Genomic DNA, 134,899 nt, shown 5'->3' with positions numbered 1-134,899 from the left:
TCAAGTTAGATGCTGATAGGTCAATGATAATTTTCACTGACTGAAAAGGTGAAGGTAGAGTGCCAACTTTCCTTGCTGCATACAGTACAGACCAAAAGTTTGGACACACCTTCTCATTCAAAGAGTTTTCTTTATTTTCATGACTATGAAAATTGTAGATTCACACTGAAGGCATCAAAACTATGAATTAACACATGTGGAATTATATACATAATAAAAAAGTGTGAAACAATTGAAAATATGTCATAGTCTGCGTTCTTCAAAGTAGCCACCTTTTGCTTTGATTACTGCTTTGCACACTCTTGGCATTCTCTTGATGAGCTTCAAGAGGTAGTCACCTGAAATGGTCTTCCAACAGTCTTGAAGGAGTTCCCAGAGATGCTTAGCACTTGTTGGCCCTTTTGCCTTCACTCAGCGGTCCAGCTCACCCCAAACCATCTCGATTGGGTTCAGGTCCGGTGACTGTGGAGGCCAGGTCAACTGGCGCAGCACCCCATCACTCTCCTTCATGGTCAAATAGCCCTTACACAGCCTGGAGTTGTGTTTGGGGTCATTGTCCTGTTGAAAAATAAATGATGGTCCAACTAAATGCAAACCGGATGGAATAGCATGCCGCTGCAAGATGCTGTGGTAGCCATGCTGGTTCAGTATGCCTTCAATTTTGAATAAATCTCCAACAGTGTCACCAGCAAAGCACCCCCACACCATTACACCTCCTCCTCCATGCTTCACGGTGGGAACCAGGCATGTAGAGTCCATCCGTTCACCTTTTCTGCGTCGCACAACGACATGGTGGTTGGAACCAAAGATCTCAAATTTGGAGTCATCAGACCAAAGCACATATTTCCACTGGTCTAATGTCCATTCCTTGTGTTCTTTAGCCCAAACAAGTCTCTTCTGCTTGTTGCCTGTCCTTAGCAGTAGTTTCCTAGCAGATATTCTACCATGAAGGCCTGATTCACACAGTCTCCTCTTAACAGTTGTTCTAGAGACGTGTCTGCTGCTAGAACTCTGTGTGGCATTGACCTGGTCTCTAATCTGAGCTGCTGTTAACCTGCGATTTCTGAGGCTGGTGACTCGGATGAACTTATCCTCCGCAGCAGAGGTGACTCTTGGTCTTCCTTTCCTGGGGCGGTCCGCATGTTAGCCAGTTTCTTTGTAGTGCTTGATGGTCCACCTGACTTCTCCACAGCGCAACTGATGGTCCCAACCCCATTTATAAGGCAAGAAATCCCACTTATTAAACCTGACAGGGCACACCTGAGAAGTGAAAACCATTTCAGGTGACTACCTCTTGAAGCTCATCAAGAGAATGCCAAGAGTGTGCAAAGCAGTAATCAAAGCAAAAGGTGGCTACTTTGAAGAACCTAGAATATGACATATTTTCAGTTGTTTCACACTTTTTTGTTATATATAATTCCACATGTGTTAATTTATAGTTTTGATGCCTTCAATGTGAATCTACAATTTTCATAGTCATGAAAATAAAGAAATCTCTTTGAATGAGAAGGTGTGTCCAAACTTTTGGTCTGTACTGTACATAATCGCTTCTTTGACATGAAAGAAGTGGATCCTTGCTAGGGTGTCTCTGGGGGACATCGGGGCCCAGGTGTTTTGGTTTGGGGACCCTGTGGGCCCTGTCTATAATTAGATCATGTTCTGTCAGTTATGGCAACAGCTTGCTGAATAACTTCTTTATGTAGGCAGAAAGGTCTTGGGGTTGTACCTCTTCAGGTATGCCTTTGAATTTGATGTTATTTCTGCGTGAGCAGTCTTCAAGATCCGCCCTTTTTCTTTTTATAGCTTCTACCTCTTCTGCCATGTCATTATGAGCATCTAATACTGCATTTTGGGAGGTAGCAAATTCACCCATTTTTTACTCCACATATAGTAGTACCCTGTCTTCCACCTCCTGAATTCTGGCAGACATCAGGTTAATCAAGGATACAATATCCTTCTGCAGAGGATTTTAGCGCCATCAACATCCGTTTTAAAGTTTCCTTTGAGGGTGGTTTATCGGAGGTTGGGAAACTGCTAAGTGAATCTGTTTGTGAGCTAGGGTACATACTGGGCCTTTGTGAGGCACTGACCTGCATGGCTTCTGTTTTTTAGGGCTGCTTAGCGGAGACACTGCGGGTTGGTCTTGTCTGGCGCCATGATGGAAATCTGCTCGCGTCTGGTAGTGGCCGAGGCCTCGTGTCCTCTGGCGTAGGTGGAAGAGAAGGTAGGGTAATCTCTTGAGAAAGAGGGGAGTTCGCTCTCTCTGGTGGGGAGAGCGATCCAGGCGCTTGTGCAGGGGACGTGCTGCGGATGGAAGCAGGGGAAGATGCCTTGCTGTATGATCCGGCGCCATCTTTAATTTTTCCCCTCTCAAAGAAAGAGTCCAAGTTCCCGTGGTTGAGCCTTGGAAGGGTTCTTTTAGTCTTCCCCATGCTGTCAGTGGGTGTTTTAGGAGGATTTGCAGCTGGTTAGGTCAGTCTTGGTGAAGATTCTGCTGTGTAGAAGTCGCTGTGGTGCAGGAGCAGATCTCTCACACAGCCATCACTCTCTTCTGCCAAGCCACTGCCCCCGGCATCCCTGCTTTCTTAAGAATGGCAGAAACATCTTTAATTGCCCATTTCCCATGTTCTAACTTTATCAAGGCCGTCATAGTAATCTTAGGAGTAACCGCTTTTTCCTCTTTTTCCCTTCTTGGCTTGATAAACTTAGTTCCCATAGCAACCAGGACAGGGTAGTGATCCCTGAACTTTGTGGTTTATGCCGCTATGTAAATATTCTAAGTTGACAGATATTCTAGTTAGGTTAGGCTAGATATCTATGAACAAGCGGAACTTCTGAATGAGGAGATTCTCCTTCTATTACTTTTTGACAATTTCTATACCATAAATATATGCACACAAAGACATATAAGGACACCCCAAAGGTAATCCCTATATGCTCTTCATACATCAGACCTTCTTTACCAGCACAATCAGTAGGTCAAATCTGGCTATTATATTCTATAGCTCTTATTTACTGGATAGTGAGTTAGTACGCTACATAGACACACGTATTCTGCATGCTTCGGGAGAAGCCACAGCGTATGGAGCGTGTCCAGCCTCTCCACACTTAACCCCTTTGAGTTAATACAAGCAGAGTCTCTTAGTAGCAGAATGAACACAAACTGGATCCTGACCCAATGCCTCCTTCTTTCGTGTTGAACACCGGGAACTGCAAGATCTCTATCCAGATTCACATGGACCTCTCCTGTTTCCAGGAGCTGCCACTTCACTCACATACTGCTCAGAGGTTTCTGTAATCAGCTAACCCTTCACAGGACACAAAATGACAAGACAAGATTCACGTCCTCAAACACACGCCATCTACAGTTTGCGCAAGTTAGTAGCAAAATCATATACACAATGACAATTCAATAACATTTTAAATCATTCAAAAACAGTGACATAAATCAATCAATTACAGTCTACCTGAAAAGATACCCGAACCCTGCCAGCTGGACTGATCCTGAAGCACCCCCACAGTTTCTGGAAAGCATTGAGTTCAAGGCTCATTTACCTAGGATTACCGTTCCTGGACCCGTGGGTGCTGCTCCCCTGTGGTTCAGTCTCAATCAAGCAAGGATGGATATCTCAATAGGGCCTCCAAGATGTTAGAGTAGTTAAATTTTCAGGTACAATGTAATTAAAATAATTAAACCGGCCGGCACTTGATGACACAGGCAGACAACAGTGCTGTATCATGGGAGATCTCTCGACCACCCCTAAAATCTTTTTTAAATTCAAGCGTTATATACTGCTGTCATATTCTGTTATTAAAAAAACACCTATTTTGGGCAAAAAACTAAATTTGCAGCCTTTGCTGCATCTGTCAGTGTGAGATACACTCTTTAGATACTGCTGTTCTATTCTGTTATTAAAAAAACACCTATTTTGGGCAAGATCCTAAATTTGAGAAATATGAGGAGAGAGTCAAATAAGGGACGTGGCTCCGGTCGTGGTGCTGCTGGTGGAACTCCTGTTGCAGGGAGAGGACGCGGTCGAGCTGTGCCAGCTACATGCACAAGTGAAACACCTTCTTCAGGTACGAGTAGGTGACAGAACCTTCAGCGGTATTTGGTTTGGCGAACTTGGGCCTAATGCAGCTCTACAAATAATGAGGCCAGAACAAGTACAGGCGATAGTAGATTGGGTTGCTGACAGTGCCTCCAGTTCATTTAAATTGTCTCCCACCCAGTCTCCTGCTGAAAGATCAGAGTTGGCACCTGCAGCCCATGTCCATCAGTCTTGCAAATCAGCCAAACAGTCATGCAGCAGTCACTTTTTGATGACTCTGCTAGCAGGGTTTACCAGGGCCATCCACCTAGCCCTGCCCCAGAAGTGGAACCGATGCCCAACCACTTATGTTTAAAGATGAGTACATGGGAGGACCACCGCAGCACGTCTCGGATGATGACAAAACACAGGTGCCAACTGCTGTGGCTTTCGAAAGTGTGCAGACCGACAAGGAGGGTAGGGGTGAAGACTGGGTGGAAGATGATGTGGAGGATAAGGGTCCTCGACCCCACATGGAATCAAGGTCATGCGAGTGACCTGTGTAGTTCGGATGAATAGGCGGTGGTTGCACCAGCACAGCAGAAGATGGAGCAGAGTGCAAAAGCGGAGTGGCAGTCCCCTGGACAGTATGCCTGCTACTGCCCACCACAGCAAGGGACCGAGCACCCCAAAGCCAGCTCCAAGGAGTTCCCTGGCGTGGCAGTTCTTCAGACAATGTGCTGATGATAAGACACGAGTGGTTTGCATGCTGTTCAATCAGAGCCTGAAGGGAGGCATAAACGTTCTCAACCTGAGAACAACCTGCATGACCAGGCATCTAAGTGCAAAGCTTGAACGGCAGTGGAGTAGACGCCTCAAAAAAAAGAAAGGTCTCTGGCTCCTCCTGCTTCTTCTTCTGCTGCAGTCTCGGCCTTTTCATTCACCTCTGGAGTGACAGTGGCACCTGCAATCCCGCAAACAGAGGATCTGCCAGCAACACCACCACCTGGGTCACCAAGCATCTCCACAATGTCCCACGGAAGCGTTCAGCTCTCCATCTCCCAAACACTGGAGCGGAAGAGGAAGTACCCCCCTATCCACCCGTGATTCCTGGAGCTGAATGCCAGCATTTCAAAATTACTGACCTTTGAAATGCTGTCATTCCGTCCGGTGGAGACAGAGAGTTTTAAAAGCCTTATGGCGGTGGCTGTCCCACAGTACATCGTGCCCAGCCGCCACTACTTTTCCAGACGTGCCATCCCTTTCCTGCACAACCAAGAGGGGGACAAAATCAGGTGTGTACTGCGCAACGCCATCTGTGGCAAGGTCCCCCTAACTACGAATACGTGGACCAGTAAGCACGGTCAGGGACATTATATCTCCATAACAGGACACTGGGTAAATGCAGTGGTGGCTGGGCGTGAGGCGGATAGTAGTGTTGATCACGAATATTCGAATTTCACATTTTTATCGCGAATATAGGTACTTAGAAAATTCGCAAATATTTAGAATATAGTTATATATATTCGTAATTTCGAACATTCGAATTTTTTTTTTACTTTTTTTTTTTTTGTATTTGAGTACAGTACACATGATCCCTCCCTGCTTCTAGCTTGTGGGCCAATAAGAAGGCTGCAATATACTTGACTTTAGGAGTATAATGTTTGCGAATTTTGCTCTATATTTGTTTTTTTCTAATATTTGCTATATTGCTATATATTCTTGTTTTAGAATATTACGAATATTCGAAAAAACTAAGTTATAGCAATATAGCGAATATTCGAAAAAACGAATATAGAGCAATTTAGCTAATATAGTGCTATAATCTATTTTTTATAATGGTAATTTTTTTCCAATCTGAACTTCAGATGAGAAAAAAATTACAACTATTAGACAAAGAAGATTATAGCACTATATTAGCTAAATTGCTCTATATTCGTGTTTTTTTTTTTCGAATATTCACTATATTGCTATAACTTTGTTTTTTCAAATATTCGTAATATTCTAAAACAAGAATATATAGTAATATAGCGAATATTCGAAAAAAAACAAATATAGAGCAATTTAGCTAATATAGTGCTATAATCTTCTTTGTCTATTAGTTGTAATTTTTTTCTCATCTGAAGTTCAGATTGGAAAAAAATTACAACTATAAAAAAAAGATTATAGCACTATATTAGCTAAATTGCTCTATATTTGTTTTTTTCGAATATTCGCTATATTGCTATATATTCTTGTTTTAGAATATTACGAATATTCGAAAAAACAAAGTTATAGCAATATAGCGAATATTCGGAAAAAAAATCGAATATAGAGCAATTTAGCTAATATAGTGCTATAATCTTCTTTGTCTAATAGTTGTAAATTAAAAATTTTGAATTACGAAAATTAGATTTTTGAAAATTCACATATTACACAATCATTACCTTGCCAATTTTTAGAGTAAAAAAAATCGTAGAATATAACGAATATTAGAATTTGTGAATATTCTAAAAAATATTCGCGAAATATCGTGAATTCGAATATGACCCCTGCCGCTCATCACTAGCGGATAGCAGTTTGGCGCATGTCCTTCCACCACCAAAGATTGCAGGGCGCTTCTCATTGCCTCCTGTTGCTTCCTCTTTCTACTCCACTTCATCATCCTCTACCAGCTCCTCATCCGGTCAGCGTAACACCTTCCCCACCAACTTCAGCACAGCCAGGGGTAAACGACAGCAGGCAGTTTTAAAACGTATCTGTTTGGGGGACAAACCCCACACCGCGACGGGAGCTGTGGACGGGCCTTGAACAACAGACCAATGAGTGGTTGGTGCCAGTAAGCCTCAAGCCCGGCCTGGTGGTATGCAATAATGGGCGAAATCTCGTAGCAGCTCTGGGACTAGCCGGTTTGATGCACATCCCTTGCCTGGCGCATGTGCTTAATTTGGTGGTGCAGAGATTCCTTAAAAATTACCCTAATATGTCAGAGCTGCTGCATAAAGTGCGAGCCGTCTGTGCGCTGTCACGCTGGACAGGATACAAGATAAACAGAATACCACCAAACAAGTGTCTAGGCAAGAAGCTGGGGATAAAGGTCACCTCCTGACAAATCCCTACCAGCTCTCCCTAGACTTCTATGCCCACGTTCAGACCCTGAAGGTGGGAATGAACGTGTCCCCGTGCCTAGGCTGAAGATTCCCTAAAATCCCTATAATGGTGAAAGGGGGAAAGAGGCAGCCTACTCCCTCAGGACCTGGAAGGGGCAGGCGTCTCTCTAACAGCCTAGACAGACAACCACAAGAAAAACAAAACAAACTTATCTTGTTACTGAGCAGGAACAGCAAATCCTTCCTTTTCCACTGAGCAAAACAAAAGCTATAACCCGCATAGGACACTGGGAGTGGGCGTAATTTAAACTCATACCAACGACCCCACCCAGTGCACCTCAAGGGAGGCGGATCCAGCTCAACTCCAAAACAAAAACAAAAGGCTACACACGTGCTGCTAACCTGGCAGACCTCCGCACATAACCTAAGCAGGGCATGACATGCACTCTTTCGGCGTTATCACCCTGCTGCTGCTCGCCTGTCAGAGCTGCAGCGTAACATCGGCCTTCCCGCTCACCGCCTCATATGCGACGTGCCCATAAGGTGGAACTCCACCTTGCACATGCTGGCCAGACTGTGCGAGCAGCAGCAGGCGATAGTGGAGTTTTAGCTGCAGCACGCACGGGTGAGTCGCTCTGCGGAACATCACCACTTCACCACCAATGACTGGGCCTCAATGCGAGACCTGTGTTTCTTGTTGCGCTGTTTCGAGTACCAACATGGCCAGTGCCGATAATGCCGTTCTCAGCGTTACTATCCTACTTCTATGCCTCCTTGAAAAAACGCTGCTGGCCATGATGGAGGAGGATGTGGCACAGGGGGAGGAGGAGGAGGAGGAAGAGGGATTATTTCATAGGGTTTCTGGCCAGTCATTTAAAAGTGGTTCCGAGGGTGGGTTCTTGCACCCACAAATGCCAGGTACACAATTGTCCAGCCAGGGCACAGTTCTGGAGGATGACGAGGTGGAGGATGAGGAGGGGGAGATGGAGCAGGAGGAATCGTGTTCACAGCAGGGTGGCACCCAAACCAGCTCATGGCCATCACTGGTGCATGGCTGGGGGGATACAGAGGACACAGACGATACACCTCCCACAGAGGACAGCTTTTCGTTGCCTCTGGGCAGCCTGGCACACATGAGCAGTATCTCTGCTGCAGTATCTCTGCAGTATGCTGCAGTATCTCTGCAACGACCGCCGAGTTGCCCACATTCTAACTTGTGCTGATTACTGGGTGGCCACACTGCTGGATCCCCGTTACAAGGACAACGTTCCATCCTTAATTCCATCACTTGAGCGTGATCGTAAGATGCGTACAAGCGCACGCTGCTAGACGCGCTGCTGGTGGCATTTCCACCTGACAGCAGGGGCATAGTGGAAGCACAAGGCAAAGGCAGAGGAGGAGGAAGAGGCCACCAACGCAGCTGGGGCACCACTCGCACCTCAGAAGGCAGGGTTAGCATGGCCAAAATGTGGAAAAGCTTTGTCAGCACGCCACAACAACCAGCACCACCAGCTGATATGGAACGTCTTAGCAGGAGGCAGCATTTCAACAACATAGTGGAGCAGTATGTGTGCACACGCCTACACGTATGAATGACGGGTCTGCCCCCTTCAACTTCTGGGTCTCCAAATTGGGCACCTGGCCTGAGCTTGCGCTTTACGCCTTGGATGCGCTGGCCTGCCCTGCAGCCAGTGTATTGTCTAAACGTGTGCTTAGCATGGCAGGGGGCGTCATCACAGACAAGCGCAGCCGCCTGTCCACAGCCAATGAGGACAAGCTCACGTTCATTAAAATGAACCAGGCATGGATCCCACAGGACTTGTGCAGAATAGACATGTATACCGGCCTTACCCAGCCATTGTTATACTACAGTGCAATTGCTCTTTGTTGTATTTTGGATATTTCACACTCTTTTGGAGTGTACCCTAATAAAAAATAAAAAAATGTAAACCAAAAACCATTGTTGGCTACCTCGTCCTCCTCCACCGCCGCTTCCACCTACACTGCTACGTCCACCGCCTCCTCAAACTCCTACTCCATATGGAACTCCACCTCATAAATCAAGTTTCTTTTATTTTTTTATTTTTTTATTTGTATGTATTTTATTTTATGTCATTTCACTAATTTGTCTGTTACATTTTCGGGTGAAATTCACCAATTTTTAGGTGTTATATACCGCTGCTCTACCCAGTAGACAGGTAACATTTCATTAATTTGTCTGTTACATATTCGTGTGAAATTAACCAATTTTTGGGTGTGATATACCCCTCTCTACCTACTAGACAGGTAAACATAGAAACATAGAATGTGTCGGCAGATAAGAACCATTTGGCCCATCTAGTCTGCCCGATATACTGAATACTATGAATAGCCCCTGGCCCTATCTTATATGAAGGATGGCCTTATGCCTATCCCATGCATGCTTAAACTCCTCCACTGTATTTGCAGCTACCACTTCTGCAGGAAGGCTATTCCATGCATCCACTACTCTCTCAGTAAAGTAATACTTCCTGATATTACTTTTAAACCTTTGCCCCTCTAATTTAAAACTATGTCCTCTTGTAGCAGTTTTTCTTCTTTTAAATATTCTCTCCTCTTTTAACTTGTTGATTCCCTTTATGTATTTAAAAGTTTCTATCATATCCCCTCTGTCTCGTCTTTCTTCCAAGATATACATGTTAAGGTCCTTTAATCTTTCCTGGTAAGTTTTATCCTGCAATCCATGTACCAGTTTAGTAGCTCTTCTCTGAACTCTCTCCAAAGTATCAATATCCTTCTGGAGATATGGTCTCCAGTACTGAGCACAATACTCCACATGAGGTCTCACTAGTGCTCTGTAGAGCGGCATGAGCACCTCCCTATACAACCAAGCATTCTGCTAGCATTTCCTGCTGCTCTATGACATTGTCTGCCTACCTTTAAGTCTTCTGAAATAATGACCCCTAAATCCCTTTCCTCAGATACTGAGGTTAGGACTGTATCACTGATTTTATATTCTGCTCTTGGGTTTTTACGCCCCAGGTGCATTATCTTGCATTTATCAACATTAAATTTAAGTTGCCAGATTTTTGACCATTCCTCTAGTTTTCCTAAATCCTTTTCCATTTGGTGTATCCCTCCAGGAACATCAACCCTGTTACAAATCTTTGTGTCATCAGCAAAAAGACACACCTTACCATCAAGGCCTTCTGCAATTTCGCTGATAAAGATATTAAACTTCAGTCTCCAGACAGGCCTGGTTTGGCGGTTTATAATGTCATGCTCTAGGGTGGGAGGGAAAACCCCACACCGAACATAGGAGGGAAAGGGAAAAGAAAATAAGGCCTAAAAACTAGGTAAGGAAGATGGACACCAGTGGCATAGGGATTGCCATAGCAACCATAGCAGTGGCTATGGGGCCCTACGCCACTGGGGGCCCGTCCGGGCCGCCTTCTGTTGATTTTTTTTTTTTTTACACACACACACTACAAACAGGCAGCCAGGCCCGAGCCGCGGACTGCCCGCCTACTACACTAGTGTAGTGGGCGGGGCGCAGGTGGTCCGCGGCTCGGACCTGGCTGGGGAGGAGTCAGGACTGGACTGGAGCAGGGCGCATGCAGGGCCGGGCCGACACAGAGGCTGGGGAGGCTCCAGCCAGGCCACTGAGTAAGGAAGATCCGATCATATTCTAACCCCCAGGCGTTCCCATGGTGACGGGGACGCTTGCCTGGGGGTTAGAATATACCATCTGATCTGAGTTTTTACACTCTCAGTGAGAGCGTGAAAACTCAAATCCGATGGTATATTCTAACCCCCAGGCGTTCCCATGGTGACAGGGACGCTTGTCTGGGGGTTAGACTATACAGGGCCACGCCGCTCACAGGAGCACATTTATAAACTAATTAGTAACTTGAACTTTAATCATTGACATTGCTGAATGCTGATCTCTTTACTTGCATTGGATACCTTACTCTGTCTTAGCTCCGGTAATGGTAACAGCAGGCTGTGCGGGCGGGCGGCGCTCACTCACTGACGTCACGCGCCTGCTCCTCCCACTAGGCGGCGCAGGCGCGTGACGTCAGTAAGTGAGCGCCGCCCGCCCACACTGTCTGCTGTACAGTTACCAGAGCTAAGACAGAGTAAGGTATCCAATCCAAGTAAAGAGATCAGCATTCAGCAATGTCAATGATTAAATTGCAAGTTACTGACTAGTTTATAAATGTGCTCCTGTGAGCGTCGGGGAGGGGGATCTGTGGATGGCACTATTTAGGGGAGGGGGATCTGTGGATGGCACTATTTAGGTCAGGGGGATCTGTGGATGGCACTATTTAGGGGAGGGAGATCTGTGGATGGCACTGTTTAGGGGAGGGGGATCTGTGGATGGCACTGTTTAGGGGAGGGAGATCTGTGGATGGCACTGTTTAGGGGAGGGGGATCTGTGGATGGCACTGTTTAGGGGAGGGAGATCTGTGGATGGCACTATTTAGGGGAGGGTGATCTGTGGATGGCACTGTTTAGGGGAGGGGGATCTGTGGATGGCACTGTTTAGGGGAGAGGGATCTGTGGATGGCACTATTTAGGGGAGGGGGATCTGTGGATGGCACTGTTTAGAGGAGGGGGATTTGTGGATGGCACTGTTTAGAGGAGGGTGATCTGTGGATGGCACTGTTTAGGGCAGAGGGATCTGTGGATGGCACTATTTAGGGGAGGGGGATATGTGGATGGCACTATTTAGGGGAGGGGGATCTGTGAATGGCACTGTTTAGGGGAGAGGGATCTGTGGATGGCACTATTTAGGGGAGGGATATCTGTGGATGGCACTATTTAGGAGAGGGGGATCTGTGGATGACACTGTTTAGGCGAGGGGGATCTGTGGATGGCACTGTTTAGGGGAGGGGGATCTGTGGATGGCACTGTTTAGGGGAGGGGGATCTGTGAATGGCACTGTTTAGGGGAGAGGGATCTGTGGATGGCACTGTTTAGAGGAGAGGGATCTGTGGATGGCACTGTTTAGGGGAGGGGGATCTGTGGATGGCACTGTTTAGGGGAGGGGGATCTGTGGATGGCACTGTTTAGGGGAGGGGGATCTGTGGATGGCACTATTTAGGGGAGAGGGATCTGTGGATGGTACTATTTAGGGGAGGGGGTATCTGTGGATGGCATTATTTAGGGAAGGGGGATCTGTGGATAGCACTGTTTAGGGAAGAGGGATCTGTGGATGGCACTGTTTAGGGGAGGGAGATCTGTGGATGGCACTATTTAGGGGAGGGGGATCTGTGGATGGCACTGTTTAGGGGAGGGGGATCTGTGGATGGCACTTTTTAGGGGAGAGGGATCTGTGGATGGCACTGTTTAGGGGAGAGGGATCTGTGGATGGCACTATTTAGGGGAGGGGGATCTGTGGATGGCACTGTTTAGGGGACGGGGATCTGTGGATGGCACTGTTTAGGAGAGAGGGATCTGTGGATGGCACTATTTAGGAGAGGGAGATCTGTGGATGGCACTGTTTAGGGGAGGGGGATCTGTGGATGGCACTGTTTAGGGGAGAGGGATCTGAGGATGGCACTGAGGGGGCCCATACAATTATTTTTGCTATGGGGCCCATGCTTTTCTAGCTACGCCTCCTAGTGAAAACTCTAATCAAAGCCCTGACTGACTACCAGTATGAACAGACCCCAGAGGTAGGTGAGTTCATACACAGGAATACCTAAAGTCCTATCTAACCCTAAAGGACCCTGGTACTAATGACAGGAATGAGACATCCTGTTCCTCCAAAAGGAAGGATGAACGGGAGTCTCCCTAAGGCCTAATACAAAACAACAAAGAAATGCAACACAGAGAAAAGCCAAAATACAAAGAGAAAGGTAACACTTAGCTTCCAAAAATCTATGGCAGCACCAGTAACTTAGCCGAGATCCAAACACCAGCTATCCACAGGTCCAACTGAAGCTATAAACCGCACAGCATTGTAGGAGAGACAACTATAAATGGGGAAAGTTAAATGACCACAATAGCAACACCTGGAGGTTAAGGATGTGGCAGTACCAGAAACAACACAGACACCTATTGATCCACAAGGTAAACATGTCAAACCAAACCACGTGTTGCCAGTCTCAAAGATCTCCTGCCACTCACTGTCTCTGGAACGTCAGCTGTGTCACATAACACAAATGAGGAGCAGAAGGGAGGTTATAAATTATTTAGAGCTGTTCTAACATTCTAATTCTTAACATTTTGCCTGTTTTTCAAGATTTTTTTTTAAATAAACATTTGCACTATAACGGCATTTGCTATTTGCCATACCTATCATGACTGCTGTTTAATATCTACAACTAACGCTCATGAATCACACCCTGTTTTGCTATATTTTGGCAGTCTTGCAAAAAGACATGCCATTTACTTACACAGTCATAGCTTTGGCCAGACAAAAATTAGTTGACCTTGTTGTTGCCAAGCCAGAGTAGCATGTTGGGGCCTACGGGCACCCAGCCCATGCTCTGCCAACCCAACTTATCACTACTTCCCTGTGCTAATATATATATTCAAACATAGGCGGGATTGCTTTCCTTACTGTCTAATACTGTATATGCTCACAAAATGAAATCTGTTCTTTACATATATGTTGTGTCATCATATTCTGGTAATTTGATTTACTGACTTCTTTGCATAGTGTTTAAAGAGGAGCTGTCCCCTTTCCTGACATGTCTGTTTTAGTAAATACATTCCTGTGTAATATAAATTCTAGAGCATCTATTCTTATGACTCTAAGTTATGCCCTTCTTCCATTAGTACCTGCCTGTCCCTCTCATGTGAAGCTCCACTTATCCATTAAGTTCCTCCCTTTTGAAGAAAGTTGAAACAAGTGTAAAAACCCTAGTTGGACCAAGTTGCATCAAAATTGTGCTATTTTGTGCCATTTTAGACAGGTTCTGGGAGTATTTATATCCCTATCTGAGCTGGAGACATTAAAGGGTTTTCCAATGTTGAAATACTGATGACCTATCCATTAATATGCTTGGATACGGCACTCTGTGAACAGCCAACTTCTCTAGTAATGTCTTTTTGTGGCTTTTCCTCTTTGTGGAGGGTGTCACTGACTGTCTTCTGGACAACTGTCAAGTCAGCAGTCTTCCCCATGATTGTGTCGCCTACTGAACCAGACTGAGGGATCATTTAAAGGCTTAGGAAACCTTTGCAGGTGTTTTGTGTTGATTAGCATATGTCACCATGAGTGTATAATATTGAACTTTTTTACAATATTTAACATTTCTAAGATTCTGATTTTTGGGTTTTCATTAGCTGAAAGACATAATCATCAGCATTAAAAGAAATAAACTCTTGAAATAGGTCACTCTGTGTGTAATGAATTCACTTTTTGAATTGAATTATTGAAATAAATTAACTTTTTGGCGATATTCTAATAGATTGAGATACACCTGTATATTTGGCATGATTGTGCATTGTGCAAGCGCCCATAAATCGGTGTCTCACTTTACTGTCATATAATGATGGGGCAGTAATGAGCTGTCCGGCAGGGCATGACTCGCACATCACATGATGACGCGCTTGTCACACGATGGCGTGCTCGTCATGAACTGCACATGTGACCAGATTCTGATGTGCAAACAAGGACTACAAGTAGCATCACACTGCTCTATGCACAAAGACACATGCAAACATTGAATAAATAAATAAAATGCATTTCTGCTATACTTACTATATGAAAATTAGAAGACCCTTGTGCATATCTGCCTGGTGCTTTTAATTAGAGTAGCTCATAGCTGGATTCTACATTGCCCTGAAATTTGTAGGCCATAAGCCCAGGAGAGGCAAGTCTGTTAGTGTAGGTCATGACTGATAGAAGCCACCTTATCACTGGCAGATGGGCCTGACATATTCTTGATCAAAAATATGCACAAATTGCTTAGGATTTTCATATAGTAAGTATAACAGAAATGCATTTTTTATTCAATGTTTGCATGTAGTGATGAGCGAATTTCATATTTTGAAGTTCGTGTGCAGGTTCGTGTTGTGATATTTACTGAATTGCGTTATAGGTTCTGTTACCACGGACAAAAACGCAATTCCATGACGGAATGCATAACGGAATGCCTTTAGAGGAATTCCGTTATTTATTCCGTCATAAAAGAAGTCTATGGTCTGCATAACAGATCCATCTGGTTTACATTATGCAGGCATTTTGTTATGCATTTAGGCATTCCATCATGGAATTGCGTTATGGTCCGTGGTAATAACATAGTAACATAGTAACATAGTACATAAGGCCGAAAAAAGACATTTGTCCATCCAGTTCGGCCTGTTATCCCGCAAGTTGATCCAGAGGAAGACCCCTCTCTAGTAGCTATAGCCTGTAATATTATTAAGCTCCAGAAATACGTCCAGGGCCCTCTTGAATTCCTTTATTGTACTCACCATCACCACCTCCTCAGGCAGAGAGTTCCATATTCTCACTGCTCTTACCGTAAAGAATCCTTTTCTATGTTTGTGTACAAACCTTCTTTCCTCCAGACGTAATGGAATCCATAACGCAATTCAGTAAATACCACAACACGAAACCGAATACGAACTTCAAAATATGAAATTCGCTCATCCCTATTTGCATGTGTCATTGTGCATAGAGCAGTATGCTGCTACTTGTAGTCATTGTTTGCATTGCAGCCATGGTAGCAGGCACCTGCACTCTGTTTATATGTAATTTGTGCAGCGCCATCTTCCTGCACGATCCGTCCATGTAGTGTTCATCCCACCTCTCCATCTGCAAAGCAAGGTAGTAAATACAGTAGGAACATACACTACTCACGAACAAAGTTAGGGATACTTGGCTTTCGAGTGACATTTATGGAAAATGTAAAATGTTCACACTACATCAACAAAAGTTCAACTATATCATGAAAGTAGGGCATTTAAGTAGAAGAATGCAATGGTGATTTCCTCATCTCAAACTATTTATTGAAATAAACACCAACAACAGTGGTGGGTATACCCCCACAAAAAGTCAATGTCTCAATAACTTGTCATGTGGCCTCGAGCATCAATTACAGCTTGACAACAATGTCTCATGCTGTTCACAAGTCAACTTGTTGTCTGCTGAGGCATGGCATCCCACTCTTCTTGAAGGCCGGCCCTCAGTTCTAGGGTACAGAATTACGAGCCTCTACACGGCGACTCAACTGATCCCATAGGTTTTCAATGGTATTCAGATCTGAAGAAAGTGTAGACCACTCCATTTGAGGTACCCCAGTCTCCAGCGGCTGTTCCCTAATGATGCGAACTCGATGAGCTGGTGCATTGTCGACTATAAAGATAAAATTAGGCCTGTGTTGTTCATCCAGGGGCACAATGACTGGATTAATGATGTTATTCAAGTAGTATGGGCTTGTCACTGTACCATTCACTATGTGTTTGGCAGTTTTGTGTTGACTAGACACACCTACCCACACTGTAACAACACCCCCACCACCAAAGGCTCTTCTGGAGACAACAGTGGCTGAAGCATAGCGCTCTCCTTGACGTCTCCAACATCATTGGCAGCCATCATTACTGCTCAGAGTGAATCAACCTTTATCAGTGAACAGCACTGAGGCCCTCTGGTCTAATTCTAAATAAACCAGGAAATTTATTGGGCCATTCATGGATCAAACACCTGTTGTAAATGTTGCTGTTGTAAGCTCCTTGTTAGAGAACAGCAAGTTGTGCAAAAAGTACAGAAACACTGAACAGTTGGACATATGCATTCAAAAGTTTAGAGAAGGTCACATTAAGTTCACCTATAAAGGTTAGAGTTCATTTTAGGTTCATCCTGAAATTTCACCCACAAGGCAATATATCCCTAACTTTTTGTGAGTAGTGTATGTGCTAGTAAGGTTAGAATTGGGTTATGTAGGGTATTGTCCAATTTGCAGCTTTCCCCCCGAGTAAGTGACGCAAACACGTGTTGAGGACTGTCTGGGTGCCATATTTGGGTCTGTATTGATACTATTATGTAATTTTGGCGTATTCTTATACAGATATTTATATTTGTAAACTATTGTTAAATACTTAAAGAAGTTGGCCACTTTCTTGTTACTGTTTCTTTGTTAATATTCTGTGCCATTTTCTATATTTCATAAAGGTAATTCTCCTTGTTTACCAAGTCTTTGTGCTGTCCACACAGAAGTTTTGTCCATAAGATGGCCGCTGATGGAGGGTCATGTGACCAGGCAAATCACCTCCATATGATGGTTCCTCCATTGACATACACTGCACCTGCCATCTGCACTTGGTTCTGTTGGGAGCTTAGTGCAGGTGCCCTGTGTTTGAATGCAGGAGACATCAAATAGAGGTGATTTGCCTGGACACATGACCACTCATCAACAGCCATCTTTTAGACAGGACCTCTATGTGGACACGACAGAAGATGTGCCTAACAGAGGCTCTATTAGTAAGTGATATATAGTCTCCTTAATAACATTGGTTACAAGTAGCCAGAAATTGGCCAAGTCCTTTAAGTGTCTACCATTTTTTACACATTTTATTCATTCTGACCACAACATGGCACCTATTTTGTCAATTGTGTGTCTGCCTGTTATATATGTATTTTAAATATGCAGTATATTAATAAAGAATAGTACTGGTGGTAGTGTGCATTTTTCTATTGTAGTGGAGGTTCTGGGGGAGGACAAATTAGGAAATCTGGGTGGTTTGATAAGTATTTAGAAATGCCCTCACAAATGAGATTCCACCAATATTAGTCTATGTTCACATCTGCATTGCAGTGCTTGTAAAATGCAGGACATCAAGATGGAAACCTGACAGAATCCTTCATAATCATGTGACACATCAGTTTTTTGCTTACATTGACAGAGCAGAAGAACAAAATGACCAGGATGTGACGGAAGCCTTAATTATAGTGTTCTATTGAAAGTCATAAGATTGCAGAAGACATTTATGTTAATGAATTAATTAGAGCATTAGAGGACACACAACAGCGGATTATTATGTTCCAATAAATGGTTGGCCTATCTCCCGTTGTTGGTTCTCCATTGTTATCATCTAAGGGCATTTTCACACAAGGCAAATTCGTTAAAGAAATTACAGCATTTGGCAGCAAGCACGTGAAGTTCTGCAAGATCAATCCCTTTCAGATGTGGGTTCATCCTAAGACTACCTGCACACATTGCGGACTACAGATAAGAGTGTCTTCACATAAAACTGATTTTGTTGAAGAAATTGTTGCCACTGAAAACCACTAAGGTCTCGTTCACGCTGATGACATTTGTGACAAGATGGTCAGTGGTTCATCTGTGTTTGGTCCATGTGTCCATTTTTTTTGCCCTCTGTGTGTCATCCATTTTCCATTGAAAATAGACTGGGCTATTCTGTCAATCTTTGAGTAGCAGCGCATGTACAGATGCAGTACCCCAGTAATGGGGGTATCTGTAAATGGTTTGTAATATTATGTACTGTAATGTAATGTTCTGTACACCTAGAATGACCTAGTAAGGTTGGCAGGGACAGAGTTAACCACCCTGTTCGTCCCCACTTGGCAGGAGTGGGCTGCTCTTACTTCCTGACTAGGGAGTGTTTAGTCTAGTGAGTATAGTGAGGGATGAAGCAAGCCCATGTGCTCCTTCTCTTTAGGCCTCAAGATCCACAGACTAACCAATCTCTGTGGGTTACTGCTTCTGCTACAGCAAGCAAGAAAGAAAATAAAGAAGAAGTTAGAATATGCATGGTCAAGTATAGAGGTCAGTAAGGTAACCTGCGACTACCAACCAGACTTAGCTGCTTGTGAGAGACTACAGTTAAGACACCCATCACACTTAACCACGCCCAAGGCAGACTTGCTTCGGAAAACCTGTATAACACAGTGGATACTACAATCACAATTGCCAGATGTCACGAGGGTGTCAAGAGCCACGTCTGACTCCGTTATACCCGGGGTCAGGAAGTCGCAGCGGGTGGCTGCGCGCTCTATGTCTAAAGATCACGTTGTTTCTTAGCGATTGTTTTCTGTGTTTGCCTTGCAATCCTTTTTGTCTCACTCAGGGATCCGTAGCTTCTCCTCCTCAGCTGTTTCTTGTCTGCCACTCCCAACCTCCTTATATTCTCCTCTCACACTTCTCTAGTTGCCAGTTATAGAGCTTCCTGCCTGGACTTCTATACTGACCCACTGGAGCTGTGAATCCTGGTTGTTGTTCCAGAGTGCTACCCTCCGGATCCCTGTTGGGCTTTTTGTTGTCTCCTGTTGTCGCCCACCTGGGATTATATGTTGAGTCTGTATTGTCTGTCCTCCCCTTGGTGTTTTCCTTTAGAGCTAGTGGTGCGGACTAGTGTTCCCACCGCCCTGTTCACTATCTAGGGCTCATCTTAGGGAAAGCCAGGGTTTTAGGCACGTGATCGGCGTACGGGTGAGGAACCCGTCTAGGGACGTCAGGGCAGCCAGGTGCCAGCCGCAAGGTGAGTCAGGGGTCACCACCTTCCCTCTCACTTGGGCAGGGCCTTCCTCTTTCCCTCCCTCTGTGTCACGTATGTGATAGTCACGCCGATCGTGATACCAGATTACAGTTGCTTGCTAGAGATTCTAAAGAGAAAGTGACTTTAGCAAGATATCACAAGTGTTATTATTTTCCACTCCCCATACCACTCCATATGGGACAAGGATTTGCACTGTGTACAGATTATTGTTGGATGTACTACAACTAGTATTTTGCACTCAAGTAAAAAGAGATGTTTTATCTCTGGCCTGGGTTCCAGACTGCTACTGCGCCATACACTGGTCATTGCACTATTGCACCTCCTGCCAAGCACCTATATAACTATGCAAAACTACCATCATACAGGAGCCCCAATTATGAAGAGTGCCCCAAAGGAAGAAAAGGTGGACCCTCCTCTCACTGCATTGGCCCTAGGGAGCATGAGGGAAACATTGTATAGTCAGAGCCACTACCTTTCCCATGATCTGCTCCGGCTCCCCTAGGGCTCACTGTACAGAGGCTCTGCTTTCACTACTTAATCGGAAACTGTTCATGCATTGCTACCCGGAAATGTAGCAGTGCACGCACAGTTCCTACTCCAGTAGCAGCGCTTCTGCACATGTGCCGCTACTTGGAGCAGCGCCGCAGGTTCAAGATTGCCAGGGCCTAACGAGATTTCTGGCCCTGTTTATTGAGCAGAGAGGAAGTCCCTCAGCTTCAGGGACATCCAGTCACAGGTGCTGAAGCCTTCCTAATGAGGCTAATCACATTGTACGAATCGGTCTGCTCATCTGTAATCCGGACCCATAGACTTCAATGACTGTGTTTACATAGAAGTAGTGCATTTTCCACTGACCTAGGTCAAGGATGTGTGAATAAATATGAGCAGCACATGCCCATAAATCACGAACATATAAATAAGCCCTAATACTTTCTCAGAATAGCTGTGAGTGTCACAAAGCAGACGCAACATAGCTGATATTTGATTTTAGATGATTGCAGTAAGTGCATTTTTATAATTCTCATCAATACGCTGTAGAAAGTTTAAGATATATGTTGCAGATTTCCACCTTGGAGATCATCCTTCGCAATCCACAGAATTTAGACACAGAAATCTGCTACAAAATCTGCACAATTTGGTGCTGGTCTGCCAGGGCAGATACACTGCAGATTTTCCACTCGCCATATGTGACTGCACCCTTATGAAAGAATGCAGAGTTCTTTCTGTTGGGCCCTACACTACCTTAAAGAGACAATCCAGTTTCCGCATATACAGATTACTCATTGTATTTTGAAAAGTTATACAATTAAAAAAAAAACAAAAACACACCAATCACCTTTGTCACAGGGTTCAGCAAAGAATATACACAGATTTGTAGTATAATTCGGCGACATTTACCTGTTTTAAACTATGATAAGGAGTGGGCTAATGTAGTGTCAGCATGGAGTAAGGTTTGTTACGAGAAGAGCTCCTACTATCGGTCAGAAGGTCAGCCCAATCGTACGACAAATAAACCCACTGGGCTTACTTACAAGGGCAATTTTAATTGTGGAAGCAATAGGTGTATTTGCTGTAATTATATATATGTATGCCAAACTATTATTTCTACAGCAAATGGCACCAGTTATAGGATACAGCAATATATAGTGGGATGCGAAAGTTTGGGCAACCTTGTTAATCGGCATGATTTTATTATATAAATCGTTGGTTGTTACGATAAAAAATGTCCGTTAAATATATCATATAGGAGACACACACAGTGATATTTGAGAAGTGAAATGAAGTTTATTGGATTTACAGAAAGTGTGCTATAATTGTTTAAACAAAATTAGGCAGGTGCATAAATGTGGGCACTGTTGTCATTTTATTGATTCCAAAACCTTTAGAACTAATTATTAGAACTCAAATTGGCTTGGTAAGCTCAGTGACCCCTGACCTACATATACAGGTGAATCCAATTATGAGAAAGAGTATTTAAGGGGGTCAATTGTAAGTTTCCCTCCTCTTAATTTTCTCTGAAGATTAGCAACATGGGGGTCTCAAAACAACTCTCAAATGACCTGAAGACAAAGATTGTTCACCATCAGGGTTTAGGGGAAGGATACAGAAAGCTGTCTCAGAGATTTCCTCTGTCTGTTTCCGAAGTTAGAAGCATATTGAGGAAATGGAAGACCACAGGCTCAGTTCAATTTAAGGCTCGAAGTGGCAGACCAAGAAAAATCTCGGATAGACAGAAGCGACGAATGGTGAGAACAGTCAGAGTCAACCCACAGACCAGCACCAAAGACCTACAACATCATCTTGCTGCAGATGGAGTCACTGTGCATCGTTCAACCATTCAGCGCACTTTACACAAGGAGATGCTGTATGCGAGAGTGATGCAGAGGAAGCCTTTTCTCCGCCCACAGCACAAAAGTGCCGCTTGAGGTGGGCTAAAGCACATTTGGACAAGCCAGCTTTATTTTGGAATAAGGTGCTGTGGACTGATGAAACTAAAATTGAGTTATTTGGCCATAACAAGGGGCGTTATGCATGGAGGAAAAAGAACACAGCAATCCAAGAAAAACACCTGCTACCTACAGTAAAATATGGCGGTGGTTCCATCATGCTGTGGGGGGGTGTGGCCAGTGCAGGGACTGGGAATATTGTCAAAGTTGAGGGACGCATTGATTCCACTCAGTATCAGCAGATTCTGGAGACCAATGTCCAGGAATCAGTGACAAAGCTGAAGCTGCACCGCGGCTGGATCTTTCAACAAGACAACGACCCTAAACACTGCTCAAAATCTACTAAGGCATTTATGCAGAGGAACAACTACAACGTTCTGGAATGGCCATCTCAGTCCCCAGACCTGAATATAATTGAAAACATGTGGTGTGACTTAAAGAGAGCTGTCCATGCTCGGAAGCCACCAAACCTGAATGAACTAAAGATGTTTTGTAAAGAGGAATGGTCGAAAATAACTTCAACCAGAATCCAGACTCTCATTGGAATCTACAGGAAGCGTTTAGAGGCTGTAATGTCTGCAAAAGGAGGATCTACTAAATATTGATTTCATTTCTTTTTTGTGGTGCCCAAATTTATGCACCTGCCTAATTTTGTTTAAACAATTATAGCACACTTTATGTAAATCCAATAAACGTCATTTCACTTCTCAAATATCACTGTGTGTGTCTCCTATATGATGTATTTAACTGACATGTTTTATCATAACAACCAACGATTTATACAGGAAAATCATGACGATTAACAAGGTTGCCCAAACTTTCGCATCCCACTGTATGAACTGCAACACTGAATATGCCAGTTTATGTTATTACTTGTAAAGATTGTCTGTTACAATACGTAGGCTGTACTACCAAACAGATCAAGGTTAGAATTAGAAAACACCTGTCTGACATTCCTCATTATAAAACGTGAAATGTTTCAGCGGCGACTTTTCACTTTGCCACTGTTCACAAGGGTACAGGGAGTGGAAAACGTCTCTCTACCTGTCAGAGGGGGGAAATCATAGGCAAAAACTCCTAAGTAGGGAAGCAATTTGGATGTTCAGATTAGGAAGTTGTGTCCCAAGTGGTTTGAATAGAAAACACGATTTCTATGAATGTTTTTTATCCGGATCTTTATTGGATCGTCACAATTCTGCAACAAAATCTGTTTTATGTGAAGGCACTCTTATCTGTAATCCGCAATGTGTGCAGGTAGTCTTAGGATGAACTCACATCTGAAAGGGATTGATCTTGCAGAACTTCACGTGCTTTCTGCCAAATGCTGTAATTTCTTCAACAAATTTTCCTTGTGTGAAAATGCCCATAGATGAGAACAATGGAGAACCAACAACGGGAGATAGGCCAACCATTTATTGGGACATAATAATCCGCTGTTGTGTGTCCTCTAATGCTCTAATCAATTCATTAACATAAATATCTTCTGCAATCTTATGACTTTCAATAAAACACTATAATTAAGGCTTCCGTCACATCCTGGTCATTTTGTTCTTCTGCTCTGTCAATGTAAGCAAAAAACTGATGTGTCACATGATTATAAAGGATTCTGTCAGGTTTCCATCTTGATGTTCTGCATTTTACAAGCACTGCAATGCAGATGTGAACATAGACTAATATTGGTGGAATCTCGTTTGTGAGGGCATTTCTAAATACTTATCAAACCACGCAGATTTCCTAATTTGTCCTCCCCCAGAACCTCCAATACAATAGAAAAATGCACACTACCACCAGTACTATTCTTTTTAATATACGGCAATTTAAAATACATATATAACGGGCAGACACACAATTGACAAAATAGGTGCCATGTTGTGGTCAGAATTAATACAATGTGTAAAAAATGGTAGACACTTAAAGGACTTGGCCAATTTCTGGCTACTTGTAACCAATGTTATTAAGGAGACTATATATCACTTACTAATAGAGCCTCTGTTAGGCACATCTTCTGTCATGTCCACATAGAGGTCCTGTCTAAAAGATGGCTGTTGATGAGTGGTCATGTGTCCAGGCAAATCACCTCCATTTGATGTCTCCTGCATTCAAACACAGGGCACCTGCACTAAGCTCCCAACAGAACCAAGTGCAGATGGCAGGTGCAGTGTATGTCAATGGAGGAACCATCATATGGAGGTGATTTGCCTGGTCACATGACCCTCCATCAGCGGCCATTTTATGGACAAAACTTCTGTGTGGACAGCACGAAAGACTTGGTAAACAAGGAAAATTACCTTATGAAATATAGAAAATGGCACAGAATATTAACAAAGGCCATATAAGTAAATGCCATATTATCATCTTACAAATCCGTTGGTAAACAGTAACAAGAAAGTGGCCAACTTCTTTAAGTATTTAACAATAGTTTACAATTATAAATATCTGTAGAGGAATACCCCAAAATTACATAATAGTATCAATACAGACCCAAATATGGCACCTAGACAGTCCTAATACTTTCTCAGAATAGCTGTGAGTGTCACAAAGCAGACGCAACATAGCTGATATTTGATTTTAGATGATTGCAGTAAGTGCATTTTTATAATTCTCATCAATACGTTGTAGAAAGTTTAAAATATATGTTGCAGATTTCCACCTTGGAGATCACCCTTCGCAATCCACAAAATTTAGACACAGAAATCTGCTACAAAATCTGCACAATTTGGTGCGGAGTCTGCCGGGGCAGATACACTGCAGATTTTCCACTCGCCACTATGTGACTGCACCCTTATGAAAGAATGCAGAGTTCTTTCTGTTGTGCCCTACACTACCTTAAAGAGACAATCCAGTTTCCGCATATACAGATTACTCATTGTAATTTGAAAAGTTATGCAATTTTTTAAAAAAAAAACACACCAATCACTTTTGTCACAGGGTTCAGCAAAGAATATACACAGATTTGTAGTATATTTGCCTGTTTTAAACTATGATTAGGAGTGGGCTAATGTAGTGTCAGCTGGAGTAAGATTTGTTACTAGAAGAGCTCCTACTATCGGTCAGGTCAGCCCAAGTCTGTTTTACAATCGTACGACAAATAAACACACTGGGCTTACTTACAAGGGCAATTTTAAATGTGGAAGCAATAGGTGTATTTGCTGTAATTATATATATGTATGCCAAACTATTATTTCTACAGCAAATGTCACCAGTTATAGGATACAGCAATATATGAACTACAACACTGAATATGCAGTTTATGGTATTACTTGTAAAAATTGTCTGTTACAATACGTAGGCTGTACTACCAAACAGATCAAGGTTAGAATTAGAAAACACCTGTCTGACATTCCTCATTATAAAACGTGAAATGTTTCAGCGGCGACTTTTCACTTTGCCACTGTTCACAAGGGCAGCAACGCTGCGTTCGTGGTACAGGGAGTGGAAAAAGTCTCTCTACCTGTCAGAGGGGGAAATCATAGGCAAAAACTCCTAAGTAGGGAAGCAATTTGGATGTTCAGATTAGGAAGTTGTGTCCTAAGTGGTTTGAATAAAAAAAACACGATTTAGTTCTTCAATACAAATGAATGTTTTTTTATTTGGATCTTTATTGGATCGTCACAATTCTCTTCCTCCCTCTCCTGTGATTGCGGTTTCTCCCATGTTTGAGAAACAGGTGATGGGAATGATTTGACCCCTGTCTATAAGAAGGTGATTCATTTTAACTTTTGCATGCCATGATGAAGGACCAATATTTTTAAGGTCCGAAACGCGTAGACTGCATAATTGGACATGTTTTTGATGCCTGGATTTTATCCTTAACGAATAAAGATCTCTTTTTATGGGAAGCTGGATGTGTTAAATTTTTGGATTCTATGCTCGACCACGTCCAGACCTTTCTTCCGTGCCTCCTTTAAAAGACTATACAGGTGAGCGCTGCAGTATTTGCCTTTTATTTGAGGAATTTTTGCAATATGCATTCTGTAAAAAATAAAAATTGTCCTGATCATGTGATGGACACACATCTTCACAGACCATTATAAGACCCAAGAAAGGGTGCTGCCATACACAGCATTGTGTTTTGGGCCAAAAAGCTCAAAGGATGTCTTGTTCAGTGTGTTTTATAGCCCTTTTAGCAATAGAAAAGGGTTGCCACTTGGTGTTTTTTAGATGCCTTTCTTTTTTTTTTATAGAAAAGTATGTACCCCCCAAAATGGGGAAAATACATTAATGCAAAAAATGCCATGTGAAAACGCCATAAAAAAAAACACAACACACACTGGCACTTGTGTTTTTTCTAGCAAGCCGGAAGTCTATGGGAAAGAAAAGCCAGAGAATCACGGGAAAAACACCAGACCCAGAGCATGCTGTGATATAAAAAAATATATTCTATTGGCTCCAAAACGCCTCTTGAGAATGAAAAAATGCCACCACAAAAAATGCATTTTTTTTATTTCTGTTTAATATTTTGCAAAAGCTTCCATGCAACATCTAGAGGTACCATTAATTGTCTAAGAAATGTGGCGAAAATCGTCAAGGGAAAAAAAATGCTCCCCTGAAAAAAACAAAAGATACATGCGGACAGCAGCCACGTACAGTACCTGTGTCCATCAAATGACCAGGAAGGATTTTTATCCCCTGGCATTAAAGAATGCAGATTCCTATTAAATGACAGCAAGCTGAGATCTTCAGACACTGATAAAGAAAATTTTATTGGAAAATGGAGAGGAGCAAAGTTTTAAAAAATTTGATTTGGACGCTTCGCCGAATTTTCTCAAAATATTCGATTTGATCCAAATTAAGCTGCAGACAGCCTGTATATCAGTGTACATCACTGACAGGCAGTTGACAGGTGTCACTCTTAGAATCAGTTCTCCACTTCACTTATTGTCACGGTGGGGAGTGGGAGAAACCCCCAACCGTACAATGTCTGAAGTTAGGGAAAGCCACTAGGCCTGGATGTCAGGATCAGGGGGCAGGTCACCTCCTAAAGTGTCCCTAATCCACACCCTAACTCTTCACCGTATGAGCGGACCTTGATGGTAGGACGGCTCATATCCAGGAAACCTAGGACCCTGAGTTGCCTTGATAATCCCTCATATAGAAGCAGGGGAGAGACGACCTGTTCTTCCAAGACACGGATGAACAGGAGTCTCAACCAGCCTAGTAGCAGAGAAAAGCCAAGTGGAACGGCAGGTAAGTATCCAGTAGAGAGAATAGAAGATAAAAAAGTATAGATTTTTTTCTGAACCTTTTTATCGGCGCTGAAAACAGGAGGCAGAATTATTGCGTGATATTTTTAAAAGAGAAAGTTGATTTTTATTCTTTTGTCAACGCGTTTCAAGGGCGCACAGCCCTCTTCATCAGTAATATAAAATATATTTTTATTGTCCTGATGAAGAAAGCTGTGCGCCCTTGAAACGCGTTGACAAAAGAATAAAAATCAACTTTCTCTTTTAAAAATATCACGCAAGAATTCTGCCTCCTGTTTTCAGCGCCGATAAAAAGGTTCAGAAAAAATCCATTCTTTTTTATCTTCAATACTTTATCTCTCTTGCCACATCTGGGGCAGAGAAAAGGAACCTTGGCAGCAGTACAGGACCCTGCACGCTGGACGGGAGAATACCGGCAAAAGTATCTTACAGTTGTTGTGTGTCATGGTCTTACCTTCTTTCTGTTCTCCTTCGTTTGACATGTGCTGGCGGCCATCTTGGTTTCTGGGTTTCTTGTAGCCTCCCACCCTGCGGCTTCTCCTTCCCACTGGGAGGAGCTGGATGCCTAGCTCATATATATAGGAGGTCTGTGGCTTCAGTTCCTTGCTTGGTCCTCCTGTGTTTACATGCTTCTAAGACTGCTGCTGCTTCTGGTTCCTGATCCTGGCCTCGTCTGACTACCCTGCTGGTTCCTGATCCAGGCTTCGTCTGACTACCCTTCTGGTTCCTGACCTCTGGCTTCGCAAGACCCTGCTTCGGTTTAGCCATCCGTTTGGACTTTTGCCTGACAGCTTGATTTTCAATAAAGCCTTCTTATTTCCACTTATCTCTTGTTGTACGTCTGGTTCATGGTTCCATGACATTAGGACCAAGCCATGAATTCTGACGGTACAGGGCCATCCTCGCTACCTACGCTGGTTGCCAGACTTGATCAGCAGGATCACCTGTTGGGTCGGTTCGCTGTGGCGTTGCAAACCCTGCTTGAACGCACGGCTCATTTAGCTTCCGAGAGAGAGACCTTCCTTTAAGGAGAGCCTGCGGAGGTCTTCTAACAGATTGGCGCCTACGTTTGCTGTCCCACTCGTGCCTCCCTCTCCTCCCACGCCTCCTGGGGATGACTTGTCTGGGGGTGAACCCATGCAGCTGGGGTTTGCTCGCCTGTCCGAGGGGGAGAGGGTACTCCGGAGACGCGAGGGCCGATGCATGTACTGTGGTCTCGGTGGGCATTTTCGGTTGGCATGCCCGAACCGTCCGGGAAACGCTCGCACCTGAGATCCTGTCGGGGGCAGATCTTGGGTGGAGTCTCCTCGTCCCCGGTTTCCCGTGTTGACAAACCACTGATTACTGTTGTCCTCTCCTGGGTCGGGGGCTCGGTGACGACCCAGGCGTTGGTGGACTCTGGTGCTGGTGGTTTGTTCATTGATAGTGTGTTCGCTGCCGCCAATTCCATTCCTCTGCAGCCTCGAGGTTCCACACTGGCTCTTGAGGCGATAGACGGCAGACCCCTTCTGCCGCCACACGTGACTCATGAGACCCTTCCAGTGGGGATGGCCATTGGTGCCGTTCACAGAGAGTCGGTCTGTCTCCAGGTTATTTCGTCTCCACACTACTCGGTGGTCTTGGGGTACCCCTGGCTCCAGAAGCATAATCCGACTTTCGATTGGAGATCGGCCGAGATCCTCTCGTGGTCACCGCAGTGTGGGGCTAGTTGCATCCATGGGTCTGTCAAGTTGCTGTGTACTTCCTCGGACTCTCTGTTGCCTCCTGAATACGAGGAGTACCGGGATGTATTCGATAAGGTGCGTGCGGTTGCCCTACCTCCGCACCGCCCATACGATTGTGCCATAGAGTTACAATCTGGTGCCGTTCCTCCTCGTGGCAAGGTCTATCCACTGTCGGTAGCGGAGAATGAGGCCATGGAGGAGTACGTGAGGGAGGCGCTTTCACGCGGACACATTCGCAAATCCTCGTCCCCGGCAGGGGCTGGATTTTTCTTTGTGAAAAAGAAGGGCGGTGAGTTGAGGCCTTGCATCGATTACAGGGGTCTCAATCGCATCACGATCAAGAACGCTTACCCGATACCCTTGATTTCCGAGCTGTTCGATCGCCTCAAAGGGGCCACGGTCTTTACCAAACTCGACCTGAGGGCGGCATATAACCTGGTAAGGATCAAGGCGGGCGATGAGTGGAAGACCGCGTTTAACACCAGGACCGGTCATTATGAATCCTTGGTTATGCCCTTTGGGTTGTGCAATGCGCCCGCAGTCTTCCAGGAATTCATCAACGATGTTTTCCGTGACCTGTTGCAGCAGTGTGTGGTGGTCTATTTGGATGACATCTTGGTATATTCTGAATCCATGGAGGCCCACATTCTGGATGTCAGACGAGTGTTGCAACGGTTACGAGAGAACAAGCTGTTCGGTAAGCTTGATAAATGCGAATTTCACCGATCCCAGGTAACCTTCTTAGGTTACATCATTTCCGCTGAGGGGTTCTCCATGGATCCTGAGAAGGTTTCGGCTGTCTTACAGTGGCCCCAGCCCAGTGGTCTTCGTGCCCTGCAGCGCTTTTTGGGCTTCGCCAATTATTATCGGAAGTTCATCAGGGACTTTTCCATGCTAGCCAAGCCTCTCACGGATCTGACCAGGAAGGGCAGTAATCCCCAGGTCTGGCCGCTCGAGGCCATCCGAGCTTTTGAGGCTCTAAAGTCCGCCTTTGTGTCGGCTCCGATTCTGTCGCATCCCAACCCTGGGTTGCCTTTTGTCCTCGAGGTGGACGCGTCTGAGACGGGAGTAGGCGCCCTTCTGTCTCAGCGTAGAACACCAGAGGGCCCTCTGCTTCCTTGTGGGTTTTACTCCCGGAAACTGTCTTCCGCGGAGTGCAACTATCAGATTGGTGACAGGGAGTTATTGGCCATCGTGCAGGCCCTTAAAGAATGGAGGCACTTGCTCGAGGGCTCGGTGGTTCTGGTTCTCATCCTGACGGACCACAAGAATCTGACCTACCTCTCTGAGGCCAAGAGATTGACACCACGTCAGGCCAGATGGGCTCTGTTCTTGTCACGTTTTAATTACGTGGTCTCCTACCTACCCGGTTCCAAGAACATCAGAGCGAATGCCTTATCACGGCAGTACTCCGAGCTGTCCGGGGAGGAGTCGATTCCGACTTCGGTCATACCTCCGAATCAGATCCTGGCCGCCATTCGCACCAGCCTGACCTCTCCCCTGGGTGAGCAGATTTTGGCAGCTCAATCTGGTGCTCCCTCTGGGAGACCCAACGGCAGATGTTTTGTGCCTGAGGAGTTGCGCACTCGGTTGTTGCGAACCTACCATAACTCCAAGGCCGCGGGGCATCCTGGAAAGAATCAGCTGTCCTGGGCTGTTTCACGTCTGTTCTGGTGGCCTTCTCTACGTTCCGACATCGCCGCATATGTAGCGGCATGCTCCGTTTGTGCCCAGAGTAAGTCCCCTCGGCACCTTCCGTTGGGTCTTTTGCAACCCATAGCCACCGGGGAGCGTCCATGGTCACACCTGGGGATGGATTTCATTGTGGACCTCCCTGCATCCCGAGGCCATACGGTCATTCTCATGATTGTGGATCGGTTTTCCAAAATGTGCCACTGTGTTCCTCTCAAGAAGTTACCCTCTGCACAAGAGTTGGCCACGATTTTTGCCAGGGAGGTCTTCCGGTTGCACGGTTTGCCCAAGGAGATTGTGTCGGATCGGGGGAGTCAGTTTGTGTCCAGGTTCTGGCGCGCCTTTTGCTCCCAGTTGGGGATTCATCTCTCTTTCTCCTCGGCCTACCACCCTCAGTCCAATGGGGCCGCAGAACGATCCAATCAGGCCTTGGAGCAATTCCTTCGTTGCTATGTCTCCCATCACCAAGACAATTGGGTTGACCTCCTGCCTTGGGCTGAGTTTGCCAGGAACACGGCGGTGAACTCTTCCTCTGGGACGTCTCCCTTCATGGCCAATTATGGGTTCCAACCTGCCGTGTTACCGGAGGTATTCTCTCCCCAGGATATTCCGGCTGTGGAGGATCACCTTTCCGTCCTACGTGCTTCTTGGGTACAGATCCAGAGGTCCCTTGAGGTCTCTGCGCGGCGCCAGAGACTCCAGGCTGATCGCAGACGAGCGCCCGCTCCTTCCTACCAGGTCGGAGACCGCGTATGGTTGTCCACCCGCAACCTCAACCTTCGAGTGCCCACTCCCAAGCTGGCGCCTCGCTTTGTTGGTCCCTTCCGAGTGCTTCGCAGGGTAAACCCAGTAGCCTATGCCCTTGCGCTTCCTCCTGGCATGCGGATCTCCAACGTGTTTCATGTCTCCCTGTTGAAGCCACTGGTGTGTAATCGTTTCACTTCCTCGGTTCCTCGGTTCCTCGGCCTCGTCCGGTCCAAGTGGGCAATCGTGAGGAGTATGAGGTGAGCAATATCCTGGACTCACGCCTGGTCCGCGGTCGGGTGCAGTTTTTGGTCCATTGGCGTGGTTATGGTCCAGAGGAGCGTTCCTGGGTTCCCTCCGCAGATGTCCATGCTCCTGCCTTGCTCCGAGCCTTCCACGCACGCTTCCCTCAGAAACCGTTCTTTACTCCGCGGAGGAGGGGCCCTTGAGGGGGAGGTACTGTCATGGTCTTACCTTCTTTCTGTTCTCCTTCGTTTGACATGTGCTGGTGGCCATCTTGGTTTCTGGGTTTCTTGTAGCCTCCCACCCTGCGGCTTCTCCTTCCCACTGGGAGGAGCTGGATGCCTAGCTCATATATATAAGAGGTCTGTGGCTTCAGTTCCTTGCTTGGTCCTCCTGTGTTCACATGCTTCTAAGACTGCTGCTGCTTCTGGTTCCTGATCCTGGCCTCGTCTGACTACCCTGCTGGTTCCTGATCCAGGCTTCGTCTGACTACCCTTCTGGTTCCTGACCTCTGGCTTCGCAAGACCCTGCTTCAGTTTAGCCATCCGTGCATTTAGACTGTAATACAGCTACACACACGAGGCGCGGCCTCCTGTCTCCTTTGTCTTTTTTTCCTTTACAGTAGTGAGAATAACCACTGAACCAAGAACCCCAGAATGCATGGTAACTTACCTGCCGCAGCTGCTGGAGGGCACAACAGAATACACACCAAGGAGAACTGGAACCCATGCAACCGTACTGAAATCTGTAAGACTGTCGCGCGGAGGTCAGCTACCTCCAAAGACAGTCCCTGCAGCTGTTCGACCAGTACAGACATAGGATCCATAGCTGCACTGACCTAAACGAAATGGCGGTTTTTATGGCGGCGGTAGATACTGTCACGATAACTCCCCTTACACCCTCCCTCTGGAGGATAAGCATGTGCGCCAGGTGACACATGCTGAGCCCTCTTCCGAAGGCAAAAAGCAGAGTGGCCTTTATGGGACATACTATCGCAGAGGGGGGGTGTAAGGGGAGTTATCGTGATAGTATCTACCGCCATAAAAACCGCCATTTTGTTCAGGTCAGTGCAGCTATGGATGCTATGTCTGTACTGATCAAATAGCTGCAGGGAATGTCTTTGATAGTAGCTGACCTCCGCACGACAGTCTTACGGATTGCAGTACGTTTGCATGGGTTCCGGTTCTCCTTGGTGTGTCTTGGTATAAAGGACCGTGCAGTGGCCCAAGATTCTACTATAGAGTGAAAGAGAGCACTCCTTTTACACCGTTGTCAGCTGTTTCCACATAGATTTCTATAGAACTTGTTCTGTTACACGCTGATACAAGTAGTGTCCCCCTGACAGAGTGGAGAGGGTTTTTTGCCCTTCTTCTCATCCATCATGAGAAAACCCCCTAAAAAACGCTTCCTGTCTTTTGAGCATTTGGTCAGTAATCAGTATTGCTAAGGCCAAAAAAGGAGTGGATCCAAAACAGAGATGACACGTGATTGGAACATTTGTATGTCTTCTGTTTTTTGTACCTACTCCTGCTTTTGGCTTCGAAATCATGAGCAAATCCTGATGCAAAATAGTGGGAGGAGGTGGGGGTGTGGAGGGCAACAACAGTGGCAGTAACAGCACAAGATAGTGGCATTAGGAGAATATGGCAGCAGAGGCAGCAGGTGTGTGGCATCAGGCAGGTGGCAGACTCAGAAGAGTGGCTGAAGCAGGTGGCCAGAATAAATGGGCCTTTTTTCACAATGTTTTGGTGTGGCACTCAAAATGATATAGTCTGGTGCATCAGGCACTGGCTTGTGGAAATCCTAGCTGATCCACGCCTGATTAATTTTAACAAAGGTTAGTCTCTCAACATTTTGAGTGGAAAGACGAGTTCTCTTTGGGGTAACCATGCCCCCCGTTGCACTAAGCACCCACACTGTTGGCCAGGCAGGAAAGCTTGTCCAGGGAAAACTTGGCCAATTGCGGCCACAAATCTTTGGCTGCAGTAGTCCAGGAGATCTTGGATGTGGGGTGGCCGGATGCCATCTAAGTATGCCACCACCTGCTGGTTCAGGTTCTTCTCCATGTCCTGATGCTGCTGGGTGGTTTCTTCAGTAGGCAGGTGAGTAGAAAGTGCTCCTTTAAGTCTCCAGGCTTAAAGGGAATCTGTCATCAACTTTATGCTGGCCATACTAACGGCAGTATAAAGTAGAGACAGGTGAGTTGATTTCAGCGGTAGTGATGAGCAGCATAGGCAATATTCTTTTTTGAAATATTTCGCAAATTTTTGCCATAACATCTGCAATAAAATTAGCAAATTCTAGAATTCGTGATCTCCAGTAATTATTTTCTTGATTGCAAAAAGTCGCAATGTAATATGCACATATTGCGCACGCAATACAGGCGTGGCTCACTTTTGCTACATTTTTCAAGCTGCTAGAAGTTTCCTGAGACTGAAGAAAATGGACAGTACAGTAATTCCTAACACCCTGCACTGGAACCTACCATCTACACTATATCAGGATATAACCTACACTGACTATCTATCTGTATTATATATAGGAGCTAATTAACTATCTAATGTAAATGACTCAGCAAAGCACAGAGCACAGCAATGACACTGCTCTCTCTCTGAACTTCAAAAAAACAGCAGAAAATGGCTGCTGGGGAGTTTTATATATACTATGAGATAGGCAACTTTCCTATTGGATGCTAGGGATGTTTATAAGCTCAGACAAAGATATTGCAGCCTTCTCATTGGCCGACAAGCAAGAAGCAGGAGGGTACTGACGGAACAAAAATTAGAATATTCGTGTTTACTGAGATATAGCACTGCATTCTACATCTTCACGAAATCCTGAAGTGTCGATATTCGCAATAAAAATTCTCAATTAGAATATTTGTGATCAACACTATTCAGTGGTCTGTCATTTAAAAGTAAGCGGTTGCCAAATACCAACATCACAATCATTGCAGACTGGGCTTGGAAAAGAGTCACGACCACCTGAGAAGAGTCATGGTTTTTCATAAATTTCTGCTCTCCCTGACAGTCTTCTACCTAGTTTTCTCCCTATGTCTCTAGGAGACAATTGCCAATCATCAGCAGATGGGAGAGAGAGCAGGAGATTATGAATAACCATGACTCTTTTCAAGTAAATTTGACTCTTTTCAAGGTCTGTGCTGCAATGATTATGATGCTGGTTCTCATCAACCACTTACTTTTAGTTCATGAGTGACACACTGATGAAATCAGCATTTCTGTCACTATTTTATGCTGCCCTCAAGGCCCGTGCTGCAATGATTATTATGCTGATTCTCATCAACCACTAATTTTTAGCTCATAAGTGACACACCGCAGAAATCAGCATGTCTGTCACTATTTTATGCTGCCCTCAGTGAGGTCAGCAGAAAGTTGATGACAGGTTCCCTTTAAGTTGCTGCTGATAGAACCGGTGCTCCTCCTGCTCCCCACCCCATCCCCCTCCAGCAGTCATGGCAGTGGAGCATGAGCGCAGCGGGTCCCCCAGTCAGAACTTTGTGAGGATGTGCAATGGCGCACATAGGCAGCAGCCAGCTGACTATATCTCGATAGTAGTTGAGTTTATCTTTCCTCTCAGCAGGTGGAAAAAGGCCCCCATTTTGAATCGGTAGAAAGGGTCTAACATAATGGAGAGCCAATAGTCATCCCTCTGCTGAAAGGTGATAATACGGCTGTCATTGCGCAAGCAACTGCATTTGCGCAAGAGATTCAGAGGGACTCCCTGCCTCCATCTCAACTGCATACTGCCACGGGTTGTCGAGGTCATCTGCCTGGCCTTCCACATCACCCTCCAGCTCTTCCTGCTCCTCTCCTGTCACTTGTGCAGGTAAACCACCCATTTCTGTATACATTGCTTGTGAGTGAATGTCCTCCTGCTCTGCCAGTTTCTGCTCAACAGACGTATGCAAGGCTGGTACAGCCTCTTTGGAAAAGTAATGACGGCTTGGGATTTTCCACCTTGGCTTCGTACAACTTAGGGCTGCATGCCTGACCGGTTGCAACACCTGCTCCCACGCGACTCTCATCATTGCTACTTGCCCACCTACAAGAGGAGACAGCAGATCTGTCCTCCAAATCTTGGGTGGGCAGTAGCTGCTGACTGTGCTCAATAAGCTTGTCTTCGCTGAAAAGCGGAGCAGAGCCAACAGCATACAATACTTCCCGAACAGAAGCAACAGAAAATGAAAGAGGCAAGTTCAGGAAAGGTGGGGGCACAGAGCTTGTTCCTGGGTCATGCCAACTACCGACTCCTGGCTGGGGGTGTCTGATGTCAGTTGAGATGATGTTGAAGACCAAGTCAACCATTCAAGAACACCTGGATTGCTGTCAAAACATGACCACTGGATGACACTGCCAGCTCTGGCCTGTTGCTGTGACTGCTGCTACCACCCTCCTCTTCTTCTGCTACTTCTGACAGAATTTCTTTTGCCATCGCCCATTCCCTTAGAAGGTCCTGGCACCTGTCTGTTGGACATACTGTACTGTAAAAGTTACTGTAAGTGTAAAATAGCAATAGTGACAGGCTACAATTTCACCCAAATTACACAATCAAGGATTCATGGATTTACATATGTATAAAAGAATGTGAAAACCCCGAAATCTGTAGTGTCAGGCCGAAATTTCACCCTAATTACACAATCAAGGGTTAACGGATTTAGGCTACTTTCACACTTGCGTTCGGAGCGGATCCGTCTGGTGTCTGCACAGACGGATCCGCTTCTATAATGCAGACGATGGGATCCGTTCAGAACGGATCCGTCTGCATTATATTTCAGAAAAAATTCTAAGTCTGAAAGTTAGTCAGACGGATCCGTCCAGACTTTGCATTGAAAGTCAATGGGGGACGGATCCGTTTGAAATTGAGCCATATTGTGTCAACTTCAAACGGATCTGTCCCCATTGACTTACATCCGTTTGGCTCCGCCTGCTGAGCGGAACGGAGGCCAAACGGTGCCAGACTGAGACATTCTGAGCGGATCCGCATCCACTCAGAATGCATTAGGGCTGTACGGATCCGTTCGGGGCCGCTTGTGAGAGCCTTCAAACGGAACTCACAAGCGGAGCCCTGAACGCAAGTGTGTAAGTAGCCTTACTTATGTATAAAAGAACTTGAAAACCCACAAATCAGTAGTATCAGACCACAATTTCACCCCAATAACAGAATCAAGGATTAATGGAATTAGTTATGCATAAAAGAATGCGAACAGCTTAAAATCAATAGTATTAGAACACTTTTTAACCCCAATTAGTGCAACAAGGTGTAATACAATAGCTCCTATTAGCCAAGTTTTACACTCTTCCATTGGCCCCTGCTCTCGCCCAATGCCTCCCTATTATATCCCTACACTATCACCAAGCTGTCCCTGAACTGCTCAAAAGTAATATTTTATGAATGAAGTCTTTCCTAATCTCTGTGCCTGCAACATCTCTCCCTGCTCTAAGTTCAGAGTAAGGCCTCATGCACACGACCGTTGTGTGCATCCGTGGCCGTTGTGCCATTTTCTGGGTTTTTTTCGCGGACCCATTGAGTCTCAATGGGTCGGTGGAAAAATCGGAAAATGCACCTTTTTGCAGCCGAGACCGTGATCCGTGTATCCTGTCCGTCAAAAAAATATGACCTGTCCTTTTTCTTTGACGGACAACGGTTCATGGACCCATTCAAGTCAATGGGTCCGTGAAAGAACACGGATGCACACAAGATTGGCATCCGTGTCCGTGATCCGTGGCCGTAGGTTACTTTCATACAGACGGATCCGAAGATCCGTCTGCATAAATGCTTTTTCAGAGCTGAGTTTTCACTTCGTGAAAACTCAGATCCGACAGTATATTCTAACACAGAGGCGCTTCCATAGTGATGGGGACGCTTCAGGTTAGAATATACTAAGAACTGTGTAATAACTGCCCCCTGCTGCCTGGCAGCACCCGATCTCTTACAGGGGGCTGTGATCCGTACAATTAACCCCCTCAGGTGCTGCACCTGAAGGGGTTAATTGTGTGTATCATAGCCCCCTGTAAGAGATCCGGGGCTGGGAAAGGGGGGCCGGGGGGGCGCACACTGTGCCACCAATGTTATTATTACAATAGAGGGAGGGAGGGGGGGCCGCACTGGCCACCAATGAAATTGAAACTGGGGAGGGAGGGGGGTCTGCCCCCTGCTGCCTGGCAGCCCCGGATCTCTTACAGGGGGCTATGATACGCACAATTAACCCCTTTAGGTGCGGCACCTGAGGGGTTAATTGTGCTGATCACGTCCCCCTGTAAGAGATCGGGTGCTGCCAGGCAGCAGGGGGCAGTCATGTACACAGTTTGTAGTATATTCTAACTAGAAGCGTCCCCATCACCATGGGAACGCCTCTGTGTTAGAATATACTGTCGGATATGAGTTTTCACAATGTAACTCATATCCGACAGTATATTCTAACATAGAGGCGTTCCCATGGTGATGGGGACGCTTCAAGTTAAAATATACCATCGGATTGGAGAAAACTCTGATCCGATGGTATAAAAGAGACTCCAGACTTTACATTGAAAGTCAATGGGGACGGATCCATTTGCAATTGCACCATATTGTGTCAATGTCAAACGGATCCGTCCCCATTGACTTGCATTGTAATTCAGGACGGATCCGTTTGGCTCTGCACGGCCAGGCGGACACCAAAATGACTTTTTTTTCATGTACGTGGATCCTCCAAAAATCAAGGAAGACCCACGGATGAAAAAACGGTCACGGATCACGGACCTACGGACCCCGTTTTTGCGGACCGTAAAAAAAAAAGGTCGTGTGCATGAGGCCTAAAACAGTGAAGACCAGGTAGGAGGAGACTTTTTATAGGGCTGTGACATCACAGGGGCTGACTAGCTGCTGATTCGCTGGCTGCACGGCATTATCAATGATCCCTCGTTTCCAGGCTTTTTACCTTCTGTTTGTAATTGTAACATGTGCAGCAGCCATTTAAGAAAAAAACACGAAGCACAAGGAATTCGGCTTGGTGACTAATAAAATTTTCCCTGAAATTCGAACTAAATTCCACTTCTTCAACTTTGATTCGCTCAACACTAATAGTGGTGATGAATGGCAACCTTTTTTATTTTTTTATTTATCTTCTTTGCCAAATTTCACAAAGAAATTAGATTTGTGACTAATTACTTTGTATTTCACAGTTTCTTTGCGCACCCTCACCAAGCACATTTCTTTGTATGTATCGGGCCCAATGAACCCTACCTTCATTGAACCCCACAGATGCCGCGTTCATTGCCGATCATGTCATCTGAGGCTACAATTTCGGCCTTTAAGGGGTTTTCTTTATTGAAGACACCATGCGAAATCTCACAAGATGATGTGATGATGTCATCACTCTGCCCCGGAACACCAGTGTGGTGATGTCGTACATCACCCTGCATGAGATTTTGCATGTTTTCTGCAATCAAGATGGCCGCGACGGCCTCTTCATGCACAAATGGATGAGGTGTCGAATTGTTTGGATACTTCAATTTGCTCAACACTTATCTATAGCATTGTAGTATGTTCTCCCAGTGTGATAGGAAACCTGATGATCTAGTTGCACAAAATGTAGATGATGGAACATGTGAGGTAATTAAGAAGAATGCTTCCTTCATATGTATCAGCAGGGAAATATTGCACAGCAACATAATTCAGCTCATCAGAACAGGAATGTGTTATGGGCGGTGTAATTGACAAGTTACTAGCTAACACATCAAAAGTTTCTTTTAGACTTAATTGAAAGGCCTCAGGGCCTTCTACCGGCCTACTTTTTCTCTGGTGGATTATAAAGGTTAAAGGGGTTTTCTGGAAGCCAGCATCACCCATCAACCTACCTTTATTAATCTGAACTTGCCTACAGAAAAAAGTTTCCATTATACTTGCAATCTAAAAATTGTGCGGATCGAGGTGCTCTGGAACCTAGTCACAGACACACAACTCTCTTCAGAAATACTACATCTACCAACATCATGTCCTTCAGTCTGAATACCAGGTTTATATTCTGGTCTTCACACGGGCACAACACTACCGCAGCCCAGGGCGTGAGAAGTGCTGGGGATGGGGCCAGAACTATTTGCCTGGCACATGCACAAACTTCTAAATGCATGTCACCCACGCATTCACCACAGAGATGAAGAGCTTTCCCCACATTTTGGGCTGCAGAAGTGACATCCCGTTCATGAAGGCAGGAAACCTGGAGTTCAAACTGAAGGACATTAGCATGTGATTTAGTTGGATGTAGGATTTCCAAAGAGTGGTGCATCACATAACCGGGTTCCAGAGCAGCTGATACACACAACTCTGAGATGGTAATTAGATTGGAAACTTTTCTCTGCAAGAAATTAGGAATAATTAAGGTGGGTAGATGGGTCCAGCTCTGTCCCAGAAAACCCCTTTCAGAGGGGTCGTTGCACTTATTCAATTAAAGGGATGTCAATTGACCTTGAGATATTGATACTTTTTGCACAGAACATTAAAAATAATCTATGGTTCCAGATCTAATATGGTGCCACTTATACAGGCTGGCCCACAAAAAAGTAGCCCGCCTCAAGTATGGTATGACAAGTCACAAAAGATGCTGAAAATGGTCCCCGTTCACGTCTCTACATCTTTTTGGCACATTGGATTATGTTGGCTGATACTTGCAGCTCTTTAGCAGTGATTCTGCGAATGGTGTTTGTGATGTTTTCTTTGAGTTCATCCAGGGGATGTGGATTCCTAGAGGACACTTTCTGTTTTAAATTTCCCCACAGATAAAAATCCCATGTGGACAAGTCTAGGGAACGTGGTGCCCATAACTCCTTGATTACAATTAGCTCCTCCATAAACAGGTCATGAACCCGTGTCAGTGAGTTCCGTAAGGTGTGGCATGTTGTCCCATCTTGGAAAAAGCAGGACAATTTTTCTTCTGGTGTTGTTTGTAAAACTATTTAAAGATGTCCAGGTAAATTGCTGTATTCACAGTTGATTTGAAGAAAATTGCCTGGTTTTGCCTAAAATTGTGTTTCTGACACTGAGCACCAAATGCCAATTTTCTTGTCTTGAAGAGGTTTTTAATGAGTCAAATATGGATTTCAAACAGACCTAAAAATTTGTATTCTGGGAATTTACTTGACTTGATAAATGAAACCAACCTTTAGCCATCATGAAGTACAGCAATGGGTCCAAAAGTGTTAGCAATCATAACAGCCAAGTCCAGTAATTTATGCGTTTAGCTTTGTCAGCCTCTTTCAGTTCCTGCGCACACATTGTTCGGTGTGGTTTCAGGTTCTGAGATTTCGGCACTCGCTGACACGTCATTTGCGATACAACAACTTGCTGAGACAGTATTCCAGTTGATTTTTGGGGGCTACTTGCAATCCAATGCCGAATTTCATGCACTTTAGCCGTCCTGATTAATAGAGGCCACGGTTTCTTCATATTTGCAACAGAGCCAGTTTGATGCCATCTCCGACCCAGACTCTGAATACAACGTTTAGCTGGTGTGTTTTTTTCCTGGGTACTAGTTGGCAAAGGTCTATTGTGTTTTCTTAATCGATCTGCTTCGCACATAGCCTCCACAATCACTATTCGCTGACTGAGCATAAAAAGAGTAAGCTGTACATCAATGTCAGTCGGTCTCATGGCACTATACATTCTTTGTGCATAGCATGTAAAGGGGAGTCAGACCTTACAGACAGAATATTTCTGGCCCTACTAGTGATATATTCAGTTCCCCACCATAATAGCTCATTCATACGTCAGTGTTTTAATCAGTGATTTCCAGCAGTGATTTGGGGCAAAAACCAGGTGCGGCTGTAAACACAGAACAGGTGCAGATCTTTTCTTTATACCGGATCTGTGTGTAGCCTCCAGTCCTGGCTTTAGCTCACAATCATTGATGAAAATCACTGACCACAACACTGACGTGTGAATGAGGCATAAGATGGAGGAACTAATCAGGCAGACACAGATGTAACTTAAACAAAGCAGTTTTTACATATCTCACATGGATCAACAAGCTTAATGGTTGCAACAGTTTTTGACAGGCAATAGACTTAGAAGTTATAGTCTTTCAGTGATGACACATGCTTAGTCAGAGCCAACAGGTTTATGGCACTCGTTGGATAACAGGCAAGTACAACACAGTTCTTTAAGAGACAATTCCCTCTCCCTCTGGCTTCTTTTGTACCCAACTCTTGGGATGACACTCTGGCTTCAGTCTCATCATAGTGGCAGCAATGAAGATGGTTGTCCCCTTCTTTGCAAAAGTTATGGTTCCAAGCAGGCAAGGAGTAAAAAATGAAAATGCAAGAACGGAAAATCGCCCCAGGTAGAACAGGCTAAAAATAAAGAGATAATATTCAGTTTATAACACAGAGAAGCTGTCATCTTGCGTATTTAGTGAAACCATGCTTTAAAGGGGTTATGCCTTGAATGAATTTTTTTTTTAATTTTAACTAGTGTGTATCAATGCATAGAAAATAACTTAAATCTAAGCCAGCAAGGGTACTGGCGTAGATTTAAGCAAGCCACACAGCCAGCGCCTACGTTATGTAGAGGCCGGCGCCTCTACATAACTTAGGCGCATCAAGCGCCAGCACAGGGTTATTAAGACCGGAATCTAAAACGTCAATATTAATAAATGACTCACAAATATATAGCATGTTAAAAGTACCACTATCCACCTGCACTGGATACTAAATGTACCAGTGGCCACCAGTATCCTCTTTCTGAATAAAAAGGTGTAACTTGAAGCTCCTGGGCTCCAATGCTAAATTAGTAACAGAGAAGACAACTACTACATGTCATCCATAGTGCTGATCTCTTATAGTGCAGAATCACCATTTAGTCCCTTCAGGCCCCAGGACCTGTGTGTGAACACAACCTCTAAACATCCTATATTCAGGGGGTCACTCATGACCAGATATACACCACTTTTGTGTCGTATATCTTTCACAGATATATGATTATGTAGATTAAGTAGCTATTTCTAAAAACTATCTGGCACTAATTTGTGGGCACTTGCTGGCATTTATACACTAAAACAATTGTGCCCTGCTTTTAAATGGAACCTGACATAAAGATTATGTGGACCAGACCAGCAGCTAGACTTAGGATGGTTTTGGATGAGCGTGTTCACTGTAGCAAATGCACTTTGGGGGAGATTTATCAATCCCTTTACGCCTGAAAAGTGGCGTTAAAAGTCACAGTCTCATGTTTTTTTAACTGCAACTTTTTTAAAGAAATGTTCACATCTCCCCTTTTCACCGTCCTCGACACTTTTCTAAAAGGAGTGTGGCAAAGGCAGTGAAGGGAGCATGGCCAGACACAGCAACAAATTTATCTTCATTTGCACCAGTTTTCTGGTATTTGTAAGCTGTCGTAGATTTCTGGTTGGGCGCACGGACTGCAGGAGGTTGCACCTAATTTATGATAAGACGTACGCATATGCAGATGTCAGCAACTTTTTGGTACATGGCCGGGCTGCAGTGCAGTCGAGTACCGCTTGGCCGATTATGTAGCAGCTGCCTCTTTAACTAATGAAGACTGCACTGTATAATCGGTCTGCATTAACGGCCATGCAGCACCATTAATACCAGGCGGGCCAATAACAATATAGACCTACTAAACAGCGCCATCTTGTTAGTTTAATAGAGGCAGCTGCGGCCTGTACAAGCTCAGCGGTAGTCGACTCCAACGCGGTTGCATCCCGGCCGCGCTGTGTGGTCATACCCTTTGTGTTGGATCTCATCATCATAATGAGCTCCTTAGCTTCACTTTCTCTCAGCCAAAATAATTGTCTGGACTCAATCATCTGACATTACCCATCTCTAAATATTATCAAGATGAATTTAAATCCCCTACATAAATCCAATTTTCCAGTTCTGAGTACAATATTAATTACATGGTAGGAGAAGGCTACATATAGAATACCAAACTACGGTATTTACTGGAAACTTTTGACCTTGAACACATCAATTATGAGCATTCACTTTACAAGATGTTGATTATTTTGCAAGTCACTCCACCATACCAGAGCAATTACTTGTCCCTTGTCCTTACTTCAAGTCTTTATTGCGTTTTATATTGCAAATAAAAGATAATTGCATAGTTTTGGGAAAAATCTAAATTGTTGTTTAGTATTCTAAAATTCAACCATCAGCTGTTGCCATTAGAGTATACAAAGCTATGGTGGCTCACTCCGTTTAGAGTTATGGAGTGGGTGCTACTAAGCCTAAAATGACTCACCCAGTCATAAAAAGGTAAAATGGATCTGACATTGTGAGCCACGTGGGACCCCACTGTGAGCTCATGTCAGACGGCAATTGAACTGTATTAAGAGGTGTATTCCATTCAGTGAATATATGCCGAATATGTCCAAATAATCTAATTGAAATTATCTAATATGAACTTTGTCTAGACAATTATCTGAAAAAACATTGAGCACTTTATTGGCGAAGATTCTATTGATTTTTTTCACCGATCTTTTATCTTTTTTTATCGATAATATTTATTCCTAAAGGTTTTTTGCCATTGTAGATATTTTAGTACTCATCATCTCTGAAAAGCACAGTTTATATTTATATTGATATTTATTCATATATACTAGATGTATTGATGTACTTTGCGAGTTATATATATATATATATTTTACATTTGTTTCATAATTAACTAGCTGTTATTGTTTTAGTATTGCATATTTTAAATTGTTGAATCTACACTAGGTGTAATAAATATTGTCACTACTACCTATCTTTTGGTTCGTGTCTCTGTCTGGCCCAGGTGGAGAGTGCTCAGCCTTTCTATATTTTAGCTGTTGCCATTAGTTGGCCCCAGAACTACACATTCCATCCATTCACTTCAGTGGGAGCAGCTCTGCTGGATGGAGCTGTGTAGTTTTGGCACTGTCTAATCTCACCAGAGCTACAAGGTAACAGCTGATCGGCAGGGGTGAAGGTTGTTGAACCTCTTGTCGATCAGCCTTTCATGCACCCCAACACGCTCCCACCATCTATGATATTTAACTTAATATACCAATTAATTAGGGGCTCATAGAAAACCTCACGGTAATGCAAACCGCACTTATACACACTATAAAATGGACGTTACTGGGCTCTTTCAGGGCATAAGGCAAAACCATAAAATGTGCTTTAATGTACTATAAATGGTATAGTACTTAAGTTACAAAATTTAAAAGAAACAACAGACATACATAGACGTGCAAAAAAATTAAATAAATTTAATGTCATGGTACCTTCTGTGAAAAAGGTTAAAAGATCAGAGAGACTGACTGCACGAGTGGTTAACTGACAGTCTCTTGATTCTCAGTGTTGTTGTTTGGTAATGACAACACCTCTTGTCAGGTGCAGCTGGCGGTCATTACTGCTTCCCTATTTAGTTTGGTTTCACGCTTCATTCCATGCGGCTGATATTCTCTGCTTGGATTTGGAAGAGTTGGTGGGTGAACCTTACCTGTGTTCCTGCTCATCTATTTTCCATAAGATAAGTTGTACTGCTCTTTGTATTTGGTTGTTCCCCTGTGCTTGTTGTTACTAGGCCTCAGTGAGATGCTGGTTCGTTCACCTGGGAAGGAACCAGTAGTCTCATTTCCTTTCACTACCTCTAGGGCATCTCAGGGCTCCTAGGGTTTAGGTTCTGGCATATGTATTTTCCCACCTTCAGGGTCTATGCATACTGACAGGAGTCAGGGCCAGATCTAGGGGTTTCCTAGGAGGTGACCTTACCCTTCTCCCTAGCCTTGAGGCCAAGTTCTTTGTCTTCCTCCCTTCTGTTGTCTTTCTGGTGTCCCACCCATTATTTCGTGACATTTGAAAGGATAAAAACAGAAATACTTGCTTGAACAAATTGCTTGATAAGAATCGATTCTGGTTCTGGGGATAGGAGAAAGTGGAACACAACCAAATGTTGATTGGATTCCCAAATTGTGTCGACGAAAGGTTCAACATTCCTCATTTTAATCTCTATTTGGCAGAGAGAGGAGCTGAGGGGGTCTCCCTCCCATCCTTGACACAGCCTTCTGGGAAGGCCTTCATTACATGTGCATGCTCCAGCTTTCTCCCTCAGCTGCCAAACATGAAATAGCCATAAAACATGTCTTTCCGTCCACACTAATGGATATCCATGTTTTAATAACACATATTTCATCATGTCATTCATTCTAATACCAAATATGCCCGTTGTAGGGGTCCCAGAAGGTGAGTTTCTCATGTGGGAATGCTGGCTGCCAGGGATTGGATGTTTAGACTCCCTGCAATGCCCACATTATGCAGAATAGCAATTATTACAGTGATTGATATGTGAGTTGTACCAGGGATGAGTTATAATTTATGATATTTTCTTCATCTTCTGGTATTCCAGCTGAACAGCTTCTGGACCCCTGCTGTGGGAGGCTTGAGTACACGATCCAGCAAACATCTCGTTACCATTTCCAAAGGGCCAGTTTCTATCAGTCTGGTGATAACATGATTACCTCCAAAGGAAATGCATATTCCACATGCAGGCCCAGACTGAGCGGCAACATGGAGACAATGTTTGAGAATGATGGCATACAGTATACAGAATGACACAGCCGATACAAAAATCCCCTTAACCACCGAACTGTTTTGCCCGGGATCAGCTGGCTAAGGGGCTAAAAATGCAATTTTGTCACCTGAGTTGTGCACCAACAAGATTTTCTGCAAATACGTATTCAAAATCTACAATAAAAAGGAGTGACATTTTGGGAGGGTTTTTCCAATTTGAATGTGACTGTTAGGAAGAGCATCACTGCCATTTGAGAAAACGCCAAGTGCCAGATCATCACTCTAAGAAGGAATCTTAATTCCTTTATAATTAAAGGCGTTGTGAATGGGTGTGGTTTTGACCCCAAAAATGGTCACATGACACAAGGGGATCCAGTCTCCGCCCTGGCCAATGATTGATTTTGGCAATCTCAAACCGGATCTTGACATCAGTGGAGCTCAGTAGAGCATCATAGGCCTGCAGGAGAGCGGGAGCCAGCACCAGGATTCAGTCAAGTCATCTTTCCTTTACAGGTCTGGCCAAATGGGGGGAGTTGGGAACCCCATTCTTTTACCACTTTTTGGGTTGAAAACATGCAAATTATATATTTTTTTGGACATTTAGTTATACTTTATTTTATTCTTTTTCTTAGTTTTTATTAGTCCAAAATTTCAATAACTTTCACTTTCAAATGAATGAGAGAGTAGCATTTCTGACAACCAGAGAACAAGGAACCTTTAGAAGCCTCGTTGTAAATGAGATCTGCTGGTAACTATACATCTCACCCCTGACCCAAAGGTTCTATCTCCAACTGTATCATGGTAAGCAGCATAATACCAGTCTTATTTTAAAGTTTACACTAGCTGCTCTACAGCCTGAGATACAGCCATAAGTACAGCCCGGTGTGCTTGACAGCTGACACCCTGAAATCAGGAACTCTGGTTCAAGCACCAGAAGGCTTAGAAACTAGAAAAGGCACAAAAAATGCACCAAAACCACAGGCACAGTCTGACCAGGGAAGACTAGAATCCAGGTCTCTGGGATTCAGAAAGCACAATAAAACCAGGTAGGCTGGAAATAAAGCTGAAACACCAAACTGAATGACTAAAACATTAAATGAACTAAACTAGGACCCAACAAGCAGAGTAAAACAGACAGAAAACAACAGGAACTCATGACAATGGACACAAATTAGAAATACAGACTGACAAGAACTAGACAAGCAAAGAGAATAACAGAAGCTGTTACTGATACTGTTGCTCAGGCAAGGGGTGGATTGACAGACAGAACATATAGCTGGGCTAATTAACCCTAAAACACATGCAGGTGCACACAAACAGAACAGAAGATACAAAACATAATGGTACAGTTCACATCCACAAGAAACTTGCCATACTACATCAAGAAATGGCCCTAAATCACACCCACAAGTAACTGGTAGGAATACACTTGGAACAGTGGCACATGTGAACACCATTGTAACAACAATTAAAGTATCTGGTACAATTTAAATACTGCCATGCTTCTGATGAATTACGTAGGCACATGTCTATGGAATTTGTTAGGTCTGGGCTTTATGGACGCAATATGGATGCAAAAATGCATTAGTCATGTAAAATCTGCCTGATGTCCCTGTGGCATCATTTTTTTTGCAGACCCATTGTGGCCAAAAATAGGACATGTTATATATTTTGCTGAACACACATATGGATGCAGAAAGCACGCAAAATATTTCCTTATTTTGCTGATCCGAGTTTTGTGGACCGCTAAATACATACAGTTGTGTGAATTCACCTTTACAGCAAATCTGGGAATACACCTGGGAAAATTGATACACAGTGTTATGTACCTGCGCAGGACCTCAGAGGGTGGTGTATCATGAAGTTACAAATAACCTCCAACAACATTAGTATTTCAGCACATCCATCTGCTGCTGTAGTTTGGGTGAAACTTATTAGATGAAACATTCAGTTGCAGAGTCTAATGGGCCAGGCTTTTAAAAGGGCTTTTCCCCTTTAAAAAAAAGTTTTTTCTCAGTGAATATTATTTTGAAACTTTTTGACACATTGTAACAAGCATTGTGACTCAGGCGTTCATGTTTTTATTTTTTGTTGCTTTGGTAACATATGGATAGGCGTTTCCTGTGAATACAACAGCACCATTCATGACACGATATACCTCAATAGCAGCTCCCTGAGTCAGCAGCTGACATACACTGTGCATTGAAACTCCTATGTGAGTGCTCACTTTCCTACAACTGATCAACATTGCATGACATGTGGAGAACATGTCAGTCAACTATCGAGCAGAAGTTATTAATATATGGATGAAAGACTATTAAAAAATATAATGAAAAATTTAATGTAGAAATATGTGGGAACTGACTAGATGAAATTCCTTTCCTAAGAAGACAAAACAACCTAAGGGTTGGCCTCGTTCTCTCCCAAGGCTCTGATAGCAGCCACAGGGTTCCTCTAGGTCAGTGATGGCTAACCTCCGGCACTCCAGCTGTAGTGAAACTATGACTCCCATCATTCTCCATTGATTTCTATGGAGTTCTGAGAACAGCCAAGCAAGTGTACATCTTGGGAGTTGTACTTTTACCACAGCTGGAGTGCCGGAGGTTGGCACAGCTCTAGGTTGTGTATGCCCATTTGGCCAAATCAATACTAACTAAAGCCTAACTAAAACAGAGGGAGTCATTCACCAGAAGTCATGAAAACCACATGGTCTATCAATGCAGAAAAGTGAAAAAGTCTCACACAAAAGCCTTGTGCTGGGGGCCACTTAGAAGAAGGGTTACTATAATGAACTTACTGTAGCTCCTCTTCCTTCCCCTGGTCACCAAGTAATACATACACAGTGCACACTGCAATCTGACCGACCAAAATCAAGGTGCTCCATCGTGGCTTCTGTACCAGTTCCAAGTATTACTCCTCTGATTTTCAGCTTGTGTTTGGTTGAGACCTCTGCTTGTAGTTGAATTTGACTTGAAAGTAATGATCCAAGTTATTCAAGTCACCTGCGTGATAACAGCATAGAAAGTCACCCTAACCAATTAAAATTAGAATTTGCACACAAAAAGAAGAAATTAAGAAAAATCACAGCAGGTAAAATCTAATGAAACTGACTAATTTAAATACAGCATAATATAATTCAGTGAGGTGGAATACACATACTAATAGAACATTTTTATTAAGGTCAAACGCTACACAACCTGATCCTATCATTTCATGCAAAGCCATTTAATAGGATTAAAGTTTAATTTTATCAGTCCCACAGCTGGCAAAACCTGAAAAAATATCAAGTGTATTTGATGAAAAATCTCTGTAACATCCTGACTTGCCATTGATATTATGCATGTCCTACTTTTCTGACACAAGAGCTCCATGGTGTTTGAAAGAAGACATCAAATTTGCAAACATTCCATAAATTATAGCTGTGGCTGAAATATGACAGAGTATTGGTGCAGAAAAGGTGATGTAATTCCCTGGTGCAACAAAACTTCACCCCAAAACATCATGCACCCTGGTTTGACCACAACATCAAGCAGCTTAAAAACAGGCAGAAGCTTGAACGTCAGTGGAGGAAACATCAGTCTCCAGAAGGCCAAATCTTACTGGCCCTTTATCTCAAGAGCTACAAATTAGTCAAAAACAATAAACTCCGCGCCTATTACTTCATGGACACAGTTTTTGCTATCTGGTCTGGTATCCAGAAAACAACCAAGAACGACATTAAAGGGGTTGTCCGAGATTAAGGACTTTGTTCCATTAGTACAAGACAGACATACATATAACATACATTCATGTCCTACCTTTTCCACATGTTTCTGAAGCTCCGTTTTCTTACAGGAGATTCTTCGCCGGAAGTGAAGTTTTCTTAGACTCGGTGATGTTCCAGGTCCCTTGCAGGAGCGCTGAAGCCTCTTCTTCCGGCTGCTCAGGGAGCCCGGTGACGTCACCGGCACTGATAGGTGGGCTTTAGCACTGCTCTAGCCAGTAAAACGGCTAGGGCAGCACTAAAGCCTGCCCTTTAGAGCCGGTGACGTCACTGAACACACTGCCAGGCGGAAGCTTCGGCCCGGCAGTGTGTTATTCTAAACAAAAGAGCCTTCTCCCTGCACGGTTTAGCGCAGCGCAAAGGAGAGCATTGGAGCATGAACTGCTCCGATGCTCAAGTCAGGGGGGCTGCCGGGGTGAAAATAGAGGTTTGTCCAGGTTCAGCTCTGAACCCAGACAACCCCTTTAATGGTCCATATAACAGTAATAGTGGAACTTTAACTTTCATAGTCCCAATTTCATCTGGTAGGTGAAACAGATACTACAAACATCCTTCCAGTGTCAAAGAACAACATGCAACCTGGACCCTAGCCCAATGTCATTCCTGTTGGTACGGTAGGACCTGCTTGTTCCAGAAATCAAGAACATACAGGTCCTTCTCAAAAAATTTGCATATTGTGATAAAGTTCATTATTTTCTGTAATGTACTGATAAACATTAGACTGTCATATATTTTAGATTCATTACACACCAACTGAAGTAGTTCAAGCCTTTTATTGTTTTAAAATTGATGATTTTGGCATACAGCTCATGAAAACCCAAAATTCCTATCTCAAAAAATTAGCATATCATGAAAAGGTTCTCTAAACGAGCTATTAACCTAATCATCTGAATCAACTAATTAACTCTAAACACCTGCAAAAGATTCCTGAGGCTTTTAAAAACTCCCAGCCTGGTTCATTACTCAAAACCGCAATCATGGGTAAGACTGCCGACCTGACTGCGGTCCAGAAGGCCATCATTGACACCCTCAAGCAAGAGGGTAAGACACAGAAAGAAATTTCTGAACGAATAGGCTGTTCCCAGAGTGCTGTATCAAGGCACCTCAGTGGGAAGTCTGTGGGAAGGAAAAAGTGTGGCAGAAAACGCTGCACAACGAGAAGAGGTGACCGGACCCTGAGGAAGATTGTGGAGAAGGACCGATTCCAGACCTTGGGGGACCTGCGGAAGCAGTGGACTGAGTCTGGAGTAGAAACATCCAGAGCCACCGTGTACAGGCGTGTGCAGGAAATGGGCTACAGGTGCCGCATTCCCCAGAAACAGCGGCAGAAGCGCCTGACCTGGGCTACAGAGAAGCAGCACTGGACTGTTGCATGTCATTCGGAAATCAAGGTGCCAGAGTCTGGAGGAAGACTGGGGAGAGGGAAATGCCAAAATGCCTGAAGTCCAGTGTCAAGTACCCACAGTCAGTGATGGTCTGGGGTGCCATGTCAGCTGCTGGTGTTGGTCCACTGTGTTTTATCAAGGGCAGGGTCAATGCAGCTAGCTATCAGGAGATTTTGGAGCACTTCATGCTTCCATCTGCTGAAAAGCTTTATGGAGATGAAGATGTCATTTTTCAGCACGACCTGGCACCTGCTCACAGTGCCAAAACCACTGGTAAATGGTTTACTGACCATGGTATTACTGTGCTCAATTGGCCTGCCAATTCTCCTGACCTGAACCCCATGGAGAATCTGTGGGATATTGGGAAGAGAAAGTTGAGAGACGCAAGACCCAACACTCTGGATGAGCTTAAGGCCGCTATCAAAGCATCCTGGGCCTCCATAACACCTCAGCAGTGCCACAGGCTGATTGCCTCCATGCCACGCCGCATTGAAGCAGTCATTTCTGCAAAAGGATTCCCGACCAAGTATTGAGTGCATAACTGAACATAATTATTTGAAGGTTGACTTTTTTTGTATTAAAAACACTTTTCTTTTATTGGTCGGATGAAATATGCTAATTTTTTGAGATAGGAAATTTGGGTTTTCATGAGCTGTATGCCAAAATCATCAATATTAAAACAATAAAAGGATGAGATTAGGAAATTTGGGTTTTCATGAGCTGTATGCCAAAATCATCAATATTAAAACAATAAAAGGCTTGAACTACTTCAGTTGGTGTGCAATGAATCTAAAATATATGACAGTCTAATGTTTATCAGTACATTACAGAAAATAATGAACTTTATCACAATATGCTAATTTAGACCTGTAATTCACTGTTCTATGCAATGTGGGATCTTCCCAGATCTTGATTGTACAGCGCCATGGAATGATTGGCGCTTTAATAATAAATAATAATAATCTACTGAAGGTATCTGTTCCATCAACAGCCCATGTCTGTTGCTGCCCCACCATTTCTATTAAGAACAGTATTCAGTGAACTACTACTTCTACTACTTTGGCATCACCAATATCCCCCCACCCTTGCTTTGTGTGCAGTTGCATGGCTGCTTCCAATTGTTAATCAGCTCCTACTAGAAATTCTGATCTCCCCTCTCACTCCTTGAGTGAGCTTAGGTTCCTTTTTTGTAGTTTAAGTTTTGGATTCTGCGGCTTTTCTTAATTATGATCTATCCTCTGGATAGATCATCAGCATCTGATCGGCAGGGGTCTGACACCTGCCTATCAGCTGTTTGAGAAGGTGGTACTGCGGGTATGGGGCTTAAGACTACCCAGGCCAGTGATACTAGACGTGACATCGCTGGGCCTGCGGGAAACAATGAGAAGGCTGCTGCGCTACTGCCAGCGCCACTGCCTTCTCAAACAGCTGATCAACGGGGTTCCTGGGTGTCCAGAGCATAGATCATAGGTAGGAAAAAGCTGCAGAACCCCTTTAACCAGTGAAGGTGTGCTATTCTGATTGTCTGCCGCGTATCAAACTTCTGCCTGTTTACTGACTCAGTTTCTCAACTGCCTGCCCTGACCTTAGCCCGTCTACCATACTGACCCTTTGCTGCCTGCCCTGACTTCCAATTAGTTTCACAGATTTGAACAAACTCTGCCTGCCCTGACCTCTGCCTATTTATCAAGTACAAGTATTGCCTGACCTTCGTCTGGTGAGTCCTCTGCACTAGAAGATCAAATCCCTGTATAGGAGTTAAAGGCTGAAAACCAGGAGATCACCAGGATAAGCCCTTAGGACTAGCCCAAAGTCAAACTAGTTAGCTGGTAAAGTGGGTCCCACTACCTGTTACAGCAGTCATTAAGCCCCCTTTAAAGTAGCCCTCCATGTACCCAGATGCTATGAGCAGCTACCACTGCTATCCAATTAGACAACAGACTATCAGGTGATTCCATCTATGACCCATTCCAAATCTGGCTTCAGGAAATAACATAACAAAATCAGCACTTACAGTGCCTTGCAAAAGTATTAACCCCCTTGACTTTTTTGTATTTTGGTGCCTCACAACCTGGAATTAACATGGATTGTTTGAGGATTCGCATCATTTAATTTACAGAACATGCCCACAACTTTGAAGATGTTTTTTTTATTGGAAAAATATATATAAAGGACTGGGCACACCTAGGATATTGGGTCACTCAATTTAATAAATGTATAATACAATATTAAGGTACATGGCACCCAAAGGAAAACGGCAGGTCCCACTATATTGCTGACCTGGCGGCGTCATTGACCGAACAGAGGAATAGCTCCAAAATTGATTTGAAATCCCGCGGGAAAGGTGGCAGTCAAGCGGAGTCCGGATCCAAACAGGTGGGCTCACGTGCAGTGACTAACCGATGCAGTGAATTCACTACTTGTGAGACTGAAGGAGGAGACCCGAGCAAGGTCTGCAGGACGGCAGGAATCTACAAATACCGGTAAGATTGTTCTAATAGACAAAGCCGGTGGAACTATTATAGACCCTAACACTGACCTCAAGCGGGACGCCGCCAGGTCAGCAGTATAGTGGGACCTGCCGTTTTCCTTTGGGTGCTATTGTCTCAACAAGTCCGGCCAAGGACTTAAAGCTATGGGGTACTGCTGATCTTTGTGGAGATATTGAAAACTTTGTTGCTGATTTACCTCTCTGTTGTTCATCGGAGTAAGCAGAGGAGCTCGAGTCATTGTGACATTATTGTTGCTAATACTGCTGCTACAATCGAAATATGCTGCCATATCTGGTCTATGCCGTGATTTGAAATTTTAGTCATCTGACATTATTACTGCTAGCATTGCTGCTACAATTGAAATCGAAATATGCTGCTATATCTGGTCTATGCCGTCATTTAATTATTCTGTATTTTTATCAATTTAAGCATTTTTATCTTTAGATATCACTCACCTTCATTGTTTAGGCCATTGCCACTTGCCCTCTTGGACGGTTTATATTGGTTGCAGTGCTTTGTTTTTTAGGTGCATTGATCTCATGATATTTATCCATTTTTCTATCATTGTATAGTTCTGCTGTGTGACCGCTCTTCAGAATGTCCGATATATTTTAAATCTATATTCCATGTACCTTAATATTGTATTATAAATTTATTAAATTGAGTTACCCAATATCCTAGGTGTGCCCAGTCCTTTATATATATTTTTCCAGCGCCTTTTTTCCAGTAGTGGGGTGACACTACTGGACTGTGAGCACCCTTGCTTGGTTGTCCAGCAACCCTGTGCATCCTACTAATATATAATACATGTTTTTTTTTTTATTATTGTGAAGCAAACAACAAATAGGACAAAATAACAGAAAAAGTCAATGTGCATAACTATTCACCCCCCTAAAGTCAATACTTTGTAGAGCCACCTTTTGCGGCAATCACAGCTCTAAGTCGCTTTGGATAAGTCTCTATGAGCTTGCCACATCTTACCACTGGGATTTTTGCCCGTTCCTCCTTGTAAAACTGCTCCGGCTCCTTGCAGTTGGATAGTTTGCGCTTGTGAACAGCAATCTTTAAGTCTGACCACAGATTTTCTATTGGATTGAGATCTGGGCTTTGACTAGGCTGTTCCAACACATTTACATGTTTCCCCTTAAACTACTCAAGTGTTGCTTTAGCAGTGTGTTTGGGGTCATTGTCCGGCTGGAAGGTGAACCTCTGTCCTAGCCTCAAATCACGCACAGAGTGGTACGGGTTTTGCTGAAGAATATCCCTCTGTTTAGCACCATCCATCTTTGCCTTAACTCTGACCAGTTTCCCAGTCCCGGCTGCTGAAAAACATCCCCACAGCATGATGCTGCCACCACCATGTTTCACTGTGGGGATGATGTTCTTTGGGTGATGTGATGTGTTGGGTTTGCGCCAGACATAGCGCTTTCGTTGATTGCCGAAAATTAAAATTTTAGTCTCATTAGACCATAGCACCTTCCTCCATACATTTTGGGAGTCTCCCACATGCCTTTTCGCAAACTCACAATGTGCCTTTTTGTTTTTAGCTGAAAGTAATGGCTTTCTTCTGGCCACTCTGCCATAAAGCCCAACTCTATGGATCGTACGGCTTATTGTCGTCCTATGTACAGATACTCCAGTCTCTGCTGTGGAACTCTGCAGCTCCTCCAGGGTTACCTTAGGTCTCTGTACTGCCTCTCTGATTAATGCCCTCCTTGCCCGGTCCATGAGTTTTTGTGGGCGGCCGTCTCTTGGCAGGTTCGCTGTTGTGCCATGTTCTTTCCATTAGGTGTATATATGTAATGACAGATCATGTGACACTTAGATTGCACACAGGTGGACAGCAGTTCACTAATTATGTGACTTCTGAAGGTAATTGGTTGCACCAGAGCTTTTTATGGGCTTCCTAACAAAGGCAGTGAATACATAGCACATGCTCATTTTCTGTTTTCTATTTCTAAACAATAGTTTTATTTATATATTTTTCTCATTTCACTTCACAAACTTAGACTATTGTGTTCTGATCCATGACATAAAATTCAGATTAACAAAACATTGAACTTAAGGCTGTAATGTAACAAAACACAAAAAAAGTCAAGGGGGTGAATACTTTTGCAAGGCACTGTACAAGTGTGCTAAATTGACCGCTCATCATGGCAAGAGACAGGTGAGTGCACAATCCTAATGCTCCTACTAGACCTAGTATTTGACACAGCTGACCATTACATATTAATACGTAGACTTTGTGGAACTGATGGCACAGTTCTTCAGTGTTTTAGTTCTTTTCTCACTGACACAAAAATATGGAGTACCGCAAGGCTATTCCCTGTGCTGTTTGCAGTTTACATGTTACTATTAGGCAAAATAATTCAGAGATGTGGTCTGGCATACTACTGCTATACAGATGATAGCCAGCTGTACCTGTCCTTTAAGCCTTGAGTCAATAACCCATCCCCAGCCATAAACTCCTGCTTAGTTGGAGTGTTGGACTACAAGAATGGATGGATGTAAGCTGGCTAAAACTAAAACTGGACAAAACTGAAATTGTTTTGTATGGAAGTCAGAGCCTGACCAAAAAAAAATGGCAACATACACATCCAACACTCTAACATACACATCCAACATAACTATCTCTGGGAAACCCAGTAATTTAAAGCTCAGACCATGTATGTAATTTGAGTGAAGTTATTCATGGGGAATTGTCTCTCAGGAAATGGATATCAGCCATTTTTTAAATTTGATACTGCCACCTGAAGAAAATTGCAAGAACTAAGCACCTCATTCCACTAGACGATTTATCAATACTGCTACATATATTCATAATCTTATAGCTGGACTATTGTAATCGCAGAAGATCGGAAGGGAGATGTGAGGGGGGGGTCAAGAGTGGTAGTAGCGACAGCATGATGGTGTTACTTATGGTAGTCCTACTCCAGCGCTCCCTTGGACTATGAACATTGAAGAGGGGGCACAACCTGGTAGGGGTCTCCTGCCTGTTGAAAGGTGGTTTGTACTTGGTGTTAAGATGATGGGGTACAAAGACAGGAGATTAGAGGCAAGGTGGTGCAGGTCACTGTATAACAAGCCTTTACTGAATAACCAGTTTCCTATAATCATCCACAAACAATGTAGGCAGAGTTCATAAACGATCCTAATAGCTTCTGGGCTGAGTAAAGAGGGTTGTCTCCAAGTCACGTTGCTGTGTCCCACTGCAAGTGGTTAGTGTAGGTTTAATATGTTAAAATGTGAATTTTATCTGTGTATTTACTTTTACCCTGAGAACTTTGAATATGGAGTTAATAGGCTGGCTATGGTAACAGTAGTTAGGTGTTGGCTGCTCCTTCTACCTCCTCTAGAGGGGCTTGCTGCCTCAGTTAGTTAGTTGGTGCAGAGAGGAAGAAGCAGCATTAGTTAGCAGAAGACAGAGACTTAACATCTGTCTCTGAGGAAGCCAATGCGGATTTATTCTGATGGTTAAGCAGCCTGCACAAGGGATTGATATCAGTCTGTCTTACTGGGGGGGGCTCCCCTTGGCTAAAATGGGAAGAAAGTATTGTTGACTCAGGGAGTATACTGCAACCTCAGGGTAAGATATTTGACGCTACTATATGATAAAGACTGTATGCCAAGCTACTGTTCATTTGTTCATCATTGTATGTATCATCTGCATCACCATAGTACTGCATTGGCTCTCACTTCATGGCCTTGCACCCCCAAAACACCCAGGGCACCTCCACTACCACCAGGCAGCAGCCCCAGGAACCAGGGTGCCCCTCCACTCACTGGACGCTGGCCCTAGGTAGAAATGGTGCCACAGCTACCACTGTGAGTACAATTACTCCCACCCTCTCCACCGCTGCTGCGGACGGTGCTTACCTTTTTAAGATGAACTCTCTTGTATCAGATTTTCTTACACTATAATCCAGACGGGGGGTTGCAATTCTCACAAAACATGTCTACAATTTCCACTATGGGGTTTAGATCCTAAGACAAAAACATAGGGGGTCACTAACTAATATACACCAGTTTTCAGGCATATCTGGAGCAAAGGTTATTTGCAACGCAATCTATGACTTTTCCCTGCTCACGCCAGGTCTAAAAAAGGGGGGCGTGGTGTGGGCAGGGAAAGGGGGGCCCTGCCAGGGCCATATTATTTATCGTTTTCTACGCCTGTTGTAGGCATAGAAAATGTTCTAAATGTACGACAGCAAAGAAGCGGTTTGCCTACAATTCACATGACATAGTATAACACCTAATAATACATTAGAAAACATGAAAATGGCAAAACCTTATTATTAGCAGTGGCCCACTTGGTCACTGCATAATGCCGTTCACGTAGACACCTACCCAACGCCCACCCAGACTAAGCAATACATTCTTTAAGCTAGTTCAAAATGTTGATAGATTAATAGCTAATTAGCCCTGACATGCTCCCGTAAGACCTATCCTGTGCTCCTTGTGGCCCCTCACATCAGTAGACATGAACAAATTGTCCATAGCCAAGATCCACCATGAAACTTTTGGTGCCTTCTGTCATGGATTCTGCACTCTCTGGAACACACTACCCGGATCAATAAGAGAGATGATCATTGGACTCTTAAAACAAGATTTAAAATGACTTTTTCAGTTTGGTATGTGAGGGCAAATAACTCATTTGGCTTCTTCACAGGTCATTTAATAAACTGATTGCTAAAGTAAAATAAGGCACCTTTCTAATAAATAGAATTCATTAAAATGTTTCTACTGTTTTACTTCTGGAGAGTTTGTGTTACAGAGCAGACGTTGATCTGTTGTGCCTAGTAAACAGATTTGGCTTGAGGCTACTTCTAAGGGCTTTATCTAAGTAGCTCTTCACACTTTGACCCCTATACAGGGATATATGTCACTGAAGCTAGTATAAATACCCTTAAAACGTCACTTTTAATAATGCATTTAAAAAGTATACCCACAAACATACAAACTAATTATAATGATTAATTGACTTTTAGGCACATAGGGAAAAATTACCACACCGTGGTTACTCACGATACTGTCGATAGAATACAGGTGAGGGTGACGAATAACCAATGAGGTCACCTCAGGTTCTCCAGGTGAATGGTAACACTTTGGATGAAGGCCTGGACTATCCAGGGTGGTAATCAATCGGTTATTCCCATGATACCAATTCTGTACTCTTCAGAAATGCCAGACAATATTGCTGAAAAAATGTATAAATACACATCCGCTTATAGGCAATTTGGGAGGCTATCCCTATCAATCTACACTCTCCCTGCCTACAAGCGGAGTGATCGCTCTGAAAGGGGCGGCCCCACTTCTCGGTGGCTGTGCCCTGGTATTGGAATCCTTACCTATAAAAGATATACCAATGGTTAAATAGCCTATAATAAAGATAAGTCCATACAGTGTCCACTATCACAAACTCCCAACGCGTTTCCCCAGCTAGAATGCAGCGGTTCATCAGGGGAGGAAATCAAGTACACAACGCCTGATGTTTTACAATTGGCAAAATCCCATATTTCATATTATTTATGTGTAACAACGCTCAAAAATTTATTTATGGTGTCAATGTACGGACAGGCTATGCAACCACTGCATCGAAACATACCACAGATCTTTCTCTCAAACCAGGTACCTTAAATCATCTTTGAAAATGGCCTGTATCCTTATGGGTATTCCTCATTCCTTGTTTTATAATTAAACATATGTGGAGACACCTATATCCATTTTCTTTATATACCCATCCTTTTTGAGCCAATGCTAACAATGGTTTATTTAAATTCTGTTGTTATATTTACCCTATATCACCATAGTCCACATAATAGATGCTCACTATCTCACGAGGTTTCAATGGTTACGGGGACGCACAAGTCAGCGTCTTCCCATACTCATTTGATTAGCCTGCGCTCTAACTATCGCAAGATCCTTTGTCTCACGGGTCTCACCTAGTCCCCACACCTGCGCATTGTTTTTCCAGGATCTGGGCGTATCTACAGCACCCGTGAAATCGGGCGCACATTCTGACCTCATGAATGTGCGCTATGCACGCGCATGCGCAGTTGAACCAGGGGAACGAGGACTCATTAGGTGATGTGTGCCACAGGCCATTAAATTGGCCATTATCTTGCCATTGCCATTGTGCTTCCTTGATTTCCTCCCCTGATGAACCGTGATAGTGGAGACGGGATACCATATGGACTTATCTTTATTATAGGCTATTTAACCATTGGGATATCTTTTATAGGTAGGGATACCAATACCAGGGCACAGCCACCGAGGAGTGGGGCCACCCCTTTCGGAGCGATCACTCCGCTTGTAGGCAGGGAGAGTGTAGATTGATAGGGATAGCCTCCCAAATTGCCTATAAGCGGCTGTGTATTTATTATTTTTTTCATCAATATTTTCCGGCATTTCTAAAGAGTACAGAATTGGTATCCTGGGAATAACCGATTGATTACCACCCTGGATAGTCCGAGCCTTCATCCAAAGTGTTACCATTCACCTGGAGAACCTGAGGTGAACTCATTGGTTATTCGTCACCCTCACCTGTATTCCATCGACAGTATCGTGAGTAACCACGGTGTGGTAACTTCTCCCTATGTGCCTAAGTCCTACTGGGTCATATGTCTCCCACTTTATCTTTTTATCTATTAATGATTATTATTTGTTTGAATGTTTGTGGGTATACTTTTTAAATGTATTATTAAAAGTGACGTTTTAAGGGTATTTATACTAGCTTCAGTGACATATATGCAATACCTACCCTTTATTATCTACTAGTTCAGTGATTTTTGTCCCTATGCAGGGACCTGGATTCTTCTGCAGGGGAACCACTAAGCTGCTCCCTCTCTGTTCATTAGATTTCTGACTCACAGGGGTCAAGAGAGGCTGGTGCGAAACTCCAAAGGGTCAGGCAAAACTGAGGTTAAGGCAGGCAGAGTTTTTGCAATTCAAAGTCAGTCCATGGGTCAGGGCAGGCAGCTCAGGGTTGGTACGGAGATCAGGCAGAGGTCAGGTCAGGCAGTGAAGGGTCAAATCTGTTGTCAGACTGAAGTCCATACATCGGAGAGTGAACAAGACACACCTTTGCAGGAAACTAAACAACTAGAACCTATTGCTCAGGCACCCTTCTCACAGGGGAAAGTGCCTTAAAAACTCTAGCATGGCCAGTTGTAGACTGGGGAAGATTTAGGGTGCATAAGCTGGCCCTTTAAAAGCCACAGAGGGAATACTCTTCACATACATACACCAGTTTCTGTGAACGTCAGCCTCTCAACATTGGACTGCCACTAGTGCAGACTAGCTAGATATGCTCACAACTCGCACTCTCTCTACTCACCAGTATGTGGAAACTGTTTTGCTTTCCAAACATCCTTTTTCAAGCATCTCCCATATTCAGGGGACGCTAAAATTTTTGAAACGTGTGTTATTTTACAAGCTTACAAACTCTTATAAGAATGGCAATAAATTTAAGTAATAAAATGTTAGGGTAAAAACTTGTAAACTTTTATAATTATACCTCTTGAAAGTAAGAATTTATTTCCATAGGAGATATATCCTAGCTAGACCTGTATGTGACAGCCAATTAATCATCCTGTGAGTGGATTAAAAATTACTAAACCTAATTATTGTGGCACTGCTCGTGTTGTGTATTATGTTGCTGGTGCAGATTTACGTAACCATCTCAATATTCTGCTGATTCATGACTTGATTATCTGATTTGACTTAATCAATACTGTATGGATCAAGAGAATATGTACTTACAATGCAAATGCTAGAAAGGTCACATGACACATGCCAAAAACTTCAAAGGGAGGGAATTGAAACCTCGTCAGAACGATCAAGATGTTCTTGATTTGATCTCGTCACGTACTAGAGATTCAAGTTAAACAGGGTGTGTCTTTCTCCACAAAAGATGCTTTGCACTGCCTAACATATATTATGTGCTGATTGAGATGAAGACACCAGTGAAGATAGAGGTCTGATTCAACGTGGTTCCAAATTTTCTTCTGTTACTATTGCCAAAAAGACAACACCCTCAACGACCCAAGGACCGTGTTATGCTGGAAAGCTGAAGTCTTTCATAGGAAGGCTTAAGGTAATGACCACTCTTTAGAACTGATGTTATGGTCTTCATTTGAATTAATGGATGAAGCCTAGTTCCATTCAAAATCTAAAAATTCTCCTGTAACTGGAGTGGAGTCCAGTTTCCCGCTCACAGCCAAATTCATACTCATCTGAGGTTGGAAGATGCATGGCAAGTTCATCAACAGGTGACCACTGTTTCTTTTACCCTGAAAAAAAATCCTTATATTTTCAATATTGCAGGGCCATTATTTTATTAAAGGGGTGGTCCAGTCCATAATTTTAGAAAAGGCTCAAAATATTTATTTTTTAAATTATTATTCATCTCACAGATCCCCACCAACACTGCCAGTGGTTGTCTAACCAGTCAGATTTCCATGTTGAGAGGGACCAAAAAGTACCAGCAGAGGACTGGGAAGTGTTGGAATGGGCGTGTCAGGTTTTGTTTTGTTTTTTTGTTGTTTTTGTTTTTAAAAAACACCACCTCAAATTTGTTTTAAAAGAAAAGCCCCAAAAAACATAAAAATTATTGCAATGTGGAAAAAAGGTTTCATTGATGTTTTTTAGTCAACAAAAACTGGCAGATACAAATTGTGTGTTTAGGGGCCCTACTTTAACTTCGTGATTTTGATATTAAGGGTATTGCTGTCCCTCCTGAATTCTGTGGTTTGGACTAGAGCTGAATGTTGAGATGTCATACCACTTTGATTGATGCTAAACTTTCTACTAAATAGATGTGAATAGATGAAACAGATGTATCCCAAACCTGATATTTCTGTGACTGTATTTGAACTAATGGTGTCTCCTAATGTTGGGTTTTTCTGTATATTATCATATTTTAATTCCCGAAATATTTTATAATTGTTAACCTACCAAACATTGATTATAATTCAATACTGGTCCATCATTGTTGACATGTATAAAGAAACAACTACCCATGGCTCAAAGCATTGGGATAGCCTCCATGACTGTTAGTTTAGAAAAATGAAATTAATATAACTAAAAGTAAGATATTAAAAGGGTTTTCCAAGATTTTTTAATTGATGACATATACTTTGGGTAGGTCATCAATATGTTATCAGTGGTGGCCTGACACCCAGGACCCCTACTGTTTAAGAAGGCTTCGGCACACACAATACTACCACAGCCTTGCCTAGGACTTGTGACGTCACATTCATTGGTCACATGGCCTAGGCGCAACTCAGCCCAATTGAAGTGAATTGGACTGAGCTGCGATACCAAGCGCAGCCGCTATACAATGTGCGGCGCTGTGCTTGATGAGCAGAGAAAAAGCTGTGCCACTACTGCAAGGGCCAGTGGCTTCTCTTACAGCTGATCAGCTGTGGTCCCGGGTGTCAGATCCCCACCAATTGGATACTGATAACCTATCATGAGAAGAAGACATCAGTTGAAAAATCCTGGAAGGCCCCTTTAAGTTGACCATTAATGCCATAAAGACCTCCTCTCTTGATCACAATAATTTATGTAATGATGTCTGTAGCCTTCTGCGTTACCGACAATTTCTCTGGCCATGCTATGGCCTATGAGTAGAGTAGGGTAAGAAGGTATCAACATCAAAGATATTTGGCCAACATGATCACTAGAGGGCTTCAGTGACAACTTTTAGCTAAAGCTATTCCCATCAGTCCAGAGATGTTCACTTACAGTAGATGGAAAAAAAGTGATGATGAAAAGATATTTGAATATAAAAGTGAATGTTGCACCTCCAATATTAACTGAATAAAATCCAGGGCCTATGAGAACATTGATTGTGAAAGAATACATTTTTATAAATATAACATTTCCAACAAAAGACTTAAAATGTAGGTTTACTATAAAATAAAAAACTCCAGGAAATAATTATTACTTTTCTAGTGAAGATAATAGATGGCCATTGGGACACCATTGGAAAGAGCTCAGAGAAGAGCTACAGTAGCCAATAGACCTTACTAAAAAAAAAAGTGGTAAGGTGATCTGCCAAACTGGTATTAAGAAGTTCACGTGTGAAGGGAAATGAGCCAGTATGTCAAATTAAAATTATAGATTGGAGTGCAAGGATTGATGGGTAGGAGTGTGGATCCCTTGGGAATTAACAACTTCTGAATGTAACAGATCCTGCAGTCATACTCCTTTCCATCTGCATCTTCTCCCGCTCTCTATGAAGGTTAGAAAAAAGCAGTGGTAGGGCTCATGCACACGACCATTTCCTGTTTTGCGGTCCACAAATTGGGGACCCACTAAACACAGATACTGACAAGTGTGCTTTATGCATTTTGCGGAATGGAACGTCCGGCCCATAATAGAACTGTCACATCCTTGACTGTAATATGGACAATAATAATACATGTTCTATATTTTTTTTATAAATTACGTTTTTTATGCGGACCCATGGAAAAGGATAGAACCGCATATGGGGCACAAAAAATGGCACGGAAACTGAAAAAAATACATTTGTGTGCATGACCCCTAAAGAGATTGTGTCACCTAACAAATAGCATTTATATATAAAGTTACAAGAAACTTACTAATGTATTGTGATTGTCCATATTGCTTCCTTTGCTCGCTGCATTCATTTTTCCATCACATTATACGCTGCTCGTTTCCATGGTTACGGCCACCTTGCCACCCATCAGCGGTGGCAGAGCACTATAGAAAAAAAAAAGCACCAACCTATGTGAGCTCCCACAGTTCTGGCCACCACAGAGGCAGATGCTTTTTCCTATAGTGTGCAAGCACGACCACCGCTGCTGGATTGCAGAGTGGTTGTAACCATGGAAACGAGGAGTGTATAATGTGATGGAAAAATGAATCCAGACAGCAAAGGAGGCAATATGGATAATAATACAGTAAGTTCCTATACTCCATTATAGAAGAAGAGATGTTAAAGGGTTATTTGTGTTTCAGCCATTCATGGCTGAGATCAGAACACTCAGATGTGACTGAACATATGGAAACAGTCAAGTGCGCTGCATTACCTTGTTCCTCTCATAGAAGTGAATGGGAGCCATGGAAATAGAGTACTTCGATTTCAGACAGTTGGGTTTCAATTGCCTGATCCTTTTGTTCTTGGAGATTATCCGCCCTCGTTCACAACACAAGCAAAGAAATAGTCAGCACTCGATCCCTGTGCACGCCGGCACGGGAAGGAAGGAATCCCAGAACGTAGTACAACGCAGGCACACTCGGACAAGCCGAGCCGGCATGTGTATGGGGGGATTAGGAGAAATAGCTGTGGGCGATCCTCATTAATGGATTATTTAAATAAAATAACAGTTGCTTTCAAGTTTTTACATTTTTTTTCTGCTTGTAAAATTGCCTCCAGGAAAACATTTTACATTTTGTTTATGTAAAGAAGATGTTCCTGTTTGAACAGCAATCTTAGCTATTGCTGCAATTACCCATACTTGTGGAAGATGACACAGACGGCATATAGTGATCAGCCAAACGATTCAAAATGACAAGATTTATTGTGATTCTAAAATTGCTTACAGCCTGATATTTGCACAAGGTGGTAGTTACACTGCACATAGCTGCATGTTAATTGACAGCAGAAGATAGGTTCATAAATAACAAACATACGAGTCAGCAAATCATCATGAAATAAGGTGATCTGTCATGCTGCTTTAATGGGAACCAAAATATAGAATTTATGGGTATATAGGTTATGGCAAAAAAAACTAAAACTAAAAGTGTCCCCATATTGTAGGCGGGTCCAATCTAATAGAAGGTTGGACAATACAAGTAGGCAGGGACAACAGAAGTAGGCGGGGCTAGCAATACCATAGTGCGACACAAAACACCGCCCCTGCAGAACCAAATACCACAGTGCAGCACAAAATACCGCGGCCCCTCTGCAGTATTCAACTGAATCACCATCCTGAGGACTTGAATTCATGAGGATAACTGGGGCCACTGTTCAGATGCACAAGTATCTGATGCTCCTAGCATTAATTTTTGCTGAGAACATCAGATCGTTATGGACGACGGCGTGAGGAGAGCTTGGGGGAACCCCTGGGCATCAGCCCACTAGTAAATTTCCCTGTTGCAACTATGGTCAGTCCACAACTGAAAATTCAAACCTGACTCAGTCAGGGTTTCAGAAGAGAAAGCCTTGCCTCTCTGGAGAGGGACACTTTCTGTTCCTTTGGGTACTGTGTCTTATGGAGTTTATTCCTGATGTGTCTTTACCTGTCTATACATTTTTTTGGGACAGTTGGTATGCAACTCTCTCACAGCTGATCCATACTTTGCGTCAACTGATCATTGGTGCTGCCTAGCCTTGTTTGTGAGGTAGTTCTTGACTGGATAGACTTCAGTTCTCATCTAAGATCTTGTCAGTTATAGTGTAAACATTTGTATCCAGAAAATCTTTGTACCTTTTATCTAGCATTTAGGTAGAGATTTATCATCTCCAGAGCCAGAAAAGTGGCGTTAAAAAAGTCGCAAAGAGAGTTGTTACGCTGCCCTCGCCACTTTTCATAAAGGGGGCACAGTAAGGGTGAGAAGAGGACATGACCAGCTGCCGGGACAAATTTTTCTTCATTTACACCAGTTTTCTGGTACAAATTAAGCCACAAATCTATGGCAGCTTAGAGTGTCATAGATTTCTGTTTAGGTGCACAGACTGCCGGAGGATGTGCCTAATTTATCAAGAGGCCTGCGCCTTTTAGTTGTACCTGTCTGGTTGTTAAACAATTCGTCCTACTGTCAGTTCAGGGGGATCTTGGTAGCAGGAGACACTGTTAGTACCTGGGAAAGGCAATTGCTATAGGTCCAGTTCTGGAGTTTTGTGAACAACCATCGCCATTACAGAATTATACACCGTAGTGCCGACATGGTTCTAAGAAAAATAGAAGATTTAACATCTTCCATTTACCATATTCTACCTAGGATTATCCTTTTAAATCCCTTAGTGACCACTGTATAGTGTTTTCATGCTGGCTGTTTAAGGGACTTCGTCTGACATGCTGGCTTTCTCCAATGGCATTTCAGAAGAAGGGTTCATCACTATGGGGGAGATTTATCAAGACCAGCACAGGCCTCGCCATAGAGGCATCCTCCAGCAGTCCATGCTCCTAAACTAAAATCAATGGAAGCTCTGAGCTGCCATGGGTTTCAGAAAACTGTCATAAACAAAAATAAATCTGCAGTGAAATTATTTCTTTTTTCATAAATTATTATTTTTATTGTTCAGTACTAAAATATCAGAAAAAATCCCATTTGGTACTACCATATTTGTAGAACAATGTTAACTTATTTTTCGCGATGGTAAAAAACTAAAATAAAATAAAAAAAACTAAACAAGAATTTACACATACCTCAACTCGTCCCACAAAAAGTGTTCAACAGAAGATTAAAAAAAAATAATCTTGAAATGTGACAAAAAATAATAGCTTGGTTCAAACTGTGTTGTATTAAGGGGTTAATAATTAAAGGGGTTTCTGAGATTTAAATACTGATGATCTAGAAGTGAATTGGGCTGAGGGCGATACCAAGTACGGTCGCTATACAATGTAAGCACAGAGAAGGCCTCTGTGTTGGTGCTTTCTTAAACAGCTAATTGGTGGGGGTCCCAGGTGTCGGACCCCCACTGATCAGATACTGATGATCTATTCTCAGGATAAAATCTCTAAAAACCCTTTTATGGTTCTATACCTATTGCTATATTCATGATATCTTCTATGTTCTTCCACTCTAAGGTCCTGTTCACATCTGCTTTGGGCCTTCGTAACAGATTCCACCAAAAAGGCGGACAAAAAAGTCGGTTAGTTTAAGTTATGTGCCTATCTGGAACTTCCTTTATTTTTCTTGTTCTGCTCTTCTAACTGAGCAGAAAAATGGAAGTAGCTAGCAGTCATGTGAATGTGGCCTAATGTACGAACTGTTGTCCTTTGTGATGAGGCTTCAATATTCCACTGCGAACGTTTTAATACCTGATTTTTTTCTTTAAATGTTTTATTTTATTGTATTATTTTATTACTCATTACATATATACACTTGTTTTTATATATAGAAATCAATGGATATGTTCTAAATACTATTAGTTGTTTATTTTATCTCTGTCCAAAATTACAGAACACTTGCCGGAATTTTTTCCCATTGACATGCATTAATCCTAGATCCGGCCCCGAGTGTTTCTGATGACACCGGAGAGACAGATCCAGCATTTTAATGCATTTGTCATATGGATCAGGATCCTGATCCGTCTGATCCAGAACAGGCGGCCCATTGTAGAAATGTTATATTTTTTTTCGGGGCTACCTAACGGAGCAACGGATGCGGACAGCACTCGGAGTGCTGTCCACATCTTTTACAGCCCCATTGAAGTGAATGGGTCCGCAGCCGAGCCGCAAAAACTGCGGCTCGGATGCGGACCAGAACAATGGTCGTGTGCATGAGGCCAAATGCCATCAGTTTGCACACGTTTTGATGGATTTGGCAGGCAGTTCGGGTGATGGAACTGCCTGCCGGAATCCTCTGCCACAAGTATGAAAGTATCCTTATATAGGCATTTGCAGCATTTATGAAAGCCTATGCTTTCCAGTAGTGATGAGCAAAGCAAGCTTCAGATTCTAGATCCGAAGTCGTTTTGCTTAAAACCTTGTTTGAATGCTGTACGGAGATTCGACTCCGTGCAGTATTCAAATGTATGGACTCCGGCTAGTTGCAATGAGTTGTCATCAAACTCTTGCGGGACTTTGGTGAATAACTTCAGCATTCGATTTTTAAAATTGAAAACTATTTTAAAACAGGAATCTGAAGTTGGCTTAGGTACCGACTGGTGCCTCGGTACCAAAGCCAACTTCAAAACCTAGTTTTAAAATGGTTTTCAAGTTGAAAAATCAAATCCAGAAGTTATTCACCGAAGTCCTGCAAGACTTCAAATTTCCCTTGCGGGAGCCCATCCATTTTAATGCTATACGGAGACAGATCTAACGAAGCATTCAAACGACGTTTGGAGCGACTCAACTTTGGATCTTAGATCCAAAGCTCGATTCGCTCATCCCTGGTGTCCAGTATTTAACTCATACAGATTCTATCATATGTACATACCCTTGTTCACTTGTTTCATATTTCCTATGAGTAGGAGTTGTCTATCAAATTTAAACCCTATTGACTCTTTATGTCATAATTTTGTTACTTTTTTGCCCTATTTAATCAGTATATATGGATTGATGCATATGTATACAGTAGCATAGTAACATAGTTTATGAAGCTAAAAAAAAAAGCCCTCTGTCCATCCAGTTCGGCCTGTTATTCTGCAACTAGATCCAGAGGAAGGTAAAAAGAAAACTGTGAGGTAGAAGACAATTTTCCTCACATTAGGGGAAAAAAATTCCTTCCCGACTCCAATCAGGCAATCAGAATAACTCCCTGGATCAACGACCCCTCTCTGGTAGCTATAGCCTGTAGTATTATTACACTCCAGAAATACATCCAGGCCCCTCTTGAATTCCTTTATTGTACTCACCATCACCACCTCCTCAGGCAGAGAGTTCCATAGTCTCACTGCTCTTACCGTAAAGAATCCTCTTCTATGTTTGTGTACAAACCTTCTTTCCTCCAGATGCAGAGGATGTCCCCTCGTCACAGTCCTGGGGATAAATAGATGATGGGATAGATCTCTGTACTGACCCCTGATATATTTATACATAGTTATTAGATCTACCCTCAGTCGTCTTTTTCTAAAGTGAATAACCCTAATGTTGATACTCTTTCTGGGTACTGTAGTCCACCCATTCCAGTTATTACTTCAGTTACCCTCCTCTGGACCCTCTCCAGCTCTGCTTTGTCTGCCTTGTCCACAGGAGACCAGAACTGTACACAGTACTCCATGTGTGGTCTGATTTGTAAAGTGGTAGGACTATGTTCTCATCACCGCCATCTATGCCCCTTTTGATGCAACCCATTATCTTATTGGCCTTGGCAGCAGCTGCCTGACACTGGTTTGTATAGCTTAGTTTGCTATTCACAAAAATTTCTTGGTACTTTGCCATGTCAGTGTTGCCCAGTGTTTCACCATTTAGTATGTACGGGTGACTTGCATTATTCCTTCCCATGTGCATAACCTTACATTTGTCAAACCTCACCTGCCACTTCTTTGCCCAAGCCTCCAATCTATCCAGATCCATCTGTAGTAGTATATTGTGCTCTTCTGTTTTAATTACTTTACACAGTTTTGTGTAATTTGCAAAAATGTATATTTTACTGTGCAAACCTTCTACAAGATCATTAATAAATATATTGAAGAGAATAGGGCCCAATACTGACCCCTGAGGTACCCTACTAGTGACCCAATTTGAGTGTGTATCGTTAATAACCACCCTCTGTTTTCTTACCCACATATGGCCTGATAAAGACTTCCACTCAGACAAAGGAGGAGATTTATCAAAATTGTGTAAATGAAAACTGATTTAGTTGCCCATAGCAACCAATCAGATTCCACCTGCACCACCCAAGGAATTTTTAAGAGGTGTAGCGAGCACTACACTCAACAGGTGTTTCATAGAATTTTTAATACTTGGGTGTGAAAAACTAAGTCTGTTTTACTTCACACCAATTTTGATCACTCTTACACGTAGCCCTAATAATGAAAGTGTTTATCTATGAACTCCTGGGAGGAATTTTTTAAAGAAGTTTTCTCTGCATGAAAAAGTTAGCAAATTTGAATCTCTGCTTTTAAGACAGATAGCGATGCATCATAAAATATTCATTAATTAACATTCCCCATAGGTCTACTTTATGTTGGCATCATTTTGGTAATGTAATGTAATTTTTTTAAGACGTTAGAAGGTTTAGAATTTTAGAGGCAATTTTAGAAATTTCCAAAGTCAACTTTTTTAAGGACCAGTTCAGTTCTGAAGTCACCATTTTAGAAATGACTCCCCTCAAACGATTCAAAACTGGTTTTAGAAATGTTGTTTAGGGCTTATGCACACAAACGTATTTTCTTTCTGTGTCCGTTCCGTTTTTTTTGCGGACCGTATGCGGAACGTTACAATTTAATGGGTCCGCAAAAAAATAACTGAAGTTACTCCATGTCCATTCCATTTCCGTATGTCCGTATTTCCGTTTACCCAAAAAATAGAACATGTGCTATTATTGTCCGCATTACGGACAAGGATAGTACTGTTCTATTAAGGTCCAGTTGTTCAGTTCTGCAAAATACAGAATGAACTCGGATGTCATCCTTATTTTTTGCGGATCCGCTTTTTGCGGAACGCAAAATGCATACGGTCGTGTGCATGAGCCCTAACCCTTTAGGTATTCCACAGGAATTAAAGCAAAATAGAGATGAAATGTAAAATTTTCTATTTCTAAGTTTCTATTTTTTCCAAGAACACATCAATGGTTAACAACAAAACAAACCTCAATATTTATTACCTTGATCCTGCAGTTTACAGAAACACCCCATATATGGTCGTATACCGCTGTTTGGGCACACAACGGCACAGAAGGCAAGGATTTTGGAGGGCAGATTTTGCTGGAATGGTCTTTGGGCACCATGTTGCATTTGAAGACATGCTGAGGTATCCCCACAGTTAAACCCCCCAAAAAGTGACCACATTTTGTAAACTACACCACCCAAGGAATTTTTAAGAGGTGTAGCGAGCACTTTACTCAACAGGTGTTTCAAAGAATTTTTAATACTTGGGTGTGAAAATTAAAAATAACATTTTTTTTTTACAAGAAAATGGTGCTTTAGGCCCAAACTTTATTTTCACAAAAGATAACAGGAGAATATCCCCCCACAATTTGCTCCCCACTTTCTCCTGAATACAGTAACACCCCAATTGTGGTCATAAACTGTTATTTGGGGATACGCTAGGGCTCAGAAGGGAAAAAGCAGCATCTGGATTTTCTAACGTGGAATTTTCTGTCATGGTTTTTAAGAAATATAACTTTTTTTGTTTTTGTTGAATGAGCTGCATAAGGGCTTATTTTGTGTGGGACAAGCTGTAGTTTTATTGGCACCACTTTAGGGTACATTTGGCTTTCTGGTTTAGGGTACATTTGGCTTTCTGGTTGCTTTTTATCTAATTTTTTGGGAGGTGAAGTCACAAAAAAAAGCTGTTTGGTGTCATTTTTCTATTTTTTCTATTTAATATATTTAATATACTTATATATTTTATACTTGATGGGGTAGATCATGTGATATTTTTATAGATCCGGTCATTACAAACACAACGATACCAAATATGTAAAAAAAAACATGGCATTTTCTTACAACCATATTTTTTTCATTTTTCTGGTTATAGTCTTGTATGAGGGCTTTTTTTTCTGCAGGGCAAGGTGACGTTTTTATTGCTACCATTTTGGGGTACATACAAATTTTGGATTGATTGATTGATTGATATTATGATTTTTGTGAGGTGACTAAAAAAGCTGTTTTGGCATAATTTTTATTAGTTTTTTTTTTTACACAGTTCATTTGATGGAGTAGATCATGTGATATTTTTCTAGAGCCAATTGTTACGGACACAGCAATACCAAATATGTCTATTTTTTATAAATTTTTTATGTTTTTACACAATGAGACCATTTTTAGAAGAAAATCATGTTTTTGTAATGCAATTTTCTTAGAGCCATATTGTTTTCATTTTTCTGGTTATAGTCATGTGTGAGGTCTTTTTTTGTGGGACAAGGTGATGTTTTTATTGCTACCATTTTGGGGTACATACAAATTTTTGAATAATTGATTGATTGATATAATGATTTTTGTGAGGTGAGGTGACTAAAAAGCTGTTTTGGCATCATTTTTATTAGTTTTTTACACAGTTCACTTGATGGGGTAGATCATGTGATATTTTTCTAGAGCCAATTGTTACGGACACAGCAATACCAAATATGTGTATTTATTTTTTATTTTTTGGGTTGTCGGGAAGTGGTTAATAAAGTTGGAGCATGTTTCTCCAGCACAGTTTTTATTAAATAAAATGCTGGTCCTAATAAAGGGATTCTGTTACGTAAATTTCAATAATATGACTACCAGAACATTGTTAAAGCATTATAAGGCTACATGCACACAAACTTATTTTGTTTCCATGTCCATTCCTTTTTTTGCAGATAGGATGCGGACCCATTCATTTCAAAGGGTCAGCAAAAAATGCGGACAGCACACCGTGTGCTGTGCGAATCAGTATGTCCATTCCGCAGCCCCGCAAAAAAATAGAACATGTCCTATTCTTGTCCGTTTTGCAGACAAGGATAGGCATTGTTACAATGGATCCACACAAAAAAAAGGATGACATCCGTATGTCATCCTTTTTTTGGTGGATCCGCAATTTGCGAACCGCAACACACATACGGTCGTGTGCATGTAGCCTAACTATACCTTTATGTAATCTCGGGGGTTTAGTCCATGTCCAGGAAAAGTACTTTTATTCCAATGAATAAGGGCTCCAGTGGAACAGGGCTTTCCTTTTCAAAGTGCCCAGGTCTGCCGGCCTTCCCCACTGTCTGCTTCTCCTCTAACCTCCCAAGGCTTCCTCCTCTCTCCCCTGATGTCGCAGCAATGCAGGGGAAGAAGCTTTGGAAGGTTAGGGCAGGGAGCAAACAGCAGGGAGGGATGGTGGGCTTGGGTACTTTGAACAGAAAAGTCCGCCCCACTGAGCGTTCTGGAGCCGTTTTTCACAGGAATAAAAGTGCTAGACATGGAATAAACACCCAGACAACATAAAGGTAAAGTTATAATGGTTTTACGATTTTCTGATGGCCACTGCTGGTAGTTATATTAGTGAACTTTATGCAAAAGACTTCCTTTAATAAATTGACGACTGGTTTCCTGATTATTTTCTATTTCACTCCTACCTGTAATACATTTAAAAAAATCAATGGGTCTTTTGTTTAAGACATGGATGAGACAGGTCTATTTATATCAGAGAAGTGGTGCCAAGTAGGTTACTATTTCACATAAGAGCACATAAGCATAGTTTTCTAATGTTAACATTATTTTCCTTAGTCATTCCAGAAGAATAATAATGGGGTATTTCTACACCTATGTACCAGTAGGACAGGTGGAATTTGTAATCAATCAAATTAAATACTAATTACCGTAACTAGAGCCAACTCAGCCTATAAAACAAAGTCTAGCCAGCTCCACCACGTATTTACTATAAAAAGGTGACCTAATTAGAGTTGGAAGCTTGTGCTGCTGTTAGGACTAAGGGAAAACAGATTAACGTTAAAAATGAAAGCTTCCTTTATGTTCTACCAGCAGCTGAATAACGGGGATTTATTAAGAAGTAATCTTCTTTGACAGAACTGAAAACTGACTGCCAAGAAGCGTCTCTGACAAGAATCGGCAATTCAACAAATAGCGGAATAGCGATTAGATCCCCACTGATCAGTTAGCTACCCCTTAGGGCTCATTCACATGGCTGTTGCACCTCCGTTGCCGTATTGCGGCCCACATACGGTGGGTCTGCAATACACGAGAAACCGGCCCCATCACGGATGCGGACCCATTCACTTGAATGGAACGGAAGTATGGAATGGAACCCTACGGAAGCACTACGGTGTGCTTTGTGTGGTTCCATTCTGTGCCTCTGCATCACAAAAAGATAGAACTTGCTCTATCTTTTTGCGGAACGGACGGATCGCGTACCCCATTCAAGTGAATAGGGCCACGATCTGCATGCGGCAGCCCCACGGCCGGTGCCAGTGCAATTTGCGGTCCACAACACGGGCACAGAGGGGCAACAGTCGTGTGAACAAGCCCTCATCCTGTGGATCAGGGATAACTTGAAAACATGGCACAACCCCTTTAAGCAAGCAAGCAAAGCAAACCAAGTGTCCTAGCAACACAAGGTAGGAGGGCTAGATAGGTGTCCTTTTAAAGGCTCAGGGGCTCTAATAATTGTTTGATTTCATTAACATTTCATCTGACCTAGGCCTCTTGCACACAAGCAATTTTTTTTCCGTTTCCGTTCAGTTTTTGCGGATACCATTTGTGGTCCGTATGCCCAAAAAACAGAATGCACCCCAGATGCATTCCATTTCTGTATATCTGTTCCGCTGAAAGATAGAACTTATCCTAATATTGCCCGCAAATAACAATCCGTGGCTCTATTCAAGTCAATGGGTCCGCAAAAATTACGGAGTGCATACGGAACACATATGTCATCCGTTTTTGGTGGATCCATGCCCACTTTGCCCAAGTGTATACTGTTAAAACACATTACTGTACATTACATTAATGATAAAAAAAATGATGTTTCTGTTTGTGATCCGCAAACAACGGATCCCATACGGAAACCATACAGAGATTTTTTGCGGAACTACAGAACGGAAGCGGAACGGAAACAAAAAACGGAACAATGGATCCGTAAAAAACGGACCGCAAAATACTGAAAAAGCCATACGGTCATGTGCAAGAGGCCCTACTAGAATGTAATGAAAACAGGGGTGTGTAAGGCAGATAATCCTTTAATCTAAAAACAGTGCAGGGCGAAGTGCCAATAATCGACTTGTATGAAGAGTGTTTGTATGGAAGGAAATTTGAATGGGGTAATTATGATCGTTTCAATCCGCACCCATGTCACCAAACCAGACAGTGTGGTAATCTGATCACAGTTCTCCCATTGTACAGGTGACACCTGTACAATGAAAGGCTCCACATTTCGACACCCTGTGAAGGTCGTACGAACAAATTGCAAAAATTGCACAATAAAATGTTTTTCTATTATAAGAATGTTTCTGTTGCTAAAGATAACTATTCTGATGCAAATTTCTATACACAAACTGCAAATATGCTTGTGTGAACGCGACCTAAGGGCTTATGCACACAAAGTTTTTTTTTTCTGTGCCCGTTCCATTTTTTGGGCGCCCCCATATGTGGAACCATTCACTTCAATGGGTCCGCAAAAAAAAAATATGGAAAAATGACTCTGTGTGCATTCCGTTTCTGTATGTCCGCAGGGCCATTCCACCAAAAAGATGTCCTATTCTTGTCCGTTTTGCGGAGAACAATAGCCACTGTTACAATGGATCCGCAAAAAAATAAAAAAGATGCAATACGGATGTCACACGGACGTCATCCATATTTTGGGCGGATCAGTGTTTTGCGGACTGCAAAATACATACGGTCGTGTGCATGAGCCCTAAGGGTGGATTCACACATACAGTACTTTGTGTGCTGCTTTTACTGTGATTTTTATGCCTTTTTTGCAAGTGATTTTTGGTGCCTTTTTATACAGTAAAATATTAACTCCAGACGTTGGGGGAAATATGGAATGCAGGACATTCTTTGTGAAGTTTTAACATATTTTGTGTCTGTGGCAGAACGTCTTTGCGTACAGCCTCCCTATTGAGCCTTATTTAAAGGGGTATTCCTTTAAGGTGCAGGGGGCATATCCTAGCCATATGCCCCCATTGTATGTGATGGCACAACCCCTTTAACATTGTGACGGTATCATCCGTGTCACCGTCTAGTATTCCCTTCTTCCCTTGAAATAGCATCGCCAAGTAATCCACAGAGCAATAAATCGCTATTATCGCTAGTATCACTGGTATCGCCAAATAACTCTATACATGAGCCCAAGCTGAATGCTAGAAATACTTTACTGGAAGGCAACTACATTCAAAAATACAATTTCTTTTATCCCCTGCTCCCATGCAAGGGAGACACCCACAACAAACATACAGTCGTGGCCAAAAGTTTTGAGAATTACATAAATATTGGAAAAGTTGCTGCTTAAGTTTTTATAATAGCAATTTGCATATACTCCAGAATGTTATGAAGAGTGATCAGATGAATTGCATAGTCCTTCTTGCCATAAAAATTAACTTAATCCCCCAAAAAACTTTCCACTGCATTTCCTTGCTGTCATTAAAGGACCTGCTGAGATCATTTCAGTAATCGTCTTGTTAACTCAGGTCAGAATGTTGACGAGCACAAGGAGGGAGATCATTATGTCAGGCTGATTGGGTAAAAATGGCAGACTTGACCTGTTAGAAGGAGGGTGATGCTTGAAATCATTGTTCTTCCATTGTTAACCATGGTGACCTGCAAAGAAACGCGTGCAGCCATCATTGCGTTGCATAAAAATGGCTTCATAGGCAAGGATATTGTGGCTACTAAGATTGCACCTCAATCCAAGAAAGTCCAGCAAGCGTCACAATCGTCTTCTAAAGAGGATTCAGCTGCGGGATGGGAGTGCCACCAGTGCAGAGCTTGCTCAGGAATGGCAGCAGGCAGATGTGAGCGCATCTGCACGCACAGTGAGGCGAAGAGTTTTGGAAGATGGTCTAGTGTCAAGAAGGGCAGCAAAGAAGCCACTTCTCTCCCAAAAAAACATCAGGGACAGATTGATCTTCTGCAGAAAATATGGCGAATGGACTGCTGAGGACTGGGGCAAAGTCATATTCTCCGATGAAGCCTCTTTCCGATTGTTTGGGGAATCAGGAAAAAGGCTTGTCCGGAGAAGAAAAGGTGAGCGCTACCATCAGTCCTGTGTCATGCCAACAGTAAAGCATCCTGAGACCATTCATGTGTGGGGTTGCTTCTCATCCAAGGGAGTGGGCTCACTCACAATTTTGCCCAAAAACACAGCCATGAATAAAGAATGGTACCAAAACACCCTCCAACAGCAACTTCTTCCAACAATCCAACAATAGTTTTGTGAAGAACAATTCATTTTCCAGCACGATGGAGCACCGTGCCATAAGGCAATAGTGATAACTAAGTGGCTCGGGGACCAAAACGTTGACATTTTGGGTCCATGGCCTGGAAACTCCCCAGATCTTAATCCCATGGAGAACTTGTGGTCAATCCTCAAGAGGCGGGTGGACAAACAAAAACCCACTCATTCTGACAAACTCCAAGAAGTGATTATGAAAGAATGGGTTGCTATCAATCATGAATTGGCCCAGAAGTTTATTGAGAGCATGCCCAGTCGAATTGCAGAGGTCCTGAAAAAGAAGGGCCAACACTGCAAATACTGACTCTTTGCATAAATGTCATGTAATTGTCGATAAAAGCCTTTGAAACGTATGAAGTGCGTGTAATTATATTTCACTACATCACAGAAACAACTGAAATAAAGATCTAAAAGCAGTTTAGCAGCTTTGAGAAAACTAATATTTGTGTCATTCTCAAAACTTTTGGCCACGACTGTATATTAACCAATAGCACAAAGGTTACAACCCACATAACATCCTCCCGTCTGCCTGTGATATAATTATGGTACAATGGTTAACATAATTATCCCAGGCAGGACAATACACAATGTCCTCTTTCCTGGAGACAACCGAGGTGTAATCCATTATCTCTCAGGACAAAGGGAAATCGCCAATACACACGGGGAGACAATAGGACAGACATCACTTACTCAAATATACAATGTCTCACCCTTTACAATACACATAGACATTTAACACATCCCAAAATGGCACGAATTAGACCAGGAATTCAAAAGTTAGTACAAGTCTCTTTGGCCTGGCTGTACTCATGGCTTTTCTGTCCAAAACCGGTTCTACACAGTCTTTTATAAAGATGAGTCGGCCAGCACACGCTGACATGCACGCTGCACGGGACAGGACAGACTCCACGTGTAGTTGAATGGAAAATCCCAGCAGACGTGACTTGATGCTCATAGAATTTCAATGTCATAAATCAATATGTCCCATCATCTAGGACGCGTTTCGGCTAGACTGCCTAGAGGTCCTAGATGATGGGACATATTGATTTATGACATTAAAATTCTACACAGTATTTTGTCCTGGAGACAATTGAGAAGTGATCCACTTCTCTCCCAAGGACAGAGGACAGACTCCATTAGCCACATGGTAGCAAAAGACAGCAAAATACATGAACTTATATAACTATGCCGCTATTGCATAAAACCGGTGCATACAACATGGGACCGTAATCAAATGGTAAGAGGCTGGCAAGTAGTCCTCTCCAAGCACTCGTGGCAACCTCAAAAGAGGGGAGTTTGTCACAAACATCTTCAGGATCAAGCCAATTTTGTTGATGGCATAAAAAAAAATCCCCAAATTCCAAGACCTTGTTTTATCATTCCATCTCCATAGCTGTACGAAAGCATAATGTTTTTGGGGGTTTTTTTGTGGACAAGTTGTATTTTTTTATGGCACCATTTAATGATCCATATAATGTATTGAAAACTGTAAAAAAATATATTTGTGGGGTGAAATAGGAAAAAGACATAACTCCGTAATTGTTTTTTGTTTGTTTCTTTTTTAGTGTTTACTATGTGGTAACATTGACATTATACATTTTAATAGTTTTTTTTATGTTTTACTACATTTAAAAAAAAGTAAAACTTTTATTTAAAAAATTATTTTTATCGCCATATTCTGATATTTTTTGCTCAGTGGAACCGTGAGGGTTTGTTTTTTTGCAGTACTAGCTGTAGTTTTTATTGTTACCTTTTTGGGTTAGGCCATGTTCACATGTCAGGGATAAGGTTCTGTGTCTTTGACCAGCTCCTGGTTTTGGCTCACAATCACCGATGGAAATAACTGACCAAATAACTGAAGTGTTAACTTGGCCTTACTTAAGTCTTTTTGATCAATTTTTATTCCATTTTTTTAAAGGCGAAGTGACAAAACAAATAACAATTTGGACATTGTGATTTTTTTTTTTACAGTGTTATCGTGTGTGATAAATATCATGATACTTTGGACATTTTTAGATGTGGTGATATTAAATAAATGTTAAAGTGATGTTAAATTGTTACTTTTATTGCTGACATTTTTGTAGGTGTTTATATATATGGCACCATGGCATCAAGAAAAATCGGAAATGCCACTTGACATACTTAGGAAGTGTTTCATCTCACATAATAGTACCATATGTCAAAATGACAAAATAATACTGCCATGCATAGCCCATACGATACTGCTATAAAGTGCCCAAATAATATGAAGATTTCAAAGGGTTCCACAGGAGCAGATGAACAGGCCACAACAATTACTGGGATATTTTATGATGCAACCTACACCCAAAAGCCATTTTTCCCTTGGGTGGAGACAACCTCTATGATTAGTAATTTATCAAACTAATCATCTGTTCTACTTTCTTTTCCTACTAATCTAGTGATTTGTTTGTGACAATGTTCCGTACGATGTCATCCTAATATGAACATATTATTTATCTTTACTGATAACTCTGATAACTGATACGCTTAAAGGCAGTCTGTCACCACCGCGGTACATTTTAAACCATTCCCAGCACACTGTAGTTGTGCTGTCCCTCTTGGTTTTAATCAATATGCTAATTAGTATAAAAGAGCCCAAGGAGCATTACCTATTAGCAACAGAGTCCAGCCGCACCCATTCGAGTGGAGTCTGGCTCCACCCCTCCACCGCTTTTCTCCACCTCTCTCCGATCCTGCCATCATCATGCACCGCGGCTCCAGGTCTTCCCACCACTCGATCACTTCTTGGTAGACTGAACTGATCATCCTTCCTGCGCAAGTGCAGTTCAGTTGATGAAGCTGCTGCTTGCAGAAAGGCAAAGACAGCGCAGGTGCAGACAGAGAAGAGCTGTGTGTCTGTGTGACATTTCCAAGGGAGGCCTGATGACATGGGAGGGAGGTGAAGAAAAGGCAGGAGGGCATGAGCGGGGCTCCATTCGAATGGGCACGGCTGGGCTCCTTTGCTGATAGGTACAGCCCCTTCGGCTCTTTTATAGTTATTTGCATATTAAGACTTGTTTTTGAGGGGCAAAAAACTGAGGAAACAGCACATAAAGTTTTTTTGGGGGGAATGAGAATGAGAATTATACTGCACTAGGGACTGTTGAGGTGCCTTCACATGAAGCAGATTTTGTGGCACTACTGAAAATCTGTTCCATTCACCTTTATGGGTCTTGCAGACATCAATGCACTTGCCGCCCCGTTCAAATGAATGGAACTGATTTTCAGACGTGGAATTTTCTCCCACAAAACCCACCGCGGTGGTGACAGACTCTAATTAAAGTGCTATGCACTTTAGAGCTTTCCATAAGTCCCATCCATTTTAATGTAAAGAGAATAAGCATGGTTTGTCGCCCTCAATGAGAACATATACTGAGACCCCCTCACACACAAGATCAAGTTCAGGTTTTATGGAAAAACTGCCTAAAGTGGAGCTGTCCCCTATCCTGTTTTAGTAACAACTTGCATCCCCCATGTAATAATTCTGGAGCACCTATTAGTATGACTTTATGTTGTGCCATTCCTTTATTATTCCTGCTAGAAGTTATGAACGACTTGCTAGCGGTTTGCAATGAGGGTCTAGATGGGTGTTACCAGTATGGGGTGTGTCCTTACATGCTCTGATGTGCAGTGATTGAATAGTATCAGACCGTGCAGGGACACATCCCCAACTGGCAACATCCAGCTGGACCTTCATTTCCTACTGCTAGTACTTCATTCATAAATTCTAGCAGGAATAATAAAGGAATGGCACAACGTAGAATCATAAGAATAGATCCCCAACAACTGTTATGACATGTGGAATGCAAGTAGTTACTAAAACAGTAAACTAAACAAAAATCACAGAAAAATATATTTTTTTTTTAATCCTGCATGATATGATAACTGAATATGAGGATGTGCATGGCTACATCTATAAAAGAAAAATCACAAAATAATGCACAATAGATGCAAACATTATATATGAGCTAAGCTCTTACTCTGATATGATAAAATCTTAGACTTTCAGCCAATATATTTTAATCAAAACACATCTGTGCCCACCTACCAGCTCCAAGGTGGTCTCAGAAAGATGGGTCCCACTCTTAACCAACTTATGTTGTTGGGTATCTACATTCAGGAGAGCAGACCCTGCACGGGTCCTCTTCAAACCATCTGAAAATTAAGGGGTTTCTCTCTACCCTATGTGAATAAAGCTTAACATTCCTAATTTAGATCTGTGCTTGCTGCCAGTGAATAAAAACATGCATTGTATACATCCAGAGGTTAAAAACCTGTCCTGATCATGTCAAACGAAAGATCTTGTGCACACAACAAAACCATAGGCATATAGTATGTATGAGTGCATATTACACCTCCAGCAGAATGCCTGGGTAATCCAGCAGGCAATGCAACATGTAATAATATGCCATTCAAAGGCATTTAAGGGTACAATATGGGCCAACCTATTTCTATAAAGGCAAAAGCCTTTTGATATAATATGGCTGCATTTCAGACTTTGCTTGACTGGTACAACAACTAGTACCCAGAAGTCATATCTCTTTGTTCATTACGGTAAGTCACAGATGCGTGAGGAGCCTGCTCTATACATTGCAGGTGCCTACAGCAGACGAGATCCGAGATAACTCCAGTATCGGCAATTTAATTTCTCAATAGTAATATCTAAGTTATCTGAGCAGTTAGAAAAAAAGAGGCTTCCTCTGTTCCCCGATTGCCCCCTGTGAGTATTCCAAGCCAGGTCTAAAGCCTTCCAAGTTAAGACTCCTCCTACACCTTGCCTGTATTGCAGAGTATTATATAAGAGCAACTGCACGGCCCAAAAGATAGGTACCTGAACGGTACCAAAAGATAGGTAACTGCTGTACGGTACCAATAGATAGGTAACTGCTGCACGGTACCAATAGATAGGTAACTGCTGCACGGTACCAATAGATAGGTAACTGCTGTACGGTACCAATAGATAGGTAACTGCTGCACGGTACCAATAGATAGGTAACTGCTGCACGGTACCAATAGATAGGTAACTGCTGCACGGTACCAATAGATAGGTAACTGTTGCACAGTACCAAAAGATAGGTAACTGCTGCACAGTACCAATAGATAGGTAACTGCTGCACGGTACCGAAAGATAGGTAACTGCTGCACGGTACCAAAAGATAGGTAACTGCTGCATGGTACCAAAAGATAGGTAACTGCTGCACAGTACCAAAAGATAAGTAACTGTACGGTACCAAAAGATAGGTAACTGCTGCACGGTACCAATAGATAGGTAACTGCTGCACGGTACCAATAGATAGGTAACTGCTGCACGGTACCAATAGATAGGTAACTGCTGCACGGTACCAATAGATAGGTAACTGCTGCACGGTACCAATAGATAGGTAACTGTTGCACAGTACCAAAAGATAGGTAACTGCTGCACAGTACCAATAGATAGGTAACTGCTGCACGGTACCGAAAGATAGGTAACTGCTGCACGGTACCAAAAGATAGGTAACTGCTGCACAGTACCAAAAGATAGGTAACTGCTGCACAGTACCAAAAGATAGGTAACTGCTGCACGGTACCAAAAGATAGGTAACTGCTGCACAGTACCAAAAGATAGGTAACTGCTGCATGGTACCAAAAGATAGGTAACTGCTGCACAGTACCAAAAGATAAGTAACTGTACGGTACCAAAAGACAGGTAACTGCTGAACAGTACCAATAGATAAGTAACTGCTGCACGGTACCAAAAGATAGGTAACTGCACGGTACCAAAAGATAGGTAACTGCACAGTACCAAAACATAGGTAACTGCATGGCCCAAAAGATAGGTAACTGCTGCACGGTACCAAAAGATAGGTAACTGCTGCACAGTACCAAAAGATAGGTAACTGCTGCACGGTACCAAAAGATAGGTAACTGCTGCACGGTACCAAAAGATAGGTAACTGCTGCACAGTACCAAAAGATAGGTAACTGCTGCATGGTACCAAAAGATAGGTAACTGCTGCATGGTACCAAAAGATAGGTAACTGCTGCACAGTACCAAAAGATAAGTAACTGTACGGTACCAAAAGACAGGTAACTGCTGAACAGTACCAATAGATAAGTAACTGCTGCACGGTACCAAAAGATAGGTAACTGCACGGTACCAAAAGATAGGTAACTGCACAGTACCAAAACATAGGTAACTGCATGGCCCAAAAGATAGGTAACTGCTGCACGGTACCAAAAGATAGGTAACTGCTGCACAGTACCAAAAGATAGGTAACTGCTGCACGGTACCAAAAGATAGGTAACTGCTGCACGGTACCAAAAGATAGGTAACTGCTGCACAGTACCAAAAGATAGGTAACTGCTGCATGGTACCAAAAGATAGGTAACTGCTGCATGGTACCAAAAGATAGGTAACTGCTGCACAGTACCAAAAGATAAGTAACTGTACGGTACCAAAAGATAGGTAACTGCTGCACGGTACCAATAGATAAGTAACTGCTGCACGGTACCAAAAGATAGGTAACTGCACGGTACCAAAAGATAGGTAACTGCACAGTACCAAAACATAGGTAACTGCATGGCCCAAAAGATAGGTAACTGCACGGTACCAAAAGATAGGTAACTGCATGGCCCAAAAGATAGGTAACTGCACGGTACCAAAATATAGGTAACTGCATGGTACCAAAAGATAGGTAACTGCATGGTACCAAAAGATAGGTAAAAATGTTTAAAATGTTTTTAAAAACACATGAATTCCACATTTAAAAAAACTCCAATTATTAAAAAAAAAATACAATTGACATCATTGGTATGGCCACATCCGCACATTTCCAAACATCTTGTTGTTCGCTGTAAACACTATTAAAAATAATAATTTCCAATGCCAGAATTGTAGTTTTTGGGTCACCTCGTCTCCCTAAAAAATGAAAAAAATGTCAAAAGTTGCATGTACTCCAAATTGACAAAACCACAGATTATCCCTAAAAAGTGATAAGCACCAGATTGTATAAAATGCAGACTTTATTCCAATTATTAAAAATGATGTTCCATAGGCTAAATTGCAGTAATATATCCTACGCGTTTCAATCGTTTAAGCGATCTTAATCATGGCATAACATTTTTTGAAAAAAGCAGATGTCATTTATGCCTTTAGCTCAGCTTCAATTGTAGTTGCACATGTATGGGGATGTAACAAATCATACCCTGACCTATTAATCATTGAATAGGTGAAAGCCATATACTATATGAACTGTGAAAATAAAACATAACATTTTTTAATACAAATAATTAGATTGGAATAAAGTCAAGATTTTTTATGATCTTGGTGCTGGATTATCAATTTTTTATGGATTATTAACAGGCACCGGAACACAATCCCAGTATACGGCTATTTGGCAGATTACCCTGCAAAAAATGAGCCATCGCGCGCCCTCCGCTGATGCGTTGAAAGCAACAAGTCCTGGCACCCCCTGTGCATGCGCTAGGATCTCAAGAATAGTGTCCTCAAGAAGTTCTGGCTTCCAGTGCCATGTTACTGGGTTTCGAGATGGTGATTCCTTGCAGATTTATAAAGACAACTTTACTAGTGCCTTCCTAGTACATCATTGTGGAATTAATGCAGATCTGTGTTTGTCCTCCAGATCATCCTTTAAGTGCATCAGCTCCAGCGGTAACTGGCGCATGTGCAGTGAAGTAAGGTGTTCTGGCCTTGGCTTCATCTGCATTCTGCGCATACACTAATTGCTGCTGGAGCATGCTGGAAAGAGGTAGGGGTACTACTTTATAACTTCATAACCACCTCATTGTAATGCGACTACCATTCAGTATGGCACCATAGCGGTGGTATACTCAATACTCAGGTTTTGTTTCTATCTCCCGTTCTGAGCTGTGGTCATATGACCATGTCCATGCAGCTCTTTCTTATTTCCTGTGATGTTATGTCCATGGGCAGTAATAGGGGAGTGTCTGTGTAACTAGCTGGTAGTAGGAGCTATAAAGTAGCTGGGGCGGCACTGGAGCTGTGGCAGAGGAGGGAGAAGTGTAGCATGGGTTTGGTTGGATGCAGCAACAGGAAGTGCTACATACAGAATTGGTTTACATGGTGAAAACGAGTCAGGAGTCCAAATTGGAAAAAGAACAGTATGGAAAGATGTACATGAGGTAAGCAACTACATGATTATATATGTTAAATTCCATAGTAATCCCAGAAAATCCCTTTAAGCTAATTGTGCCTTTAAAAAAAACAGTATAACCTTGTTGAACGTCAAAATGGGATCAGTTCATTCTGTTACTTCATTAGCATTGATGATGTCTTGCCCACTTTTCTGCTTTCTATTTTTGCAGATACTTTGGGACAATCTAAGGATGGCAGAAAAAACATTTGAGAAATGTAAATCTCCCTGCATTTATGAGGAGCTGGCAGGAGAGTTTAAGGTGGTCAGTGTACGGGAAGTTGGCAAAGATGTTGTTCTGAGCTTATCCATCAGAAGCCTGACAACCAAGCCAAAGCAAGTTAATGTTGACATCAAGGCAAGTTCTGTCCTGTACACCAAGAAGGAAATACATGAACTCCTCAAAGAATCCAAGACAATTTGTGTGCCAGGCTGTGAAGGTAATGACCATGCAGAACTTTACATATGTGAACCATGAAAAAATATACAATACGGAAAAATATGAAAAAATAAGTATTGTAAAAATAAATCCCCTCTGTTATCTAGAGGGTTAAAGAAACACTCCTACAGAAATGTTATTTTCTGGCATGTAAGCAACGTAGTAAACATCAGTGAAGATTCTTGTATTACCGTTGCCTTTATATAGTTACATAGTTTATATGGTTGAAAAAAGACATAAGTCCATCAAGTCCAACCAAGGGATAGGTTGACTCAGATTTCAATATGTTTTCATAAGCATTAATGTAGTTTACTTTTAAGAATTCGTCTAAACCCTTTTTAAAACTGTCCACTGTTCCTGCTTTGACCACGTCCTGAGGAGGTCTATTCCACAGCTTCACAGTTCTTACAGTAAAGAAGCTTTGACGCTTCTGAAAACTGAACTTTTTCTTCTCCAGTCAGAGGCAGTGCCCCCTTGTCTTTTGAGGGCATTTTACATGGAACAGTTTTTCACCGTATTTATTGTATGGCCCATTTGTATATTTGTTAAAGTTAATCATGTCCCCCCTTAGGCTCCATTCACACGTCCGCAAAATGGGTCCGCATCCTTTCCGCAATTTTGCGGAAAGGGTGCGGACCCATTCATTCTCTATGGGGACGGAATGTGCTGTCCGCATCCACATTTGCGGATCCGCACTTCCGCATCCGTGCTTCCATTTCCGCAAAAAAATAGAACATGTCCTATTCTTGTCCGCAATTGCGGACAAGAACAGGCATATTCTATTATGTCGGCAATGTGCGGTCCGCAAAATGTGGAAAGCACATTGCCGCTTTCCGTGTTTTGCGGATCCGTGTCTCCGTGTTTCCGCAAAACACATTGCGGACGTGTGAATACAGCCTTAGACATCTCTTATCAAGACTAAATAAATTCATGGACTGCTGCCCAGAACTGAACTGCATAGTGACTCTCCCAGTGTTACATCACCTAGGCCATATGAAGCACAGGGATTATTACTACCAAGATGCATAACTTTACATTTGTCCACATTGAACCTCATTTGCCAAGTTAATGCCCAATCACTCAGAGTGTTAAAGTCAGCTTGTAGTTTATGGACATCTTCCATAGATTGTACAGTACTACATAGCTTGGTGTCATCTGCAAAAATAGAAATGATGCTATTATCACGTCCTCAATATCATTAATAAATAAATTAAATAATAGAGGGCCCAGCACTAAACCTTGGGGTACATCACTTATAACCTGGGACCATTCAAAGTAGGAATCATTGACCACAACTCTCGGGACACAGGTCCTTCAGCCAGTTTTCAATCCAATTACAAACTATACTTTACATATTAAATGTCTATGAGGGACAGTATCAAAAGCCTTTGCAAAATCCAGAAACACTACATCCACAGCCGCCCCTCTGTCCAGGCTACTACTCACCTCCTCATAAAAACAAATCAGGTTAGTCTGACAACTTCTGTCCTTGGTAAACCCATGCTGGTTATCACTTATAATATTATTTATAGTCACATACTCCTGTATATAGTCCCTTAGAGTCCTTCAAACGTTTTTCCCACAACAGAAGTTAAACTAACTGGTCTATAATTACCTGTAAAGGACCTTGATCCTTTTTTGAATATGGACACCACATTTGTCTTGCGCCAATCACTTGGCACTGTACCAGTACCTAGAGAATACGCCACGGATATCCGCTTCTTTCTCTTTTTTTGTATATAGTAACTCTGCCTTTTCCTTACCTTCAGTGACTGCCCCCCCCCCCCGACCGAATTTTTGGGGATTTGTTTTGCTTTCTTTTGGCTACCTGCTGTTCGTTTTGTAATTTTGCTAATTTTATCTCCTTTTTACAGATCTTATTAAGCCCTTTGTAATCTTCAAATGCTACAGCTGACCCCTCAGATTTTTTTTTTTTTTTAATGCTTTATTTTCTTCTTTTATTGCCCTTTTTACAGTAGCTGTAAGCCATGGGGGGTTTCATTTTCAGCATTTTATACTTGTTACCTAAGGGAATAAATTTTTTTGTGCAATTACTCAATGTGGATTTAAAGCTCTCCCATTTATCCTCTGTATTATTATGTGACAGTAGCTGCTCCCAGTCTATGCCCTGAAATGCTGCCCTCAAACCAGTAAAATTAGCCTTTTTAGAATGCAGTGTCTTTGCTCTTCCTGACAGAGTTTGCTTCTTATAGTTTAGGGGGAGTATAATGATATTGTGGTCACTATTACCTAGTTTTTCGCGAACTGTAACATTTCCAACAAGCCCTGCATCATTACAGATTACCAGATCCAACAGAGCATTGCCCCTAGTGGGAGCTTCTATAATCTGGCCCATAAAGTGGTCCTGCAGAAAGTTGAGGAATTTTCTCCCCTTTGCGGTTGAGGCAGAATCATGACCCCAGTCAATGTCTGAGAAGGTAAAATCTCCCATTATGAACACTGTACCCGCCTGTGCAGCCCGCTCTATTGGGTTATACAGTTGCGTTTTTATCTCCTCTGTGATGGTAGGGGGTCAATAGATTGCCCCAAGTATTATTTTTTCAGTGTTTATATCCCTTTGAACTTCCACCCATAAGGTTTCCACATCCTCACCATCCTCACCCACAATTGCCTCTTTCACACCTGTCTTCAAATCACTCCGCACATACAGGCACACGCCACCGCCTTTTCTATTGACCCTGTCTTTCTTAAATAGTGCAAAACCCTCAATATTCACAGCCCAGTCATGCGAAGAGTCCAACTATGTCTCAGCCACACCAACTACTTATATGTGTTCTTCTAGTAACATAGCCTCCAGCTCCCCCATTTTGCTAGCTAGACTTCTGGCATTTGTGAAAATACATTTAAAATTACTTTTACATGTAAAGTGCATATCTGGGATTTTTAGGTTATCTTGGTTGATGTTTGTATGTAACAGGTTCTTGTTACCAGCAGTTCTATTTTTCATTGGTGTATAATTCTGCCCATTCTTCTCCCTACTTTCCTCACTAACCCCAGCCCCCACTAAATCCCCACTGTCCCTTCCTATATCCCACTCTCTATCTACACTATCTACCCCATTATTAGTATGACCGCCCCACCTCCCCCCAGATCCTAGTTTAAAAGCTCATCGAGCCATCTAACCATTTTTCCCCCAGGGAAGTGGCACCCTCCCCATTAAGGTGCAGCCCATCCCAACTGTAGAGCCTGTAACCGACCAAAAAGTCATCCCAGTTCTCCATTGAACCCAAACTCTTCCTTCCTGCACCAGCTTCTGAGCCACTTATTTAACTCCCTAAGCTCTCGTTGTCTCTCTGGTGACCTTCATGGCACTGGTAGTATTTCTGAAAACACTACCTTGGAGGTCCTGGACTTGAGCTTCTCTCCTAGTTCCCTAAAATCATTTTTAAGGACCTTCCTCATCTGCCCCTGACTTTGTCATTGGTGCCAATGTGTACCATGACCGGCGGGTCTTCTCCAGCCCCACCCAGCAATCTGTCAATCCGATCCTCATTATGCCGAACCCGGAAGACTGACAAATTGTTCGGCATTCATGGTCTCGGTGACAGATGACTCTGCCTGTCCTCCTAATATGAGTTATTCTGCTTCATTCTCTTGCTGGACCACATAACCGGCACTCTGAAACATTTTTGGGTGAACCAGAAGTCACTTTCTCATTTCTTGGAGACTTAAAGGGGTTGTACCCTTCTTCACTCAGCATTTCATCCTCTGATGCTCTCCCTTGCCATGAAAATGCTGAGTGAAGAAGGGGACAACCCCTTTAAGTCTCCTAGAAATGAGAAAGTGACTTCTGGTTCACCCAAAAATGTTTCAGAGTGCCGGTTATGTGGTCCAGCAAGAAAATAAAGCAGATCAGATAACTGATATTAGGAGGACAGACAGAGTCATCTGTCACCGAGACCGTGAATGCCGAACAGTGTGTTGTCTTCCGGGTGCTGAATAATGAGTAAAGAAGGGATTATGTCCAGGTTCAGCTCTAAACCCTAACAACCCCTTTAAGAATGAACTGAAAAATAGAGGTGACTTCTGGTCCTTTCAAAAACACTGTAACATACAATGAGTCACACACAACCTTGCTCCATCTGATTCCTCTGCTAGTTCCTCACTCTCTTTGATTGACAGGACCAGGTTCCTGTACAGTCATCTCGCCTGGTCTTGTTAATCAAGAAGGAGAGAGAGGGGCTGACAGAAGAAGCAGGAGGAGCAAGGGTGTCCGTGTGGCTTGGGCCCAGCCTCTGTGCATTTAACTGCTCATTTGCATATGGCCAGGTGAAAGGTATCATGACTATGGTATTGGTTAGTCTGCTTGGGTCTCACCAACCCCAACCTTTTTAAACCACACCATTAAATAACAGCCGGACAACAGTTTGGATTAAATCAGCCACATCAGCCATTTTTATTAAATAACAAATAAATATCCAACATAAATAACTTAACCTTAACCCACAGAAACCTGAGTAAATGACAAGGGAGGTCCTAAAAGCCCCAATAAAACAATTGCACCCAAATAAACTGGCAACAACATCTTGCCCGCAGCCAATGACCGCCAGCTCGGAGCCACTGATGGATGCCTAATTCCTCCACTCCTGTTCAACCATGAGAGTCTAGCCCCACCCGTGGGGCCCTCCCATTCTCAAATACTACCATATCCACCAACTTCGAGGACCTCCCACCGCCAGCAACGCGCAACTTGACCCACTTAAGTTTGCGCGTCCCTCCACATTTCCAGGGATGTTTCAATCCCACCCTAAATCCCCTAAGGACCACAAATCTATCCCTAAAGCATTGAGGTGCACCCCATCTGCTTGCCAAAATTCGCCCACTCCCCCTACCCACCGCCCGATTTACTTTAATCCAAGCTTTATTTAGTCGCTCGACCAACCTCGCACCCCTCCAAGACCGCGTTGGCACAATGTCCGACCACACCATAATCATATTCGGGAATAATGCCCACAACCACAGTAAATAAAATTTAATGTCTCAAATTAACTCACAGAATGGCCGAGCCCCTAGATCGTTACCCCCAATGTGTAACACAAAAACGTCTGGGGGGCAATCCAATCGCACAAAGCAATGTACCTCCCGCAACACCCCACCCTATAACAGTTGGTGCCCGTTCGATCTCACATCTGCCCTTACTGCCCCCCAGAACACGAACGAATGTCCCAGGATCCACACCAACACCGCCTGTGAACCTATGAACAACAAAAACACAAGTAACATTAAACCATTAAAATAACCGTAACTCACAATCTACCCAATCTCACATATGAGCTAAATTGAATTGATTCCCACCGACCTATACTTCTTATCATATCCTCGCTCAAACCTAAACATGCCGCTTCTGTCACTGCTCCAATCCAAAATGAATGCCCCGTATAACCTTCGTAATTAATCTCCAAGACCTTCAAGCATCTCCTAAAAATTGATAGAAATTGGAAACGCGACAAAAAACGTTGTGCCTAAGAAGAGGAGCAGTGCCCTTCCCAATCACCCCTCTGTAGTCCTGCAAGAACTTAACAGGACAAACTAAACATCCTGGTACATCGAACAAAATCAACTGCCTACCCTTATCTTCGTGATAAGTTTTCGACTTCCGGATACATATTTCCACCCTGTCACAGGTCTACATCTTCTGATCTCAACCCTCCAGCCCTACTGACACTACTACTCACCAGTTCCCCTAACCTAAATGCCCCAAAAAACGCCATGCCTCATGAAATATCATCAGGCTGCACGGGCGCTGTGTAACCCGCAGCCACAGGTCCTGTATCCCACCGCTCCTGTTCACCGTCTTTCCTGATCCTAGGATTTTGTTGCCACGCCATCCTTGTAATCCGGCATCCCTGAATCTTCTCTGCTAGATGAACTTTGTCTTCTTTCCAAAATGGCTCCTGCCACACGGAGGAACCATCTCTTCAGGGATGGCCACTCTACTTGTGGCCCCTTGCAGCAGGCTTACAACCTGCCCTCTCAATCAACCGGGACCCCGTGCCTCCGCCTCCATCCTAATCCGGCAAGAAGCTCCTCCACAGACATGGTGAGGGAGCTGGTAGTTTGCCAAGATATTTACTAAAATGGCACTCTTAACCCCAACTCCCCCTTTATAAAGCCTCCCTAGCCCCCCCCCCCCCCATTAACCTAGTGACTACCTCTTACTAACTACCTCTAGGACAAATAACCCTCTAGGTGCCGCCCCTCTCCAACCAAACCAGCGTCATGCTGGCCTCCCCTCAGCTCTTGCCCCAGTCCGGCCCCACTTTATGCTCAGCTGAGCTAGACCTACAAGGTATTGAGCCTGGCTTATCAGTGAATTTCCTAGTAACAGACTCCATGGCAGACATTGGTGGCATATTGTATGATATGCCACCAATATCCAATTGCTGAGGGCATTCCTCAACTTTCTGCAAGTAGATGTGGCACTAGGAAGGTGTTGTGCAGAGTAGACACACTGACTTGCTACCTTTCTAGTGCCACCACAACGTGGTTAAAGAGGATTTTAGTTAGTGACAACAGGCATGTGTCTATGGGTAGCCCTGTCAAAAAGGACCTACATTTGAATACAATAAGTAATCATGTGCAAACTTCCCATATCCTTTGGGTGTCCCTGTGGTTAGTAGCCTGGAAACAACTTTTCATTTGACCACTATGCTCTGTGTTTATTCAGGGACAGAAGTGCCGGTGGTCATACCCTACACTATGTACGAAGATTTATTGACTGCCGATAACTCAATCGAGGTGACAGCCGTATGCTCCTGTGAACCATATGATGGACTACTGATTATCGAAACAAATGTTGTCCTGAGTAACCCTAAATTTGAAATAAAGGTAAAATATATCATTTAGACCCAAGGCTGTATCTTTTTTAAATTTTTAGTGACACTAAGTATACCATAGGCTACGGTCACGTGAATGTCTATTATTGAGCTACGGTCACGTGAATGTCCATTATTGAGCACCAGTCATGTCATTTGTATAGAAATCCAGTCAAGATTACATGGATATGTAGCAGGGTGCAAGACCGGAGAGTAGGTGGAGGGCCGAGCAGATGATGCACACAATGACCAGGGCTCTTTAGTTAGAATAAATTCTCTCTTTACTGAGTAGATGATGAAGGTTATAGTGCAAACACAAGCGGTAGGCACAGTTCAGAGGTATATAACAGCAGGATTTTCCCAAAGCAATGCTTCCATATGACCACGGGCATGCAATAACTGTCAATATGCTTTCTGAAATGCCCAGTCTGCGGGGCTCAGATCTTAGATCAGATGAACAGGCCATCTCATAAGTGTGGGGGGTACCTGAGGCAATCAACTGTTTCCATATGCAGTAAAGTCTATTGCCATAAACGTACATTTACCTTACTGTCTCAGTCCAGCATGGCCTTTTTAGTGGTCCTCAAACATCTTCAAATGTCTGTTCTCTTTCTCTCAGTAGTAGTTCCTCAGTCCCGTTGCTCTTTTGGCAGCTTTCAATCTCAGGGATGATGGTTCCCTGGGCTAGGCCAAGTTGTCAGCAGCTAACATATTTACATCCTTCCTCTAGGCCTGCTCAGCAAAAACCTCCTAACAGGGAGATAGGCCAGCCCTTTACCATTGCAACTGGCCCAAAAATCTGTCAGTTAACTATTTGTTACATATACACAATCATCTGGGATACACAGTGCACAAGAAAAAAGAATCCTTTAACCATTTACCATATGATTCACTTTATGAGACGCACCTTATGATAAGGTTTTAGAGGAGAAAAATAAGAAAATATATTTTTCATTAGACTTCAGATCAGACCCCCATATTAGACCTCAGATCAGACCCCCATATCAGCCTCAGACCTCAGATCAGGCCGCCATATCAGACCTCAGATCAGAGCCCCTATATTAGCCTCAGACCTTAGATCAGGCCCCCATATCAGACCTCAGATGAGATCTGACCCCCATCAGAGCTAAAACAATAAAATGTAGTTACCTTTACTATTCCACCACTACTTTGCTGGTCTCATGGACTAACCTGTAGTCACGTTCCCTGGTCTTCTCCGGGTGCCTGGATTAGGTCCTGAGCTGTATGGAGAAGACCAGATAGTGGTGAGTACAGACAGAGCTAGCAGCACTTCACTCACCCCACCCCACGCCTCCTGCATATTATTGGGGGGGGGGGGGGGGAGTAAATACAGTAAGTAGTTTGGCATTAACTCCTGGTGATTTGGTTATTGCTAATGCTTTAGGCAGGAATTTGAAGGATCATTTATGATCTGTGCAACATCCTAGAGCTGTCTGCCATGGTAAACAGCAGCAAATCACACTAAAGAACATTAGGACATCCTCCATTAGGGATGCACCAACAATGAGGCCAGGTGAGGCGATCGCCTCAGGCAGCACCAGGAAGGGGCAAGAGTGGGGCAGCAGGGGTTAGGTTAAGAAATTGGCATTGGGGGGGTGCGTTTCAGTTTTCGCCTCAGGCAGCAAAAAGGCTAGGTGCACCCCTGTCCTCCATGGTTCCCCTTTATCTATAAAACTTGTGGTGGACCCTACCTATAGTTACATGTGTCACAAAAAAGAACCCTATTTTACCAATCACTATAGGAGCGGTCTTTGGATTCATACTCATATCAGTTTCATGTTCATTTTTATAGCTAAATAAAAAAGTCAGTGTGAACAAACCGGTAGAAGTGGACATCGTCTTCACCAACCCCTTTAACAAAGAAGTCTCTAATATTGTGGTGACAGCAGAAGGCAGCGGACTGCTCAAATATCCTGTTTCAATGAAGTAAGTGACAGACTAGAATTTCCTTTCTAATGCCGTTATTAACTTTTAATATTGAGTAACGACCCAGGCCTATTCAGTCTTGCGATGCACCTCTATGGTATAATGCTTCTTTCAGGAAGTTGGAATGTGGGTGGCTGGTGAGGCATTTGCCTAAGTGCTGGATGGCAATGGGCAAGCTCCAACAAGACATACCAACCATAGTGAATCCTTATACTTTTTTAGAGCAGCAGGGGGCTTTTTGCAGTTGTCCATATTGCTCACAGTAACTGTATATTATTGGGACGCTGTCGATGCTATACTATACTGTACTGTGCACACTAATAATATATTTAGTCAACCCATTGTCAATATCGATGGAGCATCTAGAACTGTTTCATGTTCTCAAGAAGAATTATCGATAAAGATAAAAATCTGACTTTGATGTAACATCTTATGAAACTTGCAGCCAAGATTTTCCTGCAGTTGGGAGCCACTCACAATTGCACCAGCAGATGGCAGTGTTATCACAAACATGGGCCACAGCTACTCCAATCAAATAAAAGAGCTCATTGCCTTTCTGATTCCTGATCGTTTTGATGCCACATTAGATTACCTGCCTGAAATCCATCTGTGATGTCACAATTATTCTCACTTTAACCCACTTGTGATGTCACAGACGTTAGCAACCATTGACCTGACTGAAATCTGCCTGTGATGTCACATTTTAACTCGCCTTATCCTACTTGTGATCTTACAGAAGCTGACAACTATTGACCTGTCGGAATCCCACATATGAGGTCACATTGTGTTGCAGTTTAACTCACCTGTGATATCACAGAAGTTGACATCTATTACCTGACTGAAACCCAGTTGTGGTGTCACAGCAGCTTGCCTGATCAAAACCCACGTGCGATGTCACAATGGCTTACCTGACTGAAACAGCTGTCATGTTGAGGGAAACACACTTGTGATGGAACAGTAGCTTAGGCTACTTTTGCATATGTGCTAATGATTTCGGTTGTTCTGCTCCAATATAGGCACAGAAGCAATGGAAACAACTGAAACTGATGGTGCCAGACAGGCCTCATTGACTATAAAGGGGTTCATTAGGAAGTCCAACATTTGTGACATCACATTAAATTATTTGATGGAAGCATGTTTGTGATATCACATGTACCTACCAAACTAAAACACTTGTGATATCACAGTAGCTTACCTTTATGTGCATGGTCTTTGTAGTCTAGTCTTCTAATCCAGCTGAGCTTTTCACGGGAAGGTTGGGAAGGATGGGGGATTGAATACCCCAAAATAGTATTGTATTCCTCAGTTCCACTCACTTCAATGAGGCAAACATATTCCAAAAGATGGAACTTTGGACTCCAGTTGACCTGCTACTGTCTGTGAAGCTATTGTGTCCTCCAAGAAAAATTTACACAGATGGAAAACAGGTCTAACGAAGTCCAACGTTTAATCTCTTGGACTCCATTTGCCTCACTGAAGTGAGTGGATTCACTGAGGGATATGAATACTTTTTGGGGGTATTAAAACGTCTTGTGGCAGTGGTGTACCTTCAATGGAGGCAGACTTCGCAACTGCTATGAGGCCCAGAGGAGGCCTGGCGCTAAACTACTAATTCTTTTCCTGACACAAAAACACAGCATTTATATGAAAGCATTAAGCTCGCCCTAATGGGAGCCCGTTATCTGCTGTAAATACACTGAACAATATGGTGTTCAGAATGTATGCTGTATTTATGAAGCACCTATTCTCCTCTGACATAGGGGTCCGATAAAGCCCATACTAAGTTTTGCTGTGGAGCCCCATGAGATCTGTGTACACCTCTGCCCAGTGGATAGCTAAAATGTTATGCGAACGCTCTCCTAAATCATCGACAGATCCCACAAAAGTCAGTATCTGCGACCAGCTATGGTCACCAAAATTCTGCAAGTCAATAACCTAAGCGTAGAAGATGAGTTGATGATCCTGGACCTTAGACATCTAAGGGCTCATTGCTTGTGGCTATATGACAGATCTGTGCAAGCTTCAAGTTGTACCATAGTCTGGTATGCCCTATCTGATGCCCAAAATGCTTCATCACAGTCACCTACATGGGCAGCACATGGAGAGCATATGACTCAAAGCAGCAGGAATTGTGATGTTGCATGAGGACTAGGAGTTTCTCTCAGCATTAATAATTCTGAATTCTCATATTGTTTTTGTTTTTGTTTATTGTGCATATAAATGTGAATTCATATTAATATGGTATTTTTTATTTTTTAGTGTGAACTCAGTGAAGCCGAATGAGACTGTTACTATTCCCATAATTATAAAGCCATACAAGGCTGGCCTCAAGCATCTGCTGGTGGATTTCACAACTAACAAGTTCCCGAATGCCAAAGGATATCTGGAGATTGAAGTTCACGAGGCCACATAATTTATTTATAACAACTACATGTCGAAAACTGCACATTCATTTATAATTTAAGCCTGTATTTCAGTGGGCTTCCGCACATTATGTAGGACGCCATCACTTCCCATTCAAGTAAAGCTTGATGCGTCTTATTCTTGTACGCTTGTGTTCCTTGACAGCAGGACAATTCCCAAGACGCTGTTTTCGCTTTTTTCGCTACTTTGCCAAATCTATGATTGATAAACCGCTTACCATATGCTATGAGCTTTCTCAGAGGTCACAAACTGCTGTGTGACTGATATTATTTCTGCTGCTTTTGCTTTGTGACCATGGTCATTTACAAACCACAAAAAGTGGTTTCTCTGAACTTGAAGTGGGTGGGATGCCCATAAGGCCTCATGCACAACAGCTGTTGTGCAGCCGTTCCATGCATTGGGGACCACAATTTGCGGTCCCCAATGCACGGGCAACGTCCGTGCGGTGGCTGGGACGGATAGAGACCCATTCAACTTGAATGGCTCTGTGATCTATCCGCACTGCAAAAAAATTTAACATGTTCTATTTTTTTGCGGTGTGGAGACACGGACAGAAACACCACAGGAGCACTCCATAGTGCTTCCGTGGGATTCCGATTCGTGCTTCCGTTCCGCACCGCATCTCTCGGTTTGCGGACCCATTCAAGTGAACGGGTCCGCATCCGTGATGCAGGGTGCACACGGCCGGTGCCCCGTGTATTGCGGAACCTCTGTATGCGTGTACAACGGCTGTGTGCATGAGGCCTAGGAAAGAAGCATGACTCTATCAACAGGGAAAGGTTCGCAGTCAGTTTTAGTTAGAATTGCCCACTCTTTTGTGTCTACAATATGTATCCATGGTAATAGACTACAAGTACACACTGTGTAGTCTGATCCTGTAGATATAAACTCTTGCTACTGCTGCCTAATTCTTAAAACGTAAACAGAACATTTTGCAAAATTTGAAGACTGATGGCAAAGCAAGGCCTCGTTTCCGTTTCACGCCCATGAAAAAAATCAGTCCGCATTACATCGATGATGCAGCACCCGTGTTTGGTCCGTGTATACATTCTTTTACCCTCCATGTGTCATCCATATTCCAGAGCATCTCCTATCAGTGGAAAACGGACGCAACGCGGATGCCATCCGCGTTGTGTCCGTGATTTTCACAGACCCATAGACTTCAATAGACGTGTTTGGTAAAAAAATACTGATGTGTGAACAGACACATTGAAATAAATGGGTATGTATGTGGAAAATGCGGACAGCACACATATATAGATCTGTAAAGGAGCTGTAGATACAGAATAGTAGCATATTTTGACTAAAAAATGTTTGCAAATTTGCTTAATTTTGCATTTAAGATGTACTGAAACAATATTAAAAACTGGTTGCAATGCTAAACAATAGATATACCTTAAAATTTTGACATTTGAGAGTAAATTTGTATGTGGCACAAGGCTTATGGAAAGAGTTTATACTATTAGGCCAGTTGCATATTTTTGTGGTGGATTCCGCACTGAAAAGTGCAATACAATCCTAAAAAATGGTGTTATGTGGTAGAGCATGGTCCATTCAGTTTTATGGGCGTTCTGAGAACAGACGAGCAAGAGTAACATAGTAATATATGGGGTCATTTATCAAACTGGTGTAAAGTAGAACTGGATTAGTTGCCCATAGCAACCAATCAGATTGCACCTTTCATTTTTCACATCTCCTTTGGAAAATTAAAGGTGGAATCTGATTGGTTGCTATGGGCAACTAAGCCAGTTGTACTTTACACCACTTTGATAAATGACCCCAATAGTTTGTAAGGCTGAAAAAAAGACTTCCGTTCTTCCAGTTCAGCATGGGACAGTTTTTTTCTGCTTCACATTCATTTCAATGGGAGATTCAGCGCTGATTCTGCCCCAGGCTAGGGCATGCTGCTTCTTATTTCCATGCAGCTTCCTACTGAAATGAATAGGAGGCTGTCCAGAGGTGATTTTTGGAGCAGATTTTGAGACAGAAACGCTCCAAAATCAGCACCAAAAAACTCAGTGTGAACTGGCCCTAAGGCTTCGTTCACAGTAGCGTTATGTTCTCTGCCGGAACAGCCTGTCGGAGTTCACCACATCCGGCATCGCCAGACACGGCCAGGCATTGCCAGATCCCTGTTGACTATGATGGGATCCGACTGTAATCCAGCCAGTTTTCTGGCTTTTGGCCAGACAAATACCGATTCATGCAGTGGGCATTTATGCCAGAACAGGCTACAAGACGAGGCATAACGCTTCTATGAACCTAGAGTTACTTGAGGATTTTGTTGTGGATTTTGACCCAGATTTTCCCTCAGGACCTCAGCCTTTCCATTTGCTCAGGAAGAAATCTGCACTGATAATCCATACAATCAATTCCTGCGCAATGTATGGTAAATCTGCACAAAATATGCATCGCGCGCAAATCCCCTTTTTTCACCGAGCTTTTATGTGGATGCATTTCGACATTTATATTTCTGTACAACATCCAGACCCCCAACTGTTCTAGAAGTCCAGGGCAATCTAAGTTCTGTTCAATAGAACTGTTGGGGGTCTTTCCGCTCTCAGGTATCCAATAAAACAGCCATTATTTTCACATTATGAGGTCTCTTGTCTTTCTTGTAGCTGTGTCAATGATGTTTTTGGAAGATTTTTACGTGTACTTCTGCCATAGATTCTTAGTAGATAATGCCTGTGATGTCCAGGGGCCGGAAACTTAAAGTGGCCCTGGAAAAAAACTTAAAATGTGGCCCCAAGTTGTAGACAGTTCCGAAATTTACAGAAGACAGGGCAACACAAGTAGGCAGGGACAATAGCCGGCAATACCGTAGTGCAGCATAAAATACCGCCCTAACCAAAACCAAATACCATAGTGCAGCATAATATACTGCCCTCTCACAATACTGAGACCTCAGTATGGTGGACACCTGTGGCCATTGGTCAGGAGCATATTCAACCTGATGCTCCTAACATTAATTAATGCCAAGAGCATGAGATTGTTATGTACCAGGCCAGTGGCCATGAGGTGGGCTCAGGTGGCCCCATGGGCATCGGCCCAATTGGAAATTTCCCTGTAGGGTCTATAGCCCGTCCGCCCCGGGTGATGTATGAACTTACCTTAAGGATCTGTTCACACTGGTGTCATTTTACAGGATCCATGCTATGATGAAACTGTTTTCGAACTGATCCCACCAGCTTACGATGGGTCTCTCAGGTGTTCTTCTTCCCATAGGCAGACCAGCACAGCAGAATGTGGTATTCTGTTTATGGAGGACAACAGAAGCCTGATGTAATGATGCAAATGTGAACAGAGACTGACTGAAAACTGGATTTAGCTCAGCAGCCTTAGGGCTGATTCAATACATTCGCCCCAAGTCTCTGCTGTTTGATGGTGAGTGGTCGCCATCTTTAAAGTGGCAACCTCCAACATACATATAAAGCTGGGTTCAGACCTGAGCGTTTTACAGTGCGTTCCTACGCGCTGTAAAACGCTCAACAGGCAAGAACCAATGATTCCCTATGGGAATGGTTCTCACCTGAGCGTTTTACAGCGCATACGATCGCGCTGTAAAACGCCCGACGCCCCAAGAAGTACAGGAGCTTCTTTGGGGCGTCTTGTCGCGCGTTCCCGTACATAGACTTCAGCGGGAACGCGCGACAATGGGCATTCGCTTGTCTCTGTATGCGCGATTGCAAACGCCCGTACAATCGTGCATACAGAGCGTACGTTCAGTACGCTCAGGTCTGAACCCAGCCTAAAGGGTTAATGACCATAAAAAAGGATGCACCCTTTATGCCAAATGGATGTTAAAAACAGATAGATGGGCAGGAAAGGATAGACACAAGGATGCAAAATGGCTATAAAATCTGACAGTTACCCATTTTTTAACAGTTCCTTATTTTTTCGTGTGAATGTGCCCTTAGTAGGAAATATGCAGTTTTTCCTGTTGGTGGACATAATTACTGCCTGTGGGGTAATCAGAAAGATTTGGGAATGAAACAGAGGAGGGACTGGCTATAGGTGTGTACCTGAAAATGAAATATGGTAATTAAACAAAGGCCGCAAGGGATTTAATAACTGAGAATTGAAACAGGAAATACACAAGAGGTCAGTATGAGAACATACCGTACATTCTACACAAACAGCTGCAATAGGGCCCAGTGATCGGGGGATCTAAAACACATGAGCACCCACTAAGCTGAGCAGGTTTACCCCTCACCTGTCTCTGTCAGCAGTTTTGAGGGGTCAGCACTGCTGACAGACTCCTTTTAAGTGATGCAATTAGCATTGGCACTGTAACTTTTCTGCCTGAAGTAAATTCAGCTCCCATAAATTAGTCATGATACAGTAAGCCAGTACACGATAGCTTGTCTACACGGAAAGAAAAATTACAAATACAGTCATCAGACAAGTTGAAACAGAAGGAGTACCTTCCCTGGAGGCATTTGGTGGGGGATGTATGAAGCCTGCCACTGAGAGCTACCATGTAAATAACGTATCAAAACTTACACCCATTGTAAGCGCTGGCTCCTAATCTACGTGACAATAAATTCAACATGTTTGTAATGCTATGGATTTTAGAACATCACATAAATTGCACGCATGCTTATGAAATCTGCTACTACCCTAAAAAAACAACTCACCTTCTCCCTGGCTGTGACGCTCTGCGCTTTGATTGGACAGCGCTATAGCCAGGAAGAAGGATAAGGAACACCCATTGAGAAAAAGGGCAGTCTCCTCCCCATTGCTCCGATGCTAGCAATTAGCATACAGAGCGGGAGAATATACCGGGGGCCACAGCGGGCGAACGGAGCGGCGCCCAGGAATAATAGTAAGTGCAGTGAGATCCCTGGGTGCCGCTCTACATGTCCTGATAGTTAGTTTACAATGTTTGGCCCCATGAAAGGTCCTCTTTAAGGTGCATTTAGATGCACCGAGCAGCAGCAGATTGTCGACATGGAAGCGTTTCCTCCTGAGAGCCAGCTGCTCATTAAGTGGAGGTGAAGTGCTGCATTTATATGCAGCGATCTCAAGTATGATAGGAACATTTCCCTTAGGCCTCTTTCACACGACCGTTTTTTTTTTCCGTTTTGCGGGCCGTTTTTTGCGGTCCGTATACAGTCCGTATACGGAACCATTCATTTCAATGGTTCCGCAAAAAAAACGGAATGTACTCCATGTGCATTCCGTTTCCGTATTTCCGTTTTTCCGTTCCATTTAAAAATAGAACATGTCCTATTATTGCCCGCAAATCACGTTCCGTGGCTCCATTAAAGTCAATGGATCCGCAAAAAAAGGAAAACATACGGAAATGCATCCGTATGTCTTCCGTATCCGTTCCGTTTTTTGCGGACCCATCTATTGAAAATGTTATGCCCAGCCCAATTTTTTCTATGAAATTACTGTATACTGTATATGCCATACGGAAAAACGGAACAGAAAAACAGAACGGAAACGGAAACACAACGGAAACAAAAAACAGAACAACGGATCCGTTTAAAACGGACCGCAAAACACTGAAAAAAAGTCATACGGTCGTGTGAAAGAGGCCTTTGGCCTCATGCACACGACCGTTGTGTGCATCCATGGCCGTTGTGCCGTTTTCCTTTTTTTTTCACGGACCCATTGACTTTTAATGGGTCCGTGGAAAAATCGGAAAATGCACCGTTTTGCAGCCGAGACCAGTGATCAGTGTATCCTGTCCGTCAAAAAAATATGACCTGTCCTATTTTTTTGACAGACAACGGTTCACGGACCCATTCAAGTCAATGGGTCCGTGAAAGAACACGGATGCACACAAGATTGGCAACCGTGTCCGTGATCCGTGGCCGTAGATTACTTTCATACAGACGGATCCAAAGATCCGTCTGCATAAAAGCTTTTTCAGATCTAAGTTTTCACTTCGTGAAAACTTATATCCGACAGTATATTTTAACACAGAGGCGTTCCCATGGTGATGGGGATGCTTCTAGTTAGAATATACTACAAACTGTGTACAAGACTGCCCCCTGCTGCCTGGCAGCACCCGATCTCTTACAGGGGGCCGTGATCAGCACAATTAACCCCTTCAGGTGCGGCACCTGAAGGGGTTAATTGTACTATCATATCCCCCTGTAAGAGATCAGGGCTGCCAGGCAGCAGGGGGCAGACCCCCCCCCTCCCCAGTTTGAATATCATTGGTGGCCAGTGCGCCCCCCCCCCTCCCTCCCTCTATTGTAATAATAGGTTGGTGGCACAGTGTGCGCCCCCCATCGGCCCCCCGCCGCCCCCCTCCCTCCCTCTATTGTAATAATTCAGTTGGTGGCACAGTGTGCACCCCCCATCGGCCCCCCTCCCTCTATAGCATTAACAACATTGGTGGCCAGTGCAAAACCATACAGGCGAGGCATACGGCTGGCTTCTCCAGTCTCCTCCCTGGCAGAAAGGTTTGACGCTGAGAAAAGGCGTGAGCTGGCTATCAATCTCTCTCTCAGATGGCCAAAGGCTGGTGGTCCAGGGTCTGCGGTAGAGTATCCTCGTTTCAGTGTCATCTTCTGGTCACTCAATAGTCTGGCAAAGTCCCCTCTTAGCACACTAGGGGCTCTGACTGCTTTACTTATATGCAGTTTCTAGATGAACTAGAACCTTCTAGTGGGAGGGGGGGAGTGGAGAAACTCACAAACAGATACATAGTTTCAGCTCCAGTCTGTCATAGACTTACATTGGAGCTTCAATCATACTCAATGGCAATGACAGAGCAGTTTTTTCTGGCACAAACTGGTTTTCAGACATAACAACAGAGCTAAGGCTTCTTTCACACTTGCGTTGTCCGGATCCGGCGTGTACTCCACTTGCCGGAATTACACGCTGGATCCGGAAAAATACAAGTGTACTGAAAGTATTTGAAAATGGATCCGTCTTCAAAATGCTTTCAGTCTTACTATGGCACCCAGGACGCTATTAAAGTCCTGGTTGCCATGGTAGGAGCGGGGAGCAGTATACTTACAGTCCGCGCGGCTCCCGGGGCGCATGGTTGACGTGCCATGCGATCACGTCATCCATGTGCGTGGGGCGCCCTGACGTCACTCTGGAGCGCCCCGGGAGCCGCACGGACGGTAAGTATGCTGCTCTCTCGCTCCCCACTACACTTTACCATGGCTGCCAGGACTTTAGCGTCTCGGCAGCCATGGTAACCATTCAGAAAAAGCTAAACGACGGATCCGGCAATGCGCCAAAACGACGTTTAGCTTAAGGCCGGATCCGGATCAATGCCTTTCAATAGGCATTAATTCCGGATCCGGCCTTGCGGCAAGTCTTCAGGATTTTTGGCCGGATGCTGCGGTATTTTCTCCGGCCAAAAAACGTTCCGTTCCGGAACTGAAGACATCCTGATGCATCCTGAACGGATTTCTCTCCATTCAGAATGCATTAGGATAAAACTGATCAGGATTCTTCCGGCATAGAGCCCCGACGATGGAACTTTATGCCGGAAGAAAAGAACGCAGGTGTGAAAGAGCCCTAAGGCTACTTTCACATTAGAGTTTTTCTTTTCCGGCATAGAGTTTTCCGTCACAGGGGCTCTATACCAGAAAAGAACTGATCAGGCATATCCCCATGCATTCTGAAGAGAGAGTAATCCGTTCAGGATGCATCAGGATGTCTTCAGTTCAGTCATTTTGACTGATCAGGCAAAAGAGAAAACCGTAGCATGCTACGGTTTTATCTCCGGCAAAAAACTTGCCTGAATGCCGAATTTTTTCCATAGGAATGCATTAGTGCCGTATCCGGCATTCAAAATACCAGAATGGCGGATCCGCATGCGCAGACCTTTAAAAATGAGAAGAAAATCAATACCGGATCCGTTTTGCCTGATGACACCGGAAAAACTGATCCGGTATTGCAATGCATTTTTCTGACTGATCAGGCATTTTTCTGATTGATCAGGATCCTGATCAGTCTGAAAAATGCCTGATCAGTCTGAAAAAATGACATGCATTTGCATACAGTTTGCCTGATTGTCAAGGAACCATGAACCAGACGTACAACAAGAGATAAGTGGAAATAAAAAGGCTTTATTGAAGATCAAGCTGTAAGGCAAAAGTCCAAACGGATGGCTAAACCGAAGCAGGGTCTTGCGAAGCCAGAGGTCAGGAACCAGAAGGGTAGTCAGACGAAGCCTGGATCAGGAACCAGCAGGGTAGTCAGACGAAGCCTGGATCAGGAACCAGCAGGGTAGTCAGACGAAGCCAGGATCAGGAACCAGAAGCAGCAGCAGTCTTAGAAGCATGAGAACACAGAAGGACCAAGCAAGGAACTGAAGCCACAGACCTCCTATATATATATGAGCAGGCATCCAGCTCCTCCCATTGGGAAGGAGGAGCCGCAGGGTGGGAGGCTACAAGAAACCCAGAAACCAAGATGGCCGCCAGCACATGTCAAACGAAGGAGAACAGCAAGAAGGTAAGACCATGACAGTACCTCCCCCTCAAGGGCCCCTCCTCCGCGGGGTAAAGAACGGTTTCTGAGGGAAGCGTGCGTGGAAGGCTCGGAGCAAGGCAGGAGCATGGACATCTGCGGAGGGAACCCAGGAACGCTCCTCTGGACCATAACCACGCCAATGGACCAAAAACTGCACCCGACCGCGGACCAGGCGTGAGTCCAGGATATTGCTCACCTCATACTCCTCATGATTTCCACTTGGACCGGACGAGGCCGAGGAACCGAGGAAGTGAAACGATTACACACCAGTGGCTTCAACAGGGAGACATGAAACACGTTGGAGATCCGCATGCCAGGAGGAAGCGCAAGGGCATAGGCTACCGGGTTTACCCTGCGAAGCACTCGGAAGGGACCAACAAAGCGAGGTGCCAGCTTGGGAGTGGGCACTCGAAGGTTGAGGTTGCGGGTGGACAACCATACGCGGTCTCCGACCTGGTAGGAAGGAGCGGGCGCTCGTCTGCGATCAGCCTGGAGTCTCTGGCGCTGCGCAGAGACCTCAAGGGACCTCTGGATCTGTACCCAAGAAGCACGTAGGACGGAAAGGTGATCCTCCACAGCCGGAATATCCTGGGGAGAGAATACCTCCGGTAACACGGCAGGTTGGAACCCATAATTGGCCATGAAGGGAGACGTCCCAGAGGAAGAGTTCACCGCCGTGTTCCTGGCAAACTCAGCCCAAGGCAGGAGGTCAACCCAATTGTCTTGGTGATGGGAGACATAGCAACGAAGGAATTGCTCCAAGGCCTGATTGGATCGTTCTGCGGCCCCATTGGACTGAGGGTGGTAGGCCGAGGAGAAAGAGAGATGAATCCCCAACTGGGAGCAAAAGGCGCGCCAGAACCTGGACACAAACTGACTCCCCCGATCCGACACAATCTCCTTGGGCAAACCGTGCAACCGGAAGACCTCCCTGGCAAAAATCGAGGCCAACTCTTGTGCAGAGGGTAACTTCTTGAGAGGAACACAGTGGCACATTTTGGAAAACCGATCCACAATCATGAGAATGACCGTATGGCCTCGGGATGCAGGGAGGTCCACAATGAAATCCATCCCCAGGTGTGACCATGGACGCTCCCCGGTGGCTATGGGTTGCAAAAGGCCCAACGGAAGGTGCCGAGGGGACTTACTCTGGGCACAAACGGAGCATGCCGCTACATATGCGGCGATGTCGGAACGTAGAGAAGGCCACCAGAACAGACGTGAAACAGCCCAGGACAGCTGATTCTTTCCAGGATGCCCCGCGGCCTTGGAGTTATGGTAGGTTCGCAACAACCGAGTGCGCAACTCCTCAGGCACAAAACATCTGCCGTTGGGTCTCCCAGAGGGAGCACCAGATTGAGCCGCCAAAATCTGCTCACCCAGGGGAGAGGTCAGGCTGGTGCGAATGGCGGCCAGGATCTGATTCGGAGGTATGACCGAAGTCGGAATCGACTCCTCCCCGGACAGCTCGGAGTACTGCCGTGATAAGGCATCCGCTCTGATGTTCTTGGAACCGGGTAGGTAGGAGACCACGTAATTAAAACGTGACAAGAACAGAGCCCATCTGGCCTGACGTGGAGTCAATCTCTTGGCCTCAGAGAGGTAGGTCAGATTCTTGTGGTCCGTCAGGATGAGAACCGGAACCACCGAGCCCTTGAGCAAGTGCCTCCATTCCTTAAGGGCCTGCACGATGGCCAATAACTCCCTGTCACCAATCTGATAGTTGCACTCCGCGGAAGACAGTTTCCGGGAGTAAAACCCACAAGGAAGCAGAGGACCCTCTGGTGTTCTACGCTGAGACAGAAGGGCGCCTACTCCCGTCTCAGACGCGTCCACCTCGAGGACAAAAGGCAACCCAGGGTTGGGATGCGACAGAATCGGAGCCGACACAAAGGCGGACTTTAGAGCCTCAAAAGCTCGGATGGCCTCGAGCGGCCAGACCTGGGGATTACTGCCCTTCCTGGTCAGATCCGTGAGAGGCTTGGCTAGCATGGAAAAGTCCCTGATGAACTTCCGATAATAATTGGCGAAGCCCAAAAAGCGCTGCAGGGCACGAAGACCACTGGGCTGGGGCCACTGTAAGACAGCCGAAACCTTCTCAGGATCCATGGAGAACCCCTCAGCGGAAATGATGTAACCTAAGAAGGTTACCTGGGATCGGTGAAATTCGCATTTCTCAAGCTTACCGAACAGCTTGTTCTCTCGTAACCGTTGCAACACTCGTCTGACATCCAGAATGTGGGCCTCCATGGATTCAGAATATACCAAGATGTCATCCAAATAGACCACCACACACTGCTGCAACAGGTCACGGAAAACATCGTTGATGAATTCCTGGAAGACTGCGGGCGCATTGCACAACCCAAAGGGCATAACCAAGGATTCATAATGACCGGTCCTGGTGTTAAACGCGGTCTTCCACTCATCGCCCGCCTTGATCCTTACCAGGTTATATGCTGCCCTCAGGTCGAGTTTGGTAAAGACCGTGGCCCCTTTGAGGCGATCGAACAGCTCGGAAATCAAGGGTATCGGGTAAGCGTTCTTGATCGTGATGCGATTGAGACCCCTGTAATCGATGCAAGGCCTCAACTCACCGCCCTTCTTTTTCACAAAGAAAAATCCAGCCCCTGCCGGGGACGAGGATTTGCGAATGTGTCCGCGTGAAAGCGCCTCCCTCACGTACTCCTCCATGGCCTCATTCTCCGCTACCGACAGTGGATAGACTTTGCCACGAGGAGGAACGGCACCAGATTGTAACTCTATGGCACAATCGTATGGGCGGTGCGGAGGTAGGGCAACCGCACGCACCTTATCGAATACATCCCGGTACTCCTCGTATTCAGGAGGCAACAGAGAGTCCGAGGAAGTACACAGCAACTTGACAGGCCCATGGATGCAACTAGCCCCACACTGCGGTGACCACGAGAGGATCTCGGCCGATCTCCAATCGAAAGTCGGATTATGCTTCTGGAGCCAGGGGTACCCCAAGACCACCGAGTAGTGTGGAGACGAAATAACCTGGAGACAGACCGACTCTCTGTGAACGGCACCAATGGCCATCCCCACTGGAAGGGTCTCCTGAGTCACGTGTGGCGGCAGAAGGGGTCTGCCGTCTATCGCCTCAAGAGCCAGTGGGGAACCTCGAGGCTGCAGAGGAATGGAATTGGCGGCAGCGAACACACTATCAATGAACAAACCACCAGCACCAGAGTCCACCAACGCCTGGGTCGTCACCGAGCCCCCGACCCAGGAGAGGACAACAGTAATCAGTGGTTTGTCAACACGGGAAACCGGGGACGAGGAGACTCCACCCAAGATCTGCCCCCGACAGGATCTCAGGTGCGAGCGTTTCCCGGACGGTTCGGGCATGCCAACCGAAAATGCCCACCGAGACCACAGTACATGCATCGGCCCTCGCGTCTCCGGAGTACCCTCTCCCCCTCGGACAGGCGAGCAAACCCCAGCTGCATGGGTTCACCCCCAGACAAGTCATCCCCAGGAGGCGTGGGAGGAGAGGGAGGCACAGGGTGGGACAGCAAACGTAGGCGCCAATCTGTTAGAAGACCTCCGCAGGCTCTCCTTAAAGGAAGGTCTCTCCCTGAGTCTGGTGTCAATCAAAATCAGGAAAGAAATAAGAGACTCGAGCTCCACTGGTAGGTCCTTAGCTGCAACCTCATCCTTCAAGGCATCCGAGAGACCATGAGAGAAAGCAGCGACCAGAGCCTCATTATTCCAGCCCACCTCTGCTGCCAGGGTACGAAACTCAATGGCGTATTCAGCTACGGATCGTGAACCCTGTCTGATGGACATAAGGAGCTTCGCAGCAGAGGCAGCACGAGCCGGCACATCGAATACCTTCCGAAGAGAAGCAACAAAACCGGAAAACTCGGCAACCACCGGATTGTTGTTCTCCCATAAAGGGCTGGCCCAGGCCAAGGCCTTGTCCGAGAGCAGCGAGATCAAGAAGCCCACCTTTGATCTCTCAGTAGGAAAGGCATGTGGCAGCAACTCGAAATAAATGCCCACCTGGTTAAGGAAACCTCGGCACTGAGTTGGCTCTCCCCCAAAGCGCTGTGGAAGGGGGGCAGAACCGGTCATACCCCGAAACACCGCAGGCGCAGCAACAGGTGTCGGGGTAGACTCTGGCGCAACAACCGGAGCGGCAGTAGGAGCGGGCCCAGGAGCGACAACCGACCCATCGGCAACGGAAGCTAAATGAGCCGTGCGTTCAAGCAGGGTTTGCAACGCCACAGCGAACCGACCCAACAGGTGATCCTGCTGATCAAGTCTGGCAACCAGCGTAGGTAGCGAGGATGGCCCTGTACCGTCAGAATTCATGGCTTGGTCCTAATGTCAAGGAACCATGAACCAGACGTACAACAAGAGATAAGTGGAAATAAGAAGGCTTTATTGAAGATCAAGCTGTAAGGCAAAAGTCCAAACGGATGGCTAAACCGAAGCAGGGTCTTGCGAAGCCAGAGGTCAGGAACCAGAAGGGTAGTCAGACGAAGCCTGGATCAGGAACCAGCAGGGTAGTCAGACGAAGCCTGGATCAGGAACCAGCAGGGTAGTCAGACGAAGGCAGGATCAGGAACCAGAAGCAGCAGCAGTCTTAGAAGCATGAGAACACAGGAGGACCAAGCAAGGAACTGAAGCCACAGACCTCCTATATATATGAGCAGGCATCCAGCTCCTCCCATTGGGAAGGAGGAGCCGCAGGGTGGGAGGCTACAAGAAACCCAGAAACCAAGATGGCCGCCAGCACATGTCAAACGAAGGAGAACAGCAAGAAGGTAAGACCATGACACTGATCAGGCAGGCAGTTCAGGCAATGGAACTGCCTTCCGGAATCAAACAACGCAAGTGTGAAAGTACCCTAAACCAGACATTCAAAAGGTCAGTCTGTCTGGTTTTTGTGGTAAACAACGTCTTGGTTTTTCACTCTAAAACATGCTCTTCTTTAAACCTTTAAACCTTCTTTAAATGGTAGCTGTGGAAAATTACTAGCTTCTCATTCAAAGGCCCAAAAGTCTCTCAGTATTCATTAACCCTTTCCACAAAGCCTCGCAAATGCAGTGCAAATGAGCAGGTTACATATAACATACATATAAAATGCAGCTAAACAGTATTAAACAGTGCACGTTAACCTTTTCAAGTGAAATAAAGTAAGAAGTTGATGTCTTTGCATAGGGGGAACAGGGCGAATTAATAATAATAATATTTATTTATATGGCGCCACCATAGCGCTTTACAAATTCAGAGGGTTCATGTAGAAAACAAAAGACATCACAACATAACTGGCTAATATACAACTGAAACACTAGGAGTGAGGGCCCTGCTCGCAAGACCTTACAATCTCTGAGGAGTTCACAAATGTCCAGACTTCAGAGTACCCCTGCTCCAGGGCACTACATATATACATATACTACAGATGGGGCTATTATTTATACTAATAATACAGAGGGGCCCATTATATATACATACTAATAATTCAGAGGGGGCCATCATATATTCTAATAAGAGATGAGCTTACCTATCACGGTTCGGTTCAGTTCAGGTTCGTGGAATTTATCGAAAAGTTCTGTTTGGACCCTAACCAGTTTGGGCCAAACCAGATTGGCTCCAATTGCCCATGAAATTGCTATATAACATAGTCTCCTAGGACTCTGAATCTTTTAGGAAAACATGTTATCTCTTTTCTTAGATTTTTTATTATACTTTTAGAGTCTTTGCTTTTTCTCTCCCCCCCAACTCAAGCTCTTAAATGTAATGACAGCAGTAGTAACACTCACATACATAGCTATGGGTTAGTGCATGTTTGATGGAAACAGCATGTTTAAAAACACACTGGGCCTGCACATGTGTTATGCTTTTCACAATTCAGATTCCAAAAATTGTACCTAATCAGGGGCAGATGATCTTTAACCACTTCAGAATCTAGCCATTTTTAACCTCTAGGACCAGGCCAAATTTTGGAACTCTGACATGTGTCACTTTATGTGGTAATAACGTTGGAACGCTTATACTTATCCAAGCCATTCTGAGAATGTTTTATCGTGACACATTGTACTTCATGACAGTGATAAATTTAAATTTATATATTTCAACTTTATTTATAAAAAAAAAAAAAATTTTACAGAAAATGTAAAAAAAATCTCCATTTTCAAATTTTTTATATCTCTGCTTTTGAAACAGATATTGATAAAATAGTTATTACTTTATATTGTCATCATTTTACTTTTTGGGATGTTAGATGGATTAGAATTTTAGATGCAATTTTTAACATTTTTAAGAAAATCTCCAAAACACACTTTTTAAAGGACCAATTCAGTTAGAAAGTCACTTTGTGGAGTTTACATAATAGAAAAGTCACAGAAAATAATGCACTCATACAATAGATGCAAACATTATATATGGACTAAGCCCTTACTCTGATATGACAAAATCTGATACTCTCAGCCAATATATTTTGATCAAAGCACATCTGTGCCCACCTACCAGCTCCAAGGTGGTCTCAGTCAGGCAGGTCCTACTCTAAACCTTCCTATGCAGTTGGGCATCTACATTCAGGAGAGCAGACCCTGCACATATAGTGTGCTGATCCTAGTTACCTCTGTGTGCACCAAGCAACCAATGAGAGGAGGAGCACACACAGCTATATGTACCAGCTAATCAAGGTAGTCTGTGAATGCGCTCCTATTTTATCTTGGGAGTAGCATTCTTGTGCACTTTTGACCCTCCTATCTTACAGGCGACCTTGATTAGGTGGTACATATGGCTGTGTGTGCTCCTCCTCTCATTGGTTGCTGATGCACACAGAGGTGACTAGGAGCAGCACACTTTATGTGCAGGGTCTGCTCTCCTGAATATAGATGCCCATACAGCATAGGTAGGTATAGAGTAGGATCTGCCTGACTGAGACCACCTTGGCGCTGGTAGCGGGCACAGATATATATTGGCTAAGAGTCTCAGATTTTATCATATCAGAGTGAGGGCTTAGTCCATATATAATGTTTGCATCTATTGTGTTAGTGCATTATTTTCTGTGATTTTTCTTTTATAAATGTAGCCATGCACAGCCGCATATTTAGTTATAATATCGTGCACGATGTTTTGTATTTTTTCCCGTGATTTTTGGGACTTACAGACGTGGACAAAATTGTTGGTACCCTTTGGTCAATGAAAGAAAAAGTCACAATGGTCACAGAAATAACTTTAATCTGACAAAAGTAATAATAAATTAAAATTCTATAAATGTTAACCAATGAAAGTCAGACATTGTTTTTCAACCATGCTTCAACAGAATTATGTAAAAAAATAAACTCATGAAACAGGCATGGACAAAAATGATGGTACCCCTAACTTAATATTTTGTTGCGCAACCTTTTGAGGCAATCACTGCAATCAAACGCTTCCTGTAACTGTCAATGAGACATCTGCACCTCTCAGCAGGTATTTTGGCCCACTCCTCATGAGCAAACTGCTCCAGTTGTGTCCGGTTTGAAGGGTGCCTTTTCCAGACTGCATGTTTCAGCTCCTTCCAAAGATGCTCAATAGGATTGAGGTCAGGGCTCATAGAAGGCCACTTTAGAATAGTCCAATTTTTTCCTCTTAGCCATTCTTGGGTGTTTTTAGCGGTGTGTTTTGGGTCATTGTCCTGTTGCAAGACCCATGACCTGCGACTGAGACCAAGCTTTCTGACACTGGCTAGTACATTTCTCTCTAGAATTCCTTGATAGTCTTGAGATTTCATTGTACCCTGCACAGATTCAAGACACCCTGTGCCAGACGCAGCAAAGCAGCCCCAGAACATAACAGAGCCTCCTCCATGTTTCACAGTAGGGACAGTGTTCTTTTCTTGATATGCTTCATTTTTTCGTCTGTGAACATACAGCTGATGTGCCTTGGCAAAAACTTCGATTTTTGTCTCATCTGTCCACAGGACATTCTCCCAGAAGCTTTGTGGCTTGTCAACATGTAGTTTGGCATATTCCAGTCTTGCTTTTTTATGATTCGTTTTCAACAATGGTGTCCTCCTTGGTCGTCTCCCATGTAGTCCACTTTGGCTCAAACAACGACGGATGGTGCGATCTGACACTGATGTTCCTTGAGCATGAAGTTCACCTTGAATCTCTTTAGAAGTCTTTCTAGGCTCTTTTGTTACCATTCGGATTATCCGTCTCTTAGATTTGTCATCAATTTTCCTCCTGCGGCCACGTCCAGGGAGGTTGGCTACAGTCCCATGGATCTTAAACTTATGAATAATATGTGCAACTGTACTCACAGGAACATCTAGTTGCTTGGAGATGGTCTTATAGCCTTTACCTTTAACATGCTTGTCTATAATTTTCTTTCTGATCTCTTGAGACAGCTCTTTCCTTTGCTTCCTCTGGTTCATGTCGAGTGTGGTACACACCATATCACCAAACAACACAGTGATTACCTGGAGCCATATATATAGGCCCAATGGCTGATTACAAGGTTGTAGACACCTGTGATGCTAATTAGTGGACACACCTTGAATTAACATGTCCCTTTAGTCACATTATGTTCTGTGTTTTCTAGGGGTACCATCATTTTTGTCCATGCCTGTTTCATGAGTTTATTTTTTTACATAATTCTGTTGAAGCATGGTTGAAAAACAATGTCTGACTTTCATTGGTTAACATTTATAGAATTTTAATTTATTATTACTTTTGTCAGATTAAAGTTATTTCTGTGACCATTGTGACTTTTTCTTTCATTGACCAAAGGGTACCAACAATTTTGTCCACGTCTGTATATAATAGAAAACACCCATTTTGTGAGGCAAGGTAACCAAAAAAACGGCTGTTCTGGCACCATTTATACTTTTTGTTTTTTAAGGCGTTCTCTAGACAGGATAGATCTTGTGTTATTTTTATAGAGCAGGTTGTTCTATTTTTTTTGTTTCGGTTATACATAATAAAGCATTTTTGAGAAAAAATATATATATTTTTGTGTCTCTGTTTTCTGAAAGCCATATATTTTTTATTTTTCTGCCATTTGTCTTGTGTAGGGTGCTTTTTTGTGGGAAGAGTTGGCACGGTGATCGAAAAATTGCTTATTTTTTTACAGCATTAACATGAGGGGGTAGATCATGTGATATTTTAATAGAGCTGGTCGCTATGAATGCAGGGATACCTAATATGTCAATTTTTTGTTATTTTTATAAACCCTTTTTTTTTACTTTTTTTTTGTCCCAGTACAGGGACTTCAACATTTCAGGGTCTGATCCCAGTTTCAATGTAGTACAATACAAGCTGTATTCTACTACATTAAAACTGTCAGTTTCACAATAACAGTGTACCTACGAGACCCAGCCTCGGGGCTTCTGTGCATGGCAGACCCCAAGGCCTTTGTGAGGCCTGCGGCAGCCACCGGCCCCCTGTCACTGAATTGCCGGGGACCGATGGAGAGGCAGAGGGAGCCCCCTCCCTCTGCAATCCTCTTATATTCCACAGTCAGCGTTGATCATGGCATATAAGGAGTTAATCCACTTGCATCAGCGTGTACAGTGATGCCGGCGGATGTAGGTGGGCCTCTGCATCGATCGGGTGGGCACAGCTCCTGTGCCTGTCCGATCATCATGACATAATAGTATGTTAATTTGCTCAAAGTCACTTCCTACTGTGACGTACTATTACATCAAGGGGTTAAACACACACAGGGTTATGTTTGGACTACAAGCGTCCAAAGATTATGCCTTTACAGGGTCAGCATGCCTGCCCATACAACACGCACAAGTGTTGGATGTCAGAAGAAAAAGTGTCTCGTTGTGAATGAACCTAGACAAATTCTCCCTTTTAATTGGCAGCAGTAGCAGTGCGGTGTGGATGTGGAAAAGGGAAAGTGATGAGAGACACGTGGCTGCAATAGTAGTGGCACCAGAAGCAGCATAGCATGGAACATACAAGGCAGTAGGTCATCTGTCTACAGGAAGTAGTAGTGGCGGATGCGTAGCGTAAATAGTGGTGGTACTAGGTGATTAGCACCGAGAAGCAGCAGCAGGGCCGGCCTGTGGGGTGTGCGAGCTGTGCGGCCGCACAGGGTGCCATGGCAACAGGGGCGCCCGGCGGCCGACACAGCCACTGGCGGATCCAGGGGCACGGTAGGGGGCAGCGGCGGAAGGGGGCACAGGGAGATGAACGCTTCCATTGTGGAAGCGCTCATCTCCATAGTCATCTGTATCGCTGTACTCAGGACAGCGATACAGATGGCTGTGCTGAGGCAGGGGAGGAAGAGGCGTGTCCCTTTCCCTTCCTCTGATAGGTTGCAGGCACTAGGCTGGCAGCCTATAAGAGGCCGGCGCAGTCGGCGCAATGACGTCATCGCGCCGCCTGAGCCATACAGCGCGGGACATAGGCTGGAAGAGGCCTGCATCGCATCGCTGACACTGAGGTAAGTATAAGTGTTTTATTTTATTTTATATATGCAATACTTTTACTGGCACATTGGGGGAGCTATTATTACTGGCACATGATGGGGGGCTGTTATTACTGGCACTTGATGGGGGGGCTGTTATTACTGGCACATGATGGGGGGGCTGTTATTACCTGCACATGATGGGAGGGCTGTTATTACTGGCACATTGGGGGGCTGTTATTATTGGCACATTGGGGGGCTGTTATTATTGGCACATTGGGGGGGATGTTATTACTGGCACATTGGGGGGCTGTTATTATTGGCACATTGGGGGGCTGTTATTATTGGCACATTGGGGGGATGTTATTACTGGCACATTGGGGGGCTGATATTACTGGCACATGATGGGGGGCTCTTATTACTGGCACATGATGGGGGGCTATTATTACTGGCACATGATGGAGGGCCGTTATTACTGGCACATGAGGAAGGGAGAGTGACAACTCCCGAAACGCGTCTGGGTTTCACGCCATATACCTGTCAACATCTCTTCAATTGCATGGCCATGCAGACAGGACTCCGATACCTGCAAGACTGAAATATCAGGGAATCGTAGTTTGAAATCACCGGACGAAACACAAGAAATACGTCACTACCTGACCACACAGGAAGTGACGTAGGTGCTACTCCGCTAGCATCCAGCACGGATATCGAGTGGAAAGACGTGAGACGCCGACCCCTATACCATCTAGGGTGTTCCACGCACTCCGGCTGCACTGCAGGATTTAAGCACAATACCCTGAAGAGTCTGATCAGAACGCAGGACTAAAGCTACATACGAAGGGGAGGTAAGCGGCTGTTAAGTCGGTCAGTTCATCTTTACCTCACTTCACTGTATATTACGGGACTATGATCTGACATATGAAATATTGCTGGAACCTGTAAAGTCAAATCAACATTATCCCTATGGACTTTTAGGCCATAATCAGAGGGCCTTACATACCACGTGGTCTTAGGATTGTTGGGAAATCGATCATCTCCAATCACAAAAGTTACCCTATTGTGGCTATACTTATTTTATTGTGTTGTTTTAAGAAGTTTTCTATGCCATTATTTTATTATTTACAATAAATGTGTGCCAAATGGTAGAGTGCTCGTCCATACACTTTTGTTCAAACATGATTGGGGGTGTTGCTCTTGTTACTGGCACATTATTGGGGGCACTATAGGGGCATCTACTGAGGCCACAAAGGAGGGGTATTTTATATGGGGGCTCTGTACAGTAGAATTTTATACTGGGACACATTATGATGGGCACTATGGGGAAGGGGGGAGAGGAGTACTATGGGGTCATCTACAGGGGGGACTAAGAAGGGGTATTTTATACTTGCAAATTAAGAGGGACACTGATGGCATCTACTGGGGCATTTTATACTGGTACATTATGGGGGGCACTAGAAGGAAGGGGGGAGAGGAGCACTATGGGGGCACTGTATAGGGTTTTTTTATACTGGCACATTATGGGGGCACTATGGGGACATTAGCTGAACTGGGAGCATTACAAGGGGGTATTTTTTGCACTGACACATTATAAGGAGGATTATTTCTACTGGGGGGGCATTATGGTGGGCTTTATTACTCCCCCATGGTATGACCCCCTAGTAGCAGCACCAGCCTCTCCCTGCTCTGCTATCCCTCTGCCCCTCCAAATCCTTATTATGAAATCTTTCTCATTAGAATAAAACACAACATCAGCTCCACCGAGCCCCCAGCCAAAGTGTTGAAGTGGTGTCCAAGATCCCCAAGGGCCAAGACAAGTAATTGTAAGTATTTATGTAAAATATGTCTGTTATGCACATATAGCCTACACTGTGCCACACAATATACAGTATACCTCTACACTGTGTAGTCTGTTCTATAATAACCATTGTTTTGCGGCGGCGGACAGAAAATAATCTGGAAGTGCCCCTCCCGAGACCAGGCTCTGGATCCGCCACTGGACACAGCTCGCGGTCGGTCTCTTACAGCAGGCCGGCCCGAGATTAAAAAATCTCTTTGTTACAAAGATTGTTTTCCTCTTTGTTTTTGTTTAGGTGAATCGGGGGGGGTTGCCACAAGATTAGCTCGCACAGGGCACCTGAACACCTAAGGCCAATCCTGAGCAGCAGTTGAGGCGGTGGCAGCAGCAGCTGCCATTTGGAACATGTCAGTATTGGGCCCTATTATCTTCAATATATTTATTAATGATCTTGTAGAAGGCTTGCACAGTAAAATATCAATTTTTGCAGATGACACTAAACTGTGTAAAGTAATTTACACTGATGAGGACAGTATACTGCTACAGAGGGATCTGGAGGCTTGGGCAGAGAAGTGGCAGATGAGGTTTAACGCTGACAAATGTAAGGTTATGCACATAGGAAGGAATAATGAAAGTCACCCGTACATACTAAATGGTAAAACACTCGGTAACACTGACATGGAGAAGGACCTAGGAATTTTAATAAACAGAAAACTAAGCTGCAAAAGACACCTGTATGCTATTTCCCCAAACTTAAAAAAAAAAAAAATACATTCATTTGAAATGTCTGGAGATGCACCAATATGTTTTTTTTTTTTTTTACTAGTATTTCATTTTAGAATACAGAGATATATTTGTCCAATGTGTTATTCCTAAACTTAAACAAAAACAAAATTGAATTGTCTGGAGATGCCCTGAGACAGATTTTTATACTAGTAGTTCACGTTTTTATCGAGATTTCAAATACTATCTATCTCGATGGTAAAACACGTGTTGTACAGTTTCATATTATAATCCCCACCCACAAAATAAATGTATTTTGTTAAAATGGCAAAACAAAAGTCCTTGCAGGTAGCTGCTTGTAATGTTCTATAGCAGCTGCAGCTGTGTTATTCAAGCTAGAACGTTCTGACAGGCACACCCAGCCTCAACGCCTCACTTCTCACTCTCTGGCTGACAGCTTTCCCTGCCCTTCCATATTCTACACAATTCTTTTTCTAGAACAGAAGCTTGATTGTGACTGTACACTGTCCCTAAGTTCGTTTTCTGTCAGATAATTGAACTATAGATCCTCATTCACAGCCCAACACAGAGTAATGTTCCGCTTGTTCTGCAAGTGAACCTTTCTGCTGCTGCAGAACTGATTGGCATATCCTGGCTTTCTGTCGGCCTGTGAGCCAATCTGGGCAAGTCCTCCCCCACCTTCCTCTTAGGGTCAAGTGAACACCCTTCTTCTTCCTCCCTAGTGCTTTTTTCCTGTCGACATGTGCAGCAAAATGGTGCTGCACTCCGTTTTACTGGATTTGTCCAAAACTAACCTGAAAAGATTTAAGTTAAGAAGCTGGATGAAATCTCGCAAAGTTCGTAATGAACCCAGTTTGTTACGAACTGGAGCGCTGATCTCTAATAAAAAAAAAAACAGAAGGGGCCATTATGTATTACTATAATACAGAGGCGGCCATTATATATTCTAATAATACAAAGGGGGATCTATATATATTTAGTGCCTTGAAAAAGAATTCCTACCCCTTGAACTTTTGCACATTTTTTAATGCAACACCCACTAACTTAAATGTATTTTACTGGGATTTTATGTGATAGAATAACACAAAGTAGCAAGTAGTTGTGAAGTGTAAAGAAAATGATACATCGTTTTCAATTTTATTTTTTAAATCTAGAACATTTGTGCATTTGTATTCAGCCCCCTTAAGTCGATACTTTGAATGACCACCTTTCGCAGCAACTACAAGACTTTTGGGGTATGTCTCTACCAGCTTTGCCACATCTAGAGGCTGAAATTTTTGCCCATTCTTCTTTGCAAAATATCTTAAGCTCAGTCACAATGGATGGAGAGCGTCTGTGAAGAGCAATCTTTAAGTCTTGCCACAGATTCCCAATGGGATTTAGGTCTGGGCTCTGACTGGGCCATTCTAACACATGAATTGCTTTGATCTAAACTATTCCATTGCAGATCTGGCTATATGTTTAGAATTGTTGTCCGGCTAGAAGGTGAACCTCTGCTCCAGTCTCAAGTCTTTTGCAGCCTCTACCAGATTTTCCTCCAGGATTGCCCTGTATTTAGCTCCATCCATTTTCCTATCAACTCTGACAAGCTTCTCTGTCCCTGCTGAAGAAAAGCATCTCCACAGCATATTGCTGCCACCACCATGTTTCACGGTGGGGATGGTGTGTTCAGGGTGATGTGCGGTGTGAGTTTTCCATCACACATAGTGTTTTGTATTAAGTCCAAAAAAGTTCAGCTTTGGTCTCATCTGACTAGTACACTTTCTTCCACATGTTTGCTGAGTCCCATACATGGGTTGTGGCAAACTGCAAACAGGACTTCTTATGGCTTGCTTTAAAAAATGGCTTGCTTTTGCCAACCATAAAGGCCAGATTTGTGGAGTACACGACTAATAGTTGTCCTGTGGACAGATTCCCCTACCTAAACTTGTGGATCTCTGCATCATCTCCAGAGTGACCATAGGCCTCTTGGCTGCTTCTCTAATTAGTGCTCTCCTTTCCTGATATGTCAGTTTAGATGGATATCCATGTTTTGGTAGGTTTGCAGTTGTGCCATACTCCTTCCATTTTTGTATGATGTATTGAACAATGCTCTGTGAGATGTTGAGAACTTGGGATATTTTTTTATACTCTAACCCTGCTTTACACTTCTCCACAACTTTATCCCTGACCTGTCTAATGTGTTTCTTGGTTTTTGTGATGCTGTTTGATCACTAATGTTCTCTAACAATCCTCTGAGGTTATCACAGAACAGCTGTAGTTATACTGAGAATATGCATTTAAGTTAGAAGGTGCAAAAAGTATGAAAAAGTTGAAGGGGTATAAATACTTTTTCAAGGCAGTATGTGTGTGGGCAAGTTGTTACTTTATGTTTTGTTGTTGTGGAAATAAACCTCATGTTTGGACCTGCAATCCGGCTGTTGTGAAGATAATTGTGAGACTGACCCCCGAAAAAGAGCTAATCCCTCACAATTGGTAGAGGATGCGGGCACACATCCGTGCTGAAAAGTAAAAGGCAACGTGGTTGCTAGTGGCAACAACAACTCAGGAGCCTGTTTGTTCATTGGAGCAGGTGCTGCTGGTGATAATCTGGATTTGTTTTTCTGTGGTGCAAACTGTGCAAGGATTTAAAGGGCCAGTAGCCCTAATTTACAGAGACTGACCTGTGGAGATTTTTTGGTCAAAATGGCAACCTGGGTAAAAGATGGTCTGGTGTGGCGGAAACAGCTCATACCGAAGGTGATGTCATCTGTGGGAAGTGCCCCAGTTTTGTGGAAAACCAAGGCCACAGAGGAAGTAATGAAGCTGCTGGTGCGGGAAACTAATTCCTTGTTAGGAAGCTGAGTGCTGCACTTGGAGAGGCTGCTCTGAACCTGGCCAAGAGCGGAGTTCCAGTGGAAAAGCAGATGTATGCCATTGCCGCGAGCAACCGTCGGGAAGACACGAAGATGGAGAACAGAGTTCCTATATTACCCGCGACTGTGCACAGAGTCCTAAAGGGTGCGGCTGGAGTGACCGTCCAGGAAAAGTCGGGACTGCAGACCATGCTGTTTAAGGTGCCAACGGTTGCAGTAAGGAGTCTGCTGGTGTTCGGGATACCAGGAACCAAGAGAAGGCTGGTGATCTCGGTAGAGACGTCCTGGGAATATCTTCGTCTCCAGAGACTCCCGAATCCATGACGTCAGGTGGTAAGAATGTTCCTGTGTTTATTGGTCTGGCAGACCCCGTGACAGTGAGTCGGCAACAGTTTCTACCTGCTGGGCCGGTAGGTGATAAGTCACAGAGGTCAGGAACTGTTGCAAGGGGATGTGACTATGTGGAAAACGCAGTGTCTGAACAGGTGGGTAAGCCTGTTGCGGTTTCTCCCTCGCAAACATCTGCAGGCTTGGGGTGGCGAAAATTAGAGACCCTATACTGGCCCGAGTAAGAGATAGCACGATATTGAAACCAAAGACTGGTAAAGGGATAAATACGCTGGACAGACATGCAGCTAATGAGGAATGTCAGGTAGTGACAGCGGGGACTGATGGATTTGTTGGTAATATAAATACACTCATACATAAGGGAATGTTTGTCCATGATTTCTGGAGAGGTGGAAACACTTCTGCAGTCAGGGACAAAACTCCTGCAGAAGTGGTTTCTAGCCCTTTAAATGAAGTGACCATTAGAAACAATGGTGATGATAAAGTACAAAATGAAAATGTGACAATTTGTGAAATAAGTAATGATAATGACATGCCTTTTCCATTTCAGGACGTGGTTGGGGGAATAGCGAACCCTAGAGGAAAAATTATAAAAAAAAGCAGAAGGGTTGATAAATGTTGAGAATTTACAGGTGGGTGAACCCAAGGTGGTGAACGGACAGGAAAGTGTGGTAGTACTAGAGGGGTTACCACACATACCACAGAGTTCTATGGCTGCTGGGGAGGTGTCCCAGGTGGGAAATAGCTCATCGGTGCCCCTAGAGGTCAGGGTTAATAATGACCCCAGCGGTATAGGTGATGTGTGTGTTGTGACCGTTAGCAACTCCGAGAGGGCAGCTACCATGTCAAGGTCTTGCGAAATTGAGGTGGTTACTGGTAGCGACCAGACAAGGGTTGTACCTGACATGAAGGGAGTTAAGTGGGGAGACTTCAGGCTAGTGTCTGAGACCCATACCCAGGCCGTGGTAGATGAGCTGACATGTCAGTACAGCTACAATCAGGAAGATGATTCCTCCCTCTCTACACAGTCCCTAGATATGATAAAGAAAAGACTAGCTGTCTTCACAACGTAACCAAAGAAGGCTGAAGAGGGGTCAAGGGAGGATACCCCAAAATAAATGAGTGCGCTGAAGGGTCTTTGGCCTGATATGCAGGTGAAGAGCAAAGATTTCAAAGAAATACAGAAAAACTGCGGTGCCGACCAAGGCATAGAAGCCGGAAGATCTTTCTGCTGAACCTGTTGATGGGGCTGATGTGGATGCAGAGCCCAACAGACTCATGGCAGTGGGTAGCCAGGACCTGGTTCCGAAAGACGTCCCCTCCGCCTGCAGGGCCATCCAAGTAGCCAGCAGCCTGCTGGGGAAGGAATATGAGGAGATGGACGACGAGTATGCGGATCCTGTCTACTACTGTGGGCTGGCTCTCCTGAATTCTTCCTGAAAGGAGAATAGTGTCCTACGTAAGCCTCTAGAGAAAATTACAGAAGTCGACGAGTCTGGAGAAGACCCAGCTGTCCCCGGTACCTCCTACCTCAATGAAAAAGAGGAAAAGGTCTTAAGAGGAAAAGTATATGATGCCGGGTCCAAGAAAACCAAGGCTGAAGAAGTTACGGCCAATGTGTCAGAGGACGTGAAGTCCTCAGGTGCTGCACTGACCGAAGGAGCGGCTACCGAAGTGGAAAAAAAAGAAGCAGAGATCTCTGAAACTGCCGACGAACCAGGAGAAACCACTGCTGGAAAAAAGGAAGAAGTGAATCGGAGGCATGTAAAAGAAGCGAGCGTGGATTGGGAACAGTTTGGTCAAGAGCTGCAGCAGTCCAAGAAAGGACATGATGAGCATGTGCTGAAGCCAGAGAATCTAAAAAGAGAGCCTGTCGGTCGTATAAAAACATCTTCTGAGAGAAGTTCCAGAGACCGAATGCCAAATGTGGAGAGGAACAGAAAAAAGAAAAGAGAGAGACCACGGGTGCGAAAGCGCATCATCCTCGCTCATGAAAGAGAGTACCTGCTCGTAAGATGGGAAAGAAAATCCAGTAGGTCTTATCAGCTCTGTAATAAACTCCTGAGGGTGACAAACCAAGCGATGTTGTCCAGGGTCTGGAAGAATAAGGGGAAGACTGTAGGCCAGGTCGATGCCCGCTCACGAGCATCTGGATTTGATGCTAGTGATCACCCCTTTGTGGCTTAAACAAAGGGGGGGTATATGAGGCAGTGACAGGCTTCATAGATCCTAGGGGAGATTTATGGCAGGAGTTTCCATGTCTCACCCGTCAGTCATAAGTTCTGAGGCAGCACCAGGTGCCACAATCAGTCTGGGATAAGAGCCCAGCCCAGACTGTCAGTCAAGGGGAGAGATTCTTTGTGCAACAGAGTCCTGTACCCCCTGCTAGACCCCATACTCCCAAAGGTACTGGACTGACTTTGTTACAGCCTGGAAGTGAGCTGGACTATTTGCTGAAAAAGCTGCATGTTATTACCGTGTGTGAACGGTGCTTTAAATGAGGTAGGGATATTTCATGTTTAGTTAGAGCCCAGGCGGGCAATCCGGCTGTTGTGAAGATAATTGTGAGAATGACCCCCAAAAGAGAGCTAATCCCTCACAATATATTGTGAGACAGTGACAGGTCTCAAGCAGGGTAGAGGCAAGGAAGGGGTGGATAGTTCGGTCCACACCCCAATTCCACCACAGGCGAGACCAGCTGGAAGTAATCAGGCTGGCACAAAGCACCTCCCAGAGTGTCAGCAAAGGGAGTGTGTTGCCTGTGGACAGAGGCCTGTAGGCTCTGTGTGGTCCAAGCCAGGAGGGCTGAGAGACCACTATTCTCCTAGAGACCCTGGACTGGAGACAGTGGGCGTACTGTGCTCTGTACAGCCAGGAGGCTGGGGGACATTGGCTCAGAAAGCCGCACGTGTTCACAGGGTGTGAACAGGGTCTTAGGTGAGTCAGGGATCTATTTGTTTAGTTAGAGCCTGGACGGGCGAGTGTTTATTATTTTGTCATTTTGTTGTTGCTGGTGTTGCACAATAAATGCACTGTTTGGACATTATATCCGTGTCTGGTGAAGTAACCTGTGAGAATGACCCCTGAAGAAAAGCTAATCCCCCACAATATACACTCACCTAAAGAATTATTAAGAACAGCTGTTCTATTTCTCATTAATGCGATTATCTAGTCAACCAATCACATGGCAGTTGCCTCAATGCATGTAGGGTTGTGGTCCTGGTCAAGACAATCTCCTGAACTCCAAACTGAATGTCAGAATGGGAAAGAAAGGTGATTTAAGCAATTTTGAGCGTGGCATGGTTGTTGGTGCCAGACGGGCCGGTCTGAGTATTTCAAAATCTGCTCAGTTACTGGGATTTCCACGCACAACCATTTCTAGGGTTTACAAAGAATCGTGTAATAAAGGGAAAATCATCCACTATGCGGCAGTCCTGTGGGCGAAAATGCCTTGTTGATGCTAGAGGTCAGAGGAGAATGGGCCGACTGATTCAAGCTGATAGAAGAGCAACGTTGACTGAAATAACCACTCATTACAACCGAGGTATGCAGCAAAGCATTTGTGAAGCCACAACACGCACAACCTTGAGGCGGATGGGCTACAACAGCAGAAGACCCCACCGGGTACCACTCATCTCCACTACAAATAGGAAAAAGAGGCTACAACCTGCACAAGCTCACCAAAATTGGACTGTTGAAGACTGGAAAAATGGTTTCTTGAATATGATAATGAGTTCACTGTACTAAAATGGCCCCCACAGTCACCAGATCTCAACCCAATAGAGCATCTTTGGGATGTGGTGGAACGGGAGCTTTGTGCCCTGGATGTGCATCCCTCAAATCTCCATCAACTGCAAGATGCTATCCTATCAATATGGGCCAACATTTCTAAAGAATGCCTGAATCAATGCCACGTAGAATTAAGGCAGTTCTGAAGGCAAAAGGGGGTCCAACACCGTATTAGTATGGTGTTCCTAATAATTCTTTAGGTGAGTGTATATATATATATATATATATATATATATATATATATATATATAAAATAAAGGCTAAATGGAAGGCAGCACCGATCAAGATTTGAAATGGCCTGGGGAATAAAGCTTACCCAAATATAATGTGCAAAAAAGAGCAGCACTCCAACACAGGATAAAATAAAATCCAAAGGTTTTATTTTATCCTGTGTTGAAGTGCTGCTCTTTTTTGTACATTATATATGTATATATATGATGAAACCGCCCTAAATTAAGGCATTTAAGATACACTCTGGTGTTCCAAATCAATGTACCCCCCAGGGGTTAATATCCACGCGTGGCTGAGAGACTAGACACTGACACAGAAGTTGGTCAAAGCAATCTCTAACTTTAATTACATGGGGTAAGCGTATATACATTTTCAGAAGAGGGCAGTGCTCACTGAGGCTAAAACATTGTTTCATTGGTCAAAAAGGAAGAAGAGATAAGAGAGAGGAGATAGCACCCTGGCTTCTGCGCACTGGGTCCTACTTTGGAATGTGAACTAATGTAAACATCTGGTTACCATCGCCATTTTGTAATGGAGTTTATTCTAACAAGAATACTGCCTACGTCATATGTGACACTTCAAGGAGGTGCTTCTCTGTAGGCAGTGAATAATATATACATATCATCAAGCCATATGATTGGCTTACGCATTCCACCACACTCTATGGGACACCTGTAGAAAGATGAGAAATCAGACACTTCTCACAGCACAGCTCTTTGCCCCCCTCTCTCTCCTCTCCAGTCTTGAAACAAAGAGGGGGGTATTACAATCCTAGATATACAAAATATAGAATAAAATTCACACATCTTTAACATATATATATTGCCAATACAGAGGGGGCATTATATATGCTATGAATACAGAGGGGGCATAATATATAAGAGCACTACAGAGGGGGTGTATTATATGTAGTAGCACTACAGGGGGCATTATAATACAGTGGCACTACAAGGGGTCATTATAACTACAGTGGGCACTGTAGAGGGGCTTTATAAGTACCGGGGCTACTACAGGGGACATTATATCTACTGGAGACACTATATGGAGCTTAATTACTACTGTGGGCTCTATAGGGGGGCCTTATAGAGGTTACTTGTTACTGTTGGGGGCACTATAGGGGGCATTATTTCTACTAGGGGCCCAATGGGCTTATTTATTAATATTAAAGGTGATGTGGGGGTATTAATATGGAGCACAATATGAAGGGCATTACTAATCGGGTTGCTACTGGTGGTGCTGTAGGGGCAAATTTTGGGGGGCAGAATGATATTTATGTTGTAAACTTTGCAGAGACAAGATGCCACTGGGAGAAGTTATCATGGCGATCTGATCTCTGAATGGAGAAGATGAGGAAAAAGAACATCTACATCACAGGAGACATCACTGAATGTAAGAGGTACTGTATGTGGTGCTGTATTCTCCTGTATGTTTTGTAGCAATGTATGTAATGTCCACCCAAATATCTCTTGAACAGTAAGGCTGGGGGGAAGGGTTGGATTGAGATTTCGGCATGGAGGGGGGGGTGCATTTCAATTGTCTTACCTTCTCTCAGCTCACCAAAAATAGCAACATCAAATTCATTGGGTGTCGGGTGCCAGAGAAAGTTCCCAATAGATACGCCACTGTGCAGACTAATAGTTGCCCAATAACTATGCACACATAGATATTCTCCTAAGAAAGCCAAAATCCAACTTTTTTAAATATTCATGTTTGAGGTTTATTAACATTTTGGATTGACTGACAGCAATGTAGTTGTTCAATAATAAAAATGAATTCTCGAAAGTACAATAATGCCTAATAATTGCCTAATAATTGTGCACACAGTGCATGGATCAAGTAGTTTGGGATACAGTGTATGTAAACTACAGGGCACTGGGAACAGTTTAGAGCATTATTATGTGGTGAAAGAATTACAGAATAAACAATTATTGGGAACAAACAGTTCCTTCCTGATAATTGCCTTTCCCTAGGTCTCTGCTAGAAACAACACCTACCTGTTAGATAGGACCCTTGACAACAAGCTGAACAAAGTGTCTCCCTGCTGGGACAACCATGCTTCATTGGACTACTCTATATATACAGAGTCTGTCCAACAGTAAACAGAGTAAGGCTACTTTCACACTCGCGTTTTGGGGGCGGATCCGTTATTGATCTGCAAAAACTGATTTGTTACAATAATACAACTGCATGCATCTGTCATGAACGGATCCGTTTGTATTATTTGCAACATAGCCAAGACGGATCCGTTATGAACTCCATTGAAAGTCAATGGGAGACAGATCCGTTTTCTATTGTGCCAGATTGTGTCAGAGAAAACGGATCTGTCCCCATTGACTTACATTGTGTGTCAGAACGGATCCATTTGGCTCAGCAAGCAGCGTTTTGGTGTCCGCCTCCAGAGCGGAATGGAGACTGATCGGAGGCAAACTGATGCAGTTCTGAGCGGATCCTTTTCCACTCAGAATGCATTATGGCAAAACTGATCCGTTTTGGACCGCTTGTGAGAGCCCTGAACGGATCTCGCCAAACGGAAAGCCAAAACCCCAGTGGGAAAGTAGACTAAGCCTGTACATACCATATCTGTGCATTGTCATACAAGCCCTGTGCCAGTATGCATGAGCCCCGAGGATGATACTCACATGTAAGAGCCCTTGAGCAGTACCGCCCAGTTAGCGTCTGTAAAATTCCCCTGCACTGAATACACAGACTGAAAGAATAATTCCTCCACTACTGTAACAAGAGCTTGTACTCCTCAAGTGCTGTCATGTGAAGACTGGTTTTGTAATCAGTGCAAACAAATCTTTGTAATTCTCAGGAATTATTCAAATTAAAGTAATTGGAAATGTTAATCTTCCCAACCTAAGATTTACCAAAGAGATGCAGGGAGTAAATGTGTTCTTATTCGGACACCAGGGGTAGTACACCATCAGGCGAGGACAGCAGTTTGCCTCATGTGTGACCTTTCTTGACTACAGTACATGGAGCAGCATTTTCATACAAAGTTTTTTTTTTTTCCTGTTGAATACTGTATGAATTAAAAAACACATACAGGAAACATCTATCAGATGCTTATGTACACGGCATTCTCCTCATGAGGCTTTTAGGGGAGCATAACTCCATACATGCAACACTCAATAGAGCCATTGGAGTCAGCAGGGTGGCAGCAGTGGGAGGTCGGGAGCCAAACGTGCCTGGGGTAGACCACCTGCTTTGCAGCAGCCTACCTGCCCGGGAAGTAGTGGTGCAGGAGTTCACAGAGGCAGCAGGGTTGCAGTCAGTCAGTGCGGACTGTTGGGGGGAAAATCATCTACTCAGCGGTGTGGCAGTTTTTTGTTAAGCCGCCGGAGGAGGTTAACATGGCCATATGTAGAATATGTGGACAGAAGGTTGAGCTTGGCCAGGGTGCCAATGTTGGCACCACAACCCTGCGTCAACATATGCAGCGTCACCATAAATTGGCCTGGGAGAACCGTAGCGTCAATATGGTGATCCAGCCTGCTGCAGCAACCGCTGCCTCACCCAGTGGCACATACCCGGTTTCAGCCAGTCAAGGCTCCACCACCCCAGCCTTGCAGGTCCAGATGCTCCTGCTCCTTCTACTCCTACTCCTCGTCAGTCATTCCATCAGCAATCAATCACCGAAGCGATTGCCAAGAGACAGCAGTATGTGTGCACTCATCCAACGGCGCAGAAGCTGAATGTGCTCCTGGCCAAGTTGCTGGTGTTGCAGTCTCTCCCTTTCTAAGTGGTGGACTCTGCACCTTTCAGAGAACTGATGGCTTGTGCCGAGCTGAGGTAGAGAGCCCCAAGCCGTCATTTCTTTGCGAAAATGGCAGTATCAGCCCTTCTCAAGTATGTAGAACAGAAGGTGGGCCAGTCCTTGAGCCTGTCGGAGTCTGTAACTACGGTCAGGGACAGTACATGTCCTTTACGGTCCACTGGGTGAATGTGGTTCCTGCACAGCCAAACCAGCAACTTAAACAGGTAACGCCACTTCCGCCTCCACGTTGTCACTCTGTTGGTCCTGTGACAATGCCCGCCTCTGCCTCATCATCCTCCACCATGTCCTCAGCCTCCACTGCAGGGACAAATCACAGTGCCCCTCCAGCATACCACATGTGCAGGGCACGGTGGTGTCACACTGTTCTGCACCTAGTTTCCCTGGGCTCACACAGGGGAGGAACTGCTCCGTGTCCTTATTCAAGAAATCGAATGCCTGGCTTTCTCCCCGACAACTCAAAAACGGAACCATGGTGATCGACAACAGGAAGAACGAAGAACATTGTGTTGGTGCTGCGTCAAGGAGGGCTAAGCCATGCGCCCTGCATGGCACACGTGTTCAATCTGGTTGTCAAGCGGTTCCTGAAGTCTTCCACCCATCTGCAAGACATCCTAAAAATGGCCAGGAAACTTTGAATGCACTTCAGCCACTCATACACCGCAAAGTACACCCAGAACGGCATTCCCCCACTTAGGCTGATATGTGACGTTTCCACCCGTTAGAATTCCACCCTCTATATGTTGGACCGACTATACAAATAGAGAAAGGCCATCAGCAATTTCTTGATGATCCAAGCGGATAGGAGTACTCCCCTGTGTAACTTCGATGTCAGCCAGTGGCAGCTCATGCGTGACACCTGCCGTTTGCTCAGGCCCTTTGAGGACTCCACGTTATTTGTCAGTCGCCAGGACTACGGGATGAACACGTCATTCCACTGCTTTATGTCCTAGAACAGATGGTGATAACAATGGCTGGTCAGGGGACTGGAGACGTGGCGCCTAGATCTCACGGCCACATGAGCCCTGTGGGGGCTGAACTGGAAGAGGAGGAGGAGGGGGAGGAGGACATTGGAGCACAGGCAATGGGTGGTTTTTCTACTCAGTTGACAGGAGAGAAAGAGCAGGAGCAACCAGAGGAGCTGCAGGGCGATGAGGAAGACAAGACAGAGGACCCAGACACACCGTGGCATTATGCAGTGGAGATCGAGGCAGGGAGTCCCTCAGAGTCACTTGCACAGATGGCCCAATGCATGCTCACTTGCTTGCGTAGTGAAAGTCGAATTGTCACCATTCGGCAGAGGGATGACTTCTGGCTCTCCACCTTGTTGGACCCTCGCTACCGGTACAAAATGCAGGCCTTTTTTTACAACCACTGAGAGGGAGGACAAACAGAACTACTACAGAGACATCCTATGTAGTCAGTTGGCCGCTGCCCATCTGCGCCATCGTCCATCCTCGCAGGTCTGACAGCGGGGCCCTCTGCGCTAACTTTCCACTGCCATGGCTGCTGGGGAGGGGTAGGGTGGCAGGAGCAGTACCAGCTCTATCAGCAGCCGCCTGAGTCTACAATTGCTGATGAGTAGCTTTCTTGACACGCATAGTGAAGAAACTAATCACCAGCAGCAGCAGGTAGACCTGGAGCAGGGCCTGAAGCAGCAGGTGGTTGCATACTTGGACAGTACCCTGCCAACCCACATTGAAGATCCGCTGGACTACGGTGCAGCCAAACTTGATTTGTGGCTGCAACTAGCAGAGTTTGCCCTGGAAAAGCTGTCCTGCCCGGCTCGTAGTGTGGCATCAGAGTGGGTGTTTAGTGCGGCGGGAGCTCACCTGCCCACCCAAAATGTGGAGAGACTGACCTTTGGAAAGATGAATCAGGTGTGGATCAGCCAGGATTTTCACCCACCAATGCCTGATGCATCTGATTAGATCATTCATGCTGCCTCACCCAAACTTGAAAAAAGAGACCGGTTTCTTCTGGCTACATGCCTCAGCTACTACTCTGATGCTGCCACCCGCACCCGCCCTAGTGCCACACATCTGATGCCAGGTGCTCCTTCTTTCACCCACCTTCGTCAGTGGGTACTGGTATTGCCACCCACTGCCCCACTCTGTGAATAGGTCACTTTGTGGTCTCCTGATGCTGATGCTGCTATCTCCACACTATGTCACCTTCACACTCTGTGGTCTCCTGATGCTGCTTCTGCCATATCCACACTATGTCAGCTTGCCACTCTGTGGTATCCTGATGCTGCTGCTGCCATCTCCACACTATGTCACCTTGCCACTCTGTGGTATCCTGATGCTTCTGTTGCTGCCATATCCACACTATGTTACCTTGCCACTCTGTGGTATCCTGATGCGGCTGCTGCCATATCCACACTATGTCACCATGCCACTCTGTGGTATCCTGATGCTGCTGCCATATCCACACTATATCACCTTGCCACTATGTGGTATGCTCCTGATGCTGCTGCTGTTGCCACATCCAGACTTGGCCATTGTGCCACTCTGTGGCCTACTACTGATGCTGCTGCTGCCGCCACCTCCAAGCTCTGTCATTAGGCCAATCTGTGGTCTCCTCATGCTGCTGCCAACTCCAGACTGTCATTGTGCCACTCGGTAGCCTCCTCATACTGCTGCCACCTCCAGACTCTGTCATTGTGACACTTGGTGGCCTTCTCCTGATGCTGCCAACTCCAAACTTTGTCATTGTGCCACTCGGTGGCCTTCTCCTGATGCTGCCAACTCCAGACTCTGTCAATGTGTTACTTGGTGGCCTTCTCCTGATGCTGGCTGACAACTACAGACTCTGTCATTGTGCCACTCAGTGGCCTCCTCATACTGCTGCCACCTCCAGACCCTGTCATTGGGCCACTTTGTGGTCTCCTCATGCTGCTTCCACCTCACCACTATGTAATAGGTCCACTCTATAGACTTCTCATGCTGTTCCCAACCTCCCCACTTCATGACTGGTCCACTATTTTGGCTTTTAGCCTGGCTGACATTATGATTTATTTGACCTTTCTTCTGATCTGTCAGAAGGAAGGAAAAATGAGACGCACAACGGATCCTGTCTGTGTAGCAGCTGTAAGGCCTCTATGGTCCCATCAGAATTGTCTTATGATTTGTTAGCCAAAAGCAGGAGTGGGTACAAAACACAGAAGACATGCAAATATTCCATTCACGTGTCATCTCTGTTTTAGGTCCACTCCTGTTTTTTTTTTGCATTAGCAATACTGATGGATTATTGAGCAAATGCTGACTGAGTGAAGGCATATGCTCCACAGACAGGATCCGTTTTTTGTGGGTTATTGTTCTGACGGATCAGAGGAAGGGCAAATTAATCAGTCAACACAAACTTACTGCTGACACCCTCTACACTCTGTCCGGGGGGGCTCTACTTGTATAAGCGTTTAATAGAACAGGTTCTGTAGACATCTATGTGGAATCAGCTGGCGACGGTGTAAAAGGAGTGCGCTTCTTCTTGGTGCTAACATCGACCTGTAAGGCTGAGCTCATACTTGAGTTATTTAGTCAGTTTTGGCCCCGTGACTGCCCTAATAAGTGAAGTGTGCAGTGATTCTAAGAGCAACGCCTGTCATCTGCATGTCATACAGACTCACAGTATTATTTCACGATTAAAACAGAATCCCGATGCGTGTTACTGCAAGGCACAGTGTTCTACACCACTATAAAGGCTCTCTGCAGCCAGGAAATACCAGTTTTTAATGTAATTCGCCTCAAATAAATTCGGATCAAACCAAATTTTTCCCCAAAAAATTGGTGAACCGGCGAATCAAATTTTTGAAAAATTCACTCAACTCTAGTCTACACTAAATAGATATATCACCCATGGGGCATATGGGACATAGGCACTGGTATACACAATCAGGAACAACTAGTCCTTTAAGGTGGCACTATGACTTAGTGTCAGCCTAAATAAGTGAGTGGTTAGCTGCAAAAATAGATTATACCAAAATAAATATGAATAATTATGGGGATTAGAACATATAATCAATTGATGAGGGTGACAGGAGCAGATAAGTTATAATATATAAGTATTTGCACTGAGAGTAGAACGGTGAGGAAAAGGTTAATGCTGATATTACTAATACCGTTGGTACCTTGTCTTTCCTCCAAAATGTTCCTTTGATTAATGTTCCAATATGCCGTATTCTGAATTTCTCTTGTTGTTCCTATGGAGATGCTGTTATCCTTTCAAATCGTGGCGTCCTTCTGCTCACCTGCCAGCCCCGGCCGGAAGCACGCGCGGCGCGAGGGAGCTTGGTCTTTTACCCGGTAGACCGCTTGCAGTGACGTCAATGGTACGAGTACAGGGGCCTCCGTAGGACAAAAGACTGTTACCTACGCCTTTTTAGAGCCTATCGGGCTCCTTCGTCAGAACCCTCGCGCCGCGCGTGCTTCCGGCCGGGGCCGCGCTGCTGCTGGCAGGTGAGCAGAAGGACGCTGCGAGTGAAAGGATAACAGCATCTCCATAGGAACAACAAGAGAAATTCAGAATACGGCATATTGGAACATTAATCAAAGGAACATTTTGGAGGAAAGACAAGGTACCAACGGTATTAGTAATATCAGCATTAACCTTTTCCTCACCGTTCTACTCTCAGTGCAAATACTTATATATTATAACTTATCTGCTCCTGTCACCCTCATCAATTGATTATATGTTCTAATCCCCATAATTATTCATATTTATTTTGGTATAATCTATTTTTGCAGCTAACCACTCACTTATTTAGGCTGACACTAAGTCATAGTGCCACCTTAAAGGACTAGTTGTTCCTGATTGTGTATACCAGCGCCTATGTCCCATATCCCCCACAGGTGATATATCTATTTTGTATACACTTACCTAAGGAGAACAATAGCTCCTTATTAGACATTAAGCAGCAGGATCTCCCTATATAGGTAGATTTACACATATCTATACAATAGGAGCGCAGGGGGGTCTCTTTTCTATTTATTTAACTCTAGTCTACACCAGCTTATGGCTGGCCACCTTAGGGTTCTTTAGTCGCCTTCCCCAGTGAGAGGGTGCCTGAGCAATAAGGTTCATAGTCCTCTAGTTCCTGCTGAGAAGTGCTATATCTTGTTGTCTGCTTGTGTACTGAATTCCACCTATTTCGTGGATACTG

The 134,899-nt window shown here is 43.9% G+C and overlaps 1 protein-coding gene and 1 long non-coding RNA gene across 4 annotated transcripts; one reads left to right on the top strand and one right to left on the bottom strand.

Annotated features, from left to right (window-relative positions):
* Positions 1 to 41,089: 41,089 nt before the first annotated feature.
* Positions 41,090 to 58,013, bottom strand: LOC122940987. Its single transcript, XR_006390404.1, has 3 exons — positions 57,693 to 58,013; positions 48,974 to 49,178; positions 41,090 to 41,973 (listed from the first exon to the last, which is right to left on the bottom strand). It is a non-coding gene; the product is annotated as an uncharacterized LOC122940987 (long non-coding RNA).
* LOC122940985 (protein-glutamine gamma-glutamyltransferase E-like) lies at positions 57,207 to 97,540 on the top strand. Of its 3 annotated transcripts, none has more exons than XM_044297955.1 (5): positions 57,207 to 57,402; positions 85,885 to 86,152; positions 92,840 to 93,000; positions 94,801 to 94,934; positions 97,194 to 97,540. In XM_044297955.1, the coding sequence occupies exons 2-5, from the start codon at positions 85,906 to 85,908 to the stop codon at positions 97,345 to 97,347; spliced, it is 696 nt and encodes a 231-aa protein (XP_044153890.1). In that variant the 5' UTR covers positions 57,207 to 57,402; positions 85,885 to 85,905; the 3' UTR covers positions 97,348 to 97,540. The 3 variants fall into 3 exon arrangements, with proteins under 3 accessions (XP_044153890.1, XP_044153889.1, XP_044153891.1); XM_044297954.1 differs by lacking the exon at positions 57,207 to 57,402 and adding an exon at positions 61,753 to 61,911; XM_044297956.1 differs by lacking the exon at positions 57,207 to 57,402 and adding an exon at positions 84,974 to 85,701.
* The last annotated feature ends 37,359 nt before the right edge of the window (positions 97,541 to 134,899 follow it).

Source organism: Bufo gargarizans, chromosome 6 (genome assembly GCF_014858855.1).
Source record: "Bufo gargarizans isolate SCDJY-AF-19 chromosome 6, ASM1485885v1, whole genome shotgun sequence".
Lineage (NCBI taxonomy): Eukaryota > Metazoa > Chordata > Amphibia > Anura > Bufonidae > Bufo > Bufo gargarizans.
This window is presented reverse-complemented; position numbering and strand designations above follow the sequence as displayed.

Bases quoted from the DNA above. Each gene is read 5' to 3' on its own strand.
- LOC122940985 (XM_044297955.1), top strand. From the start codon at position 85,906: ATGGCAGAAAAAACATTTGAGAAATGTAAATCTCCCTGCATTTATGAG. The intron at 86,153-92,839 runs GTAATGACCATG...GTGTTTATTCAG, and splicing joins TTGTGTGCCAGGCTGTGAAG to GGACAGAAGTGCCGGTGGTC. The intron at 93,001-94,800 runs GTAAAATATATC...TCATTTTTATAG, and splicing joins ACCCTAAATTTGAAATAAAG to CTAAATAAAAAAGTCAGTGT.